Source organism: Podarcis tiliguerta (genome assembly GCF_965153285.1).
Source record: "Podarcis tiliguerta genome assembly, chromosome: 10".
Classification (NCBI taxonomy): Eukaryota; Metazoa; Chordata; class Lepidosauria; order Squamata; family Lacertidae; genus Podarcis; species Podarcis tiliguerta.
In genome coordinates, this window is record NC_139543.1 from 73,107,954 (window position 1) to 73,250,236 (window position 142,283).

Sequence of the window (142,283 nt, forward strand, 5' to 3'; positions counted from 1 at the left end):
GACCTCTATGGAAGGAAAGTTCACCACCTTCCGAGGGAGTTCATTCAACTGTTGAATGATTCTTATCACCAGAACTTTCATCCTAACGTGAGTCAGAATCTCTTTTATGCTGCTTGAATTCATTGCTTCTGGTCCTTCCCTCTGGAGTGGCAGAAAAGAAGCTTGCTCCACCTTCCATGTGACAGCCCTTCAGATATTTGAAGACAGCTCTCATGTCACCTCTTAGTCTCATCTTATCCAGGCTAAATATACCTAGCTCCTTCAACCATTCCTCATATGGCCTGGATTCCAGACCTTTGATCATCATGGTCGCCCTCCTCTGCCCACCTTCCAGCTTGTCCACATCCTTCTTAAATTGTGGTGCTCAGAACTGGACACAGGACTCCAGGTGTGGTCTGACCAAGGCAGAAGAGAGCAGGACTATGACTTCTCTTGGTCTGGCCACTAGTCTTCTGTTGATGCTGCCTAGAATAGCATTCCCTTTTCAGGCTGCTGCCTCACACTGTTGACTCACGTTCAGCTTGTGGTCTGCAAAGACCCCCATGATCAAAGCCATCTAAGCTGACGGCCATCACTGCTTCCAGAGGAGGCAAGTTCTATTATTTAATGATGAACTGTGCTCTGAAAAGGCTAAAATGCTCACTTGAGATCATTGTGAATGATGGGTGGTTGGCTTGGCCTGGAGGGGCAGGGGAGATAAGGATCCTGATATGGTTCCACACCCCCAGACTGTAGTAAGACCATATGGACATCTGCTCCCATGACTTAGGGCTTGTCCCTCTGGTTCTGCAGCTTCAAGCCACGGGTCTGAGCAGTTCCCCCCTTGCCCTGCTCCTTTCCCAGGGAAAACCTGCTCTTTAGTGCCAAATCGGAGCAAACGTCAACCTGGAGAAAACCTGAATTGCTGTTTGCTCCAACTGACTGCCAAGGAGCAGTTTTCCTTGGGGGGGGGGGGGGGGAGCAGTGGGAAAAGAGGAAGTGTGGCTAAGCCCGAAGTCAGGAATGAAATAAGGATTGGGAAACAGATTGACAGAGAGCAGGCCGAGTCAGTCAATGCAACTGGCAAAAGAAACCATCAGCCGTGATTCATCGTTTGGCATCAACTTACCGTTTTCCACTGCAAATGTTGCCTCCAAGGAGAAATAACTGGTGGAGTTTCTTTTTATTGACCGAATGGTTTGTGATCCCCCCCCCCCCCGCTTATCTTAGATAGAGATTCTGAAATAAGAATGATCCATAAACATTATAAATGAGTGGGAAGCACTGAAGAGCCAAGGGACTGGACCATCAACTAGACCTGCAGAGTTGCCCCAAGACTGGGACAATTATTTTGTTTTAATTTTAAAGACTTGGATGAGCAGATTACCAAATATTCAAAAAGGAGAGATACGGTAATCATGGGGGACTTTGACTTCCCTGACTCAAACTCTGCCAGTAATGCAAGGTCCAACAAAGTCCTCCATTGCCTCACAGACAATTTCATTTCCCCGAAGGTGGAAGAACCAACAAGGGGATCTTCTATCTTGGACCTGGTCCTCACCAACAGGGAGGAACTGACCGACGAAGTGGAAGTACCAGAAAACCAGGGAGGAAGTGATCATGTCTTCCTGAGTTTCAGGATACAGAGGCAAGGGAAAGCTGAGTGCAGTCAGACACACACTCTGGACTTGTAAGAAGGCCAGTTTCGAAAAGCTGAAGGAGCTCCTGGGTGAGATCCCAGGGTCAGAAATACTCAGAGAAGGGAGTCCAAGGAGGATGGGAGTTTGTAAAAGGAGAATATTGAGGGACCAAATGCAGACAACACCAACAAGAAAGAAAAGTGGGAGGCATCTAAGGAAACCGGTGGGGCTGCATAAGGAGCTTGCAGATGAGCTGAGAGTTAAGAAGGGCATGTGTAAGAAATGGAAGAAAGGGGAAATCACTAAGGAGGAGGAGACACGAGTAGCCAACAGTCGCAGGGGGAAAGTCAGGCTGGTTAAAGCCACTGGTGGACGTAGGTCGGGGCAGGGGGAGCGGTCCACCCCGGGTGCCATCCCAGGGGGGGTGCCATGGCCGCTGCCTCCCCAGATGCTCGCCGCTCACTGCCCCTGCCCTGGGATGTGCTCCACTCGCCACACCCCCCCAATGCACGCCACGCCCCCTGGGACACGCCCCAGGCCCCCAGATGTACGCCACTCCCGGTGCCAGAGCAGATGGCTTCGCCACTGGCTGAAGCTCAGAATGAGCTCAGGCTGGCAAGAGAGGTTAAAAATAATAAAAGAGGTTCATTTGGCTATTTCCTAAGTTAGTGGAAGAACAAGCAAGTGGAAGGTGCTCTGCATGGGGAAGGCGGAGAAATGCTATTGGGTGACGGAGAGAAGGCGGAGCTGCTCAACCCCTACTTTGCCTCTGTCTTCACCCAAAAGGAAAGTGATGCCCAACCTGGTGATAACAGACTAAATGATGCAAGGAGGGAGCTGCAGCCCAAGATAGGAAAAGAGGTAGGAAGGAAAAACCTGGGTACTTTAAATGAATTCAAATCTCCAGGGCCTGGTGAGCTGCATCTTTCTGAGGGTAACTGCTTTACGAGGGTGGAGTGGACGCCCTTGGGGGTTGGTGGCCCTCCTGCCAGGATTGCAAAGCTGTGACCCCTACATTGCAGAGGGTTGGACCTCATGTTGATAAGTTCCTTCCAACGCTACCATTCCGTGATTCCATCAAATGCTTTGAGTCGGATACATTCACTCGTAATTCCCTCCTCTGACCACTGGGTGTCACTCTTGCGCCAGGTCCAGAATGTGAGCCTTCTGCCTGCCGCCCCCCCCCCCCCCCAATCAGGGAAAAGAGAAAGACAATTATAGAGCCTTTTTGAACCCGAGAGACTAATAATTGGCTTTAATATTGTGGCAGGAGCATCCGAAATGAGCAGCAGATGGTGCCATCTTCAGAGGCAGGGCGGGGTGGGGGTGGGCGCTGGGGAGGTTCAACGGGGGATGGAAGACAGGCGAACTAATGCCAGTGTCCTGGAAGAAGCAAAGATCACCAGTGTGGAAGCAATGATTCTTCAACATCATCTTCGTTGGACTGGTCGTGTTGTGCGGATGCCTGATGATCGTCTTCCAAAGAAACTACTCTAGTCCCAACTTAAAAATGGAAAGCGTAATGCTGGTGGCCAACAAAAGAGGTTTAAAGACTCTCTCAAGGCAAATCTAAAAATGTGTGGTATAAACACCGACAACTGGGAAACACTGACCTGCGAGCGCTCCAGTTGGAGAACAGCCTTTATCAAAGGTGTTGTGGGCTTTGAAGACACTCGAACTCAGGACGCAAGGGAGAAACACGCTAAGAGGAAGGCATGTTTGGCAAATTCTCATTGTGGTCAACTCCCACCTGGAAACCAATGTCCCCACTGTGGAAGGACGTGTGGATCCAGAATTGGCCTCCACAGTCACTTACGGACTCATTGTTAAAACAGTGTTCATGGAAGACAATCTTACTCGGCTACGAGGGATCGCCAAAGAAGAAGAAGGAGTTGAGTCCACGACTACTGTGACTCCATCGCATCAAAGAGTGTGGAAGGAATCTGCCCCTTTTGCAGTGGAGGAGCCTCCGCCTTCTTCATGCAGGACAGAGTTAAACTGTGGAACTCCCTCCCACAAGAGAAAGGGATGGCCACCCTTGGTTGGTTTTAAAAGAAGAATGGGAAATTCAAGGAATAGGAGAGGGCTTTCAAGAGCTACTAGCCAGGATGGCTACTCACTGCCTCCAATGTCAGAGGCAGCAATGCTTCTGGGGGCTCAACCACACTTACCTCTCACCCTTGCCCTAAACGGCCTCAGTCCAGTGTACCTGAAGGAGTGTCTCCACCCCCATCATTCAGCCTGGACACTGAGGTCTAGCTCTGAGGGCCTTCTGGCAGTTCCCTCACTGCAAGAAGCCAAGTTACAGGGAAGCAGGCAGAGGGCCTTCTTGGTGGTGGCGCCCACCCTGTGGAACACCCTCCCTTCAGATGTCAAGGAAATAAAGAGTGGACTTTTAGAAGACATTTGAAGTCAGCCCTGTACAGGGAAGCTTTTTAATGTTTGGTGTTTTATTGTGTTTTTAATACAGTGGTACTTCGGGATATAGACACTTCAGGTTACAGACTCCGCTAACCCAGAAATAGTACCTCGGGTTAAGAACTTTGCTTCAGGATGAGAACAGAAATCGTGCGGTAGCAGCAGGAGGCCCCATTAGCTAAAGTGGTGCTTCAGGTTAAGAACAGACGTCCGGAACGAATTAAGTTATTAACCCGAGGTACCACTGTATTCTGTTGGAAACCCAGTCAGATGGGCAGCATATATTATATATTATTATTATTATTATTATTATTATTATTATTATTATTATTATTATTATTTCCAGGCACAGGCCTGTGCTATAAATCGCCTGTGTCTGATGAATTATTATTTTTTGCCTTGGCGCTTTGCCCATGAAAACCCACTCCTTAGCGCTGAATCAGAACAAACAGCAATTTGGCAGAAAAGAGCGGGTTTTTGCTGGGAAGATGTCAGGGTAAAATTAAATTGCTCAGGCGCTTTAAAGTGCAGAACTGTGCCTAGAAACACGGGGAGTCTGGATGAGCCTTGAATATCAGTCACTGGAAACCACAGGATGGGGGAGCCGCTCTTGTGCTGGGATCCTGCTTGCAGGTTTCCAAACATGGGCATCTGGTTGGTCACTGTGAGAAGAGGAACCTGGATTAGATGGGCCAATACTCCAGCTGTGGTCTGACCAAGGCAGAATAGAGTGGGACTATTACTTCCCTTAGGGACGCGTGTGGCGCTGTGGGTTAAACCACAGAGCCTAGGACTTGCCGATCAGAAGGTTGGCGGTTTGAATCCCCGCGATGGGGTGAGCTCCCGTTGCTCGGTCCCTGCTCCTGCCAACCTAGCAGTTCAAAAGCACGTCAAAGTGCAAGTAGATAAATAGGTACCACTCCAGTGGGAAGGCAAACGGCATTTCCATGCGCTGCTCTGGTTCGCCAGAAGCGGCTTAGTCCTGTTGGCCACATGACCCGGAAGCTGCACGCCGGCTCCCTCGGCCAGTAAAGCGAGATGAGCGCCGCAACCCCAGAGTCGGCCAACGACTGGACCTAACGGTCAGGGGTCCCTTTACCTTTATTACTTCCCTCGATCTGGACAGTAGACTTCTGTTGATGCAGCCTAGAATAGCATTAGCTTTTCCCCGCTGCTGCATCACACTGTGGGCTCATGTTCAGCTGCTGGTCCACCCAGACCCCTAGATCCTTTTCACATGTTCTGCTAGTAAGCCAGGTGTCCCCCACCTTAAATCTTTGCAGCTGGTGCTTCCTGCCTAAGTGCAGAATTTGTCCCTATGGAAATGCTGCTCATTTGGGCCCAGTTCTCAAGCCTGTTGCAGTCATCTTTGTGGGATGTAATCCACTGGAGCAGCCAAGTGCAACATTCCTCGTTTGCCTAGAGTGGACACAGACAGGGGATGTTGAACTTCCTGTTCCACCTGGTCTGGAGCATCCTCCCCCTGTGTGTGGCCAGGTAGGTGGGCGTGACCCTGGCAGACCCTACCAAAGGTCCCGTCACACAGCCGTCTCCCTTCTTCTTCCATTGACTTCTCTTGGACTGCACTGCTGGCTCTCGGCCAGAAGCTTGTGGGATGATGAGTTCCCATATGGGATGGACTCTGTGGTGTTTGCCCTCCTAGGTGACATCATGCTGGGTCATAAGGAAAGGGTTAAATGAGTGTGAAGTGATTGGCCAGTGGGAACTCAAGGGGAGGAGTTAGAGTTAGAGTTGTTGAGGAGTCAGTCGGGTGTTGGAGAAGAGAGAGGGAGGATAAGTCTGTGGGTTGGGATAGTTTGATGTGAGAGAGTGAGAGAATCTGTTAAGAGGAGTCAGATAGACAGTTGGGATAATCAGATAGAAGTTATTAGGAAGGTATAGGCCGGTAAAGAAACTAAGATGACAAGAAAAATTACCTGAAACCATAAACTTGATATGCTTATAAAATAAACTTGTTTATTTGGTTTAATGTTAACAACTGTCTGGACTCCGTGTGTACCCGAGAGAAACGGGTTGGTGGCAGCAGGGAAGCAATCACAGTGGTGGCACAGGGATCAATAGACCGTCAAACGTCCGGGGACCCTGTGTTACTTCCGGGTTTCGCTGCTCGCGCATGCGCAGAAGCGCAAAATGACGTCATGCGCATGCACAGACGCAGCAAAACGCAACCCGCACGTGAGCAGATGCACCGCTGTGGGTTGTGCTCTTTTCATGTTGAGAAGAGGCCTCCGGAACGGATCCCGTTCGCAACCAGAGGTACCATTGTATTCTTTTTAGGAGGGATGAAAGGGGTCTTACCAGAAATATACTCCAATCTCAAGGAAGCCAGATTGGATTGCTTAAGTAAAGAGATAGAATCATAGAATCATAGAATCATAGAATCATAGAATCATAGAGTTGGAAGAGACCACAAGGGCCCTCGAGTCCAACCCCCTGCCAAGCAGGAAACACCATCAGAGCACTCCTGACATATGGTTGTCAAGCCTCTGCTTAACGACCTCCAAAGAAGGAGACTCCACCACACTCCTTGGCAGTAAATTCCACTGTCGGACAGCTCTTACTGTCAGGAAGTTCTTCCTAATGTTTAGGTGGAATCTTCTTTCTTGTAGTTTGGATCCATTGCTCCGTGTCCGCTTCTCTGGAGCAACAACCTTTCTCCCTCCTCTATGCGACATCCTTTTATATATTTGAACATGGCTATCATATCACCCCGAAACCTCCTCTTCTCCAGGCTAAACATGCCCAGCTCCCTTAGCCGTTCCTCATAAGGCATTCGTTTCAGGCGAATCGACCAACTAGCTTCCTGCTATATATTGGGGGATGCACTCTGCTGCTGAATCACAAGCTTGAGAGAGGAAGGATACTATTAAATCAATATATCCTCTCCCATATTGGACAAACAGGCCAAACCCTACGCCAAAGGATAAATGGACATAAATCTGACAACAGGACTCATAAGACAGAGAAGCCAGTAGGAGAACCCTTCAATCTCCCAGGACACTCAATACAGGATCTCAAAGCAGCTGTCTTATTACAAAAGAATTTCAGAAATGGACTTGGAAGAGAAGTTGCTGAATCACAACTTATTACTAAACTGAAAACTATGGAGAGAGCTGGTCTGAATAGAGATACTGGATTCTTGTCTTATTACATATGCTAATCATCTGCATACTATCCCTTGCTTTTTCCTGTAGGACTAATTGCAGTCATTAAGAGTCGCCAACAGATTGACCATACCCATTGAGTCAACCCCCCATCTCCTACTAGCCTTCTGAGAAAACCCCCACCCCACCCTCCCCCTGTATATAAGGGTCTGGTGACTTCTGTTCCAGTGTATCGGAAGAAGTGTGCATCCACACGAAAGCTTAGACCCAGAACAATCTTAGTTGGTCTCTAAGGTACTACTGGGCAAAATTTTTATTTATTTATTTCGACTGCGACAGACCATCACGGCTACCTACCTGAATCTATATCCTCTCCTAGTATCTACAACATTCCCACAATCTTGAATCCTGACTCTGCCTTCCAGGTTATTAGCAACCCCTCCTAGCTTAGATTTGTGTAAGAGTCAGCAGCTTCCGTTTAGGTAATGAATTGCTTTGACAGGATGCTCAGCAGATTGTGGCGGGAGCTCAGGAGATACAGATCCCTATTGCGATATCCAGTGCCAGGTTCCTTTGCCAAAAGCACAGAGCTGTGGAAGAGGAGGAGGAGGAGAGTCCTTTGTGACTGACCCGGCTCCTTCTCGCCCAGCCTAGAAACTCCTTCCCGCTCTCTCTCTCGCTCGTCACGGAGCCTCTTCTTCCAGGTAGCTTCTGGGGTTTCATTTCCCTAAATGCCACTGCGGCGAGATTGATCGAGGCAGCCGGACGTGGAGAATGGGTCTCTAATGGGATAATCAAATCTTGGAGACCAATAATTGCTCCTCGGTTTATTCCGCAAATATCCCTGGTTAGCTCTGAGGGAGAACGGATGTCCCCTCCCAGGCCCAGGAACGAGGCCCAGGAAGGCCGGCCCAGAGCTGAGCGCAGAAGTCTCAGCAGCTCTGGATTGTTGCAGGAAACGCCCCCCCCCCAATCATTCACACATGACACACTCACACATGACATACGCAACGTTTCTGTTATAAATTCATAGTAAATCAACCATACATTGGATTTACACCGGTCCACTTTTATTTTGCTCCATGAAGAAAGGACTATCAAAGGGGGGTGGTTTGATACAGGACGGCCATAATCCCTTAAGCGTACCAACACGTACTCAGGAGCCCTACCCAGTTGGCATGACGACCTTGATGGTCCCAGACAGAAGACCATCAAGGTCACAAAGGACTTGCATATGGGAGTGGATTCAACACAGACTGGAACAAAGGACAATGATCAGCTCTTCCCTCTGGGGGCAGGAAACTGTCCCCTACCCTTTGTCCTCTGGAAAATACTCATGGGGAGGGGGAAAGGGGGAACCAGCCAGGTGACAAGATACTCAGGTTACCACCACAAACTCCCATATGAACACAGCTGACCACAGCAACTCTGCTCTGCCTCCTCCACGGGAGCAGCGAAGTTTCAGGGTATCTGTTACGGAAATTACCGGGGGGGGGGCCACATATGTTAAATGTTGTTGTTAAATGTTACAGATATTATGCCTGAATGTATCCTTTCAACTTGACAGCTCAGGGAAGTTACCTAGCTTTAACAATCATATAAAATCAACTCCTTTGCTAGTTTCCTCCATCCCAAAGCTGTTTTCCCCTTGAAAAAGGACCCCAGGAAGTTCCCAGGGGGGACACTTGCTGGGCTCATTGTTAGCCAAGGGAAGCCAAATCTCATCACCTGACTCGCCTCAGGCTCCAGACATGCAAAGGAACTTCTATTGTACTTTTGGGTGGTGGGTACTTAAGACATATTTGTCTATGCTAATCTTATACCTGAGTCTTGCCCCACCATGTCTGCTTATGCTAATCTTGTACCAAGGACTTGTCTGGACATGTTTGCCAAGGTTAACCCCTCCCCTTTTGTGACCTGTCAGTGATGTAGCAATGATGCTGTACGAACTGTATTCTGGGATATGGTGGAAAACTTTTAAAAGTCCTTTTCACCCCATCCTCAGGATGCAAAATTCCTCTTTGAACCTGTTGTGCAATAAACTTTGGTCTACAGCTATTTGCCCTGTTTGGCTGGACTCCTTCCTTTATTCTGCAGGGACCCGCGTGTTCTGCCCGACCAGCTGGGGGACTGAGCAGCCTCACACCTAGATTCTTCTGTAACAGTATCAGTTGCTGGAAAGCGCAGCAGTGGAGACTGCTCCTGTGGGTTTCCGGGGGGGGGGGGCGGCACCTGGTCAGCCCCTCATGCTGGATGAGATGGGCTTCTTCCTTTGGCCTAATCCATCAGGCCCTTCCTGGGTTCCTACAGTGATGTATTCAAATTCTGCGCCACAAGGAGAATTGAAAAAAACAAATATGCCAAACAAGCAAGTGTTTTGATCAAAATTAATTGGACTGCTCTCCATTTCAAGCGCCCAATCTTCCTCTGCACCAAAGCAGGGAAAACCTGTTTTCAAGCTCACCCAAAAGGAATGGAAACTTGGCATTAAGAAAAGGTGAGGGGACAGGAGGGAAGGGATTTGTTTGTTCGTTCATTCATTCATTCATTCATTTGATAATTATACACTGTTTGAGTGTTAAAAAACAAACAGACCTCAAAGCAGTTTACAAAGAGAATAAAACAATAAAGTAACCTGTGAAAACGAATCCTGAAAACATTCAATAGATAAAACCAGCAAGGAACTAAAAACAAATACATCGACATGTCTGGGTGGACTCGACTAAACAGAAATATTTTTAGCAGGCACCAAACAGAGCACAGCGCAGTATCAATAGTTCCAAAGTGTGGCTGTTGCCACACTGAAAGATGGAGTTCTTACCAAGGCAGAATGGGCATTAGATGCCACCTGCAGCAGAGGGCATATCTGTGGTAAACTGGTGCCAGGTTGTTAAGGACTTTGTATCTTGATAGCAACACCTTGAACTTGGTCCAGTAGCAAATTGGCTACCAGTTCAGATCACTGAGCAGCCAAGGTGTTCTGTACTGACAAGGCCTCACTCCAGTCAGCAATATCCGCCCTCCCTTCCCCACAGGTGGGTAGGGTTTGCGGCACCAAGCAAGGCTCACCTGGGCAGGTGCCACCCACCTGCCTGAGCTGGCCTTTGACCTGCCCTCAGCCAGGGAGGACAATGGACAGCCTTACCAAGTCTCTTTTGCTGCTCTTCCTTCTGGGAACATTAAAGTCAGCACTCCAGTCAGCAATTGTGCTGCAGCATTGGGGACTCTCTGCAGCTTCCGGATTATCAGGATGTGGAATGCTGAAGCGGCCTCCAAATTTTCTCCCTCCCCGGGTTACAGATTGTGCCCAGCACCACTGCCTTTGCTGCCCGCAAAACGAGCAGAACCCGCAGCAGCTGGGAACTGAAATCCCAAGCCCTCGATCTGAGCCATTGAGCAGTCAAGATTTAGGAAAGCTATTTTAATTAGCATTCAAATGAGTTGCAAAGATGGCGGTGGGGGCGGGGTGGGGTTCATCCATAGCTCTGTCTGTCTGAGCTCAGCTCAACTCTTGGATGGAAGCATCACCTCAGCTCAAAAGGGACTGCTGGGGTGAGGTGGGGGGGCGGGAATTGGGATGCAGAGAAAAGCAGGAAGATTTAGAGAAGGTTTGTGTGTGAGTGAAATGAAAAGGACATGGGAGGGAGCTGGTTTTGAAAACTGGGTGGCAAGATGAGTCCTTTATCCTTTCATAACACCTGGCAGCCATTCATCTCCTGCAGGAGAGACGAGGTGATTAATTGAGACAACCCCCCTTTTCCAAGACCCGCAGAAACATCTGGAGAGACTTATTGGACTGGAGTCTTTAATATACATCATAAACTTGTTCTAAGCAGCGCTGTCACGCCTTCCCCCAAGAAATGACAGGCTAGCCTGCTATTGTGCTTGCCTATTGTATTTTAAATTACATTTGCTACATGTGGAAAAGTAGTGAAATACATCTCTCAAAAGAAACAGCAAATTGGGAGCCTAGTCGTCAAATCAAGCTGCTCTTGGCCACTCACACATCCCTTTGCTTCTGACTCCAGATTTGACACCCCTACTGTGTAAACGTCGCCTCTTCTCTGCCAGCTCCTTAATGGGGCTTCTTCCTCTGGGTCAGCAAAGGCCTGGAGGCCAGAGCGGGATCCAACTTGCCTCCGCACAGCCCTCCAGCAGGCATTGGGCTGCTTTGCTCAATGGGGAGAGCTGGGTGAGGGGGCCTGGGAGAGGCACCCATTCCCCCCCCCCCCCAGAAACAGCCCCTCCCCTTCAGCTCCTTGCTGGCACCCAGTTGGAGCGTTCTCTCTGCACAGTCACGTTGTGCTGGCTGGGCTCAGGCAGTCTCCCTCCCTCCGGCCCGATTCTCATACTCGGCTTCCCCAAAGATGCTTCTTCCTCCATCCATGTGGAAACCTCCCTTGGTCTCTCCCCCCCCCCGCTCCCCCGAAGGAAGCCCTCGGCTCCTGGCAGTGGTGAGGCTTGTTTCCAGCTCCGCTGTGAAACATCCACGAGGACTTTCAGGAGTGGGTGCCAGAGGGAAAGGCCCCGTCCACACTGTGGAGAAGGACCTGCAGCAGAGGGCAGGAGTCAGTCCACAGGGCATGGCACCTTTGCCAGGGCCTGGCACCAAGACCGCCTTGCCAGGCTGTTGGGAGACCAGCCAGACATCTGCTGTCGAAGGAGGGGAGCAACCAGGCCCTGCGTCGCTTTGGCAGGCTTTTCCACCCATCTCCTTGGCACACAGCTAGGAGCCAGATAACAGCAGCATCCCCTGGCATAGCGGGCAGGTGGGAAGGCTGCAAAAAGGTTTGCACAGACTCTAGACATGCCAGAGGGATGGTGAGAGATAGCAGGTGGGGTTAGAAGAAGAAGGCTCAGACAATGAGTAGCTCGGACTACTGCAATGCGCTCTATGTGGGGCTACCTTTGAAGGTGACTTGGAAACTGCAACTAATCCAGAAAGCGGCAGCCAACTGGGGACTGGGAGGAGCCGCCGGGACCACATAATGCCAGTCCTGAAAGACCTACATTGTTTCCCAGTATGTTTCCAAGCACAATTCAAAGTGTGGGTGCTGACCTTGAGAGCCCTAAACCAGGGGTAGGCAACCTAAGGCCCAGGGGCCGGATGCAGCCCAATCGCCTTCTCAATCCAACCCATGGACAGTCCAGGAATCAGTGTGTTTTTACATGAGTAGAATGTGTCCTTTAAAAAAAAAATGCATCTCTGGCCTCGGTCCAGTATACCTGAAGGAGCGTCTCCACCCCCATCGTCCAGCCCGGACACCGAGGTCCAGCTCCGAGGGCCTTCTGGCGGTTCCCTCCCTGTGAGAAGTGAGGTTATAGGGAACCAGGCAGAGGGCCTTCTCAGTGGTGGCGCCCGCCCTGTGCAACGCCCTCCCACCAGATGTCAAAGAGAAAAATAACTACCAAACTTTTAGAAGACATCTGAAGGCAGCCCTGTTTTTGAAGTCTGATGTTTTATCATGTTTTTAATGTTCTGTTGGAAGCTGCCCAGAGTGGCTGGGGAGACCTGGCTTGATGGGTGGGATATAAGTAATAAATTAGTATTATTATTATTACTATTAGCCAGAGGGAGAAGAGGGGAAGCCTGAGAGGATGAGGTGTCGGAAGCTGAAGAGGCAACAGGGCTTAGTGAGCAGGAGGAGGCAGTGACAGAGAGAAGTCCAGAATCAGAAGCAGGAGAGGAGGGAGGCCAAGAGGCAGAGATGGGTCAGGCTGGTGAAGAGGCCCAGGTGTCTCCCACTCCTGCCGAGACAAGCCCCCCCCCCCAACATGGTCTCCCAGAAACAGGAGAGGGGTGAACAGGTCAGAGCAAAGAGAAGCAGGCAGGCACTGTCTCTGATTGCTTGGGGAAAGCCCTGGGGAAGAGGAGGCACAGCCAGCGGTGGGAAGGCAGGGACCTTCAGTCTCATCAAGACCTGAGTTGCTGTGCTCACTAGGCCTGAAACTCCTGTGCAGATCCAGCTTGCTCAGTGGGATTTACTGCTGGCTTTCTTCCGTCAGCAGATGGTGCATCACAGGAGAGAAGAGATGAACAAAGCCAGGTGACATAGTTTAGAATTTGGGTAAGATGTAAAGTAAAATAAAATGAAGTAAATTAAATCAATAGACAGCCTCTGAGTGTGAAGCTGATGTTGGGAGATTCTTCATGCAGCACACAGTTGAATTGTGGAAGTCCCTCCCCCAGGAAGTCGATGGCTGCCAACCTGGATGTCTTTAAAAAAGGACCACACAAATCCATGGAGGAGGAGAGGGCTATCTATGGCTCCTGGCCAGAATGGCTCTGTTCTGCCCTCCAAAAAAAGCAAATTGGGAGCCTCTAGTCAAATCTTGGGAGAAAAGCAATGACAAACCTAGACAGCATCTTAAAAAGCAGAGACATCACCTTGCCAACAAAGGGCTGTATAGTTCAAGCTCTGGTTTTCCCAGTAGTGATGTATGGAAGTGAGAGCTGGACCATAAGGAAGGCTGATCGCCGAAGAATGGATGCTTTTGTATTATGGTGCTGGAGGAGACTCTTGAGAGTCCCATGGGCTGCAAGAAGATCCAACCTCTCCATTCTGAAGGAAATCAGCCCTGAGTGCTCACTGGAAGGACAGATCCTGAAGCTGAGGCTCCAAGACTTTGGCCACCTCAGGAGAAGAGAAGACTCCCTGGAAAAGACCCTGATGCTGGGAAAGATGGAGGGCACAAGGAGAAGGAGACGACAAGAGGACGAGATGGTGGGACAGTGTTCTTGAAGCTACCAGGATTAGTTTGACCAAACTGTGGGAGGCAGTGGAAGACAGGAGTGCCTGGTGTGCTCTGGTCCAGGGGGTCACGAAGAGGCGGACATGACTAAACAACAGTCAGATCAAGCTGCTCTTGGCCACTCACACATCCCTTTGCATCTGACTCCAGATCTGACACCCCTGCTGTGTGAATGGTGCCCCTTCCCTGCCGGCTCATTAATGGGGCTTCTTCTGCTGCGTCAGCCAAGGCCTGGAGCCCAGAGCAATGCTTCTCAATGGCTGCTGGAAACGGCAGAAGGAGAGAGAGTTCTTGTGCTTGGATCCTGCTGGTGGGTTCCCCATAATAAGCAGCTGGCTGGCCACTGTGAGAAGAGGATGCTGGGAAAGGTGGGCCACTGGCCTGATCCAGCAGGCTCTTCTCAGGTTCTTCTATGGGGGGCAGTGGGAGCCAAGCACCCCCCCAATTCCAAACCAGAGGGCCAGACCCCCCCCCCAAACTTCTGTAGCTGATGTCTCTAGCACCCCTGGACTCTCTCTCTCTCTTTTATAAAGTTTTTATTAGCAATTTCAACATAACATTTTATCAAAAGACACATCATCCTTAGTCCCCCCCCCATTTTCCCCTCCCGAGAAAGAACACCCCCCCCCGACTTCCCTCAGTTCCTCTCTCTGGTTTCTCAATACATGTAATTATTTGCATATTCTAAAATTGCAAAGAACCTTAATTTATCTATGTATATGTTGTTGGTAATAAATCTGTGTATGTTTATTCAAAACCTGCCAAGGAGTCCAGTTCGTTTTGTTGTTTCTTTAAGTACTTTGTGAAAGGTTCTCATTCTTCTTTAAAGTCACAGTTGTCCTTGTCATACAGTTTATGTGTCAGTTTCACCAATTCTGCATAGTCCATCAGTTTCTCTTGCCACAGTTCTTTAGTCGGGAACCCCTGGACTCTCTCAAACATGGGGGCAAGGCAACATGCATGTCTCTTATGGTCCCTCCAGTCCTTTACCATCTGCTCTGATTGGCAGTGATGCTCCTCCAAGGTCCATGGCTCTCTGTCTCCCACAGCTCCACTCCCCGTGGTTCCTTTTTAAACTGGGGAAGTCACGATTCAGCCTGGGACCACCCCCTCCCCTCTTTCTGCCCTGAGCCTCCCGCCCTGAACTCTTTCTGCTTTCCAAAAGTCTTCTCAGCACCAGCAGCTGTTTCAGCTCATCCTGCTCTGGGGACACCATCTTCTTGCAAACGGGTTTCCTCTCTCCCTTGTTTCGTCGTGAGCGCAAGTGACAGTCTGGCACGCTGTCGCTCATAAAGGTTTCGGCGCCACCATTTGTGATCCTGACAAGCGATTCGGAATCCTAGAATCAAAGAACCATAGAATTATGGCAGGGGTCAACAAACTTTTCCAGCAGGGGGCCAGTCCACTGTCCCTCAGACCTTGTGGGGGGCCGGACTATATATTGGGGGGGGGATACAAGAACACCATGAGCCCCAGTGGCTGCTTACCTGTGTCTTGTGAGCGGCAGGGGCTGGTGGTGGTGACAGAGGGACGATGAGCGGCGTGTGAAAAGGCTCCGGAGAGGGGCTGCTTAAAATGGTGGCCACTTGACCGCGGCTGCTGCTGGCACCAACAAAGCCCAGCCCCCTTCCTCCTCTAGGCAGGGCAGGGAGAAGCCTGGAGGAAGGAGGGAGGAGGCGCCAGCACTGCTGTGCGAGGGAGAGGGAAAGAACGTGTGCGTGCTGGCAATCTATGCAGCAATTCCCGGACCGTCCGTGGGCCAGATCCAGAAGGCAGTTGGGCCTGATCCGGCCCGCAGACCTTAGTTTGCCTACCCATGAATTATGGAGTTGGAAGGGACTCCTGAGGGTCATCCAGACCAACCCCCTGCAATGCAGGAATCTCAGCTGAAGCATCCGTGGCAAGCGGCCATCCAACCTCTGCTTGAAAACCTCCAAGGAAGGGCTGTCAATCACCTCCAAGGGGGTCCGTTCCCTTGAAAAGCCACTGGTTTAGAATCTTACCTTCTGGAGCGGAGCAGCAGAAAACAAGCTTTCTGCAGTACAGGCACAAAAAATATCATTTGCCTGGGCACACCAATAATACTACTACTACTAATAATAAATTTTATTTATACCCCACCCTCCCCAGCCAGAGCTGGGCTCAGGGTGGCAAACACCAGTAAAATTACAACAAAAACATAATGGGGGGGGGACACACACAATTTAAAATACAGGTTAAAATGGAATTTAAAAACGCAGCCTCATTTTAAAAGTCTAGACCATACGGGGAGGGAAATCTAAGGGTCAGACCAAGTCCAAGCCAAAGGCCAGGTGGAACAGCTCCATCTTGCAGGCCCTGCGGAAAGATGTCAAGTCCCGCAGGGCCCTGGTCTCTTGGGACAGAGTGTTCCACCAAGTCGGGGCCAGAGCTGAAAAGGCCCTGGCCCTAGTTGCATAAAGTGGCCTAGTTCTTTTGGTTATTGAGCACAAATAGCAACCACTGGTGCCATTGCCTCCATTTGGAGAAAGCAGCCTTCTTCTGTCTAGAGTCATGATCAAGTGTGTGGAAGAGGAGGGGGACCAGGGTGATCGAGGGTCTAGAAACCACTCCTTGTGAGGAACAGTCGAGGGATTTGGGGATGTTTAGCCCGGAAAAGAGGAGATTGAGAGGAGAAATGAGAGCCACCTTCCAATATCTGAAGGGCTGTCCTGTAGAAGATGGAGCAAGCTTGTTTTCTCCTGCTCTGGAGCATAGGACTCGAACCCATGGCTTCAAGTTACAAGAAAGGAGATGTTGACTCAAAGTTAGGAGGAACGTTCTGACAGGAAGAGCTGTTTGGTGGTGGAACGGACTCCCTCTGAAGGTGGTGGAGGTTTTCCAGCAGAGCTTGGACAGCCACCTGTCAGGGATGCTTTAGTCGTGGTTCCTGCATTTCAGGGGGTTGGGCTAGATGACCTTTGGGGTGCCTCCCAAATCAACAATTCAATGATTCTACGCACCTTTGGAACGAGACTTGGCTTGGATTCTGCCCTCTGGGTATCTGCAGGGCGAACGTTCCTGCCCCAGGCTTCCTGCCACCCCCCCCCCCATCCTTGTGCCTCAGTGTCCCCTTCTGCGCGTCCAGTCCAGGATCCATGCCTGGCCGCTGCAAAGAAGGACACAGTCTCTCCATCTCTCCATCTCTCCCTGCTTCCTGCCTTTTGCTCCCTGAAAGTCATGCAGCGCTTCTGGCCTGAGCGGGGGGTGGGGGGCGAGGGGGGGGAGAGTGGCAGCTTCTGCCGTTTTCACCAGCCGGCCTCCCGGATCCCTCTTCGTCAAAGGCACTTGTGCCCATAGAGGATACATGAATAAACCAAATGTGAAGTTTCTAGGGCAAGCTATTTGTCAAGCATTACCTTCCGTGCAAAAAACGCCACAACTCTCCTCCCTCCGAAGGGTGAGAAACCCTTTCGCTGTCCTCCAGCTCGCCTGTCGCCACAACGCCGGATCCAATTACTCTCAGCTGCCCAGAGGCTGGCGCTGCTCAGGGAAGAGACCGGTGTACGGGGGGGGGAGAGCAAAGGCCAGCTGGGACGGCGACCTTGGAGGGGGCCGTAGGGGGACGGAGCCCTGCCCTAGACAAGAGTCAGCAGAAAGGGAGGGGGGAGGAGGCTTGCTGGGGGTGGGGGAGGCGGGCAGGGTGGCAAGGGAGAGCCAGGGGTGGGAATGTTCAGGGAGGCAGGAAATTGTGTTTAATTATATCCTTCCCAACTTGTGTTAACAAGTTCTATAATTTAACATCCCCCTTTTTAAACCTGTGCAGCGGACCCAGAAACTACAACTAATCCAGAACGCGGCAACTAGACTGGGGACTGGGAGCGGCCTCCGAGACCACGTAACACCGGTCTTGAAAGACCTACATTGGCTCCCAGTACGTTTCCGAGCACCATTCAAAGTGTTGGTGCTGACCTTGAAAGCCCTAAATGGCCTTGCCCAGTAGACCTGAGGGAGCGTCTCCACCTCCATCGTTCAACCTGGACACTGAGATCCAGCTCCGAGGGCCTTCTGGCGGTTCCCTCCCTGTGAGAAGTGAGGTTACAGAGAACCAGGCAGAGGGCCTTCTCGGTGGTGGCACCCGCCCTGTGGAACACCCTCCCACCAGATGTCAAAGAGAAAAACAACTACCAGACTTTTAGAAGACATTTGAAGGCAGCCCTGTTTAGGGAAGCTTTTAATGTTTAATAGACTATTGTATTTTAATATTCTTTTGGGAGCTGCGCAGAGTGGCTGGGGAAACCCAGCTAGATGGGCGGGGTATAAATAATAAATAATTATTATTATTATTACATCTTTGCTAAGGTTGTTTAAGCCTCTAAAATAAGTTTCCTGATAATTCTCCTTTTATTCCCTCTTAAAAGAGTAGACACAACATAGTCTTATATAAAAGTAAAAAATAGTTTACTCACACATCCTGTTCGCAAATGGATCCCAGAAGGCAGACTTAAGTTACAAAATATATACACCTGGAATCTATCCCATAAGGAGAAAGTTCCTTTGTCCTCTCTTGGCTGGAAGAGAGCATCTTTGGCTAAGCAGATGTTGCTTCTTTGATGCATATAGTCAAAGAAAGAGAGAGATGGCTGCCCTGCCCTGTGCTTTTATCATTACCTGCACAGGTGAGGCCACGCCCACCTCTGGTCACATGTAGAGGAAGTTTGTCCCAGCCCAGGAGGAAACAGGAAGTTCCGACTGGCTGGTCCAGACATCCCCTTTTATGTCCACCCTAGGAATGTTGTACTTGACTGCTCTGTGTTTCACACCATTTAGCATCGCGGAAGTGTAGAGTTAGAAGGGACCACCAGAGGACATCTAGTCCAGCCCCCCCCCCCCCCGCTGTGCAGGAATGGCTGCTAAAAATCCCTGACAGGTGGCCATCTGACCTCCCTTTAAAACCTTCAACGAATCACAGGACTGTTGTCATGTCTGAATGACTTGAAAATAGACTCAGTATGTTCTATTGTTGCTCAAGAAAATATTAATAATAACGTCACTTCAAAACAGAGAATCATAGAACAGGAATCTCAGATAAAGGACACCTGACAGATGGTCACCCAACCTCTGCTTAAGAACCTCAGATGAAGGAGAGCCCTCCACCTTCCCAGGTTGTCCATTCCGCTGTCAAACATTCACATTCAAGAAAGCGACAGGCTCCAAGTGGGTAGGACTGGAGTAGACAATGTCCTAGGGAGATTTCGCCCCAAAGACTGTTCGATGGAGCGATGCAGTGGGCTGAGGGGTTTCCTTGTGTTCAGGGACTGATGGACTGCAGTGTCAGGCCTGGGAAGGAAACCGTGTTATCTCCATTCCCCTCCCCCCCCAAAAATAAATCAGATTATCAAGATGATTTATTTTACAGTTTGGCTCACTTGCCCGAGCGATGCACAGTCGGAATGGCAGTTGTCAAAGACATAGGGCAAAAGGAGATGTGGATTTACATAAAATGTGCACATGCTGATTGATATGGATGGATGAAAGTTTAGAAATAGGGACTCAAATTGAAAGAAGTGACGTCGTAACTCACCTCCCGTGCCCAGAGACCTGTGTCCGATGGACTCTCCTTCCTTGGAGGTTCTTAAGCAGAAGCTGGATGGCCGTCAGCCATGGAGGTTCTGCAGGGGGCTGGACGAGAGGACCCTTCCAGCTGAACAATTCCTTGATTCCATGCTGCTCCATGTTCCCCCAAGGGAGGGGTGGGCTGCTGATCCACAAAGGGACACCCCCCCCCCCGAATCCCAATGCTCTCTCGTGCCTGGAAACATCCACGTGGCCTTGAGTTTTGCCTACCTTTGCATCCACAGTCCTCCTTGGTTTCCTGCGGAGACGACTTGATCCCTCGCAAATACTTTTTGGGGTAAGGGCTTCCTGACTACTGACTGGAGGAACAGCAAGCCCAGACCGCAAAAAGATTCAAGAGAGAGAGAGAGAGAAGGTGAGGGTGGAGGCAAGCAGAAGGACGACTGCCCTGAAAAAGAGAAAGAAGGAGAAGGAGGAGGAGGAGGAGAGGAAGAAGAAGGAGGAGGAGGAGGAGAAGGAGGAGAAGAAGGAGAAAGAGAAGGAGTAGGAGAAGGAAAAGGAGAAGGAGAAGAAGGAGAAGAAGGAGGAGGAGGAGGAGGAGGAGGAGGAGGAGGAGGAGAAGGAGAAGGAGAAGGAGAAGGAGGAGAAAGAGAAGAAGGAGGAGAAGGAGAAGAAGGAGAAGGAGGAGGAGGAGAGGAAGAAGGAGGAGGAGAGGAAGGAGGAGGAGGAGAGGAAGAAGGAGAAGGAGGAGGAGGAGAAGAAGGAGGAGGAGAAGGAGAAGAAGGAGGAGGAGAAGGAAAAGGAGAAGGAGGAAAAGGAGAAGGAGGAGAAGGAGAAGGAGGAGGAGGAGGAGGAGGAGGAGAAGGAGGAGAAGGAGAAGGAGAAGGAGAAGGAGAAGGAGAAGGAGGAGAAAGAGAAGGAGGAGGAGAAGGAGAAGAAGGAGAAGAAGGAGAAGGAGGAGGAGGAGAGGAAGAAGGAGGAGGAGAGGAAGAAGGAGGAGAAGGAGGAGGAGGGGAGGAAGAAGGAGAAGGAGGAGAAGGAGAAGAAGGAGGAGGAGAAGGAGAAGAAGGAGAAGGAGGAGGAGAAGGAAAAGGAGAAGGAGGAAAAGGAGAAGGAGGAGAAAGAGAAGAAGGAGGAGGAGGAGGAGAGGAGGAGAAGGAGAAAGAGAAAGAGAAAGAGAAAGAGAAAGAGAAGGAGGAGGAGAAGGAGGAGGAGGAGAAGGAGGAGGAGGAGGAGCAGGAGAAGGAGGGGGAGAGGAAGAAGAAGGAGGAGGAAAAAGAGGAGGAGGAGAGGAGAGAGAGAGAGAGGTATTCATGTGATTCAACGTACAGCAGGATGCATGGTTTGGAAGAGAGACCCAATGGTCATCTAGTCCAACCCCCCTGGAATGCCTTGCTCCTGGGCTGCATGTTCCAATGTCCAGCTGACCCTCTGGCTGCTGCTGCCGGTCTGTGTAAGGAGCAGCGCCCACCATTTCTCTGGCTGCTCAGCGGCTTCACCACCTGCTCTCTGTCCCTCCAAAACTTCTTCTCATCCAAAATTGAATTCTCACCCCCACCTCCCCTGGCACATTCCACATCTCCCGCATAGGTAAGAATTTCATTTCATTTCAATTTTATTACTTAATACACCGCCCTTCATCTAAGGATCACAGAGCCCATACGCCCTCCCTCCAGGTGTCAAGGAGATAAAGAACTATGTAACTTTTAGAAGACATCTGAAGGCAGCCCTGTTTAGGGAAGTTCTTAATGCGTTTGCTTTGTTAGGTTTTTATATATGCTGTGTGGGATACGGGTGGCGCTGTGGGTTAAACCACAGAGCATAGGACTTGATGATCAAAAGATCAGCAGTTCGAATCCCCACGACGGGGTGAGCTCCTGTCGCTTGGTCCCTGCTCCTGCCAACCTAGCAGTTTGAAAGCACGTCAAAGTGCAAGTAGATAAATAGGTACCGCTCTGGCGGGAATCATAGAATCATAGAGTTGGAAGAGACCACAAGGGCCATCGAGTCCAACCCCCTGCCAAGCAGGAAACACCATCAGAGCACTCCTGACATATGGTTGTCAAGCCTCTGCTTAAAGACCTCCAAAGAAGGAGACTCCACCACACTCCTTGGCAGCAAATTCCACTGTCGGACAGCTCTTACTGTCAGGAAGTTCTTCCTAATGTTTAGGTGGAATCTTCTTTCTTGTAGTTTGGATCCATTGCTCCGTGTCCGCTTCTCTGGAGCAGCAGAAAACAACCTTTCTCCCTCCTCTATGTGACATCCTTTTATATATTTGAACATGGCTATCATATCACCCCTTAACCTCCTCTTCTCCAGGCTAAACATGCCCAGCTCCCTTAGCCGTTCTTCATAAGGCATCGTTTCCAGGCCTTTGACCATTTTGGTTGCCCTCCTCTGGACACGTTCCAGTTTGTCAGTGTCCTTCTTGAACTGTGGTGCCCAGAACTGGACACAGTACTCCAGGTGAGGTCTGACCAGATCAGAATACAGTGGCATTATTACTTCCCTTGATCTAGATGCTATACTCCTATTGATGCAGCCCAGAATTGCATTGGCTTTTTTAGCTGCCGCGTCACACTGTTGGCTCATGTCAAGTTTGTGGTCAACCAAGACTCCTAGATCCTTTTCACATGTAGTGCTCTCAAGCCAGGTGTCACCCATCTTGTATTTGTGCCTCTCATTTTTTTTGCCCAAGTGCAATACTTTACATTTCTCCCTGTTAAAGTTCATCTTGTTTGTTTTGGCCCAGTTCTCTAATCTGTCAAGGTCGTTTTGAAGTGTGATCCTGTCCTCTGGGGTGTTAGCCACCCCTCCCAGTTTGGTGTCATCTGCAAATTGGATCAGGATGCCCTTGAGTCCATCATCCAAGTCGTTGATAAAGATGTTGAATAAGACCGGGCCCAAGCCAGAACCCTGTGGCACCCCACTAGTCACTCTTCTCCAGGATGAAGAGGAACCATTGATGAGCACCCTTTGGGTCCGGTCAGTCAGCCAGTTACAAATCCACCGAGGGAAGGTAAACGGCATTTCCGTGCGCTGCTCTGGTTCACCAGAAGCGGCTTAGTCCTGCTGGCCACATGACCCAGAAGCTGTACGCCGGCTCCCTCGGCCAATAAAGCGAGATGAGCGCCGCAACCCCAGAGTCGGTCACGACTGGACCTATGTATGCTGTAAGCCACCCAGAGTGGCTGTGGAAACCCAGCCAGATGGGTGGGGTATTGTTATCACCTTCACCATCAGAACAGGCCTTTTCTGTGTTGGCTCCCCAACTGTGGGATGGCTTTTATTGTATTTTTAATATTTTGTTGGAGGCCACCCAGAGTGGCTGGCGAAATCCAGCAAGATGGGCGGGGTATAAATGTATTATTATTATTATTATTATTATTATTATTATTATTATTATTATTATTCCTCTCAACCCCACTTGGAATGCAGCAGGGATGGCAATCTCCCCATGGCTCACACAGCCCTCGGCATCCCTCATGACTCACCTGTCCTCCCCCCCCCGCCCATTCCCTTTGACAATGAATCTGTTACCGTATTTTTCGTCCCATAGGACGCTCCGTCCCATAGGACGCACCTAGTTTTTTGGGGGGGGAAATAAAGGAAATCCCCCCCTTTATTTCCCCCCCAAAACCAGGTCGGGGAAACCGAACCAGGTTGAGGAACAGCGGGATGGCGGCGCTGCGCCTCCCTGCTGTCCCCCAAGCTTGTGGGGCTGGCCGATGTCTGCCCAGCGCGAGGGACGCTCTGCTTCAGGGCGCCCCTCGCACCAGGCGGCAGGCTGCTATCCACAGCCTAGACAGCCCTGCAGGAACTCCCGCAGGGCTACCTAGGCTGCGGATGTCTTCCTGAAGCCTGCATTCGCCCCATAGGACGCACCCAGATTTCCCCTTCATTTTTGGAGGGGAAAAAGTGCGTCCTATAGGGCGAAAAATACGGTATATGGAAATTTGGGGTTAACTTTTACAGCCCAGCTCCCTCCCCCTATCCCTTAAGTTTATTATCAGGCAGGGAACAATGGGCGGAGGCAGGAAGCAGTTGAGGAAAGCAAGGAAAACCTTTTTTCCCCTGTTGCAACAGAGTTCCCCCCGGACCCTGGCAAGAAGGTGAGGACCCAGAGTAAAGGCATGCAACAACTTTTGAAGACTTTAGAAATCCCCTAAAGGTAAAGGTAAAGGGACCCCTGACCATTAGGTCCAGTCGTGGCTGACTCTGGGGTTGCGGCGCTCATCTCGCTTTATTGGCCGAGGGAGCCGGCGTACAGCTTCCGGGTCATGTGGCCAGCAGGACTAAGTTGCTTCTGGTGAACCAGAGCAGCGCACAGAAACACCGTTTACTTCTCCACTGCAGTGGTACCAATTTATCTACTTGCACTGGCATACTATCGAGCTGCTAGGTTGGCAGGAGCTGGGACTGAGCAACGGGCGTTCACCCCATCACAGGGATTCGAACCGCATCCCTTCTGATCAGCAAGTCCTAGGCTCAGTGGTTTAGACCACAACGCCACCCGCGTCCCAGAAATCCCCTAGGCTTAGCCAAAGGCCACCCACAAGCAACATACATGCATCACAGAAATTTGAAAGAGCGACTTGCCCCTGTCTCTCAAGATACCTGACAATGCTTGCTGATTGCCTTGTCCTTGACAGTCTGGGCTATTATTTAAGAATAGCAAATGCCTTCACTTTTGAATCCATTGTCAAGGACATGTCCCACTCATGCACAATGATGTTCTTTCCAACAGGGCTGCTCTGCTTTTAACAGGTTTTGCAGAGGGATTGCCCATTCACAGGAGAAGCTTATCTATTTACAGGATTTGAAGGATTTGCAAGTGAAAAGAACTCAGCCGGTCTCTATCGGAAAAGGTTTTTCCAAGGTGTTTCTTTTTTGCTGCAGAGAAAATATTTGGGGTCATTAAGAGAGTCAAGATGGCTTTGGGGATTGCCCTGTGAACTCAAATGAAGGGTCTATTTTGTCAGGGAATATTTCCTAACTTTTGAAGGTTTATTCATTTATTTCATAAAAATTATACACCACTCGGTTGGAAAGCAAAACCAATTAAGACAAAACAAAAAAATCACCAATAAGAAGAATCAACAACAATGTTTGAAGACTTTTGAAAGGTTAAAATTACAGACTGAGTGGAAATGTTTTTAGCAGGCACGGAAAAGAGTAGTAATAATAATAACAACAATAATAATAACAACAATAATAATAATTTATTATTTCTATCCCGCCCATCTGGCTGGGTTTTCCCAGCCACCCTGGGTGGCTTCCAACAAAAGATTAAAAATACATTAAAATGTATTTTACAATGAAGGAAACTGCCTGTTGTCATGAGGCAGGGAGTTCCAAAGTGCAGATGCTGGCACACTAAAAAGGGAGTCCTTACAAACACCCAATGAGGATTGTGTGACACCTGTAACAATTCTGCCGGTCAAGGGGGAACATGATTTCACAGATAAGCCGCTCCCAAGTTGTCAGGGGCTCCGTGTACTAACAATAACCCCTTGAACCCAGCCTGGTAACAAATCCGCCAGCAGCGCAGATCTCTGAGCAGCGAAGGAGTTCTCTGCCGACAAGGCCTGGCTCCTGTTAGCAATTGTGCTGGAGCGTCCTGCACTAACTGTAGCCTCCGGTGCGTTTTCTACGCTGCGACTGACGAGCTGGGCAGTTGCGCATAATATTGTCAATTCCCTGCAAAACCAGACCTGTCCTTTTCACAAAAGAGAGAGCAGGCAGTCTCGATGGAACAAAGATGGACGTGACAGCTTTTGCCCCGCGGTGGCAACGCTGATCCAAACGGGCAGGGAGGTGGGTAACGCAGCCCTTTGAAGGGTCTGGATCAGCTCAAACGGCGTGGGTCAGTTCTGTGTGTGCAGGTGTCACTCATTTCAAAACATCCCAACTCCAGACTCCATCTGCACTTGAACAGTTCACCTACTGGGGGAAGAGTGCTTATTTTTACCAATTTATTGCATTTGCATCCAGGGCCGTCTTTAGCAGATGTGGAGCCAGGGTGCAAATATCCGCCCAGCACCCCCAAATTACCACGGATAGTGTGGAGGACTCCCTGGTCCTGAATGGGGTAACTGTGCCCCTGAAGGACCAGGTGCGCAGCCTGGGGGTCATTTTGGACTCACAGCTGTCCATGGAGGCGCAGGTCCATTCTGTGTCCAGGACGGCTGTCTCCCAGCTCCATCTGGTACGCAGGATGAGACCCTACCTGCACGCAGACTGTCTTGCCAGAGTGGTGCATGCTCTGGTTATCTCCCACTTGGACTACTGCAATGCGCTCTACGTGGAGCTACCTTTGAAGGTGACCTGGAAACGACAACTAATCCAGAATGCAGCAGTTAGACTGGTGACTGGGAGCAGCCGCTGAGACCACATAACACCACCGGTCTTGAAAGACCTACATTGGCTCCCAGTACGTTTCTGAGCACAATTCAAAGTGTTGGTGCTGACCTTTAAAGCCCTAAACGGCCTTGGTCCAGTAGACCTGAAGGAGCGTCTCCACCCCCATCGCTCTACCCGGACACTGAGGTCCAGCACCGAGAGCCTTCTGGCGGTTCCCTCACTGCGAGAAGCCAAGTTACAGGGAACCAGGCAGAGGGCCTTCTCGGTAGTGGCGCCCTCCCTGTGGAACGCCCTCCCACGAGATGTCAAAGAGAAAAATAACTACCAAACTTTTAGAAGACATCTGAGGACAGCCCTCTTTAACAGACCACTGTATTTTAATATTTTGTTGGAAGCCATCCAGCATGGCTGGGGAAACCCAGCCAGGTGGGCGGGGTATAAATAATAAATTATTATTATTATTATTGGGGTTGCCATAGCTGCACAATGCCAGCCATTGGGGGGGCAACTCTTGTAATTTAATTTTGAATGGACAGTAAGTATTTCAATGGTTTATAACTTTACAATGGACATGCAGTATGCTGATAAACAATGGAAACAAGGAAAGGACCGGGGGAAGTCAAGTTTTTTTGCATTGTTTTGATTTGATATTGCTATTGATTTATCTTTGTTATTTTTGGAAAATTAATAAAATTGTTTCACACACACACACACACACACACACACACTGAGCTTCATGAATAGGGATTCGAACCCTGGCCTCTCAGGTCCTAGCCTGGCACTGTAACCACTAGGCCACACTGGCTAGAAATGTATTATTGTTATTTTTATTTACCCGTATATCTCACATTTTCAAGTGAGAGCTGTTCAACAGTGGAACAGACTGACCTGGGAGGCTGTGGGCTCCCCTTGCTTGGAGGTTTCTAAGCAGAGGTTGGAGGGCCACCTGCCAGGGGTGCTTGAGCAGGGATTCCTGCATTGCAGGGGGTGGACTAGATGGAACATAGAGGTCCCTTCCAACTCTACAAATCAACAGTTCCATGATTCAAGGCTCACGGAAAATGAAACAGCACAGATAAAATGCAGAAAGCTAAAAACATATAAAAGGTAATAGCTTATAGTAGTTAAACCCTAGCAGAATTAAAACTGTATAATAACACAACTATTACATTTTACAATGCAGATTGTAAAAACAGCACAGCACTGCTAAAACCCCTTTCATATTTTTTTTAAAACAGTTCCCAAAGGCCTGTCAAAATAAAATTGTCCTCACCTGCTTGTAGAAGCAGGAGAAGGAGGAAAAGGTGTTCTCTGGTGGCTTGTATTTTGTACATTCAAGTATTTTTCAACATCCCAGTCTCAGGGAGGTGGAAGAACATGGGGCCTTTGATTTTTATCATTACACATCACTTGGGAAGAGAGGTGAAGTAATGTCAGTGTACTGGAAGAAGCAAAGATCACCAGTGTTGAAGTAATGATTCCTCAACATCAACTTTGCTAGACTGGTCATGTTGTGCGGATGCCTGATGATCGTCTTCCAAAGCAAATACTCTATTCCGAACTTAAAAATGGAAAGCATAATGCTGGTGGTCAACAAAAGAGGTTTAAAGACTGTCTCAAGGCAAATCTAAAAAAATGTAGTATAAACACCGACAACTAGGAAACACTGGCCTGCGAGCGCCCCAGTTGGAGAACAGCCTTTACCAAAGGGGCTTTGAAAACACTCAAACTCAGGACGCAAGGGAGAAAGGTGCTAAGAGGAAGGCACGCTTGGCAAATCCACACTGGGATCAACTCCCGCCCGGAAACCAATGTCCCCACTGTGGAAGGACGTGTGGATCCAGAATTGGCCTCCACAGTCACTTACGGACTTACTGCTAAAACTGTGTTTATGGAAGACAATCTTACTTGGCTACGAGGGATCGCAGAAGAAGAAGAAGAAGAAGAAGAAGAAGAAGAGGAAGAAGAAGAAGAAGAAGAAGAAGAAGAAGAAGAAGAAGAAGAAGAAGAAGAAGAAGAAGAAGAAGTCCCCACCTTTCTCTGCCTCTGCTGCTGCTCCAACCTGGAGTTGTAACTATCAATCCAAAACCCAAAGTGGTCTGATTCACTCCAAAACAGTGCCAGTGCAGCAACAATTTTGCAGCAAAACCCCATCTTTTGCAGCGCCACACCAACTGAGCAACAGCTACTCACTAGTTACTGGGCACCCTTTAATCCCCACAACAACCCTGTGAGGTAGGACAGGCTGAGAGGCAGGAACTGGCCCAAGGTCACAGAACTTGGCACTCTAACCACTCTGACCACTGCATCACATGTTGGCCTTCCTGGTGCCTTGTTGCCTGGCAGACACAGCTGTTCGCAACTTCACTCTTCCGATGCTGTGGCTAGTGGCTCCAAACAGGTTTCCGAACCTGAGGTCTTGCAAGGGGCACCGGGTTTGTCCTCAAAGGATGCGACACCACGCCCAAAGGCTGCAAGGGCCAACACTGTTTCCTCAGACAGGAGCAGAGCTAAGGCTCTAGTCCCATGGAAGGAAGGTAATCAGGGGTGCAAAATGGTCAGACATTTTACTGCCTCTCTGTATAAAACTCTGGCCAGTGATTGGATTAACTGAATTTATTTTGTTCCATGTTTCTGTCAAACAAGAATATGGTATGTAAACTTGTTGTTTAATTTGTATGCTACATTACTTAGTTTTGTACAGGGATTATGTTATATCATGTTTGTTTAATTTAGAGTATACACGACCGACAAAGCCAGGTTGGGTGAAACAAGGTATTATCCCGGAATCCTTGTCATGCCACACCTTCAAGTTTTCCATCTGATCCGATATCTACATACAAGGAATGTTAGAATCCTCAAAGCAGCAATACATGGAACATCATAAGATAGGCCTCCCTTATTGTGGTTATTGCCAATATGCCAATTTAGGACTTTATCTCCTGACCACCAAGTGGACTTTAATTTCTCTTGATATGTTCCATTTGCATGATGTGTTGGTCTATGGAATTACACTTTGTGAGATATTATATGTTGAATTGTATTTGAAATAGAAGCTACATAGTCAAAAACAGCCTGTTATGTTGTGTGCAGCATCGGATACCTGAAATGGGGGAGGATGTTAGCAGTTTCACTCCTCCGACGCTGCAGATGAGCTTGTTGTAAATCACATGCCCGTCTGAGAAGAGTGTGGGAAACGGAAGACGGTCTTGTTTCTTCCGCTGTAATGTACTGGCACCTTTACTTGGTTATTTTGTTTTGTTCTCTCGGAGAGCCAGTGCGGTGTAGTGGTTAAGAGCGGTGAACCGGGTTCACTTCCACGCTCCTCCACCTGCAGCTGCTGGGTGACCTTGGGCCAGTCACACTTCTCTGAAGTCTCTCAGCCTCACTCACCTCACAGAGTGTTTGTTGTGGGGGAGGAAGGGAAAGGAGAATGTTAGCCGCTTTGAGGCTCCTTCGGGTAGTGATAAAGCGGGATATCAAATCCAAACTCTTCGTCTTCGGAGCTGGAGAGAAAGGGATGCCATTATGCTTTTGTCTGTACATAATGTGTAAATAAATAGTAGATTAGGTCCACGATGTCTCGCTCTTCTTGCTGTGTTTTGCCAGAAGATTAGTGTGCATATAGCAGCTGGTATATGTCCCTGGAGCAGCCTGGAGAAGAAGGGAAATGCCTTTTCCAGAGCTACACATACCAGAGGATGCTCAGAGTTTTGGGGGCTTGCAGGCACCCCCAGGGCGTTTTTCCAACACCAGCATGGCCAGCTGTGCTTGAATTGCCCTTCCAGCTACATTGCAGTTGAAGGACATTTGGGGCTGAGCAGTGAAGATGCTGGAGAGACCTCAATGGGCAGAAAGGGCTCATGGCGCATTGATGGAAGCGCTGCCCTCCAAAGCCCTCTGTTGTGAGCTTGCGTCGCTTCGGCGTTCTGCTAGGAAAGGCAGAATTGCAGTCTACATTTCCCTGGAGTGGGACCTGAGTAAGCAGCTCCTCCGTTGGCAAAAAAAGAAAGGGGAAAAAAGTGCTTTTAATTCCACTTTTCACAGTTTGCTCCTAACTACAGAAGGAAGCGAGAGGTGCTTTGAATCCTTTTCCCTATCTATTACCGCAGAATTGCCAGCTCTAATGCCTTAATCGCAAGTCTTGCAATGCTGGGAGTTTTGTGGCGCCTGACACTGCAATGCTCCGTGAAATCGTGGCTCCCCGCTTTCATTTCTGAAAAGCAATTTCCCAGCCTTCGTGGCTTCTGGAGGACGCTTTGAAAAACACGCGCTCTCTCTCAGGAGCCCAAAGTGAAATGAAAAGGACCTCAGATCCAAAGCGTGGATTTTCTTTTTAAAAAAAGAACAACCCCACCAGCCCCATGGTTTTCACTGTCTGCCTCATGACTGCAAATGCCTAGGGATATATATGCCAAATTCACTTACGCTAGTCCAGTCTTGAAAGCAGGAGAAAATTGGATCTGCTGGTCTTAGCAGTTTTGCACCATTACAGGTAATCTCATACCTTCAGAAGGGGAGAGTCTGTGAATTTCATCAGGGAAGAAGACTTCAAAGGGCCGCCAGAAGTAGGGAAACCGCTGTGGTTATGACTCATCTCATTTCCCTCCTTAATTCTCCTCGTTGGGCTGCCCTACGTGGGAGTAGGTTTCAAGGATCCTTGGTCAATAGTAGGAAAACTGATTTTGAGTTGTCCCCTAAACTGTGAACAACCTACTTGGAGGTTTTTAAGTATGGTGGACATTATTATTATTATTATTAATTATTATTATCCTGTACTCATGGGACTTCTCCTGGTATGCCCCATGGAGGACCTTACGGTCCACAAATAATAATATATTGGAGGTCCTGGGCCTCAAGGAGGTTAAACTGGCCTCAACCAGGGCCAAGGCCTTTTCGGTTGTGCCCCCAGGCTGGTGGAACTCTCTAGCGCAGGAGACCAGGGCCCTACGGGACTTGACATCCTTCTGCAGGGCCTGCAAGATGGAGCTGTTCCACCTGGCCTTCAGTCCAGGCCCAATTTGACCCCCCACTATGGGACCCTGTAAGTTACCTCTTTGGCCATTTTATCGGCTCATGTGGGACCAACATGGACAGTTGGCCCTGATGAATACGTGAGGTTCCTGACCCCTATGGTTGTAATTCATGGGCAGTCATTTAATTTTATCCTGATTCTAATTTTTAAGCGATCACTGCACATGGTGACAGCAGTCACGAAATTAAAAGATGGCTGCTTCTTGGCAGAAAAGCAATGACAAACCTAGACAGCATCTTAAAAAGCAGAGACATCACCTTGCCAACAAAGGTCCGTATGGTTAAAGCTATGGTTTTCCCAGTAGTGATGTATGGAAGTGAGAGCTGGACCATAAAGAAGGCTGATTGCCGAAGAATGGATGCTTTTGAATTATGGTGCTGGAGGAGACTCTTGAGAGTCCCATGGACTGCAAAAGGATCCAACCTCTCCATTCTGAAGGAAATCAGCCCTGAGTGCTCACTGGAAGGACAGATCGTGAAGCTGAGGCTCCAAGACTTTGGCCACCTCATGAGAAGAGAAGACTCCCTGGAAAAGACCCTGATGTTGGGAAAGATGGAGGGCACAAGGAGAAGGGGACGACAGAGGACGAGATGGTTGGACAGTGTTCTCGAAGCTACCAGCATGAGTTTGACCAAACTGCGGGAGGCAGTGGAAGACAGGAGTGCCTGGCGTGCTCCGGTCCGGGGGGTCATGAGGAGGCGTACACGACTAAATGACTAAACAACAACAACAATTTTTAAGCTGTATTTTAATCAATTGTTTGACTGTGTTTTAATGTATTTGTTATTTGATGTTAGCCACCCTGAGCCCGGTCTTGGCCGGGGAGGGCGGGGTATAAATAAAAAATTATTTACCGGTACTTACTTACATTATTATTTGTTGTTGTTGTTGTTGTTGTTGTTTAGTGGCAGCTCCTGTTCTGTGGAATAGCATTCCTGTCAAGATACTATCTGCACTTTTCAGAAATGATTGAAGATGTTTTGTTCAGGCAGGCTCCCCCAGCTGGATAAATGGGCCTTTTTGAGGAGCCTTGCTTTCCCTACTGCGTTGCATTAAATGCATCTGCTGGGGTTTTTTGTGTGTGGTTTTAAGCAGTTTTTTTCTTTGCTTTTTAAACAGTCCACAATTGTGTAGAAGGCGATTCGTAAATTAATGGCGGTGGCGATACTCTCAGCCTGTCATTCCCCATGTTTGTTACAATGCCTGGATTCCGTCTCCCAAATCAAACAGCGTTTTGTTTTGAGCTCCACTAAACTATTAATTAAGGCTTTAATTAGTATTTGAAGCAATCTTAATATGCAGCACGGTTTGCAAATTTTGCAACTGTCCACTGAAATTAAAAAAAATTAGCTATGACTGGTGAGTTTCATAAATTTCATAAATGAAATCCAGCGGGAGGCATTTAGTTTGTCTTTTGCTCAGACATTTCCTAATCATTTTCACACTAATTAATGTATGAATTGATTGCTTTGGGCTCCAGTTGTTTGATATTTTCTTACTTTGTTGTTGTTTTCTCTCTTTTTTTATTAAAAAAACCCCTGTTTTGCTATTGATCCTCCCACTTAGCAAAGCAGTAATGAGTGGTGTTAGCAACAAAGTAATCAAAGTTCAATTCCTACTTCATTAAACAAACAGAAACACCCAAAGTGAAGTTCTCTCTCTCTCTCTTTCATTTTGCAGAGAGAAAGATTTAAATGTTTATCAGGGGCTTGTCTGCACCAGAGCCAGGCTGAAGCCTACCACGCCAAGAGATTCCTGCATTGCAAGGGATTCCTTGGGATCCTCTCCAACTCTCCAGTTCTAGGGTTCTGTATGACTCTCAGCCATGAATCCCATTTCCTCCTGTGGCAGCAATGACCCACTGTCAAAGGCGCAGGGGAGCACAGCATTGTTAATGGAGCACAGAGAGTCGACAGAAAGGACTCTACCTTTCATGCACAACACAACAGAAATTGGTTTCACGCAATGACGCTGCCGGCAAGAGGATTGGGACAGAGCAAAAGACCTGAACCAATGGATTCAAATTGCGAGAAAGGAGATTGTGACTAAGCATCAGGAAGAACTTTTGGACAGTGTTGCGATACGATATGATAATCTTTATTGTCATTGTCCCATACAGAACAATTTTTTTTAAAAAAACTACACCAGACATTCAAAAACCAACAAGCCTGCTATCCCAGCTTTCCCAGCCTAGTTAACCCCCTGAAAACTCTGATACCCCTTTTTTAAATACAATATACTCCCATAGAGACTACCTTAAAGGTAAAAGGGACTCCTGACCAGATCCTGAAGCTGAGGCTTTGGCCACCTCATGAGAAGAGAAGAGAAGACTCCCTGATGCTGGGAAAGATGGAGGGCACAAGGAGAAGGGGACGACAGAGGAAGAGATGGTGGGGCAGCGTTTTTGAAGCAACCAAAATGAGTTTGACCAAACTGCGGGAGGCAGTGGAAGACAGGAGTGCCTGGTGTACTCTGGTCCAGGGGGTCATGAAGAGTTGGACACAACTAAACGACTAAACAACAACAAAGGCAACCTGAGGCCCAGGGGCTGGATGTGGCCAAAACGCCTTCTCAATCCGGCCCACGGATGGTCCAGGAATCAGCGTGTTTTTACATGAGCAGAATGTGTCCTTTTATTTAAAATGCATCTCTGGGTTATTTGTGGGGCATAGGAATTTGTTCATTTTTTCCTTCAAAATACAGTTTGGCCCACCACATGGTCTGAGGGTCAGTGGACCGGCTCCCTGCTGAAAAAGGTTGCTGACCCCTGTTTTAGAAGGTTTGGCGGCTTAGAGGCTATTTACAGGATTTTTAGATGGTGGTCTCCACTATACACAATTTCATGTATACGCTTGGTACCTGGGAATGTAACCCCCTCGTAAGTGTGTCATCAGGTGCAATTCCTGGATTTAGTAAGTGTTAGAATTTAATCAGTGCTTGGAGAGTTAAACTGGAAGTTTGCCACTTAATAGCTGGCCTCAGTTTCCCATGTTTGGGAAATCACCTGAGAAATGTGTGGGATGTGATACAAAAGTAGCAGTCAAGTACAACATTCCTTGTAATGCGAGAGAAGACATGTGGGGAAATGTTTGGTCCAGCCAGTCGAAAGCTTCCTCTTTCCTCCTGGGCTGGAGCACCCTTCTTGCATGTGACTAGAGGTGGACGTGACTTTACCTGTCCAGGTAAAGAAAAGGACAAGGCATGCTGCCTCTCATTCCTCTTTTCCATCTTCCTTTTGTCATGTGGACTGCAGTGACTGCTAGTCTGCAGTGACTGGGATTATTCCCCCATATGGTGTAGAGCCACATATTTGTAACTAAGTCTGCCTTCAGGAATCCAACTGTGAACTTCTTTTATTGACTTTGAATAAGATTGTGGCATTTTTATTCTTTTAAGAGGGATTCAAGAGAACTTACCAGGAATCTAATAGTAAGAGGCTTAAACAAGCCTGCAACCAGCTATCTGCTGTGCATTTAAAAATGGGAAATGTAAAACGCTGCTAAGTTATAGAACTTGATAGTGCAAGTTAGGAAGGATATTATTAAACAATATATCCTCTCCTGCCACCCTGAACATGCCCACAAAATGGACCATTAACAGAGGAGAGGCAGGGAGATCATCAGTAAAGCAAAGATTCCGTGCCAGCTGGAAAATGGGTGGAGCCCCTCCCAGAGCTCTGAGCTAGTGAGCAGAGACAAAGCAGATTGGAGAGTTTAGGATTGCAGCTGAGGATGATGTGGGCGGGAGAAAAATAGTTGCAGTCTGTAAAATGCGGCCAGCTACAGAGAGGCCAGGCCACGGCTGGTTTCCTTTTGAATGCAAGGCTGCTGTGGCACTAGGAGAAGCAAGAACCTCCCGGGGTGTGAATGCTGTGAGCCCCTCCATCGTAGACTCAGGTTGTGTATCTATGTGTTAATAAGCCGTATATCATAAAGACACCCAAATCTCTGCTGTGCTTCATTTGCAAAGGAAACACGAACCCCGGGGAAGTGCCTGGAGCCCTGGAATCTCACAGCGCTTGGAGATTGGGATTGTGTGTAACATTATGTTAAGCTTTTGCCTTTAAGGAAGCAAATAAAGAAGAAAATGGTGCTGGAAACTCCTTGGACCATCTCATATTACTGCAATTTTAAATCCAGAGAAACTTTAAGATCCTGCAAGATCAGAACTTTTCGACTCAATTGATAATGTTGCATTTGCAGCTCGGCAAGCAAATTGGAAATTATGACAAAATCGGTTCCCCCATTGCTAGTCGCTGTGCTTATCGTGCATATATTTGAGCTTTAATTGAATTTTCACAGTCTGTACTTTTTGAATTTCATGGCCATTTGACTCCACTATTTACATTTCTCTCCCCACACACCCTAATATATATATAGATATTCCTGTCAGCTGAGAAAAGCGCTTCATGGCTCCTGGATCCCAGCTGATGGAAACCACAGGAGGCGAGAGTTGCTCTTGTGGTCGGATCCTGCCTGCTGGTTTGTGAGAACAGGATGCTGGACTAGGTGGGCCACTGACCTGGCCCACCTGCGGAGCTCCAGTTATGTTCTGACATTCTGTGGATCAAGAAGGACACTGACAAAGTGGAACGTGTCCAGAGGAGGGCAACCAAAATGGTCAAAGGCCTGGAAACGATGCCTTATGAGGAACGGCTAAGGGAGCTGGGCATGTTTAGCCTGGAGAAGAGGAGGTTAAGGGGTGATATGATAGCCATGTTCAAATATATAAAAGGATGTCACATAGAGGAGGGAGAAAGGTTGTTTTCTGCTGCTCCAGAGAAGCGGACATGGAGCAATGGATCCAAACTACAAGAAAGAAGATTCCACCTAAACATTAGGAAGAACTTCCTGACAGTAAGAGCTGTTTGACAGTGGAATTTGCTGCCAAGGAGTGTGGTGGAGTCTCCTTCTTTGGAGGTCTTTAAGCAGAGGCTTGACAACCATATGTCAGGAGTGCTCTGATGGTGTTTCCTGCTTGGCAGGGGGTTGGACTCGATGACCCTTGTGGTCTCTTCCAACTCTATGATTCTACGATTAAATGAGCTTTAAAAGGTAAAGGGACCCCTGACCATTAGGTCCAGTCATGGCCGACTCTGGAGTTGTGGTGCTCATCTCACTTTATTGGCCGAGGGAGCCGGCGTACAGCTTCCGGGTCATGTGGCCAGCAGGACTAAGCCGCTTCTGGAGAACCAGAGCAGTGCACAGAAACGCCGTTTACCTTCCCACCGGAGTGGTACCTATTTATCTACTTGCACTTTGACGTGCTTTTGAACTGCTAGGTTGGCAGGAGCAGGGACTGAGCAACGGGAGCTCACCCCGTCGCAGGGATTCAAACTGCCGACCTTCTGATCAGTGAGTCCTAGGCTCAGTGGTTTAACCCACAGCGCCACCCGCATCCCAAATGAGCTTTAGTGCACAACAATTTCATCAAGGTGACGCAAGAGTCTTTGTAGTTTTAACCCACATAAGTCCTTTTCCACGCAGCGCATAGCCAAGTGATGGACCTCTATATCCCTCAGGAGGAAGTGATGGCCATCAACTTGGATACCTTTAAAAGAGGATTAGAGAAATCCATGGAGGAGGAGAGGGTCTACCTAGGGATGGATATGCTATGAAACCAAGGAAGCTTAAGCTTCAAGGCCCCTAATATTGGAAGTTTGAGGAATCACTGGAGGCATAAGTGCCAAGGATTCAAACTTTTGTTTGGCTCAGAACCACCTTGGGGAGTCGGCTGTCCAAAGAGGAACAGGACCACCACAACACCTTGCCTCCAATTTCTACTTGCGAATAACCTTTCCAGAATAATGCCACAGTCAATGGTTTTGGAAAATGCTGAGATACTGGGCGCCTCCCAATCAAGTGTTACCTACGGGACCCCCTCTCCTGGTATGCCCCACGGAGGACCTTGCGGTCTTCAAACAAAAGCATCTTGGAGGTCCTGGGCCACAGAGAGGTTAGGCTGGCCTCAACCAGAGCCAGGGCTTTTTTGGCCGTGGCCCCGATCTGGTGGAACGCTCTGTCACAAGAGACTAGGGCCCTGCGGGACTTGACATCTTTCCACAGGGCCTGCAAGACAGAGCTGTTCCACCAGGCCTTTGGCCAAGGCACAGTCTGACCCCCTCTCCCCTTCGGTAATCCTCACAGAACTCCAGCCCAATGGTTGCCATTAATTTGATTTTGAATTGATTTTAAAATGAATTTATTTTAAAATATTGTGTTACTTTTATTGTTGTTAGCCGCTCTGAGCCTGGGCTCGGCTGGGGAGGGCGGGATATAAATAAAATTATTATTATTATTATTATTATTATTATTATTATTATTATTATTAACAATACAGCATTAAATATTAAAAACTTCCCTAAACAGATCTGCCTTCAGATGTCTTTTAAAAACAAGATAGCTGCTTATTTCCTTCACATCTGATGGGAGGGCATTTCACAGGGTGGGCGCCACTACCAAGAAGGCCCTCTGTCTGGTTCCCTGTAACCTCACTTCTCGCAATGAGATGTCATAAGAATGCAATAAGATCCTGCTGGATCCGGCCAATGGCCCACCTCTTCCAGCATCCTGTTCCTCTCTCATTGGCCAATCAGGTGCCCATTACGGAAAGCCTGCAAGCTCAAAAGACCTCTCCCCTCTTGTGGGCTCCAACATCTGGCACAGCATAGCCATCGATAGTCCTCTCCTTCATGAACTTGTCTAGCTCTCTCTTAAAGCCATCCATGTTGGTGTTCTTTTTTTAAAAAAAAATGATTTTGATTGAAATTTACAATCACCAACCAACCCCCACCACCCACCACCAAAACATCTTGTTACATGTATCCTACTTTGTGTTTCATAGATCCATTAGCTTCCGTCCTTCCCTTCCACCAGTTTTCCTATTCCATTTTATAGTTTACAGATTCTTTAGTTATAAATTATACCATGACATGAGAATTATTTCAATCCTGCCAACGTTTTCATATTTGTACAATTCCCACTTATATAAACCATAACTTTACTCCATTCTTTTTGGTACTTTGTCTCCTCCTGGTTGCGAATTCTGTGTGTCAATTTAGCCATCTCAGCATACTCAACCAACTTTATCTGCCATTCTCTTATCGTCGGCATCTCCTGTTGCTTCCACTTTAGAGCTATCAGAACTCTGGCTGCAGTTGTTGCATATAAATATAATCTTTGATCTATCTTTTTAATCCCTTCTCCCACCAACCTAGCAAAAATTCTTCCGGCGGCATCCATGTTGGTGTTCACCACAACGTCCCTTAATTTAACTAGGTGTAGCACTAAGACGTGGGTGGCGCTGTGGGTTAAAGCCTCAGTGCCTAGGGCTTGCCGATCGAAAGGTCGGCGGTTCGAATCCCCGCGGCGGGGTGCGCTCCCGCTGTTCGGTCCCAGCGCCTGCCAACCTAGCAGTTCGAAAGCACCCCTGGGTGCAAGTAGATAAATAGGGACCGCTTACTAGCGGGAAGGTAAACGGCGTTTCCGTGTGCGGCTCTGGCTCGCCAGAGCAGCGATGTCACGCTGGCCACGTGACCCGGAAGTGTCTTCGGACAGCGCTGGCCCCCGGCCTCTTGAGTGAGATGGGCGCACAACCCTAGAGTCTGTCAAGACTGGCCCGTACGGGCAGGGGTACCTTTACCTTTACCTTTTTAGCACTAAGAAGTACTTCCTTTTATCTGTCCTGCCCTTTGGTCCCACCAACCCTCCATCTCTCCAGAGAGTTTCTGTGGCCAACGTTATCCGAAAGCTGCCATGGCTGAGAGATCCAGGAGAATTGGCAGGGACTAATTCCTTTTGGCTTAGGTCATCCATCAAGGTGACTAAGGCAGTCTCGGGATGGAGGAAAGGCCTGAATCCAGATGGAAATGGATCTAGAAACTCAGTCCATCACTGGCCTTGTTTGCAGGCGGTGCCTCCGGTTCAGGGGGGTGGGAATGGGAAAGTTGTTTCTTGTCTTGATTGAGACGCAGTTGGGGAAACTATTAATTTAGCCCTTCACTCCTGCAGGTACAAATGCAGTAAATATTGTCTCCATTCTGGAAATCCAGAATGAATGAATGGGCAATGAACCCATTTTTATTTTTATTTTTTTGCAACAAAGCCATATTTGCACCTCCAGGCCTGCCTAAAGGTAAAGGTAAAGGGACCCCTGACCGTTAAGTCCTGTCTGGGGTTAAGTCCAGACTGAGGTTGCAGCTCTCATCTCGCTCTATAGGCCAAGGGAGCCAGCATTTGTCTGTAGACAGCTTCTGGGTCATGTGGCCAGCATGACTAAACCACTTCTGGCGAACCAGAGCAGCGCATGGAAACGCCATTTACCTTCCCGCCGGAGCGGTACCTGTTTATCTACTTGCACTTGACGTGCTTTCAAACTGCTAGGTTGGCAGGAGCAGGAACTGAGCAACGGGAGCTCACCCCATTGCGGGGATTCAAACCGCTGACCTTCTGATTGGCAAGCCCAAGTGGTTTAGACCACAGCGCCACCCACATTCCCTTCCAAATCTGCCTACTAGTGTTTAAATGTACAGCAAGGAGCCAAAGGTTTGGGTGCTGGACTAAGTGCGCAACGATGGGGAGGCACGGCTAGGAAGGAAGCCGCCTGCCTTGACTGTGAAAGACAAGCCCATAACTTGCAACCTGTTTGGTCTCTCCATGACTGGATGAATCTGCAAGATTTCCGGAGAAGACACCAGCAAACCTTTGCAGCCTGCAGCTGCCGATGAGCCGGGTCTCAGCCGCTGGCAATGGCTTGCTGGTGATTTGACAGCTGTGGTCATTCCATGCTCCCAAGGCAAGTTCTGGAGCTCCAGAGTGAGCCAAAGGGACTGTGAAGCCCACAGACACTCCCAGCCTCCTTTCCAGACTGCTGCGGCTAAGAAGTTCCCCCTTCCATAAGGGTGCTTTGTTTTAAAGAAGTGTTTCTTAGCAGGGCTCCTTGAGGCCACCTTCTGCTGCTCACTTGTTGTTCTCTATTCCTGGGGCCGCTCTGCTGCTCCCAGCTAAGCAAATCACCGCTTGCCAGGAACAGCCCTAGGTGAATCTTTGCTATGCCATGGGGCAGTGACATTTTCAGTGTGGCCCTCACTGTGTGGGCCACAAGACACCTCAAGGTGCCAGCCCCCCGCATTTCTCCAGTCAGTTCCTCCATCCTTGGCGCAGCCCATTCTCCCTCATTCACAAAACCTGGCAAAGGCAGCCTTTCGGAACCCAAACACAGAGGAGGAGCAGTGCCCTCTCTGGCGCCATCATGTTGCAGAGCCTCATGACCCAGCGTCGCACCAAACCCAAGCCGGAACCAGCCTCGCTCTTCTTGGCAGTCATCATGCACCATGCCAGCCGCAGACGGGCACCAGTGTACCGCATCCCGAGATGACCCTGAAGGTGACATTCCTTGCAGTGGGCACCTGAATGCCCACGTTGGCCACCCACCCAGCCGGCCAGTTGTGGCGCAAAGTTTAATAGCACTGCTATGTGGTCTGTCCTCCTGCATGGAAGCTTAATGGGCTTCCATTAGCCCTGTTGGCCCTCCAGCCCACTGGGGAATGGGCTCTCTGTGCGACCAAGGCAGAGGCCCCTGCACAAAGGCTGGCACCCCTGGCTGGCCTCGGGGCATCGCTGCCCAACAGGAGCCAAGAAGGGGGCTCAGCGCCTTCATCCGGCCAGGCCCGAGCGGAGAGCTGTCCGGCGCCGGTGGTGCTGAAACCGGCCGAGGGAAGGCTGCCGGGCTCAGGCACTCTCGGGGGCGGCGGCGGAGGGGGGGGGCGCCACCCAAGGAGGCCAGTGCCTTGTCCTTCTTGCTCCAGCTTCCCCGAGGCCCGCCAGGGGTCGCAGCCCCCTGGAGACATCGCAAGGCGCAGGTTGAGCTCCATGCAGCGTGCGTGCCGGAGAGCGCCCAGGGGCCATTTCTGAGGGGCTCGACCCACACTCACCCCATAGGGAGAAAAGCGCCCTCCCCCGGCTCCAAAGGCGGAGACCACCGAAGGAGTCAGCGGAGCGGGGGAGCTGGGGTGAGGGGCTGGGGCGGACTTCGAGGGCCCCGCTGCCGTTGGAGAGGAGGGGAGACCGCGCCGGGCTAGCTGCAAAGCCCGCCGGGCTGAGGTCGGACAGCCGGAGCGGCCGGCGCACCAGCCCCGGAAACTGCCTTCTACAGACTCAGACCTTCAGTCTATCCGATTCAGTAGTGCCTACACTGACTGGCAGCTCTCCAGGCTTTCTCGTCGGAGTTTCTCCCAGCCCACCTCGAAGATATCGTCGCGGGTTGAACCTGGAAGAACCTTCCGCGTGCAAAGCCACGGAACTGCGACTCTTCCCCGTGAGGGAAGCGGGCGCTGCCAGGCGGCAGTCTCTGCTCGACGGCGCTTGCGTTTCCGGATCTCCCGGGGTGAGAGCGTGCCCGCCATCCTACCCCACCCCCGGAGCTCAACGCCCCCCCCCCTCGGCACTCCCCGCACCTCACCTGCTCAAACTCGCAAGCAAAGGATTCCGGCGGGATCAGAGGAATGGGGAGGGGCGGAGGGGCGGGCAGTCCGGCCTTCCTAGCCCACCCCCAGCTCCTGCCGAAGCTCAGCCCCGGGTGGCCCCAGGAGCCCCCGCGGGGCGAGGCACCTACCTGGGGGTCCCGGTGAGGGGGTCCTTCCGCGGGTCCAGCCGCCGCCACGGCCCTCCGGAGTCACGTCTCTCCTCCTCCTCCATCACCACCCCCTCTGCATCAAGAAAGCGCCCCATGGCAAGCTCCTTCCACTTGGCGGGGTCGGGCGGAGGGGAGGCTCCAACGCCTCCCCCCCCCCCCAATGCAAAGTCTTGCACCTCGCACCGGCCGCCTTTCCTGGGCGCCCCTCGGAGAAGATGGAGCCCCCCAGAAGCGGAGGGGAGGCAGGCAGGCGGCGGCGGCGGCGGCGCGGCTCCTCCATCCAGTCTGCCGCTGACCTGCATTGACGTCATTGCGTCATTAGGTTTCCCCTGGAAACACGGAGGGGCTAAAAATAGCAAGCCGCCGCTTCGGTCCGGGAGAGCGGCGCCGGCCGCGCGAGGAGCCCGTCCGGCCCGCGGGCCACGGCAGGAGCCCAGCAGCAGCGGCGGTAAAGGGCCCCGGGGCCCGCGGGGCTGGAGAGAGGCTGGCCGTCGAAGGGCGCCCCCTCCCTCCTTTGCTCGCGCCCTGGGGGCCGGGTGGGAAGGGCCCTGGGCCTCCCCAGGTCTCTAGACTGGGGGTGGGGGGTTGCACGCGCGCCCCACTGCCTGGACCCAGGTAACTCCGACGCCAACCCAACTCCAGCCCTTCTCCCTGGAGGACCCGAGCCCACCAAAGCGCTCTTCCTCCCGACGGCGCAAGAGGGCTGGGTCCCCCGCACAAGCGACACGAAGGTGCCGCCCGCCTCCTGGCGCCCTGTCCAGAGGCCTTTGCCTCCTTCCCTGCCGCGCCGTCGGGGATTTGCCCGGGTTAAGCGCCCAGCCTTTGGGCGAGCGCCCGCGAAGGAGATCCCCCCCTTTCATATCCTGCTCGCTCTCTTGACACACTGTCCGGGCATCTGTGTCTATGGGGCGGGAAGGGGGTTTCTTGCCTGCCTCGGAGCCCTCCCCATCCCCACTCAGGTGTTTGCTGAGCAAAAAGAAAGAAAGAAAAATGACGAATAAGAAGTGCAGCGGCGCTAAAAATAGACGGGGCGAGCTTGGTTTAGCAGCCCGTCGGGGGAGGGCGAGGTCCCGTGAAGCCAGGAGGCGCTGCCGGGCTTTCCGAGCTGCAAGAGAGGGTACACACTCCAGGGAGGGTGCGGACGCTGCCAAGGTGGGCTTGTTCCTGTCTCTTGGATGGGGGTGGGGGTGGGGGGGTGGGGGTGGGCAACAGAGTTCGCTGGGCTCAGCATACCGCGGGTGGATTGGACCCTCTGCTGCACCGGCGGAAGATGCAAACGAGCGTGAAATTTGCATACAGTTTGTGCCATACAGTTTTTGCTGGTGGGGGTTATTGTTGTTGAGTCGTTTAGTTGTGTCCGCCTCTTCGTGACCCCCTGGACCAGAGCACACCAGGCCCTCCTGTCTTCCACTGCCTCCCGCAGTTTGGTCAAACTCAAGGTGGTAGCTTCGAGAACACTGTCCAACCATCTCGTCCTCTGTCATCCCCTTCTCCTTGTGCCCTCCATCTTTCCCAACATCAGGGTCTTTTCCAGGGAGTCTCCTCTTCTCATGAGGTGCCCAAAGTATTGGAGCCTCAGCTTCAGTCTCTGTCCTTCCAGTGAGCACTCAGGGCTGATTTCCTTCAGAATGGAGAGGTTGGATCTTCTTGCAGTCCATGGGACTCTCAAGAGTCTCCTCCAGCACCAGAATTCAAAAGCATCAATTCTTTGGCGATCAGCGTTCTTGATGATCCAGCTCTCACTTCCATACATCACTACTGGTGGGCCCCAAAATTAACTGGGCGTCACCCATAAATGAGAAGGTGCCTGGCAGCCAAGTTGTCAAGAGAAAAGGCTCGCCTTGCAGAATTTCTGTCTGCCACATAGCGTGATGGCCATTATCTCCTCCATCGCCAAGCAAACCAGGCAAAGAATTATAGAATTGTAGAGTTGGGATTTCAGATATCGAAAGGGCTGCCCCCGTGGAAGGAGGAGCAAGCGAGGTTTCTGCTCCTCTCGAGGGCAGGACCCGAACCAATGGATTCAAATGATAGGAAAGGAGATTGCGACTAAACATCAGGAAGAACTTTCTGAGGGTAGGAGCTGCTTGACAGTGGGCCAGACTCCCTGTTGGTGGTGGGCTCACCATTGCTGGACGTTTCTAGCCACAGGTTGGACGGCCACCTGTTAGAGGCTCTTTAGCTGTGATTTCTGCATTGCAGGGGGTCAGTCTGGATGACCCTCGGGGTCCCTTCCAACCCTACAATTCCATGATTAGTTTCCTCACATTAAACTCCAGTTCACTGAAGTTCAGTGCATGCTTCACAGTTGCCTGAAATGCACACGACTCATCTTAACCACAGTTTCTGTTTCCTTATCAGAAGGTTTGAGGTTTGAAAAGGCACCACCAAACAAGAGTATTTCTCCGGAAGCTGCAGGGATACCTATGGATTGTGGTTAACCTCAAATGCCAGGCGTGGAAGCACACAGGAGCTGGAAGAAGCAGAAATGTGTACACAGCCCTAGGTTGTGGAGCTTTTACACTCTGTGAGCACAACAGCAGCCCCAAAGCCGGGACATCCTGTGTGCTTCCAGGGTCCTTGTGGACACGACGGCTTGTCTTGGTAGTTTAAACTAGTTTCTTAGTTTCAGACACTTTTAAACTAGCGTATTGTTAATGCATTTCTTTTGAAAGTATGTGTTTCAATTTAGCTTAACAGCTTTTTGATGAATGTGCCCCTTTTGACGCAGTGAAATTGCTTGAGATTTCCCGTTATCGTCTTTGCCAATCATTAGGTGGTCAAATGCTGGAGTTTGTTCAGGCAGGCAAAAGTTCCTAAAAGGGATGTCGGGGTTTCAGGAGAGGGCAGGAGGCTTTCATGCAAGCTGCACACTTCGCAAGACATGTTAATTGGCTGCTTCATAACTGATGTGTTATTGCAGCTGGCTGTCTTAAGTGGGGAGGGCTCCCTTAGGAGCAAAGAGTCTGTTCACCCTGAAGTCTCTCTCTCCCTCTCCCCTCCCTCCCACTGGCATAGCTAGCTGCTCGGGTGCCCGCTACAGCGCATGCACCCTGCAGCCAGGGCCGGGGCGAACGCGCTACGTGGAGCCTCTCCGCAGCCTCCCCCTGAGCTATAGAGCAGGTGAGGCGGTGGGCAGACGGAAGCCCCACACTGCTCAAAAAAGCAGCACAGAACTTGCAGGCTGTCTGCCTGCCGCCTCCCCCTCAGGAGAGACGCTTGGCTCAGGCCCCGCAGTGTGGTGCCCAGTGCCCCCGCCTCAGCTACTGGCTTAGGAAGGGGGGGGCGCGGGAGTTATTATTTTTCTTTTTAAAAAGTGTTGTGAGCCCATTTTAAAAAAACAATAACACAGACATATTTTTGCCATGTTTTTTCACCCCCCTCAGTGATGACATCTGGGGCGGCCCGCACCCCCCTTCCTATGCCACTGCTCCCTCCCACTCCTTTGTACCTTTTCCAGGAAAAACTGAAAACCTCAGCCACACCTGAACCCCCCCCCCAAGTCTTTTGCTTTGTTCCCTAGAGCTTTGTCCTCAGATTTTCTGCACTCATAGTTGTGCCTGGCAGTGCCATTCGTTCAGGGCCTAAGAGCTCCTTCCTTCTCAGACTGTGGAGTCAGAGCCCAGCCACCACGGTTCATAGCCATCCATAGACTTATCCACGCATTTGTCTAATCCTCTTTTCAAGCCATCCAGGTTGGTGGTCATCACTGCCTCTTGTGGGAGTGAGTTCCATAGGTTAACCGTGCGCTGAATGAACAAGTCGTTTCTTCTATCTGTCCTGATCTTCCAAACAAGGAAGATTCCCCACACGTTGAGCTGATCCTCTCCTTTCCATAAAATAGCCCAAATGCTGCCCACTTTGAAGGCGGGGCGGGTGGGGGGAACTAGACTGGTGACTTAAATGAGAAATAAAGGATGCCCTGCATGAAGAAGTACACTAGTACCTCAGGTTAAGAACTTAATTCGTTCTGGAGGTCCGTTCTTAACCTGAAACTGTTCTTAACCTGAGGTTCCACTTTAGCTAAATGGGCCTCCTGCTTCCGCCGGAGCACAATTTCTGTTCTCATCCTGAAGCAAATTTCTTAACCCGAGGTACTATTTCTGGGTTAGTGGAGTCTGTAACCTGAAGCATCTGTAACCTGAGGTACCACTGTCCTTCCTTGAATTTGTAGGATGGGATTGCCCAGCAGGGAGCTAAAGTTGACTGAAGGCTTTCGTAGGCTGACAAGACCCACAACGTGGCCGCCTCTGGGTTGTGAGAGGACTCTTGCCTGATTTTGCAGCCTTTGGCTTCTGCAAGGCTGAGAAGATGGAGGAGAGTCAGGGGCCTCATCCTCTTGAGTCTTCAGGGCTGTGTCCTCCAGCTGAATAGATCCTGGTGGCCCCACCCTGGAAGACGTGGCCTGAGCCCCATCCTGACAGTCTCCCTCTGTGCACTGCAAGGCCCTAAAGTGGAGGTGGTGGGGTCACTATCCAGTCAAAGATATTGCTTTGGAGTCTGAGAAATGAAGGAGGAAGCATACAAAATTCCCGTTAACTGAACAAGGAAGTTAAGCAGTTCAAAACAGAACGAGGCACAAGAGTCATTGTTACAAGGAACCAGTAAGGGCATAGTCCTCCTGGATTACTGGCAGGGCAAAGGCTCATCTAGTCCACCACCCCCTTTCTCATAGTGATTAGCCGGATGCTGAAGGGAAGCCCACAAGCAGGGCTGTCTTACCCACAGATGCTAGGGGTGCGGGGCACCTGGGTGCCAGGCTCTCAGGGGCGCCAGGCTGAGAGTCCGGGGCCCGAGAGTTGAGTCTGTGAAAGAGCCCACCCATCGGTCAGAGTGCCATGGCGGGCTCTTCTGCCGCAGGCGGCTCTATGCTGCGAGTTTGGGGGCAACTGAGCTAGCAAGATGCTGAGGCGACTGGCTGGCTCCGCCCTCCTGCACGCCTGGGACTGGGCAACCTGGGGGGGGGGGAGCGCCGGGCGGATCTTTGCCCTCCGGCACTGCATATGCTTAAGACAGCCCTGCCCACAAGCGGGACCTGAGGGCAGCAGCATTCAGGGCAGAGGGGGGAAAGTCCTTCTTCACGCAGCACAGAGTTAAACTATGGAACTCACTGCCACAGGAGCCAGTGATGGCCAACAACTTGGATGGCTTCAAAAGAGGATTCAACAAATTTGAGCAGGAGGTGAGGACTAGCCAGGAGGGCTCTGCTCTGCCTCCACAATGGTGTGGGAATGTTCCGGGATGCAGGAGAGGATATATTGTTTGATTATAGCCTTTCCAACTTGTGTTAACAAGTTCACAATTTTAGCAGAGTAACATTCCCCTTTTTAAACTCGCAGCGGATGCGTTTGCTCAGGCTCGCTAAAGCCTCTATAATAACTGTTCTGGTATTTCCCCCTTATTCCCTCATAAAAGATAAGACACGACACAGTCTTCTATAAAAGTATAAAAAGAGTTTACTCACATTCTGTTCACAATCAGATCCCAGAAGGCAGACTTAGCTTAGAAAAGTAACATATACCTTGAAACTATCTCATAAGGAGACAGTCCCTTTGTCCTCTTTGGGCTGGAGGCCAAGAGAGCATCTTTGGCTAAGCAGATGTTGCTTCTTCAATGCATGTAGTCACAGAGAGATGGCTGCCCTGCCCTGTATTTTTGTCGTTACCTGCACAGGTGAGGCCACGCCCACCTCTAGTCACATGCAGAGGAAGTCTGTCCCAGCCCAGAAGGAAACAGGAAGTTGACCTGCTGGCTGGACAAACATTCCTCCCCATGTGTAAGCATGTTCACTCTAGGAATGTTGTACCTGACTGCTCTTGTGTTTCACATCCCACAAATGGGAGCAGCAATGCTTCGGCCTACCAGTTGCTGGAAACCAACGGGGGGGGGGCGCAGAAAGGGCTCTTTTGCTCCAGTCCTGCTTGTGGATTTTCCACAGTCATCTGCTTGGCCATTGTGGACACAATTGGCCTCATCCAGCAGGCTCTTCTTTACTGTAATGTACTCTCAAGTCCTGCTTGCAGGCTCCCCATACAGGGCTGGGCGATATATTGATATATCCAAAATGGATTCGAAGTTTATACAGTGGCACCTTGGTTCTCAAACGCCTTGATTCCCATACACCAAAAACCTGGAAGTAAGTATTCCGGTTTTCGAATGTTTTTCAGAAGCTGAACATCCAATGAGGCTGTCGGCTATTTTTTCCGGGGGTTCTGCACCAATCAGAAGCCATGCCTTGGCTTCTCAACATTTCAGAAGTCAAACGGACTTCTGGAATGGATTAAGTTTGAGAACCAAGGTACCACTGTATTTGGAGCTTTTGCTTTTGCTAATTATTTTGCGTTTTTGAGGCTTTTTCAGTTAATTTGTTTTTGTGACTGTGTGGAACCCAGTTCAGCTACTGATTGATTGATTGATTGATTGATTGATAGTGTCACTGCAGGGATGGATAAAAGCTCCCCATCCAAACAACGACTATCCTCATTGCAAGTAAGAAAAATAATAATTTTAATTTTTATCATCTGCAATACTGTCTTATTCATTTTATAGTACAGAACACTGATAACTGTTTTCACTTTATGAATCAGTGGTCTCATTAGATAGTGAAATTAATGTTAAATTGCTGTTTTAGGGGTTGTTTTTAAAAGTCCGGAACGGATTAATCCATTTTGCATTGCTTTCTATGGGAAAACGTGCCTTGGTTTTGGAACGCTTTGGATTTGAAGTGGACTTATGGAATGGATTAAGTATGAGAACCAAGGTACCACTGTATCATGATATCAGTTTCATTATTTTTCACCTGGCAATATATCACACATCATTATGTGTGTGGGTGTGGGTGTGTTTGTGTGTATGCTATGCAAAAATCACAATGTGGGAGAAACCTTGAAGCCAGCCAATGCTTCTCTCGATTCCTGCAGCCCCTGTTAGTTCTGCTGGCTCAGCTCTCCTGGCCTCATGCAGGGGCAGCGAATCACAAGAGCAGGTGCAGGCAAAAACCGTGATGTGGGAATAACTGTGAAGGCAGCCTCGACAGAGCTGCATCCTTATTTAAGACACCGTGATCTATCAGTACACTGCAATGTTTTCTTGTTGTTGTTTAGTTGTGTCTGCCTCTTCGTGACCCCCTGGACCAGAGCACACCAGGCCCTCCTGTCTTCCACTGCCTCCCGCAGTTTGGTCAAACTCATGCTGGTAGCTTTGAGAACACTGTCCCACCATCTCATCCTCTGTCGTCCCCTTCTCCTTGTGCCCTCCATCTTTCCCAGCATCAGGGTCTTTTCCAGGGAGTCTTCTCTTCTCAGGAGGTGGCCAAAGTCTTGGAGCCTCAGCTTCAGGATCTGTCCTTCCAGTGAGCACTCAGGGCTGATTTCCTTCAGAATGGAGAGGTTTGGTCTTCTTGCAGTCCATGGGACTCTCAAGAGTCTCCTCCAGCACCAGAATTCAAAAGCATCTATTCTTCGGCGATCAGCCTTCTTGATGGTCCAGCTCTCACTTCCATACATCACTACTGGGAAAACCAGAGCTATACGGGCCTTTGTTGGCAAGGTGATGTCCAGGTGTTTGGGGCTACAACTCCAGTCAGCCCTAGCACCATATGGCTGTGGTGGCCAGACAAAAGTTTTGGAGGGCACCATGCTGGGGAAGGATGCTCTAGCCTCTCCTCACGAGGAAGACACTCCAGACCCCCCTTTAATTTTACTGGCATTTCCTGCTCCTTTCCCAGTTCTACAATGTTCTTGTTGAGACTCAACAGATGTGCATTTGGATAAGGGCATCATGGTATGACTGGCAGGCATGTTTTCAAGGAGCAGCAGTTCCTTATGATTAAGCAGCCCTGAGTTGCATTTTAGCTCAGTTAGTAGAGCGTGAGACTCTAAATCTCAAGGTTGCAGGCTTGAGACCCACACTGGGCAAAAGATTCCTGCAATGCAGAAGGTTGGACTAGAGACTCTCGTGTTCCCTTCCAACTCTACAAATCTATGATAGTGCCACTGTATTCTGCTCTGGTCAGACCTCACCTGGAGTACTGTGTCCAGTTCTGGGCACCACAGTTCAAGAAGGACACTGACAAACTGGAACGTGTCCAGAGGAGGGCAACCAAAATGGTCAAAGGCCTGGAAACGATGCCTTATGAGGAACGGCTAAGGGAGCTGGGCATGTTTAGCCTGGAGAAGAGGAGGTTAAGGGGTGATATGATAGCCATGTTCAAATATATAAAAGGATGTCACATAGAGGAGGGAGAAAGGTTGTTTTCTGCTGCTCCAGAGAAGCGGACACGGAGCAATGGATCCAAACTACAAGAAAGAAGATTCCACCTAAACATTAGGAAGAACTTCCTGACAGTAAGAGCTGTTTGACAGTGGAATTTGCTGCCAAGGAGTGTGGTGGAGTCTCCTTCTTTGGAGGTCTTTAAGCAGAGGCTTGACACCCATATGTCAGGAGTGCTCTGATGGTGTTTCCTGCTTGGCAGGGGGTTGGACTCAATGGCCCTTGTGGTCTCTTCCAACTCTATGATTCTATGATTCTATGATTCTACAAGAGCCAGTGTGGTCAGACTAGGATCTGGGAGCCCAGGGTTCAATTTGTTGGATGGATGTTTTATAGGCAGGATAGAATATATTTTACCATTTACTATTACTATTATTGTTGGGGCTGACCTTTAAAGCCCTAAATGACCCCTGCCCAGTAGACCTGAAGGAGCGTCTCCACCCCCATCATTCAGCCCAGACACTGAGATCCAGCTCCGAGGGCCTTCTGGCAGTTCCCTCCCTGCAAGAAGTGAGGCTACAGGAAACCAGACAGAGGGCCTTCTCGGTGGTGGTGCCCGCCCTGTGGAATACCCTCCCATCAGATGTCATGGAAATAAACAACTATCTGACTTTTTAGAAGACATCTGAAGGCAGCCCTGTTTAGAGAAGTTTTTAATGTTTGATGCTTTATTATGTTTTATATATTCTGTAAGCGGCCCAGACTGGCTGGGGAAACCCAGCCAGTATATTACTACTACTACTAATGTATGTGACATTTAAACTTGGGTTATGGGTTATGGTTTAGGCTTTAGGGGTTAGGGGTTAGGGGTTAGGGTTAGGGGTTAGGGGTTAGGGGTATGGGTTAGGGGTTAGGGGTATGGGTTAGGGGTTAGGATTTAGGGTTTAGGGTTTAGGGTTTAGGGTTAGGGGTTAGGATTTAGGGGTTAGGTTTGGGTTAGGATTAGGGTTAGGTGTTGGGTTATGGGTTATGGGTTAGGGTTTAGGGTTTTTGTAGGAATAATATGGGGAGAGGGAGAACCATGCACACAACCTTGAGGTGGGTTATAAATACAATAATTAATCAATTAATTCAAGCATTTCTATACCACCCTTTCTGAAAATACCAGGCAGGTGTACAGTAATATTATAACGATTTTAAAAATAAAAAGTATAAAACAACCATTGAAATGACTGGCTCCTCAAAGAAAATGCTAAGCAGCTGCAGAGGCCTGTCAGCCTGAATCTTATACAGAACTTGCACCATTTCTTCTGATAACGTTCTTACGATTCCTATAAATATGCAATTAATATTGTTTTGCAAGGAGGAGTGTTGATGGAACTGATAACGTCTCAGGCACCTCGTTTCTTATTGCAGGAGAAGACTTTGAACATTCCTCATTACGTGCCACCAAAAGTGTGCAAGGCCCCCCCCCCCCCGTCTCTCTGGCTAGAGCCGCTTCGTCAGGCGGGGGCTCTTCGCAAGAAGGACCCCCCTCAACCATTGTTGCTCCTTTTCTAATTTGGTTCATTAGGGATTCTATAGATTTTATCAACCCGCCTGAAGGCATAAAACAGATTGATGAAGATTATATTCTAGTTAATTTGGATGTTAATGCTCTCTCCACAAGCGTCCCCCACACAACCAGGCATTCCTCGTTGCTGAGGACAATTTAAATAAGAGACCCAATTTACCCTGTGTTGGCTTTGATGGAAATTGTGATAAGTAAAAAGGACTTCTCCTTTCATACAAAGTAAGTTCTGTGGGGAAATTTGCGGGAGAGCTGAGAAGAACTCCGTGGCCCCCCAAATAGCCAATTGGTTTAAGATGCTGTGGGTTGGCGGGGGGGGGGGGGTGTCAGTCTGGATGATGCCCCGAGTCCCTCCCAGTTCTTGGGGTCCTGTACCCAGCAAGGTTATAATCTAAAAGAGGATTCTGTAGCTGAACTAGACAGACCAGTTTCTTTGCAAGACAATGGCCATAGCTACTCAAGTGTCTTCATCGCCATCCTGAAAGAATGTGCTCAGTTGCAAGAGCTACACCTACGTGAGGAGGCCTTTCCTGCACCCCCTCACCCAGCTGTAGGTAGGAGAACAATCGCCAGAGAGTTGTGTGTGAGATGAGCTAGAAGCCAACTGGAATCTTCCAACATGACCAGGTACTGTAAGGTACAAGGAAGGCTCTGCAAATATGGGGGTTGGGGTGGAATACTTGATTTAAGTAAGCGTTCTCAAGGATTCTGGTTGCACAAAGAGATGGTGGGGTGCTAGGCTGGCAGAAAATGGGTTGCCTAGAGAATAAACAGCCAATATGATGAATTTTTTTCCTATATGGGGTGTGTGCACAGATGCTTTTGGACTCTGTCCAGTGATGCGTTATTGAATAAAAAGTCTGACTAATTGGGAATCTGGTGCCCAGGTATCTAAAGCTGCGTCACCACCACAGAGAAGGCCCTGCAGTGCTAATTCCCCCTGCAAAGGGAGCAAGACTTGGAGCAGGGTGGGAGAAGATTCCCTGGGGACAAACTGACCACGAGATCTCGGGAACACACTGGCCACTGAGGCAGATGTTCTGAAGGCAGCAGGACCTGCCTCACGTAGCTGTCAAAAGATGGGCTTAGGGACCAACGAGCCGCCGAAGTCTCCAGACGTGCCCCTGAGTCCCTTGGAATGTCATAATTATTTTTGCTTCCTTATTGTAATAGGGAAGTTGTCCCGGCTTGTACAAATTGGTCTGCAGCCCAATGCACTTTATGGACTATCAGGGAAAAGCAAGGACGGGGAATTTATTGTCCTTGAAGGCAGAAGAGCTGCAGCCAGGTAAATGTGCATTAACTGAGCTGCTGGAGCCTTAATTTTGATTCAGCTGGAAGGAGAAGGCGGTGGGGGGAGAGAGCGAAAGAGCACCGTGACTTAAGCATCTGCAAATGATCTGTGTCAGATAGGCTAATAGGGAAAGCCAAGGGTATTTGAAATGCATTGCAAAGCGTGCCTTGCTAAAACTGCAAAAGGTCTGGAGGTGATTGTCTAGCCAGCCTGTCTTTAGGAAGAAATCCAGGCTCTGAAGCAGCTACGTGCCCTGCAGGACAAGGGGGTGCCCCACTCTCCCTGGGGGGCATGGCCAGGTGCTATTATGATTCCATTACAGAGGGCTGGACTAGATGACCCTCGGGGTCCCTTCCAGCTTCTGTAATCGATGGGTGACATTTCTATCACACGTCATTCCCCCTCCTCCCCCTTTCATCCTCACAACAACCCGAGGAGGGGGGTGAAACCACCTCTGCCTTTATTTACTTGTCTCCATCATAGAATTGTAGAGTTGAAAGGGCTCCTCTCTGAGTTTGACAACGGTGACGGCACAAGCGGGGGAAATAGGGACATTCTGGGATCAAATCAGAAGCTGGGGTGGCTTTCATACTTCCAGGACTGTCCCTGGAAAATAGGGACACTTGGAGGGTATGTAGCCACAGACGCTCCCTTAACAGCTGTTGATGACAACACACACCTCATGGCATTGGTAAGCCAATTAGCACAGGCAGTAGGATTTAGAAAGGAATCCCTCTATCCCAGTTCAAGCCAAAAGTGACTGAATTGAAACTCTTTACCCTTTTGTTGTTGTTTTTGTTGAGTTGTTTAGTCGTGTCCGACTCTTCGTGACCCCCTGGACCAGAGCACACCAGGCGCTCCTGTCTTCCACTGCCTCCCGCAGTTTGGTCAAACTCATGCTGGTCTCTTCGAGAACACTGTCCCACCATCTCCTCTGTCGTCCCCTTCTCCCTGTGCCCTCAATCTTTCTCAACATCAGGGTCTTTTCCAGGGAGTCTTCTCTTCTCATGAGGTGGCCAAAGTCTTCAGGATCTGTGCTTCCAGTGAGCACTCAGGGCTGATTTCCTTCAGAATGGAGAGGTTGGATCTTCTTGCAGTCCATGGGACTCTCAAGAGTCTCCTCCAGTACCATAATTCAGAAGCATCCATTCTTCCGCGATCAGCCTTCTTGATGGTCCAGCTCTCACTTCCATACATCTTTACTCTTTACGCCTTGCGATTCAGGAGTTTGCTGTCACCCTTTGAGGGTTATTTGTTGAAAAGCGGCTACTTCATACCCAGCTCAACAGTCCCCGTGGATTGATTTCTGTGACGCTTTGGAGAAAGAGAGAGTCTCTGAGCATGTGCCGAGTGCCTCCGTACCCCTGAGCCCCCCAGCCTTGCAGGGTGCTGGGATCCAGAGCAATCCTTATTCTTTTCCCTCTCCCTGAAAGCGTCTGAGGCCGGGCTCTGGCGCAAAGGGGAACAAGTCCTGCTAACAACTCCCGGCCTGGCTGCGTCTCTCGGGGGCCGTGGCTCGCCGCAGGCCCTCTCAGAGCCTCGTAATGAAGCCGCCTGTCACTGCTGCTCCCGCCGTTGGATAATGACAGAGTAAGCCCGGGATCTGCAGCAGCAGCAGCCGGAGAGAAGAGGCGAGCTCAGCGCTGCTGACTAAGCCAGGGGAGCAGAGGTCAGCCAGTAATTACTTTGGGGTCTATTATCTGCAATTTCTGTAATCTGTACCAGCAAGCAGTACACTGGCAATAAAGGAGAAGGTGGCCGGCCTCTCCCTCCTGCCTCCGGCAAAGAAGGCTGCGGCACCTGAGACATCTCAGTTTTGAGGCGACAAGATGGAGGTCTGTAGAATGATCCACACCCAGGAGAAAGTGGATGGAAAAAAGTCTGGACTTCCTCTCTCACAGCGCAAGAACCCATGGCTCAGCTTAGTTTTTATGTGTTTGTCTCACAAAGTCCTACCCTGTTTTGTGGGTTATATGGCGGCATGCGTGGGACATGTCAGAACATTACGCCATGTGCGCACATCCTCAGTGGCCCAGAGTGCCTTCCATCAGCTTTGGCTGGTGGCCCAGCTACGCCCAGGGACAGCCTAACTACCGTTGCCTAGGCTCTGGTAACCTCAAGGTTAGATTACTGCAATGCATTATATGTAGGGCTGCCTCTGAAGACAGTTTGGAAACTTCAGCTGTTGCAGATTTCAGCGGCCAGGTTGCTCACCAGAACAAGACAGTTTGAGCATCTTACACCAATCCTGGTCTGACTGCACTGGATACCGTTTAGTTTCCGGGCCCAATTAAAAGTGCAGGTTTTGACCTATGAAGCCTTAAATGGCTCAGGACCGCCTCTTTCCATATGAACCTACCCGGACCCTAATACCATCCCCTGAGGCCCTCCTTCACGTGTCTCCTCCTCGAGAGGTCCAGAGGTGGCAACACGAGAACAGGGCCCTCTCTGCAGTGGCTCCCTCTCTGTGGAATGCTCTCCCCAGGGAAGTTTGCCTGACACCTTCATTATACACCTTTATGTGCCAGGCAAAAGCATTCCTTTTTAACCAAGTTGATTTGATTGACATCCTATGTCCTTTTAAAATCTGGCTCTTTTTTGGGAGGGTGTTATTAGGTTGTTGTTTTTATTTTGATTAGATAGATATATGCCAGTATATAAATTCAATAAATAAAATAAAATGACGTGTGTGCATGGTGTCAGCACAGTGTGTGCATGCCGACATCACTTGCACACGGTACAGACCCCCTCAGTTGTGGGCCCTCTCCTGAACTGACAAACATGAGGAAGGAAGGATAATGTCTAATAAATATATCCTCTCCTAGCATCTGTTCACATCCCAACAAATAAACCTCATTTATGGTTCCCTTGGGAGACTCTTCCAAGCCTACAGTTCTATGATTCTGTGACCTTGGAAGGTGCTGGGAAAGGTCTTCCTTGCAGGTTCGTTGTTGTTGTTGTTGTTTAGTCGTTTAGTCGTGTCCGACTCTTCATGATCCCCTGGACTAGAGCACGCCAGGCCCTCCTGTCTTCCACTGCCTCCTGCAGTTTGGTCAGACTAATCTTTGTAGCTTCGAGAATACTGTCCAACCATCTCGTCCTCTGTCGTCCCCTTCTCCTTGTGCCCTCCATCTTTCCCAACATCAGGGTCTTTTCCAGGGAGTCTTCTCTTCTCAGGAGGTGGCCAAAGTCTTGGAGCCTCAGCTTCAGGATCTGTCCTTCCAGTGAGCACTCAGGGCTGATTTCCTTCAGAATGGAGAGGCTTGATCTTCTTGCAGTCCATGGGACTCTCAAGAGTCTCCTCCAGCACCAGAATTCAAAAGCATCAATTCTTCGGCGATCAGCCTTCTTTATGGTCCAGCTCTCACTTCCATACATCACTACTGGGAAAACCATGGCTTTAACTACACGGACCTTTGTTGGTAAGGTGATGTCTCTGCTTTTTAAAATGCTGCCTAGGTTTGTCATTGCTTTCCTCCCAAGAAGCAGGCGTCTCTTAATTTCGTGGCTGCTGTCACCATCTGCAGTGATCATGGAGCCCAATAAAGTAAAATCTCTCACTGCCTCCATTTCTTCCCCTTCTATTTGCCAGGGGTGATGGGACCAGTGGCCATGATCTTCGCTTTTTTGCTGTTGAGCTTCAGACCACCTTTTGCGCTCTCCTCCTTCACCCTCATTAAAAGGTTCTTTAATTCCTCCTCACTTTCTTAAGCAGAGGTTGACTGACCACCTGCCAGTGATGCTTTAGCTGTGATTCCTGCATTGCAGGGGGCTGGACTAGATGGCCCTCAGGGGTCCCTTCCGGCTCCACAATTCTTTGACTGGAGGGCCTCTTTCCGGAGATTCACCAAGGCCTCCCTTCGCAGGAGGCTGAGCGAGCACTGCAGCGGCGATCACTTTCAAGCATGCAGCTTCGCGTAAATTGCAAATCGGGTGTGGTTTGAAGTGGCTTTTCAAATATTGTTCCGCTAATTTGTAAGCTGGGGAGGGGGGGCGCTGCGCATCTGTGGGGGTCTGCATATCAAAAGGAGCCTCTCCCTTCGAAGCGGAGCCTGCCGTCTGTTCCTTCTGAATGTGTCAGCTGTCGCTTAAACGGCACGGTTTCCTTCGGAGCAGGTGGGACCCTCCTTGATTTGGAGCTCGGATGGAGACGCCGCGCGCAAGATCCGGGGAGCCGCGAGGAAGCTGCGCGGCGACTTTCTTCTCCGCGAGACCCTAATTTCTGCAGCTGTTAAGTGGAAGGAAATGTTAATTGCCGCCATTGTGCATTGTTCGCCTTTCATCTCCGCGTGTTTGTTGTGTGCAAACAGGCTAAATATAGCTCTAATTGTTCTGTCAATTAATTGCTTCATCTGAGAGGCACCTGCGCCGACTCTCGCCGGGCTCCGTCTGCTCTCTCGAAATTCCTCGGGAGGGACTCCCTCTGTCAACTTGCCTGGGCTAGGCGAGGCTGCGAGGGGGGGGGGGCGCAGCGAGGCTGGCACGGAGCCCCAATGCGCGGCGAGTGGGGTTTGTGGGCTCCCCGAAGGCTGCTGAGGCGCAGGACTAACCCAACTGTCTTTCAGGGCTCCTCCAGACTGGGGACAGGGGTGTCGTTTCTGGTACCCCAAGGGTGTATTCTGCAAAGAATCGCTGACCTAGGGATGGTGCAAAATAAAAAAAAATCCTTCCAGTAGCACCATAGAGACCAACTAAGTTTGTTATTGGTATGAGCTTTCATGTGCATGCACACTTCTTCAGATACACTGAAAGAGAAGTCACCAGACCCTTATACAGTGGTACCTCGGGTTACATTCGCTTCAGGTTACATATGCTTCAGGTTGCAGACTCCGCAAGCCCAGAAATATTACCTCGGGTTAAGAACTTTGCTTCAGGATGAGAACAGAAATTGGGCTCCGGCGGCACGGCAGCAGCGGGAGGCCCCATTAGCTAAAGTGGTGCTTCAGGTTAAGAACAGTTTCAGGTTAAGAACGGACTTCCAGAACGAATTAAGTACTTAACCCGAGGTACCACTGTATATAGTGATAGGGTGGGGAGGGGTATTCCTCAGAAGGGTGGTAGCTTTTAGCCATCTCACCCCTTGCTTTTTCCTGTAAGACCAATTGCGGTCGTTAACAGTCGTGGACAGGTTTAGCACACCTATCAGCCAGTCACTCATTCCCACCACCCTTCTGAGTAATACCCCTCCTCACCCTCTCACTATTTATAAGGGTCTGGTGACTTCTCTTTCAGTGTATCTGAAGAAGTGTGCATGCACACGAAAGCTCATACCAAGAACAAACCAAGAACAAAAATGGAATTTTTAAATTTTGTTTCGACTACGGCAGACCAACACAGCTACCTACCTGTAACTAGGGATGGTACGTTAGCAATGGGTTCACACTTGACCCTTGGCACATAATGGAATCATAATAACCCCAGAAGAGCCTGCTGGATCAGGCCCAGTGGCCCATCTAGTCCAACGGTGGCCAACCAAAATGACTAGTATTATGGGAAACCAGGAAGCAGGATTTGAGAACAAGGGCCCTGTAGAAGCTGGTGTTCCAAAGCTTTGCTGCCTTGAGCAACTGAGGCAGGGCAGAGCCATCGTGGCTCTTAGATAGCCGTATTCCCCCTGCGGGAAGGAGTTCCACAGGTTAATTCTGTGCTGTGTGAAGAAGGACTTTCTTTCATTCTTCCAAAATTTGGCTTCATTGGATGCCTGCGAATTCTGGTGTGATGTGAGAGGGAGGAAAACCTTCCTCCAGCCACGCTCTCTGCACCAGGCATAATTCTATTCACTTCCATCGTGTCGCCTTTTCCTCACCTTTTCTCTAAACTAAAAAGTCCCCCAATGTTGCAGAGGTTCTTCACAGGGGAGTCTCTCCATAGACTTAGAGATTTGGAAGGTGTCATTTTAGTCCAACAGCTTGCAATGCTTCCTCTTTATTAGTTGCCCTGAGACGCTTCCTCAAAATCACGGCATCCTTGCCATCTGGAGGGGCGTAACAAAAGTGGCACAAGCCCCCCTCCCTCCAGAACATTTGTGCAAGAGCTGGCGTGAGAGCCACTCGTCGGTGCAAGAGCTTGAACAGCTCTTGCCATCTCCTTCGTTGGATGTTTTTAAATGGAGGTCAGACGGATGCTTTAGCTGCAATTCCTGGACTGCAGGGAGCTGGACTAGATGGTGATTTGGGGTCCCTGTGATGGTACAACCCTCTGCCAGGGGATCCCTTCATCTTTGTACTGGCTTGGGATGCCTGGGGGAGCCTTGAGCATGTGAGCTTGGAAGAGGCTGCCCCCCCCCAGCAGGACCCTGGATCTCGGGGGCTTAACCTGATATAGATCTGGCCGAGATAAATGTTCGCCTGGACCGTGAAATGGCCGCAGGTGATTGAATTGGACACCAGTGAAGGCTGAGGCAGAAAAGGAATTAAATTTGCAGCAACAGAACCCACAAAATCACAACATAACACTATCAGCTGTGGGAAATCGCCAGCTACGGCTCCAGTTTCCAAGCACCGGCAGAAATGGAACGCAAGATCCAGTAAACCTGCTGAGAGCGTGTCACTCTGCCTTGCCTTAGAAGGATGAGGGAAGATGGTCAGAAGAGGCTTGGCTGCCCTGGTCAGACTAAAGGCCCGTCTTGTCCAGCATCCCCAGTGACCGATGAGGCAGAGGAGAGGCCAGGGTGAGGATCTAACTGGGGGCCTTTGCACCCCCAACAGAGACACAGGCCTCAGACCACAGACCCCTGAGCCTTCAGCCAGTCAGCATTTCAGCTCATCCCCGTTCCTCAATAAGTGGTCAGAGCTGAGCTGGGAAAAGAGGAAGCTGCCTTACACTGAGTCAGCCCATTGGTCCACTGAACCCAGTATTGTCTGCACTGACTGGCAGCAGACAGGAGCCTCTCCCAGCTCTGCTTTGAGAGTCGTTTTATTTATTCTATTTTATTGCATGAAGTCCATGCACCGCTGGATTATGAGAAAACCTCAAAGCGGTTTGCAAAGAGAATAAATCAGTAAACCTATCTGTGGAGATAACGCTCCGCTTGTGCTGAGGCACACCTCGCACCTGGCACGCAACAGGGTGCCAAGGAGCCTTGCGCCCACGCTCCTTGAACTCCTGCCTCTTGGCTAGAAGACAGGGCTTCTCCCCTGGCCGTTTGTCCTCTCACAGATTTGGTTACTAGACATGACGCTTGGCTGGAGCATGACCGGGGACGCATTTTAGGGAAACACCTGCTAACACGTGTATCTGCTAATGCTGGAAATGTGCTCAGATGGAAATGCGTCATGTTCAGAGTGGTTTCACTACTGTTTCCGGTTGTTGACTTCTGCTGATAAAAGGGGCCTCTGTTTGCCAGCTTGCTCACGCACAGCTCACCTGCATCCAACCTCCCATCGTCCTCCATCATTCCTCCACTTATCAGTTAAAAAACCCAACTCTTTAAAACACTGAAAGGGTAAGATCTGCTTTTAAACTAAAAGCGGATGAAAACTCGCATCCACTTTCTAAGCACCTGGGCAGGCTCATCTACACAAGAATGTTTTTGGCAGGCACTGAGAAGGGCACAGCGAAGGCCCCTGCCTGGTGTCCACAGGCAGGGAGTTCCAGAGATGCTGCCACACTTTAAAAGACGGAGTTCTTACCATTGTGGAATGGGTATGATACACCTGGAACAGCCCCAGTTCTGCTGATGAAAGCGGTTCGAGGGGGCACCTGTGGGGCAAGGTGCTGTTGCAAGGTAAACTGGCCCCAAGGTGGGCTTGAAGCTGGAGCCTTATACATGCAAGCAGATGATCTGCCACAGAGCCAAGGCTCTTCCGCAGATCGCAGGGCAGAGACCGATGACCCTCTATTAGTAGCCAGTGGCTACTTTTGGGTGCCATTGGCCATGTGGAACAGAGGAGGCCATGGCGGGTCCATCAAGGGCAGAAGAAGCCAGGCAGATGCCCCAAATAAGCCCATGAGCACAAAGGAGCACATACCAAGATGTGTGGCTTTCTGTCATGACTCCCCCCATCTGTTCCTTCCCCACTGAGCATTCCCAGCATTCCACGTGGGTCTCTGTCTGGATAGACCAGGCAGCTTCCTGGGTTCCTAGCTGGAAGGACCATAGCTCAGCCAAAGGACACCTGCTCTGCTTGCAGAAGGTTTAATTCCCAGAATCTGCAGGGAGAGGCTCCCTGCCTGGAACCCTGGAGAGCTGTTGCTGCTGTCAGACAATATAAGGCAGCTGCTTCCCCTGTCCCTTCTTCCGTGTCTTGCCTTTCTGGTTTTGAGTGAGATGGATGGTGCTTTTATCTTTATGATGCCGCCATACAAAGTTAACATTTGCCTTTCTTTCTGCCGGCCACCTTGAGGTCTTCCGATAAGGCAGCGTAACAATTCAATAAAAAAAATTTTGTTGACTGATTTAAGAGCCTGCGTGCTTCCTGGGAAACTCAAATGCTTGCATGCTCAGAGCTGGTCCAAGAATTGAGCTCATTTCCCTGGTGTTAAATTGGAATGTTCTTTCTTATAACTTGAAGCCATTGGTCCGAGTCCTGCCCTCCGGAGCAGAAGAAAACAAGCTTGCTCCATCCTCCATGGGACAGCCCTTGAGATATTTGAAGATGGCTGTCCTTTCTCCTCTCAGTCTCCTCTTTCCCAGGCTAAACCTGCCCAGCTCCTTCAACCATTCCTCATCAGGCTTGGTTTCCAGACCCTTGACCATCTTGGCTGCCCTCCTCTGCACACCTTCCAGCTTGTCAACATCCTACTTAAACTGTGGTGCCCAGAAGGACTCCCGGTGGGACCCGCCCAGTTCCCACCAGCTCCAACCAGCATGTTCAACAGTCAGGGCTGATGGCTGGCCCTGCAGAGGATATCTCCTCCATCAGGTCCCCGTCCTCCCCACGGACGAGCTGGAGTGGCTCTCTGCCTGAGTGGGGCAGACGCTTCCAGGGCTTCACCGGTTGTCGTTTCCAGGATCCCATTCATCCTACGTGTCTTTAATCACATCAAGAGCTGAAACAGACGGCAGGCTTAAATGATATACCATTAATGAAAGGCGTTAATTACCAGACACTGATTCCTTTGTATGTAATTTGAGCACCATGCAATAATTTAGTCCCGAAAGTTGCCAATTGAATGTAATTTATTTCCATTTAGTTTTTAATTCTAGTCAATCTATTCCACGTTTCCCCTTCCTGCTATTGGTGGGTGAGTCGCTGGGCTGTTCCTTCCTCCTGTCTCCAGCTTCTGCGCAGCAGAGGCAGAGCCTCAGTGACTGCCCATCCCACAAGGTGGCAGAGGCTGCCCACTGCCCTCGGCCAAGCGCCATCATCCTGGTCCCTGTCTGTGGAGGAGGCTGGAGGCCTCTGGGTTCACCACTCTTTCCCACGGACTCCTATTACATCTGACATTAGAGGGCTGTGTGTCCTCCTCACTTGGGTGGATGTCCTGAATCCGACCTTCAGCCAAATGAGTCTGGCTTTGCTTCTCAGAAAAGATTTCCCAGTTCCTGAAGCGGGAGTTTCCTGCCCTCTGCAGAATCCCAAGTTTGCAGACAAATCTAAGAAAAGCACCTGCAGGATCAGGCCAGGGGCCCATCTGGTTCTGCCTGCTGTTCTCACAGGGACCAACCAGGCACCCTAAGGGGCACCCACAAGCAGGATTCGCACACAGGAGCCCTCGCTCCTCCTGGGGTTTCTAGCAACTGAGATTCAGAATTGCTGCCTCCAATTGTGAACTGCTGAGCTGAAATGCACTGAAAAACACTCTTGCTGTATGTAGGTTTTATTTTATTTGTTTTTTATCTTTTATTTTGGAAATGTACATCCAGGTTTTTTTTCTTTAAACATTGGGGGGGGGGTCCAAGAGAGTGTGGTCCTAAGCTAGAGCTTGTTTAGCTTATATGTAAATCCGGCACTGGATACATCCCACAATGAGAGAGGGAGAAAAGTGTTTTTCCATCCTCTTTCTCCTCGCCAGGTATACTTTTAATAAACTTTTTGCCCCTTAAAGTAAAGGTAAAGGTACCCCTGCCCGTACGGGCCAGTCTTGACAGACTCTAGGGTTGTGCGCCCATCTCACTCAAGAGGCCAGGGGCCAGCGCTGTCCGGAGACACTTCCGGGTCATGTGGCCAGCGTGACATCGCTGCTCTGGCGAGCCAGAGCCGCACATGGAAACGCCGTTTACCTTCCCGCTAGTAAGCGGTCCCTATCTATCTACTTGCACCCGAGAGTGCTTTCGAACTGCTAGGTTGGCAGGCGCTGGGACCGAACAGCGGGAGCACACCCCGCCACGGGGATTCGAACCGCCGACCTTTCAATCGGCAAGCCCTAGGCGCTGAGGCTTTTACCCACAGCGCCACCCGCGTCCCTATTTTTTTTTTGCCCCTTACTTGCCTCCAAACTCAAAAACCCCAAGTGCTGCAACTTGTTCTCACCGGGCAGCTTCTCCGTCCCCCTGACCATTCCGGCTGCCCTCTTCTGAGCCTTTTGCAACTCTGCCTTGCCCTTTCCGAGGTGAGGTGGCCAGAACCGTGCACAGAACTCCAAATGTGCTTGTGCAATCATGATGCCAGCGGTTTCATTGTCAATTTGCATTCAGCAGGAGATCTGGCTTCCCCATGCCAGCCACAACCTAGTCCTGGGGGTGCAGAGTTCAGTGGATTGATCTGGACAGAAGCCAGAGGACTTTCTCTCAGACGCTTGCCCATAGAAGAAAGCCCTCTTGTCACCATCAGAGGCTATTGTCCCTTTGGGTCATCCCTCGGAGGAGCCACTGGGGTGGGGGCTCCTGCCATGCGCTCTCCGTGGGGCTGCCTTTGAAGGCGACCCGGAAACTACAACTAATCCAGAATGTGGCAGCTAGACTGGTGACTGGGAGCGGCCGCCGAGACCACATAACACCGGTCTTGAAAGACCTACATTGGCTCCCAGGATGTTTCCTAGCACAATTCAAAGTGTTGGTGCTGACCTTTAAAGCCCTAAATGGCCTTAGCCCAGTATTCCTGAAGGAGCGTCTCCACCCCCATCATCCAGCCCAAACACTGAGGTCCAGCTCCAAGGGCCTTCTGGTGGTTCCCTCCCTGCGAGAAGTGAGGTTACAGGAAACCAGGCACAGGGCCTTCTCGGTGGTGGCGCCTGCCCTGTGGAACGCCCTCCCACCAGATGTCAATGAAATAAGCAACTATCCTACTTTTAAAAGACACCTGAAAGCAGCCTTGTTTAGGGAAGTTTTAAATATTTGACGTTTTATTGTGTTTTTAATACAGTATTCTGTTGGGAGCCTCCCAGACTGGCTGGGGTTAACCCAGCTAGATGGGAGGGGTATAAATTATTATTATTATTATTATTATTATTATTATTTGGTTATGTTTAGCCCATCAGGTAAGTAGGATGAAGTCAGCAGTTCAGGGAACCATCTTTGCTATGGGAGATTTCGGAGTGATCTGAGTTTGAGCCCTGGGTGAGAGCCAGGAGGCTGAGAGGCATCCAGTAGGGAGGGAGGTTAGAAAGAGGAGGAGTTGTATTCAGTTACAGTACTGGTAAAAGTGTGTATCTTATTAGCATTGCATTAATCTGTACGAATATTGTTGGTTTTATCATAAGTATTTCTGCTTTTTTAATTGGATGCATACTGCTTAGAGATATTTCCTGTATTAGGCAGTATAGAAATGGTCTTCATTTATTGTCATAATCCTTAGTAAAAAGAATCTCCACAAAGCATGCAAATCGAACAACAACCCATAATGGTAGAGAATTACAATTCAAAACATTCGAAATCCTTCAAACCTGAAAATAGCCAGTTTGCAAAACAGCCCAGCATAATCCTAAAACCCCAAGTGGAACAAGGATACCAAAACCATTTTCTGCAATCCAAGCAGACATAAGGAGAGCCTTCTGGATCCGGCCAGTGGCCTGATCTAGTTCAGCATCCTGTTCTCACAGTGGCCAAACAGATGCTGCTTCTGGGAAACCGGCGATCAGGATTCGAACACAAGACCACTCCCCCATCCTGTGCTTTCCAGCAACTGGCATTCAGCAACATTGCTGCTTCCAGCTATGGAGGCAGAGCAGAGCAACCCTGGATAGCTGCCTTCAATATCCCTCTCCTCCTCCATGAATTTGTCCAGTCCTCTTTTTAATAAAAATAACAACAATAACAACAACAATAATTGGCTAACACCAATAAAATCACAGTAAAAACATAATAGGGGGGGAAAGGGGGGGTCCCAAAATTTAAAATACAGGTTAAAATGCAATTTGAAATGAAGCCTCAATTTAAAATAGCCGATAAATCAAGACTATAAGGGGAGGGAAACATAAGGATCAGACTGAGTCCAGACCAAAGGCCAGGCGGAACAGCTCCGTCTTGCAGGCCCTGCGGAAAGATGTCAAGTCCCGCAGGGCCCAGGTCTCTTGGGACAGAGCGTTCCACCAAGTCAGGGCCAGTACTGAAAAGGCCCTGGCCCTAGTTGAGACCAGTCTGACCACCTTGAGACTTGGGACCTCTAGGGTGTTGCTATTTATGGACCTTGAGGCTCTCCATGGGGCATACCGGGAGAGGCAGTCCCTTAGGTACGTGGATCCTAGGCCACATAGGGCTTTAAAGGTCAAAACCAGCACCTTCAACCTGACCCTGTACTCCACCGGGAGCCAGTGCAGCTGGTAAAGCACTGGATGAATATGATCCCGCGGCAGGGACCCCGTTAGGAGCCTCGCTGCGGCATTCTGCACCTGCTAGAGCTTCTGGGTCAGCTTCAAGGGCAGCCCCACGTAGAGTGAGTTACAATAATTAAGCCTGTTGGTGGTCCCCAATGCCTCCTTAAGCAAGGAGTTCCATAGTTTTAAGAAGGACTTTCTTTTCTCTGTCCTGGACCTTCCGACATTCAGCTTCTCTGGGCGTCCACAAACCCATAAAGGCCACTGCAAGGAGAGCGCTGACACACATGGGGTGGAAGTCCACAAATGTGGGGATGGGGACCCCCCACCGCCAGGCCTTCCTTCTCTTTGGCCTGTAGATAGATGCTCTTGCCCCGGCTAGAGGCGGCAGAGGCAGGAGGGACTTTTCCCTGGGAAAAGGAAGTGCTTAGAAGTGACAGGATTAATTGGACGGGGACCGCGCAGCAGAGGCAGCCCTTGATTTTTTTTGCTAACCGCGCTTTAATGACAGGTGGCTTGGTCCTTCAGCCTGGGATGCTGCGCACATGTCTTGCTTGAGAGCACGCTGATCTCTCGAGAGACTTGCTAATCATTGGCTTCTGAGCTGGCTGCATCCTGCCTGCTTACGCCTGCAATTTAATTCTAATATGTAAGCTGAAAGCTGACTACTGTGCGCTCCAAACCAGGATATAAACGGGTGCCAGAAATTAATCTGCCTTCCTCCATGCTGAATCACTCGGATAAAAGCTGAGGATGCTGGATCCAAGCCGCAGGGAGCCTCTGACCACAGGCTCCTCTGCATGCCCATCCTTCACTGGGGGGGGGGCTGTCGTGGTGGCTTCTGGGTTGCCCGTTCGGCCCCCAGATTCTGAGGGCCCAGATTCACCCCCTTCCTGCTCTTTCCTCCGGCTTTCTGGCTGGTCTGGAGGCCAGCAGGTGGCGCATTTCCCTCTGAAATATCGGAATCCCGCACGGATCCTGCTTCTGCCTTCCATGGCCCCTTTTGCTGGCAGGTCGAGGAGGGGGGTCCAGGACTTCAGACGTGAAAAATGAACACTCCTGGGAGGAACATAAGGCTCTCTGAGAGTGCAGTTCCTTGATGGTTCCTTGATGCGGATGATACCCAGCTCTACCTCTCTTTCAAATCGGAACCAGTGAAGGCGGTGAAGGTCCTGTCTGGAGGCGGTTGGAGGATGGATGGCAGCTAACAGATTGCGGTTCAATCCTGACAAGGCAGAAGTACTGTTTTTGGGGGGGACAGGAGCGGGGGATGATGACTCCCTGGTCCTGAATGGGGTGACTGTGCCCCTGAAGGACCAAGTGCGCAGCGTGGGTATCATTATGGACTCACAGCTGTCTATGGAGGCGCAGGTCAATTCTGTGTCCAGTGCAGCTGTCTACCAGCTCCATCTGGTATGCAGGATGAGACCCTCCCTGCCTGCAGACTGTCTCTCCAGAGTGGTGCATGCTCTGGTTATCTCCCGCTTGGACTACTGCAATGCGCTCTATGTGGGGCGACCTTTGAAGGTGACTCAGAAACTACAACTAATTCAGAATGTGGCAACTAGACTGGGGACTGAGAGCAGCCTCCAAAACTATATAACATCAGTCCTAAAGGATCTTCATTCACTCCTAGTACCTTTAAAGCCCTAAACAGCCTGTGTCCAGTATACCTGAAGGAGCGTCTCCATCCCCATTGTTCTGCCCGGACACTGAGGTCCAGCTCCGAGGGCCTTCTGGCTGTTCCCTCATTGCGAGAAGCAAAGCTACAGAAGGCAGAGGGCCTTCTTGATAGTGACGCCCACCCTGTGGAACGCCCTCCCACCAGATATCAAGTAGATAAAGAACTACACAACTTTTAGAAGATATCTGAAGGCAGCCCTGCGTCGCGAAGTTTTTAATGTTTGATGTTTTATTATGTTTAGATATATGCTGTAAGCTGCCCAGTGGCTGGGCAAACCCAGCCAGATGGGTTGGGTATAAGCAATAATTTTTTTATTATCATTATTATTATGGTGTATTATAGGCAGGATGTACCGTAGTCATTCAGTGCTGGGGGGAGGCACTCTGCACATGCCCAGTTGCCATCTTTTCTACTAGTATTTTACATGTTTTAGATATTTGCTCTGGCATTGTGAACAGGTTCTGAGGCTGGGTGTGGGTTCAAACTAAGCCCTAAGGGGCCAGGATCCTTCTCCCTTGCCAACCCCAAGATGCCTCCTCTTCTCGTTTCCTGGGCTGGCAGCCCTCAACAGCATCCATGGAGTTTGGTTTCCTCCTCAGAAGCAATCAGAGCTGTCTTTTTTTATTTACTTGTAATAATATATATGTGCTACTGATTCATAAAAGGAAATAGCAAAGCAGTTCACGACAGCTTTACATAAAACAGAGACATAAATTTTATAACTATATAAAACAGCTGAAATCAGAAATCGGGTAATTGTTGTGGAAATATACATTCTTAATTGCCTGCATAAGCCTGATGGAAAAATAAAATGTTCAGCAGGCATTTAAAAGTTGGAACGGAAGTCGCCTGCTGAGTCTCCAGTGTCAGGGAGTTCCACAGGACTGGGCTGAGGACACTAAAGGGTTGGCTCCTTGTTGTCCAGTGAGCCTCTCCAACACAGGGAATGAGCAGTGATGCGCCTGCAGGTGATTTCAGTGATGGAGCTGGGATATAAGGGTTCAGGTGATCCATGAGGTGCCCGGGACCTAAGTTTTCCAGGGCTTTTGCACATTAATACAAGGACCTTCAATCTGGCTGGGAAGCAGGTGAGCAGACAATGCAGATGATTTAACATCTTATGATTCTATGACTGTCCTGTTTCCATTTTCTGAGGACCACCTGACCTCTGCTCAAAAACTTCCAGTGAAGGGGAGTCCAGCGTGGGAATGTTGTGTTGTTGCTGTTGAGTGATTTAGTTGTGTCCGCCTCTTCGTGATCCCCTGGACCAGAGCATTCCAGGCACTTCTGTCTTCCACTGCCTCCCGCAGTTTGGTCAGACTCATGTTTGTAGCTTTGAGAACACTGTCCAACCATCTTGTCCTCTGTCGTCCCCTTCTCCTTGTGCCCTCCATCTTTCCCAACATCAGGGTCTTTTCCAGGGAGTCTTCTCTTCTCTTGAGGTGGCCAAAGTCTTGGAGCCTCAGCTTCAGGATCTGTCCTTCCCGTGAGCACTCAGGGCTGATTTCCTTCAGAATGGAGAGGTTGGATCTTGCAGTCCATGGGACTCTCCAGAGTCTCCTCCAGCACCAGAATTCAAAAGCATCAATTCTTCGGCAATCAGCCTTCTTTATGGTCCAGCTCTCACTTCCATACATCACTACTGGGGAAACCAGAGCTTTAACTATACAGACCTTTGTCGGCAAGGTGATGTCTCTACTTTTTAAGATGCTGTCTAGGTTTGTCATTGGGGAATGTTGTAGATACTAGGAAAGGATATATTGATTTAATAGCATCCTTCCTCACTCACGCTTGTGAGTCAACAGCAGAGTGCATTCCCCAATATATAGCAGGAAGCTAGTTGGTAGATCCGTCTGAATCTCTTTACTTACAAGCAATCCAAGCTGGCTTTGTTCCGACTGGGTTTTGTTCCTGGTAAGTCCCCCTTTATCCCTCCTAAAAAGAATAAAGACACAACAGTCTTCTTGAAAAGTAGAACAAGAAGTTTACTCATATTCAGTTCACAGTTGGATCCCTGAAGGCAGGCTTCAGCTTAGAGCTACAAAAAAGAGAGTGGGTTCATCCCATGGAGGGATTTGAGTCCATGTCCTGCTGGCAGAGAGCCAGCAGACAGCAAAAAACAACAGTATCGGCAGCGAAAGAGAGAGCATGCCATCAAGAGTATTCCTGGCTGGAGTAACACACTGCTGGAAGTGTTGTAAAGGTAAAGGGGCCCCTGACCATTAGGTCCAGTCATGGCCGACTCTGGGGTTGTGGCGCTCATCTCGCTTTATTGTCCGAGGGAGCCGGTGTCCAGCTTCCAGGTCATGTGGCCAGCATGACTAAGCCGCTTCTGGCAAAACCAGAGCAGCGCACGGAAACGCCGTTTACCCTCCCACCAGAGTGGTACCTATTTATCTACTTGCACTTTGAGGTGCTTTTGAACTGCTAGGTTGGCAGGAGCAGGGACCGAGCAACGGGAGCTCACCCTGTCATGGGGATTCGAACCACCGACCTTCTGATCGGCAAGTCCCAGGCTCTGTGGTTTAACCCATAGCGCCACCTGCGTCCCTTGGAAGTGTTGTACTTGCCTCCTTATGTTACATCCCACATTCAGCACTTTCTGATATCATCCCTTCCACTGTTTATCTACTCTTACCACCAGAAAGTTCTGCCTCATGTTTAGCCAAAATCTCCTTTCTTGTCATCTGAACCCATTGAAAGACCTACATTGGCTCCCAGTACATTTCCAAGCACAATTCAAAGTGATGATGCTGACCTTTAAAGCCCTAAATGGCCTCAGTCCAGTATCCCTGAAGGAGCATCTCCACCTCCATCGTTCTGGGAGAGGAGAGGGAGGGAGCCCTGGCGACTCTTCCATCCTTGACCGCCTCACCTGTCCAGGTGAGGAGGAGGGCGAAGGAGATGGCTGGCTCCGTGGAGCCTGCCTCGGCTGCTCTCCCCTCCTCCCTCTGCCATCCCTGGCTGGTGCAGAAACGGGGTCATGCTTGATCTCTTCTCCCCCGGGATCAATAACTTGCGCAGGAGTAAATAACGAATCCCATTTCGCAACCGGCTCTTATCTGGCCTGAGTCACGGCAAACGCCAGGCAAAGTCCTTCCTCTCTGGGTCTGCTGGGGAATCCATCATCAGGGCCAGAGGCTTTGGGGAGAAGGCTGAGTGATGAGTCTGTCTGGGCCCAGGAAGATCTGGCTGCTTATCTCTGTTCACCTCCTCTCCCCCACCTCACCTTCTTTGCTGTAATCTCTCTCTCTCTCTCTCTCTCTCTCTCTCTCTCTCTCTCTCTCTCTCACACACACACACACACACACACACACACACACTCACTAAGGCTCATGCCCCAGCCCTGGCTCAGCTGGTTCTGGAGGCAGGGACTCCTGTGCAGACTGGGATTCCTCAGGTTCAGCCTCCGAGTCCAAATCCCAGGCCATCACACTATTCTTTTTAAGAGGGAGTAAAGGGAATTACCAGGAATCCTATATATTTAGAAGCTTAAACAAGCTTGCAACAAGCTAACCGCTGTGCGTTTAAAGGGGAATGTTTAAAACTCTGCTAAGTTATAGAACTTGCTAACGCAAGTTTGGAAAGGATATTAAGAAACAATATATTCTCTCCTACCTCTCCCTGAACATTCCCACAACCTTTACCTATTCTGAAGCATCCCTGCCTCTGACTGCGGAGGCAGGGCAGAGCCATGATAGAATAGCAAAGGTTCTCTGCTGCAGGCGAGACTCCTGCCAGGTTCAGCACCCTGGACAGTTCCTGAGAGGAGAAGGGTGGAACTGAGCAAGGCAGGAGTCCGTGAGAATGAGGCTGGGAGGAGGGGTGTCTCTGCCTCCCCCACCCGCCGCTGCTCACTCGCCGCTCCTTTGCTGGCTGGCAAGATCCTGGGTCCACCCGGCCCTTATCGATTCCTCATTAGCGGTGCTCAGGACTCATATAAATCTCTGCTTGCCAAAGGTTATGCTGTTTGTCAACTGAATAGCAAAAAGAGCCAGCGGGGGGTGGGGGGCAGGGAAGAGCCGCAGATTTCAGCAGAGGCTCCCTTGCGGGGGGGGGGGGTGCATGGCGCTTTTACAACGCCCAGGCTCCTGCACTGTGCTGGGGGGTGTAGAACCCACCCCAAGCCATTTGCAGTGAACCTGGTGGTGGATCACACCCTTCTGCCTCCTTTTTTTTAAAAAAAATAGAGTGCTTTTTATATTTATTTGGGCCCCTGGATACATGGGCTGGCGAGACAGTCTCTACCCTTGGTGCCACTCAACATCTCCATTTGCCAAGAAGCATTTTATTAGTTTTGATTATTTGTGCATTGAATTATATCCCACCCCAAGTTGGGATCCAAGGCGGCTCGTGGTTTTGAAACACCGCTATGAAATGCAATGTAACGTGAAGAAGAAATTGCTTAAAAGCAAGAGTTGCAATACAATAAAACATGTTCAGAACCAGCATTAAGACACCGGTTACTCTGACAGCAGCCCAGCGGCCAACATTGCCGGCACGTCAGTTTTCAAAGACCTGCCTGACTAGGAAGGTCTTAGCTTGCCAGTGGAGAAATATCAAGGAGGGGGCCAGGCGAAATAACCTCTCTTGGGAGGGGACTCCGCAATGTGAGAGCAGCCACGGAGAAGGCCCCGTCTCATGTCACCCTCTTGTGTCAGATGTTGATGGGACTGAGAGGAGGCACCTGGGCATTAAAAGGGGCACGTTTTGTACCAGCCTGTGCCATGGCGCTTGTGCAAGTCTCTCATAACGCTGGAACTCATGGGCCTCCAATGGAACCGAGTGTTGGACAGATAAAACAAGTCCTTCTTCACACAGCACATAGTTAAACTGTGGAACTCCTTCCCACAGGAGGAAATGAAGGCCACCCACCTAGATGGCGTGCTGGTCCCGAGGGTTATCCATGCGGCGAAGTCCGAGACCAGTCTGAGGTCGATGGCGCGGTATGGAGGCTTTCCGTCACATCTGTAGCTGGGTCCAAGGCAGGGAGTCGCAAGGAGTCAGGAACTCTGGCAGAAGAGCAGGACAGGGTGCAGACAGGAACAGGCTACCAACAATGTTGCTCCCGCAACCTGGGACTGGGGCTGGCTGGCTTTTATCTGCCCCGGGGCATAGGGTAGCCCCGATCCTCAGGTGACTCGCCTCTCCTGGCCTGGAGGTGAGCCCTCCTCCTGCGAGAACTTAGTTCCCTCCGCCTCTCTGCCCTGAGCCTCTGCAGCTCAGGAGAGGCTGGAGGGTTACTGGACCCAGAGGCGACCTCAGCTTCCCCTGACGGGGCTGAGAGTGGAGCACCTGCAGGCAATGGGTCCTCCATCACCTGCGGAGCCAGAGCAGATTCAGCTGGTGCCTGCACCAGAGGACCCAGCACAGGTGAGGGCCCTTCAGGTTCAAGCCCCAGCCCTGGCTCAGCTGGTTCTGGAGGCAGGGAATCCTGGGCAGGCTGGGATTCCTCAGGTTCAGCCTCTGAGTCTGAATCCCGTTAGCGGCTCCTAGCCAGGATGTCTATTCTCTGCGCTCCACAGCTGGAGGCAGCAATGCTACTGGATCCCAGTTGCTGGAAACTGCAGGAGGAGAAAGGGATCTTGTGCCCAAATCCTGCTTCCTGGTTTCCCATAATGGACACATGGCTGACCACTGTGAGAACAGGAGGCTGGAGTAGATGGGCCACGGGTCTGATCCAGCAGGCTCTTCGTATGTTCTTACATTAAGGACCTAGACTATCCTCCACCAGGGCCAGGGCCTTTTCAGTGATGGCTCCAACCTGGTGGAATGCTCTGTCCCAGGAGACCAGGGCCCTGCAGGATTTAACCTCCTCCTGTCGGGCCTGTAAGACTAAGCTATTCCGCCTGGCCTTTAATTTGAACTAAGCCTGATCTTTTATTCCCCTTCCTTCCCTCCCCCTCCCCTTTTATGAAGATTCCCCGCTCTGGGATCCCCCAGTTAATTCTCCGCTGGCCTCCTCGCTGGCCCAAGTAGGACTAATTCAGCCAGCTAGCCCTGGTGACTATCTAATGCTTATTGGATGGATTTCCCCCAGATTGATTTTTGAACTTTGAATTTTATTGTTATTCATTCTTTTATACTGTATTTTATGCTGCTTCTGTGTTGTATTACAATTAAGTGTTTTAAATTTGTTGTTAGCCGCCCTGAGCCCAGTTTTCTGAACCGGGAAGGGTGGGGTATAAATAAAAATATATTATTATTATTATTATTACTAGCAAGGCCCCCAGGCAAAAGGGTCTTGATAAAGGCCAGGAGGAATCTTCTTCCGAGGGCAGGTGTCTATGACACCCTCATACCCAGCATGGGAAAGGGCCTTCACTCAGTGGTTAGGCACCCACTTTGAATATACAGTGGTACCTCGGTTTTTGAACATCTTAAATGTCTTGGTTTTTGAACATCTTAAACCCAGAAGTAAATGCTTTGGTTTTCGAACTTGCCTCAGAAGTCGAACATGCCACGCGGCTTCTGTACTGGGTTTTCCATATTGAGTTTTCTGTACTGAGTTTTCGGTTTTTGAAAGTTTCGGATCTCGAACAGTTTTCCAGAACGGATTACGTTCGAAAACCGAGGTACCACTGTAGAAGGTTCGAGGCTCAATCCCTGCTGGGTGAAACCTCTAGGTTGGAATGGGATGGCATCCCTGTCTGAAACCCTGGAGAACAGCTGCTGCCAGTTTGTGTCGACAACACTAAGCTATGTGCTGCATGAAGAAGGACCTTAATCTGTCCTGATGCTTCCAGGCTGCGATAGGGATGAGGCAGCTTAAGGCTGGTCTCTGCTAACAGAAAGACAATAGTCATCTTCGCAAAGGGCTCTCAGTAACCCTTGAACTTCCTCCCAAAATCACTCCTCCAAAACCTTCTTTGAAACAGCTGGAGTCTTGGAGACGAACGTTCTCCAGATAGTCTCTGGTTTCCAGGGACACGATGTCTGTATTTGACACCCAATGATACTTGATTTCAAGGTTCGATATCTATTGATGAACATTTGATGAATGACATCCGCTGATGTTTAGTACTTGACTGCTGACGTCTTCTGAGACTTCTAAGCCTGCCAAAATCAAAGGATGCCAAGGGATGCTAAAGTGCTTACACTATGGAGCTGAACACTTCTCATTCAAAATCAGAATGGGCAGACTGGAAAAATCAGATGGGGGAGAGAAAGCTTCATAGAATTATAGAGTGCAGGGACCTCAGGGGTCATCTAGCCTGACCCTCTTCAATGCAGAAATCACAGCTATAGAATCCCCTGACTGATGGCCATCCAGGAGAGCTTGCCACTTGTGATGGCCTGGGACTGGGGCTCAGACTCGGAACCAGAGGAGACTCAGTCCGCACCAGATCCTTTGCCTCAGACATTATCTGAACCAAGTCTGGGGCCTGACTCTGAAGAGCCCCAGTCTGCACAGATTCCCCTGCAACAAGCACCAGCTGGGCCGAGTCAGGGGCCTGAGCCTGCCCTGGCTCCAGATGCGGAGATGACCTCGTTATCCTCTGCTGGGCTATCACTTACAGCTGCTCCACTACCGGTTGGGTCAGGGGAGGCTGAGGCGGCCTCTGGGTCTAGCAACCCACGGACATCTCCCGAGCTGCAGAGACTAAGGTCTGAGAGAAGGAGAGACCTGAGTACTCGCAGGAGGAGTGCTCGCCTTCGGGCGAGACAGGGAGGTGAGTCACCGGGGGATCAGGACCAGCCATTACCCTGACAAAGATAGAAGGCTGTCGGACCCTGCCCCAGGTTGCGGGAGCAACATTGCTGTGTGCTAGATCCTGCCTGAGACCCTGTGCCTGACCTTGCCTGGTTTCCTGCCTCGTGTCCTGCCTTGGCCCCGTCGGACTGACTCCTAGCAAAACCTTCAGATTCTGTACTGGACCTGGACCACGTTTCACGGGTCACCCCCGGGCCCAGCACAACCACCTTCTGAGGGAGTCAGTTCCACCAATGAATGACTCCTGCCATTAAAATTGTCTTCCTAATGCTCATTCAGAATCTCCTTCCTTGTAATTTGATTCCCTGCCCTGCCCTCTGGAGTAGGACAAATTGTTGTTGCTGTACTTTTGTATACTGTCCTTCATATGGATTTATTAAATTTGTATACTGCCCATCGCTGTATTTTTCACAACAGAAAAATACAAAACGAGAACACAAAATACCGAAAGAAACGAAAACAAGCCCATACCCTCTCCCTTCGCAAACACATTCAGGAAACCATAGCATGTTAATGAAAAGCAAGCTGGCTCCGTCTTCCATGTGACAGCCCTCCAGGTATCTGAAGATGGCTATCAAATCACCTCTCAGTCTTCTCTTCTCCAGGCTGAAGATACCCAACCTCCTCCTCAGTCTCGGTTTCCAGGCCCTTGATCATTTACCATTTCAAAGCGTTTGTGAAGATTTGCTTCTGATAAGCTGTCAATTATTTTCTTGGAACCTCAGCCCTGAGGGTTGTATCCCAGATCCTTTGTCTGAGTGTCAGTAGCAAAGCAGTCAAATGCCGCTGCTGCTTGAACATGACTGCTCTATCCTGAGCCTTGCAAGTAAGTGCCCTGAATGTTCAAGGCAAGCTAACCTGAATGTTCAAGGCAAGGCTCTGCGTAGCTCTTCAGGATTTGGAAACAATCACTTGGCCTCTGTTTTAATTCATCCTTTTATGCCTGCGATTGTGTGTGAGGTTTTATTATTATTATTCATATGGAAAAGCTTCAAGTCCCCCACCATTCATGGACCTCCTGCCAGCCCAGGATTACGAATGTTGCGGCTGATTGGATTTCTAGCCCTGAACAGCCGAAGAGTGCCAGGCTGAGGAAATCAGACGTTGGATGGCCATCTGCTATGGATGCTTTAGATGCATGGGGTTGGGCTGGATGACCCCTGGGGGTCCCTCCCAACCACTCAGTTCTATTATTCCAAGTCTCTCCTCCATCACCTCTCTCTCTCTCTCTCTCTCTCTCTCTCCAGGCTTGGCTCCCCATCTGCAAAGGTTGTTGACAAGCCAGGCAGACTGTGAAGGATGTAAAGGAAGCACCAGGCAGACTGTAAAAGATGCGTGGAGCATTAAAAGAGCGCATGATCCGCATGCAGAAGCTGCCACCTGCCAGCCTCCCGTAGCAGATTCTGCACAAGACCCACAACCAGGAGGAGAGGAAGGAGGCAATTCTGGGCTAAGCGGACAAGAGCCAAGCGGCTCATGGGCCATTCCTCCTGCTGTCGGGGCTGAAGTCAGATGCAGGTCAGCAGGGAAAACACAGGGCTCTGTTGTCAGGGAAGTTAACTATTCCAGGAAGCCACATCCAGCTCTGCAGGTCTGGCTTCTGTGGAGCAGTTGCCAGGACTGGAGGTCCCTGCCCCCCACCCTTTAGAAGGACCCTCCTCTCCCAAATGTTTCCCAAACCGTCTCAAACTTTGCCTGCACCCCTCTGGTCTCTGCTCTCCCCTCCTCAATATCCTGCACATTCTTGGTGTTATAGGAAAATCCTTGGGCCCCCTGGGACTGCCAAAGAGACCAGTCAGGAATATAGGAGCAAAACGGCAGCCAGTAGGCCTGGTCTTTATTAAAATCTGTTGCAACAGGACTCCCACCCACCACACGGAAGAAGCAGGAAGAAGCCCTGAATAAAGAGATACTTGCTCTTTTATAAGTTTTCCCTTTTCCAATTCCCTTCTCCAGCGCCAGCGCCAAAATAAAAAGGCCACCATGCGGCCTATGACTGGGGCACCCGCCGCCCTCTCGAGCCTGGCAATGCACCCCCATGGCAAGCAGTGACCGTGGAGGGGGCTTACAGCCCCTCCCCAGTGCCACCACCACTGAAAAACAGCCTGTAACAAACAACGCAAAATACTTACGGTAACTCAACGTGGTTGCTCACATGTCCTGCAACCTGGAAGATGATCCTGGAAGGAAGGAAACCAAGTGAGGCTTGATCAATAGGGTCAGCCTCTTTTCTTTGGCCTTAGCCCCACCCCCAGCCGGCCGGCCATTGTCCTCCCTGGCCGAGGGTGGGTCAAAGGCCAACCCAAGCAGGTGGGAGACACCTGTCCAGGTGAGCCCCATTCAGTGCCACAAACCCCACCCACCTGTAGGGAAGGGAGGGCGGAAATAAACACCTTTGGTGAAGCATCATACATATGTCACAAACGGGGAGAGTTGGGGGTGTTTTTTTGCAGAAACCGGTTCATCAGGTTTGCCCCCATCTCTCCTTTGCCCTCCACCTCACACCCTTCAAGTGATACAAAAGAAATATTTACAAGTTCCTGTTTTTTCTGGTCAAGGTAATCACACTCCTTTGTCCTGAGCTGAGAACCGAATCCATTCCTGGAGGGTCTGCTATTGTCTGTGGGATGACCACCTGTCTGCCAGTGATTACCTCTTGTTTAAGAGGCTGCTGAGTAGTGGTCTCAGGCTTGAGGGATTAGGGCTGCCCACATCCCAGACTCCCCCCTTGGTAGCCATTCCTTTCCTGAACAGTGGAATGGCACAGAAGGAAAACAGAATTTCTGTGTGCTCTGGCTTCCGTCACAGTGTCCTGTTGCCCCAGAAGCGGTTTAGTCCTGCTGGCCACATGACCCAGAAAGCTGTCTGTGGGCAAACGCCAGCTCCCTCGGCCTGAAATGTGAGATGAGCGCTGTTGGGATATTCCGTTCCACCTTAAGGACAGACGTGTGGAATTGTTGTATGTCACATGTCTGTTTACACTCCAGCACAGATTGTTGGGAACTTCCATTTGTGTATAGCTTTTGCTGTCTTGCTTTGGACACGAAGGAGATCAGACATGTTTTCCTTTTGTCCTGATGTATGCCGAATAAACTGCTTGTAAATATGCTCACACAACTTCTCCTTCCGCTTCTGTTGCGTAGTGTTTATTCTGCTGAGTAGCGTGCCCCAGCTTCTGAAGCTCGGGTTGTAGATGCTGCGTCAAGGACTGGAGATCGCCCGGCACAATGGGCGGTGGGCTGGAGCCAGCTGGGGGCCTGCCAATTGCCCCCGTTTCCTTGGTCGTTGCCAACGAGCGCCACAACCCCATAGTCACCTTTGACTGGACTTAACTGTCCAAGGGTCCTTTACCTTTACCTTTTTACCGTATGATGTCTTCTGGAGGGCCACACCTTTACATAAATTCCAGTAACACCAGAGAGAGAGACTCCCTGGATTCTTCAGCTGCCTCTTGACTCCCTTCCTCTGCTTCAGCCTCAGAGTCTTGTTGCAGGACCCCCCCCCCCCATCATTCAGTTTGTACAAACACAACACACACACACATACGACATACATGACGCTTCTGTTATAAATTCGTAGAAAATCAACCATACATCAGATCTGCACCGTTCCACTTTTATTTTACTCCATGAAGGAAGGACTACAAAATGGGGAAGGTTTGATACAGGGCAGCCATAATCTCTCGAGTGTACCAACACATCCGCAGGAAACCTGCCCAGTTGGCATGCCAACCTTGATGGTCCTAGGCAGAAGACCATCAAGGACACAAAGAACTTGCATATGGGAGTGGATTCAGCACAAACTGAAACAAAGGACAGTGATCAGCTCTTCCCTCTGGGGACAGGAAACTGCAAACTCCCCTTAGTCTTCTGGAAAGTACTCATGGGGAGGGGGAAAGGAGGAACCAGCCAGGTGACATGATACTCAGGTTACCTCCACAACTCCTCCCTCAACCCCTCCTTTTTGTGATGTGTCAATGATGTAGTCGTGATGTAGTTATGATGTAGTCTTGGGGGTGTAGCATGGGGGATTAGCAGCTAATAAAAGTTTGGGGGCTCTTTTGTTCAGGGCTTCCATCTTGTTCCACCTGGTGGCAGGTGGGAGTCCTGTGGCGACAGTCTTCAATCAAGACCAAGCCTACTGGCTGCTCTTTTGCTCTGGCATTCCTGGCTGGTGTCCTTGTTTTTTGTCCAAGGGAGCTCTCGGATTTCTCTGTTAACAGTCTGACCTGCTCCTTGGGCCTTCCTTCCCCCTAAGTCCTGTTGCCCCTTCAGCATCCAGCCCCTCCTGCCACCATCTTCTCCCTGCACCCTCTGAGCCTTCCTCCTCTGGGGGTTCCCTTGGGGGCTCCTCTGCCCATGGCTCCTCTTTGCCCAGCCAGTCCCTGACACCTGCTTTGTTTCCAGGGAGATCTGAGGACACGGCTATTGAATGAGGCTTCCCCAATGCAACCCAAATTTGCTGGCATGTGGCTGAATCCCACCAGAGGACCCGGATAACTTGTCCTGTGGCACCAGGAATGCCTCCCGTCTGTCGTTCTCCTGAGCGGCCACACTTGCTTTGGCAAAAACCCAGCAGGAGGGAGGTGAGCCCCCCCCCCGCATTGAGCTGGGGAGGGGCTCGCTCAAATGAGAAAAGCAAATTGCCTTTTTTCGTTTGCAACATGTTGAAATCCGCGTCCGAAATGTCAAGTTTTTCCCCAAATGCTGTTCTTCTGAAGTTTAATTTAGAAAGGGCTCTTTAGAAAGCTCGCAGGTGAAAAAAACGTTAAGGATCACCTTGACAAACTCCGCCCCCCCCCGCCCCCCACATTCGCAGCAGCACGGAGACCTGCCAGCATCCATAATTGGGAGTGTACTTTTAAAAATGGAATCAGGAAGAAATAAAAGCAAATCACCGCAAGTAAATGCACTCGAGAAAGAGCGTTTTCCAGGGGTTTATATTTCTCTGAAATCTGTTTCAGCTCCAGACAAGATGACCCGGGGGGCAAACTGGAAGCGGCTCGCGCAAATCCATGTAATGACAGGAGCTTTTTTTTCTGTTTTGCCTTAATGAAAAGCAGCCTGGGGAGGCTGCAGTCGGGAGGGGAGGGGCGAAGGGGTCTGCATGTCTGCTTAGCCCATGGGTAAGGCAAACTAAGGCCCAGGGCCCAGATCCGGCCCAATAGCCTTCTCAATCAGGAATCGGCGTGTTCTACATGAGTAGAATGTGTCCTTTTATTTAACATGCACCTCTGGGTTATTTGTGGAGCTTGCCTGGTGTTTTTACATGAGTAGAATGTCCTTTTGTTTAAAATGCATCTCTGGGTTATTTGTGGGGCATAGGAATTTGTTCATTTTCCCCCCAAAATATAGTCCGGCCCGCCACAAGGTCTTATATAGCCCTTATATAGACTTTTGCAATTGCCCACCCTGTAGCCCAAGACCACCCCCCAATACATCATCCATCCATCACAGAAGGGGGGGGTGGTCTACAGCAGAAATCCTGTCTGGCAGGAAACCTGTTAATGGCTATACCTGGACAGCCTGGCCATTATAAACAATTCCTGAGTCCAGGTCACAGGCTCACCCTATTCCTACCCAAATGTGCCCTTAAAGGCAGGATTTGTGAGCACAGAGACAATGAGGAGGCTTTCCCCATTTCCATCCAAACTGCAGAGGAATATCTGAGGTCACTGAAAGAGTCAAAATAGCTTTAGGACTGTTTTCCTATACTGTTTCAGACATGTGGTTTACCGGTATATATGTATGTGTTTGCCTGGTACATTTATTTTATATCTTAGACTTTATAATTCTCATAACAGCAGCAAATGTTGGCCAAAGTCGGGGGTGGGGGGGCTGTACAGAGTGAGCAGGACACATGCTCACAGCTTTGCTGCTAGAAGGTCAGGACCCTTAATTCAGACCTTTCTGAAAAATGAGCAATGGCAGCTCTCAAAAGCGCAGGGATTTTGCGATGACCTGGCAGCCTGTTTAATGTCCCTTGCCAGCCCAGACACAGGCAAGCCTCAGCAGGTCAGGCCAGCTGATTTATGGTGGGTGTGCAGAAGCCCGGGTCCTTCTCGTGAGGAAGCGTTTTCCTCGGCTGGGTGAGAACATCAGTCGCCCAGAGGGAGGGGGAGCAGAGCACCTCGAACCAGGGAGGCCCTATCAGCCATACTGTTCTCCGAGGCCAAGAGGGTGGGGCAGCCTAGCCGGTGGGTGCCTGCTGGCGCCCCCTCCCCTTTTGCTGACGCGTGCACACACACGCACACGCATCCAGGGGCACGGAGGCGAATCGGAGAACAAACAGCTGGCTCCGGCTGCCAAGGTCCCTGAACATCTCAGCCGCCTGGAACACTCCCATATGCTTCCGGGGAGAGCACACACACACACACACACACACCCGGGCACAGTTCAGCAACAGAGAAAGAAGTTTGTCCATGAAGCTGAAATGTGGGAAGGTTCGGGATGAAGAAAAGAAAGTTCTTCCTTGCACAGTTAGACTATGGAACTCCCTCCCTGTGATAGGAATTTTGAGATCTGTTGTTGTTGTTGAGTTGTTTAGTCATGTCCACCTCTTCGTGACCCCATGGACCAGAGCACACCAAGCCCTCCTGTCTTCCACTGCCTCCCGCAGTTTGGTCAAACTCATGTTCGTAGCTTCAAGAACACTGTCCAACCATCTCGTCCTCTGTCGTCCCCTTCTCCTTGTTCCCTCCATCTTCCCCAACATCAGGGTCTTTTCCAGGGAGTCTTCTCTTCTCATGAGGTGGCCAAAGTATTGGAGCCTCAGCTTCAGGATCTGTCCTTCCAGTGAGCACTCAGGGCTGATTTCCTTCAGAATGGAGAGGTTGGATCTTCTTGCAGTCCATGGGACTCTCAAGGGTCTTAGATATATGTTAAATATTCATAAGTGTACCAACCAAGCACGTACATAGATCAGCACAGGAAGACCGACCTGAAACCGTTTTTGATTCCCAAATGTTTTCTCTGCAAGGTCAAAGGAAAAAGAAAAGCTTCCCCATTGTCTTTTCCTTCACAAATCCTGTCTCAAGGGCACATTTAAGATATGAATAGGGTGTCAGCCTGTGACCTGGCTCAGGAACTAAGTATTTATCATTACAAAAGACTGGCCAGGCTCCCCAGGCAATCCAATCAAGTGACCATTAAAAAGGTAACCTGGCAGACAGGAGGTAAACAAAGCACTCAGATTTCTGCTGTAGACCACCTTTTCTGTGATGTAAGTATGATGGGGGGTTTGTGGGGGGTGGTCTTGGGTTACACCCCTTCTGTGATATATGTATGATGTATGGAGGGGCGGTCTTGAGCTCTAGGGCAGGGAATTTAAAATGTCTATATAAAGGCAGGCACACCTTTGTTCTGGGTCCTCCTCCTTTCCTGCGTGTGAGGGGAGCACCCTGTTGCAACAGTTCAATCAAGATCAGGCTTACTAGCTGCTTTGCTTCTCAATACTCTCTGGTTGGCCTCTGTTATTTTCTCCCACCAATAGGGAACCTACGTAAGGACTCTATAAGGGCTCTTGGATACCCCAGAAGGGGGAAAGGGCAGATTTTTGTTTACAACAGCCCCAAGGAGGCAGATTTGTTCTTCTGCTTGAATCCTGCTTGTAGGTTTCCCACCATGGGCATCTGGTTGGCGCCTGCGAGGAGCGGATGCTGGATCCGGTGGGCCAGTGGCCTGATCCTGCAGGCTCTTCTTATCTTCTTATTGGGGGAGAATAAGTGGCCAAGGCTGGGAAGCTAGGACTCTTTCTAAGCCAGTTCTATGGCTATTCCTGGGGGGCAGCCCCGCCTCCCCTCCTGGTTCGGGGCTCGGTGCGGAAAGACAGGGTCTGAAACACACACACAGAGTTCCTCACGGTCCCCCATCACCTGTCAATGATCTGTCTTTCTGGCCAGCTCCCCCCCCCCCCCCTGCAGCTCAGCCCCTAACCCAGGGACCCCCAAACTGAGTGGCATCACCCCCAGAGGGCCATATATGTGGAATTACCTGCTAGGTGACAAGGAAGGGGCTGGAGGTGTAAGTGCTTCTCAGACCTTGGAAAGCTCATATCGCTGGATCGAGCCCATCCATTTTGTCGAATTAATTAAACTACATAGTTTTAATTGGGTTTTGAATAAATGCGCAATTAATCGCTTCTGTTTTGAATTTTATGGTGTTATTATCTTCCTCGGTGAGTCGCGCAAGCCGCCGTTCATAGAATCACAGAACTGCAGAGTTGCCTTTTATGGGGTTTGTGGAAACAAGGGACCCCCCCCCAAAAAAAGTTTGGGAACCCCAGGCCTTAACTCTTTCCATGCCACATTCCTTGCCTCTCCTAATCACAAAGGCTCAGCACTCATCCCCCCCCATCCCATTCTCCTAGGGGAACTTCTGATCTGTATTGATGGGAGGGAATGGGGGGGGGGGGTTCCGCCGTTAATGTGAAGGCAAGACCTGCTATTTCTTCCCGCTGCACCCGCTCTCGTCCGAAGGAAGACAAGGCCATGTACAGGCGGAGGGGCTATTTTCCGTTCAGTTCATAATTCGAAATAAATTGAATCAATGACATCCGCGGCTCCGGTAATGAAAGATTATATTGCGTCCTGCGGTGGAGAGCTTCACCTTTCCTTCTGACGCAAAGGGCAGAGACGCCTGGTGCGACCGGGGGGGGGGGGAGACTGGGCATAAGGCTTCTCTGTACATGGTTGCAGCCCCCACTTGAGCGTAACGGGATCTTTAAAAAATAAAAATGATTTGGAGAGGAAGAACAGCCACTTGGGGGCATGCAAATATATGCAAATGAGGCAGGCAGGTTAAGCAAGGTGAGCATCCCTGCTTTTGTAGCGCTGGCCCTGGCAATGGGCACCCGGGCAGTTATTTAGCTATTTAATTACTTGTTTTATATCCCACCTTCCCCCCAGTCAGGAGCCAGAATGAACTGATACAGAGTTCCTAAACATCAGGAAGAACTTTCTGCTGCTAAAAGCCGTTTGGCAGTGGAACGGTCTCCCTTGGCAGGCTGCGAACTCTCCTTCCTTGGAGGTTTTTAAGCAGAGGTTGGGTGGCTGCCTGTCGTGGATTCTAGAGCTGAGACGCCTGCCTTGCAGCGGGCTGGACTGGATGACCCTTGGGGGTCCCTTCCAACTCTACCATTCTATGCCTTTGCTTTTGCTTCAGGTGGGAGACCAGGCCTGGGCTTCCTGCTTGCCATTTCCCCAGCCCAGGATAATGGCCTACTGCCTCGGGGTCAGCAAACTTTTTCAGCAGGGGGTCACTGTCCTTCAGACCTTGTGGGGGGCCAGACTATATTTTGAAAGGAAGAAAAAAGAACAAATTCCTATGCCCCACAAATAACCCAGAGATGCATTTTAAAGGACACATTCTACTCATGTAAAAACATGCTGATTCCCAGACCATCCATGGGCCAGATTTAGAAGGCAATTGGGCTGGATCCGGCCCCCAGTCCTTAGGTTGCCTAGCCATGGCCCTACTCCCACAGTGCCCCATTTCACGGCATCATCTGGCTACAAGGGACTGGAGACTTGCTCTTCCATGCCTGCTCTGCCGAAGGCTCATGGCCTGACCCAGAGACAACCCACTTCTTAGACCTGGAGAACAGCCCGTCTCCCTCCTGTGGCCTCTGCCTCAATCTAAGGAACAACTGCTGTGTGTGCACAATGTGTACAGAAGGCAAAGGGATGGAGAGAGATAGAGATAGAGATGAGATAGAGATAGAGATAGAGATAGAGATAGAGATAGAGATAGAGATAGAGATAGAGAGAGAGAGAGAGAGAGAGAGAGAGAGAGAGAGAGACGTCTCGAGAGAGTGAGCCAAGCTGCACCCTCCACAAGATAACTCAGGCAAGCCAGACATTCCATCCTCTCTGGCCTGGGGGAGAGTCCCTTTGCTTTCTCTTTGTCCATACAGGAGACAGCTTCTGAAGGCCAGTTGCTGGAAACCAGAGGAAGGGAGACACGTCTTGTGTTCGAATCCTGGTTTCTGTGAGAACAGCCCCCTTTGGCTCAATCCAGGAGATCCTTCTGAGGTTCCCAGCAGGGCCAAATGTGCCCTGGAACGCAGGACACCAGAAGGGGTGGAGAGGCTTGAAATGGCTAAATCTCTAGGTTCCAGTTCCACGGCTGCCCCCACCAGCCTTCATCCCCCCCCACCCCCAGCTTCCTCATCCAGATTTGCTCCCCCCACACCTGCCCAACACTTCCTGGAGCTTCCTGCCCAGCCGCCTCTGCTTCCTGGGCCCGCCCCGCAGGCTTGGCGCCTGTGGCGTGTTGTCGAGGAGACGCAGGAGGGGAAATCTGCAATTTAATTAGGACCGAAAGGCTTCCAAACGCATCGAGTCCCGGGTGCCGTGGCAGACGTCCCTGCGCCATATGCTTCCTGGTGCTGCGATGTGTCGACGGGGGAGGCGAGCGATTTCGAGGATAAAGGGCGGAGCGCTCTGTGGGGCTCTGTGGGGAGGAGGGGGTCCGTGAGGCTGAGCAACGGGAAACGGAGGGCAGGTGGGGAAGGTCCAAGCAAAGCCATCAGTTGCTATAGCATGAGGCTCTTCATTTCTGGGACATGGGTTCAAACCAATTGGGCATTGCAGGGAGTTGGACTAGATGACCCACGTGGTCCCTTTCAACTCTACAGTTCTATGATTCAGTGAAAGCTCTCCTGGGGGGCCAGTCCAGCTCTCATCACTGTTGGGGCAGCCATGGCAGACAGACTGCATCTGGACCAGGAGGTTCCATCAGAAAGGCTGGGAAAGAGTGTCGGACTAGGACCTGGGACAGACCAGGGTTCGAATCCCCACTCGCAGGGGGTGAGCCGTTCACACTCAGCCTAGCCTGCCTTGCAGGGTGGTTGTGGGGATTAAAATAGGGGCGGAGAGCCATGGAGCTGTCTTGAGCTCCTTGCAGGGAAATGGTAGAAGATAATATGCAGTAAATAAATAATGCTCTTCCAATAGAGGACTGTCACTCTCAGTTTGTGGCTCAGAGCTCAGTTTCTTCACAGGAGGGGGAATAGGCTCGTCTTGTCCCCGCACAGCAGCACCACAAGCCCCCTCACCCCAAGAAGTGAGGACCCACGTGCCTAGCGAACCGCCTCTCCTGGTATGCCCCACGAAGGACCTTAAGGTCCACAAATAACAACACTTTGGAGGTCCCAGGTCGCAAGGAAGTTAGATTGGTCTCAACTAGGGCCAGGGCCTTTTCAGTACTGGCCCCGAAGTGGTGGAACGCTCTGCCACAAGAGACCAGGGCCCTGCAGGACTTGACATCTTTCTGCAGGGCCTGCAAGACGGAGCTGTTCCACCAGGCCTTTGGTTCGGACTCAGTCTGACCCTTATGTTTCTCTCCCCTTATGGTCTTGATTTATTGGCTACTTTAAAATGAGGCTGCATTTTAAATTGTATTTTAACCTGTATTTTCAATTGGTGTCCCCCCCCCTCTTTTCCCCTATTATGTTTTTACTGTGATTTTATTGGTTATTATTATTATTATTATTATTATTATTATTATTAGCAAGCTGGGGGGGGCAGAGGTGCCTCAGGCGGGAGCAGGAGCTCCCATCTTCTCCCTGTAGTTTCCCCCTAGTTTGAATCATAGAATAATAAAGTAGGGAGGGACTCCGGAGGGTCATCTAGTCCAACCCCTTGCAATGCAGAAATCTCACTCTGTAACAGATGACCATCCAACCAGTGGCGTAGCGTGGGTTGTGAGCACCCAGGGCAAGGCAAGTAATTTGCGCCCCCTAACCCGTGGATTTGCGCCCCCTAACCCTAACCCCCAGATGTTGCCCCCGGTGCGGCCGGGCCCCCCTGCACCCCCCACGCTACGCCACTGCATCCAACCTCTGGAAGGAGAGTCTACCACCTTCCAAGGTCTGCTGTTGAGTGGCTCCTTCTGCCAGAAAATTCTTCCTAGTAATCAGTCGAATCTCCTTTCTTGTCTCTTGAAGCCCTGGGTTCAAGTCCTTCCCCTCCAGAGGAGGAGAGAACAAGGCCGGCTCCATTTCCCACGTTGACAGAGACTCGAGATCCTGGGAGGCAGCTGCCACGTCACTTCTGGGTCTCATCTCCAGGCTGAACGGACTCCACTCCCTCAACCATTCATCATCAGGCGAGGTTTCCAGATCCTCCATCGCCTTGGGCTCCCTCCTCTGCAGGAGGGGCTTGGAAGGGGGCAGACACCCCACCCCACCCCGACCCCCACCTCTGCGTTCATCACCCAGCCTCTCTGCCAGAGGGAAGGCACTGGGCCCTGAGGGTGGCCCCCTCCTTCTGTAATCCACATAGCACTCCAGCCCAATGGGTGCCATTAATTTGATTTTGAATTGATTTTAGAATGAGTTGATTTTAGAATGTATGGGGGCTGGGGGCTGGACTAGATGATCCTTGCGGTCCCTTCCAATACTTTTTATTATTATTTTTTATTGGTTTTTAAATAATTTTATACATATTTAACACAACCATTTCAAACATTAAAATACGAGGTTCTTTTGAACCTTTGAACCTCCTTCCCTCCCTCCATGGATTCCACGTTTAAGAATAAATTTGCTGCATCTTTTACCCTTATCCATCTGTTAAATAACCATAATTATCAAAAATAATTCCACATTACATGTCATTACATCCCTGCCAAAGATTTTAGCTGTTTACAGTGGTCTTTTAAATAAATTACAATTTTTCTCCCGTCTTTAGTAAATACTTGATCTTCCTGGTTTCAGATCTTCCCCGTCAGTTTCATCTGCGATTCTTCTTTTGTTGGTATTTCTCCTTCCTTCCATCTCTGGGCTGGTAGCATTCTCTCTGCCGTCACAGCATACATAAAAAGCCTTTTGTCATCTCTTGGTAATTCTTCACCTATTATACCTAGTAAAAAGACTTCTGGTGGTTCTAAAAGGTAAAGGTAAAGTAAGCCCTGACCATTAGGTCCAGTTGCGTTCGATTCTGGGGTTGCGGCGCTCATCTCGCTTTACTGGCCAAGGGAGCTGCCGTACAGCTTCCGGGTCATGTGGCCAGCAGGACTAAGCCGCTTCTGGCGAACCAGAGCAGCACATGGAAACGCCGTTTACCTTCCAGCTAGAGCGGTACCTATTTATCTACTGGCACTTTGACGTGCTTTCGAACTGCTAGGTTGGCAGGAGCAGGGACTGAGCAACAGGAGCTCACCCCATCGCGGGGATTCAAACCGCTGACCTTCTGATCGGCAAGCCCAAGAGGCTCAGTGGTTTAGATCACAGTGCCACTCGTGTCCCTTCTGCTGGTTCTAGGATAATATTAATTTAATAATAATTTATTGTTTATACCCCACCCATCTGGATTCTGTGGCCTGCGCTTCTCTTACTGGTGGGTGCTCCAGCAGCCTCTCTTTTGCACTGCACACACACACACACACACCCTGCTTGTTTCAAATATTTGCACCCCACCTTCCTGCTGCTGCCAGCTCCCAGGAGCAGCCAAGACAGCTATAGTGGCAACGAGCAGACCTATAGGCAGTGGTGGAGCAAGCCGATTGGGCACCTGGGGTGGGGCGAGCTGGGGCAAGACACTCTGTGGGGCCTCTGAGGAGTCTGCTTGCCTCATCCCACTCAGCTGCCCTACAGCTGGGGGGGAGGGGCAGCGGGCAGACCATTTGGGCAGCGCAGAGCCTGTGGGTGCCCAAACCACCGCATCGTTCCCAGGAGAGACACATGGCTCGGGAGTGCTGGTGAGTGCCGCCTGGCATTTTGTCACCACCCTCAGTGGTGACACCTGGGGCAACCCACCCCCACCACGCCCCCTTCCTCCACCCCTGCCCACAGGGTTGTGGCAACAGCAGCAGCCAGGACCCCGGACCCCACACCTCCTTGCTGACGCTCCCTCTCCCGCAATCCCAAAGTGGAATCTCACATGAGCGGGAGAAGATTCCACCAGCTAGAGAGACTGGCAGAGGAAGGGGGATGCGGTGGGTGCGGCCCACCCTGGGTGTCATCCCTGAGTGGGGTGACATTGCCACGCCACCCCCCGGGGCGCTTGCTGTGCCCCCTTGGGCATGCACAGTATGTGCGCCGCTACGGGAAACTGAGACTGGAAACATCTCAGTTGCTATGGAATCTGGAATCGCAGTGTTGGAAAGGACCCTGGAGGTCAACTAGTCCAATAATAAAGTACTTGGGCACAGTGACAGGGGGGTCTTCCTCTGAGCAGGAAGCAGCCCCCTCCACAGCATCTATATTTGAGAGCAAGAGCTGTTTGACAGGGGTACGGACTCTCTCGGAAAGCGGTAATTGTTGTTTAGTCATTTAGTCACGTCCGCCTCTTTGTGACCCCCTGGACCAGAGCACGCCAGGCACTCCTGTCTTCCGCTGCCTCCCTCATGCTGGTAGCTTCGAGAACACGGTCCCACCATCTCGTCCTCTGCTGTCCCCTTCTCCTTGTGCCCTCCATCTTTCCCCAAATCAGGGTCTTTTCCAGGGAGTCTTCTCTTCTCATGAGGTGGCCAAAGTATTGGAGCCTCAGCTTAAGGATCTGTCCCTCCAGTGAGCACTCAGGGCTGATTTCCTTCAGAATGGAGAGGTTGGATCTTCTTGCAGTCCATGGGACTCTCCAGAGTCTCCTCCAGCACCAGAATTGAATAGGAAAGCGGTAACTCTCCTTCAATACAGGTTTCTAAGGCTTCACCTGTCAGAGATTGTCCAGCTGGGATTCCTGCATTGCCAGGGGTCAGACTGGATAGCCCTGGGGGGTCCCTTCCACCTCTGCAATTCTACGATTCTGTTTTACTGGGCACCACAAGTCTCCATCTTTCTCCTTGCACTGTTCAACCTCTTGCTAGTCTGCCGATGATTCAGGCACAACAGCGAAGGATCTGACCCGGCTCTTGTCTCTGAAGCCACTGGGGAAAAGCAGCTCCTCCGTTCTGCTGGACAGAACATTGCAACATACGGATCGTTATCGGCTGAGCCGCGAATGTTGTAACAATGCCTCTGACCGGTGGCAAAGTGAGATGAGCCTCCCAGCTAATGCCACAGCTGAGCCTTCAACTCTTAACCTCCATGTAGCAGCACTCCGCTGACCGCAACACCCACGTCCTCGCATTAGCAGTGATCAGAGCCACTCTTGTTGTTTGCTGGGGGAAACCCCAAGTGGCCTCGCAGCAGAAGGCGGTTTCATCCAGGGACGTGAGAGGAGTGTTCAGTTCGTGCAGCTCACAAGTCCCCCTAAGGACATGAGCAGAGCCTGCTGCTGGATCACACCAAGGGCCCATCCAGTTCAGGAAACCAGCAAGCAGGATTTGAGAACAAAAGCAGCGCTCTCTTCTCCTCCTCTCCTGAGGTTTCCAGCAACTGGGATTCAGGAGCTGAGCCAACCTAGTGGCCTTTGATAGCCCTCTTCTCCATGACTTTCTTCAATCCTCATTGAAAGCCACCATGGCCTCCTGCAGCAGGGAGTTCCATAGTTGGCGCTGCGTGAAAAAGGGCTTCCTTCTCTCTGGACTAAATCTTCCAGCACTGAGCTGCGTTGTGTGATGTCCGCCAGGTCTAGTGCTACGAATTAAGGGAGAAAACCTTTTCTCTATGCCAGACATCAATTTATATACTTCATCCTGGCTGAGGTGCTGCTGGCTTGGGTGATGGCAGAGAGAGAGAGAGATTTCTGCCTGGCTTGAGCAGACATGGACCCAGGGTGCACGGCAATGGAGCCACGTGTTTGCGTGTCCGCTTTAGGGTTGCAAACGGGGACAGAGTCCTGGCTGGGGACCAGTTTGCCCTTTGCCAGCCAAGTGCTCTTCTCACACTCCTTTTTTTCCAAGGCAATTTCCCGGACCTCCTGGGTGCAGAGTCCTTTTTGGAATCAAGACTGCGGTGTGCATTTTGTGTGTGTGTGAATTTCACGGCCGGGTGCCTGCTCTCCTTCCTGCATGCCCCTTTCTTCTGGGGGGCTGCCGGGGTGACCCGCCCTCTTTCCCTGCGCCCGCTCCCTCTCTGTCCAGGTTCTGTGCTTCCTTCTCCGCCCCTCCTCTCTCTGCCAACATTCCTCCTGGGGTCTTTGCTGCTAGTTCTGCCCTAACCACAAAACGCGTCTGCACACTGATCACCGAAGGGCCCTGGATGCGGCTGGGGGGCTGTCCTGAGTTCAGCCAACTGCAAGGCTGCTAGGATGCCTGGGGGGGGGGGATCTGTTCTCCCCAGGGACCTGCTGCTGCCTGTGTCTGTTCTGGATACGCTTTGGAGGCGAACTTGTTGCTCCCTGCCCTCCCTGCTTTGAGCACCGCTGACGGTCTAGTCATTGAAACGCCTTTAGTGCTGTTTGTTGTTTCCATGTTGAATGTCTGCTTAGCCTTGGGAGAGATGTTGTTGTAGAGAACTCTCTTTTATGTCCTCATTCCGATTTAATTTTTGATTGTAGGGTGGCTTACGGGGAGGGGGAGGGGAGGCAGAGAAGCATCGGCATTCTTGGTTGGTTGTGATGACAACCACAGGTTGGGAATGCTTTTCCGCGTGTGCGGTAGCCGTGGGAGCTGGACTAGTTCTGCTTGGGAAAGCAATCTGCAACAATCATTTGCCTGGAGGAAAGAGGAGGGGGCACGAGGCTTTCTCTTGGCAGGATGAGTGCCGTAGCCCCAGGAACACACCTACCTCATGGAAATGGGAAGGTGGGCAAGCCTTTTGGCAGGGACAGGTCATGGGGGGAGGAGTGGCTTAGCCACCCGGCACATAGGCGGCAGAAATGGACACCATTCACTCGGTGATGGAAAGGGCTGCCTCTCGCCTCCATCGCTATGCCTACAACTGAACTTAAGAAGAGTCTGCTGGATCAGGCCAAGGACGCATCTGATCCATCATCCTGTTCCCACAGTGGTCGACCAGATGCCCCAAAGGGAAACCAGTGTCAGGATCCGAGCGCAAGAGCAACACTCTCCCCTCCTGCAGTTTCCAGCAACTGCGACTCAGAAGCATCGCTGCCTCTGGCCGTGGAGGGCAGAGGAGAGCCATTGATAGCCCTGTTATTTCCTATGAATTTGTCCTCTTTGGGGGACAGGGGGCGGGCGGGTGTGGAGGACTCCCTGGTCCTGAATGGGGTAACTGTGCCCCTGAAGGACCAGGTGTGCAGCCTGGGAGTCATTTTGGACTCACAGCTGTCCATGGAGGCGCAGGTCAGTTCTGTGTCCAGGGCAGCTGTCTACCAGCTCCATCTGGTACGTAGGGTGAGACCCTATCTGCCTGCGGACTGTCTCGCCAGAGTGGTGCATGCTCTAGTTATCTCCCACTTGGACTACTGCAATGCGCTCTACGTGGGGCTACCTTTGAAGGTGACCCGGAAACTACAACTAATCCAGAACGCGGCAACTAGACTGGGGACCTGGAGCGGCCGCCAAGACCACATAATACCGGTCCTGAAAGACCTACATTGGCTCCCAGTACGTTTCTGAGCACAGTTCAAAGTGTTGGTGCTGACCTTGAAAGCCCTAAATGGCCTCAGCCCAGTATATCTGAAGGAGCGTCTCCACCCCCATCATTCTGCCTAAACACTGAGGTCCAGCGCTGAGGGCCTTCTGGTGGTTCTCTCACTGCGAGAAGCCAAGTTACAGGGAACCAGGCAGAGGACCTTCTCAGTAGCGGCACCTGCCCTGTGGAACGCCCTCCCACCAGATGTCAAAGAGATAAACAACTACCTGACATTCAGAAGACATCTGAAGGCAGCCTTGTTTAGGGAAGCTTTTAATGTTTGATGCATTACGGTATTTTAATATTTTGTTGGAAACCGCCCAGAGTGGCTGGGGAAGCCCAGCCAGAAGGGTGGGATATAAATAAATAAATTATTATTATTATTATTATTATTATTATTATTATTATTATTATTATTACTATTAGCTGTCTAGGCTAGTGGCCATCCCTGCCTCCTGGAGGAGGGAGTTCCGCAGTTTAACTAGCACTACACAAAGAAGGGCTGTTATTTTCTCTGCCCTGAACCTTCTAACCTTCAGCTTCAACTTGCTCAGCAGCAGCCGATTCTGCAAAACCCCCCAGAAACCAGCGTGGGAAGAGGGAGCCTAGCAGATGAAAGTGTTGGAGACCGGTCTGTGACCTGGGGAAGGGCCATAGGTCTGCGGGAGAGCAAGGCCTTGCAAACCCAAGTCCCAGGTTCAATCCTCAGTCAGAAGTTTGCCAGAGATCGCCCACCCCTGTCAGAAAGGGATGGTTTGCTGGGGGAGAGGGCATTGGGTCTGCTCAGCCTGGAGAAGAGAAGGCCACAATCCAAAGGGCTGTGGCACAGAAGACTGGGTGAGGCTGTTCCCTGCTGTTCCAGAGGGGCGGATCCAAACCCATGGCCTCAAATGGCAAGGAAGGAGATTTCGATTAAATGTTATGAAGAGCTTTCTGACACTAAGAGCCTTTCCACAATGGAGTAGATGCCTTCTCAAGGTGGTGGACTCTCCTTCCTTGGAGGTTTTTCAGCAGGTTCTTAATACCTCTCACAATTCTGTGATTCTACGACCCTTTTCACACCTTAGTGAATGGGGAAAGGGGAAGCAGCAGTGTGCTAGAAAGAGGGAGGGGGATTTTTCCGCAACAGCAGCCATGAACGTTGGCCATGTTTGATGGACGGAAACCATGTTTTCTCGCAAGGAGACAAAGGCCCGGAGGCCACGGTGCTCGCTCGAGAGCCAAAGGTCCATCTCGCTCATCATGCTGTCTGAAAGTGGAGAGCCGGCTGCCTGCGGGAGGTTTTCCGAGCAAAGCATGATGGGAATATCCGTCTCCCTTGTTAATCGCAGCATCTGACAGCCCTCCTGCCTCTGAGCAGAGAGATGGAGAGACTCTGTCCTTTCGGCTCCCCTCTCTTCTGGCAGCTTCATCCCTGCTTGCCATGCAAAAACTGCCGTAGGTGCTGAGGTGGGCTGGGGAGCCAGGCAGACACCAGGTGTGCTCCGTGACACACCTGGCCTGCACAGTGCCAATGGAGCATTTCGGGGGGGGGGGTTGACATTCATCTGTTGGATTTGGGAGCTGTGGATGGTGGCGTATTTATTTATATTTATTTATTTCATAAAATGTATACAGAATCAGAATGTTGGATCACAAGGATCATCTTCAAGTCCAATTCCCTGCAATGCTGGAATCCTTTTTTGCCCAGTGTGTGACTTGAACCCGTGACCCAGAGATTAAGAGTCTCATCGTCTACCAACTGAGCTATCCCAGCATTCCACTCGATCTTTTTTAGGCTTCAAAGTGGTTTATAAAACGTAGAACAATGAAATCGAGAAGCTTTTTCAAGTTAAAATACTAAAGCAGAATAAAACTCTCAACAACTTACTAAGCATCTGGGTTAAAGGTAAAGGGACCCCTGATCATTAGGTCCAGTCATGACCGACTCTGGGGTTGCGGCGCTCATCTCGCTTTACTGGCCGAGGGAGCCGGCATACAGCTTCCGGGTCATGTGGCCAGCATATCTAAGCCGCTTCTGGCGAACCAGAGCAGCGCACGGAAACACCATTTACCTTCCTGCCGGAGTGGTACCTATTTATCTACTTGCACTTTGACGTGCTTTTGAACTGCTAGGTTGGCAGGAGCAGGGACTTAGCAACGGGAGCTCACCCCATCGTGGGGATTCGAACTGCCGATCTTCCGATCGGCAAGCCCTAGGCTCTGGGCTTAACCCACCAGCGCCACCCACGTCCCTTAAGCATCTGGGTTAGACTTGTCTAAAAAAGAATGTATCTAGCAGGCACCAAAAAGAGTACAGAGAAGGCGCTTGATCGATATCAATAGGCAGGGAGTTCCCAAGGTGATGTGGCACTGAGCAACTGAGTCCTTACGAATGAAGAACCAGCCTTACTGGACACCGGTAATATTGCCATTTTTGTTGATCGAAGTGGTCAAGTGGGCGCCTGCTGAGCAAAGCCATTTTGCAGGCAAACTGGTCCCAAGCTGTGAAGGGCTTTATAGACTAAGAGGAAGCCCTTGAACTTGACCCGGTAGCAACTGGGCAACCAGAGCAGATCTCTGGGCGCAGGTGTGACACGCCAACAGAGCCCCCCTCCTTCCAGGAGTCCTGCAGCAGAGAGGCCGCTCTCTGGTCCGCTGCCGGCGGCTGAGATCTGCGCCTGCCCTTTGTGGCCCAGGAAGCGCGAAGCGAGCCGTCCCTGGTAACTGAGCAGGGACGAGACCCCATCCATCAGCCTCTGGCTCCCTGCTTTGCCCGCAATTTACTGCCCTGTTTACTGCTGCCAGCTCTCGGGGGCTGCATAGATCAGGCCGCGCAGCCTTGTTAACACAGAGGCTCCTCCGCAGAAAGGGCTGGGCAGCCCCCACCCCGCCAGGCCGCAAAAGAGGGTCTCTGCTTCCTGCAGAGCACTGAGATATTTCGCCAGCAAAAGAGCAGGGAGGGCGAAAAGGGGGAGGTGCAGAGGGGGCGGCTGCTGGGGCGGAAACGCTGAGCCCAGCCACGGCTGGCCATGGGGGGCATCAGAACAGCCCTGCAGGATCAGGCCTCAGGGGGCCAGTCTAGCCCAGTCTCTTGTCCCCATAGTGCCCAGCCAGATGCCCCACAATGGCAAACCCACAAGCAGGATCTGAGCACAAGAGGGCTTCTCCTCTCCTGCGGTGTCTGTAAAAGCATGAGCAGAGCCTGCAGGATCAGGCCAATGGCCCAACCAGGTGCCCCCTATGCACACAATGGGAAGAGGCCCACAAGTAGGATCTGAGTAGGGCCCCCCACTGCCCATTTTATCCTCACAACAGCCCTGAGGAGTCGGTCATTCCCTCCAACTTTTCTCCGGTGAAAATAGGGATGTCCTATTCAATAATAAAGGGACGCGGGTGGCGCTGTGGGTTAGACCACAGAGCCTAGGGCTTGCCGATCAGAAGGTCGGTGGTTCGAATCCCCGTGACGGGGTGAGCTCCCGTTGCTTGGTCCCTGCTCCTGCCCACCTAGCAGTTTGAAAGCACACCAGTGCAAGTAGATAAATAGGTACCGCTCCAGCGGGAAGGTAAAGGGCATTTCCGTGCGCTGCTCTGGTTCGCCAGAAGCGGCTTAGTCCTGCTGGCCACATGACCCGGAAGCTGTACGCCGGCTCCCTTGGCCAGTAAAGCGAGATGAGTGCCGCAACCCCAGAGTCAGCCACAACTGGACCTAATGGTCAGGGGTCCCTTTACCTTTATATATAATAATAATATTAATAATAATACTTTTGCATCTGACTGGGTTGCCCCAGCCACTCAGGGCAGCTTCCAACATATATAAAAACATAATGAAACATTAACCATTTTAAATGAAGCTTCCCTATCCAGGGCTGCCTTCAGGTGTCTTCTTGAGGTTGAATAGTGACTTATCTCCTTGGCTCGAGGGTCGCACAGCTCCACCCCATCCAATATTTCTCCAGTGGAAATAGGGGCACCCTAAGGAAAAGCCGGACATTCTGGGATCTAATCAGAGACCAGGACGGCTTCTGTAAATCCAGGAAATCCCTGGAAGACGGGGTCTGGTCGCTTGGGCTGAAGGACTGTGAGTGGCCTGAGGTTCCCCACTGAGCTTCATGTGGGAACTTGCAGCTAAGATGGAGGCCGTGCGGCCACTGAGCCTGCGCCAGCCGGTTCCGCATTCCCTGGCAGAGATGCCTTTAGATGCCCGCTCCTGGTTTTACACACTGCAGCAGAATTAGCAGTGTGTAATGATGGAACATGGCATGATTTAATGAAACAAAGCAAAGACAGCCTGTAGGTTCTCCCCGGGAGGAAGCGTGCGGGGGACTGTCAGCAAAGATTGTCACAAAACACAAGGAAGGCAGGAAGGAAGAGAGGGCGGCAGGCACCAAGAAGTTCAACTGCAGAGACAGAACCGCAAACACTACCCTGCGAAGCTGCCGCAACCTGGCCCGTCTTTCGCTACATGCGCGTCGCAGGACATGCATGCGCATAAAGGCAAGTGTGTCGCTCGGAGTCCGCTTCCGAGAGAGGGCAGAGCTTTTGCCTGGGGACAGAACCATGCATTGCTCTACGCAATACTGTTGGGGGTATGTGGGGTCAGTCTGGATGATGCCCTGAGTCCCCCGCAATTGCTGGCATCTTGCATTTGTGGAGGCAGGAGGCATGAAGAGGAAGCTTGCCAGAGGAGCCCCTTTGTCTAGGCAACGGTTGTGAACAACACCTGGCGTGGAGATCTGAGCTGGAGAAGCAGAGAGTAATGGAGAAGCAATATCTTCTGGGGTGCTGTGAGCCCCTTCACCCTCTGATCGGGTTGTACATGTGTGTAAATAAAGCCATACACCCCGAGGGCACCCCCCTCTCTGCCGCCCTTCCTCCCAAGGAAAAACCAGCCCTGAGCCTCTGCCCACGTCAAGATCAGAGCGACGTGCAGCAAAACCCTTTTGCCCAAAGAACAAACGCTCACGCAAGGCCATCTGAATTTGTTACAAGGCAAGGAGAAGGAAACGCTCATTAAGCAATGCCACGGAAGCAGCCAGGAGACGTGGGGGTCAGCACTTATCGCTAATACATCCACACTCCTCAGACTGCAAAAATGCGATGCCCTAATCTCAGAGAGGAGAATGCCGAAGGGGCGTTCTGGCGTGCTCAGGAATCAGGACACGGCTGCTGAGATCGCTCAGCCTGTGTCTCAAGAGGCGCCCGGAGCCTTAATGATGTCGTCCCCACCAGTCGCCATCAGAACCAGCGGCTGAGGCCAAGATCCGGACACCAACTGTGGCAAGCGGCTCCCTGACCCGTCAGCACGAGCTGCTGCTCCTCCACCTGGTTCCCACCTGTAGGATTCCTCGTTGGTGGAGAGAGCCGGTCTCTGGAGCCCAGAGAGCCTGACGACGCAGCAGCTTTGGGGCCCCACGACCTGCACATGGCGACCTTCCGTCGGCCAATTATTTGCCTCATTATCATTATTGCAAGCCAGCGTTCCTGGAGATTTAATTAACGGAGCCCCTGCTGTCGCCCGCACTCCCCGTGACCTTGCTGGCAAGAGAGTCAGGCATCCGGGAGGAAACATGACAGGCAACATGGTGGCGGCAGGGAGCGTTACCCAGGATCCTTTGCTCCGCCAGGCCCATCTTTGGTTCGCCTCGGAGCACAAGATGGAGGCTGGCAGAGAAAGCCCCGTGGCGCTTTGTCAGGGAAAGGAGGGGGCCAGAGAAATGGGCTTGTGGAGTTGGCGCTTCCCTCCTCCTCCTCCCAGCTAATTCAGGGAGTGATGGAGCGTGGCTCAGCGCCTGGGACTCCGGGAGAAAGCCAGGCAGCGCAGACCTCCAAGCTTGCAGCCGATCGACCCAGCAAGCTGCCTTGATAAATGAGCAAAATGCCCTAAACACATTGTGGCATTAGAAAGCCACCCCAACCTTTGATCAGGCAGAGACTTGCGGGGCTCCGGCGGCCTAGCCAGGTTCGGTTTCTTTCTTAGAAGGAGGGTCAGTGATCACTGCAGTGTCATCTGGTTTTATTTTCACCGTGGTGCAAAGGTCCCTCTGGCACACACACACACAAACATACACACCGGTTTCCCAGGGATGTCAACCTTTTTTAAGGGAGGACGGTGCTGCCGGCAGGGCTGGAGAAGGCAGGCAGTGGCTGGAGGGCAGCTCCTCTGGCGCAGAAGAGGCGAAGGCTGGACCCAGCACCTCCTGGCTCAGCTAGCAGCTTTGTGCTGCGGTGGCCACGGCAGACGGAGGCTCCGGGCATGGCGCTGCTTCGGCCCAGCATGGCAGAGGGGGGCGAGGGCAGAGAGCTGATGCTGGGAGGCACTGCGTCCATCCTCTGCCTCTTCCCTGGTGCCCTACAGAACTTGGCGCCTTGGTGCCCTGCGCCCCTAGCCTCTATGGGTAAGACGCCCCTGATTTTCACATATACAGTGGTACCTCGGGTTAAGAACTGAATTCGTTCCAGAGGTCCGTTCTTAACCTGAAACTGTTCTTAACCTGAAGCACCACTTTAGCTATGGAGCCTCCCGCTGCCGCCGCTGCGCGATTTCTGTTCTCATCCTGAAGCAAAGTTCTTAACCCGAGGTACTATTTCTGGGTTAGTGGAGTCTGTAACCTGAAGCGTCTGCAACCTGATGTACCACTGTATACCACCAAACATAGGATGGAGGGGCTCACAGCATTAACACCCCCCCCCCCCGGCGACAGATCTTGCTTCTCTGTTAGTAGCAGTTTTGGATCCCACAGAGCCTGCTTCCAGCTCAGCTCAGACCCCAAAACTCTGGCTCCCTAGAGTTAGGTGACGGGGGGGAGGGAAGGCCTGGAGGGGCCCTTCACTTAGTTGTACCTCTTGCAACCGAGCCTATTCTTTTGACATGCTGATGAGGACACTTGCGTGGCCAGCTAAGACCTTACAAAGAAACTTCTATGACTAGTTGAGCAGCGGAATCCTCTATTGGAGTGTAACTCTCACTGGGTACAGAACCCCAAGAACTGGACGGGACTCAGGGCATCATCCAGACTGACACCCCTGCAACCCCCAACAATTCACTTCTTCTAAACCCCCAACGTAGACAAGGTTGAGTAATAACCAGTGGCAGACCTTGGGGTCTGAAATCTCAGAGGCCCCCTGGGCGACAGCAAAATCCATCACCCTCGCTTCACACTTCCCATTCTATATCATAGCTGTGGCGCCCCCTGTAGCACCCCCAAGGTTCTCCACCCAGGTCGTGCTCCCCTAAATCCGCCATTACAAAAAGCTACTAAATGTGGCAAATTCATGGAAGAGAGATTCCCTATCCCCTTCTGCAAGGTAGGCTAGAAGGAGATTTAGTGACACCCCCCACCCCACAGAGGCTTCAGCTCCACAGGCCAGTCAACACCCTGGACGGGAATCAAGCAGATTTGCTCAATATTTTAAAATAATCTCTCTTCCCCCCACCACCACCATGAGAGGTTTGGGGGCACAAAATGCCCTCTTGACCTGGAAGCATGGCTGGTCACCCCCCACTCCCCGTGGTCTCTTGGGCTCACCCCCACTTCTGCTTTCAGTCGTGTTGCGCCCCAATTAATTCCACAGGTCCCAGAGCGTTTCTCACTCTTCCGCAGCCGTGCCTTGTGGAAATCCGATCTCACCCGCTGAATCAGATGTTATCAGATGCGCAGAAAATCCAGAGAAAGGTTTTGCTTAACCGAGCTTCAATTCTGTGGGCAAGATCGGATTTCTGCAAAGCCCAGCCATGGAAGACTGAGAACAGCTCTCCGAGCCAGGGGAAGGAATCGGAACAAGATGCAATCAAAACACAGGTCAAGCAGAAATCTGGATGATCCTCCAGTGGCAAGATAAGCATGCTCAGAGGCACTCCTCTCATATTCCTAGCACGAGATGGGGCCAGATTAGGATTCCGTAAAAGCATAACAAGATCCGGTTGGGTCATGTCGATGGTCTCCTGTTCTCACAGTGGCCAAACAGCTGCCTGTGGGAAACCAGTGTGGGATGTGAAACACAAGAGCAGTCAAGTACAACATTCCTAGAGTGAACATGTTTACACATGGGGAGGAATGCTTGCCCAGCCAGCAGGTCAACTTCCTGTTTCCTTCTGGGCTGGGACAGACTTCCTCTGCATGTGACTAGAGGTGGGCGTGGCCTCACCTGTGCAGGTAACAAGAAAAGCACAGGGCAGGGCAGGGCAGGGCAGCCATCTCTCTCTCTACATGCGTTGAAGAAGCAACATCTGCTTAGCCAAAGATGCTCTCTTGGGAGAAAGGGACTGTCTCCTTATGGGATAGTTTCCAGGTGTATGTTACTTTTCTAAGCTAAGTCTGCCTTCTGGGATCCGATTGTGAACAGAATGTGAGTAAACTCTTTTTATACTTTTATAGAAGACTGGTTGTGCCTTATCTTTTATGAGGGAATAAGGGGGAAATACCGGAACAGTTATTATAGAGGCTTTAGCGAGCCTGAGCAAACGCATCTGCTGCGAGTTTTAAAAGGGGACTGTCACTCTGCTAAATTGTGAAGTTGTTAACACAAGTTGGAAAGGCTACAATCAAACAATTCCTGCATCCCTGAACATTCCCACAACCAGCAAACAGGATTTGAGCACAAGAGCAAAACTCTTCCCGCCTGTGGGTCCAGCAACTGGGATCCAGAAGCATTTCTGCTTTCGGCTGTGCAGAGCAGAGCCACCATTGCTGGCAGCCACCCATAGCCCTCTCTCTCCTCCTTCAGGAATTTCTCTAATTCTCTTTTAAAGCCATCCGAGTTAGTCACCATCACTGCCTCCTGCGGGAAGGAGTCCCATAGACTTAATTATGCGCTGTGTGAAAAAGTCCTTTCCTTTTCCTCCTTCCCTTTTCTCCACGACTATCTTCTGGAGCCTGATGAATTGATATTGCGCTAGGCACTGCTGCCTGGAGGGGGGCGCATGCGCAACGGGTCGACACGGCTGCCTGCGTTTTGGGCCTCTCCTCGGCAGTGTGGGAAAGGAGGTTGTCATGTTGAGCTCCTGCAGGTTAAAACCAACTGCTGCTCCACCGCCGGCCTTGCCCCCTCGCCGTTGCCACCCCCACCCCGCCCAAGACCCGTAATCCCTGAAGAGGTTTCAGTTTCAATCCAGCTAAGATCTCCCTGCGGGAGCCGGAGCAAACTGTGGGGCATCCAAGCAAACAGAGCTGAAGGCAGATGATAGGATTCTGTCTGACCTGATATTAAAAAGTCAGCCAGAGCTGCTTCTTTTTTAAAAAAAATAAAAGCTACTTAATCTTTAAAAAAGCCCTGTAGATCAATAGAGATAATGTTAGAAAAATCGCCCCCTGGGTGCCAGGATGCCTGTGCTTAGCCAGCCCTCAGCATGGGAAGAGGCCAGAACTCAGTGGAGGAACACCTGGCTTTGCAGGTGGGTGGTTGCGGGTTCAAATCTTGCCATGGCACCTCCAAGTAGGGCTCAGAAGCCCCTGGAGCCATTGCTGCCAGCCCGTGTGCGCAATGCTGAGCAAGACTGAGGGAATTGGGTGCGTTGAGCCCAGAGAAGAAGAAGAAGAGGAGGAGGAGGAGGAGGAGGAGGAGTTTGGCTTTGATATCCCGCTTTATCACTCCCCTTCAGGAGTCTCAAAGCGGCTAACATTCTCCTTTCCTTTCCTCCCCACAACAAACACTCTGTGAGGTGAGTGGGGCTGAGAGACCTCAGAGAAGTGTGACTGGCCCAAAGTCACACAGCAACTGCAGGTGGAGGAGCAGGGAATCGAACCCGGTTCCCCAGATTACGAGTCCTCTGCTCTTAACCACACCACCACACTGGTTCCCAAGAAGAGAGGAGAAGAGAGGATTGAGAGGTGATAAGAGAACCATCTTCAAATATCTCAAGGGCGGTCCCCTGGAAGCTCCAGGAGACAGGACCCGGCCCAATGGCTTCAAGTTACAAGACAGGAGATTCTGACTAAACATCTGGAAGAGCTTTATGATGGCCGTAGTTGTTTGACAACGGAACAGGCTCCCTCAGAAGGTGGTGAGCTCTCCTTCCTTGGAGGCTTTTAAGCAGAGGTTGGGTGGCCGTCTGTCAGGGGTGCTTCAGCTGAGATTCCTGCATTGCAAGAGGTCAGACTAGATGAACCTCTGGGTCCCTTCCAACTGTTTGGCGGTGCTTTAGATATTTTAAGATGGCTATCCTTTGTGGATGGATTTCATGCTCTGGGATATGAGGAGTCCCTTTTAATAATCCACAGTCTTCACCAGTCCTCCAGGTCCAGCCCCAGCAGACGCCTTTCTTGAGAAGGGAGCCGTTCCACAGCCAAACTGGTCCAGATGATTAGTCCCTGCTCAGCTGCCTTTGGTGGGCAGATTCCCCTGGGACTTCATTTAGCAGGCATCTGTCTCCTTTGCAGACGTCAGACATGGCCTCGTCCTCCACTGGGGAAACAAGTCTCCCACTCTCTTCCACCTGAAGCCTTTTAAAATATATATATTTTCAAATATATATATATTCAAAGCAGCCACATTCGACTCTTTCGGCCACCTTTTTCCCCCAGGGTGAGCCTATCTTGCCATCCCAGAAGATGTCTTTGAGATCCTGGTGCTCACACCTGAACAGGGGACTCAAGATGAGGCGATTCCAGCAGAGGTTAGAAAGGATCTAATTATCTCTCCATTCACAGCTCACGTTTCTCCACAATACATAGTGGCTCCGAAGTATGATGGGGACGTTTGATCAGCAAACAGGGAACCTTAATCTTCTTGCTCTATGGTAAAGGAAGGAGCCATTGCTCAGCGGAAGAGCGTTTCCAGGAGGGCAGAAGGCAACTGAGATGTTGAAGCGTTTGAAAACCAAGCCTGATGAGGAATGGTTGAGGGAGTTGGGGGTGTTTAGCCTGGAGAAGAGGAGACGGAGAGGTGACAAGATGTCCAAAGATCTGAAGGGCCGTCACATGGAAGGTGGAGCAAAATGGTTTCCTGCTGCTCCAGGAGGTAAGACCGAAACCAATGGATTTGAATGAGAAGAAAGGAGAATCTTAGGAAGAAAGTTCTGATGGGAAGAGCTGTTCAGCAGTGGAACAAACTATCTTGGAAGGTGGTGGATTCTCCTTCACTGGAGGTTTCCAAGCAGAAGTTGGAGGGCCGCTCGCCAGGGATTCTTTTTGTGGGTGTGTGGGTGTGAAATCATTTTAATTGGTTTTACAATTGCAAAGTAGAAATAAACACAAACTAGTAAAAACAAACCTAGACAGCATCTTAAAAAGCAGAGACATCACCGTGCTGACAAAGGTCCATATAGTTCAAGCTATGGTTTTGCCTGTAGTGATGTATGGAAGTGAGAGCTGGACCATAAAGAAGGCTGATGGACGAAGAATGGATGCTTTTGAATTCTGGTGCTGGAGGAGACTCTTGAGAGTCCCATGGACTGCAAGAAGATCCAACCTCTCCATTCTGAAGGAAATCAGCCCTGAGTGCTCACTGGAAGGACAGATCCTGAAGCTGAGGCTCCAAGACTTTGGCCACCTCAGGAGAAGAGAAGACTCCCTGGAAAAGACCCTGATGTTGGGAAAGATGGAGGGCCCAAGGAGGAGGGGACGACAGAGGACGAGATGGTTGGACAGTGTTCTCGAAGAGACCAGCATGAGTTTGACCAAACTGTGGGAGGCAGTGGAAGACAGGAGGGCCTGGTCAGGGGGGTCACAAAGAGTCGGACACAACTAAACAACAACAACAAATCTGTATAAAGAGATTCTCCGCTCTCGTGACTTCCCCACATCCAGTCCATGGAGTCTTATTTCAAACATTTACAACTGCATATTCTTCCATACTCCAATCTTTATATCACGCCATATTATCCATGGTAATTTTGACACTACAAGTGAAATCAAAATGCTGCTACTGTTTCCATTCTTTTATAAATAATTTCCCCCATTCTTTTATAAAGTTTTTGTCCTCTTCATCTCTGAGTTTTCCGGGCAGTTTTGCCATTTTGGCAGAGTCCATCAGCCTGGTTTGCCGTTCCTCTCTGGCAGGGACGTTGTCTTCTTTCCATCTCTGGGCCAATGACACCTGAGAGGCTGTTGCTCCAGACATAAAAAGTCATTTCCGCTCCTTTGGGATGTCAGTATCTGTAATTCCTGATAAAAATGCTTCTGGTTTCTTAACAAAAGTTATTTTGAGCCTTTTTGTTGTTGTTTCATTATAGATCATCCCCAGAAAGCTTTAATTACCTTACACGTCCACCACATGTGATGAAAGGTACCTTCTTCTTCTTTACATTTCCAGCAGATATTTGAAATTGCCCTACACATTTTTGTTATTGAGTAGGAGTCATATAAAAGGATGTCATATAGAGGAGGGAGAAAGGTTGTTTTCTGCTGCTCCAGAGAAGTGGACACGGAGCAATGGATCCAAACTACAAGAAAGAAGATTAGGAAGAACTTCCTGACAGTAAGAGCTGTTTGACAGTGGAATTTGCTGCCAAGGAGTGTGGTGGAGTCTCCTTCTTTGGAGGTCTTTAAGCAGAGGCTTGACAACCATATGTCAGGAGTGCTCTGATGGTGTTTCCTGCTTGGCAGGGGGTTGGAGTCGATGGCCCTTGTGGTCTCTTCCAACTCTATGATTCTATGATTCTACCACTGGTCCTGAAAGTGATTCTTTAGCTGTATTGCAGAGGATTGGACTAAATTGGACTAAACGGCCCTTGGGGTCCCTTCCAACTCTACTATTCTATGAGTCTAGGTATTCCAGGGAAAGACTCCTGCCCAAACACCCCGGAGAGTCACAGCCAGTTCAGTGTAGACAAGAAAAATACCAGTTGCTGGAAACCCCAGTAGGGGACAGAAGGCCTGTGTTTGAATCCTGCTCGCTGGCTTCCAATCAGGGCATCTGGCTGCCCACTGTGAGAACAGGATACTGGACTAGATGGGCCCCCATCAGGGGCCTAGCAACCGGGGTGCAGACTGCACCGGGTGTCATCTTGAAGCGGGGTGGCATTCGTCACCCCCCCTGCACCAAGATTGGCCCCTGGGGAGGATTGTGTAGCCCTGCTCCCGGGTGCACAGCATGTGTGCTGCTCCTGGTGCTGGAGCACCTAGCTCCGCCACAGGCCCCCCACTGGTCTAATCCAGCAGGCTCTGCTTAGGTGCTTAGATTAGCTGGTCCCTCTGCCCATGAGAAGCAGAGCCATCTCAGTGGAGGCACCAACTCCCTCCAAGACCTTCCCCAAAGAGGCCCACCTGGCCCCAACACTGAGTATGTTCAGTGCCTGGCAAATCCTGGCTTTTTGGAGAGGTAGGTTGATTTCTCCCCCCGCCCCCCAGAGGGGCTGTGGCCTTCCCTCTCCCCTTTTAACCAATTTGCATCTTGCCCTTCAGCTTTGGTAGAGCTCTGCCTCTTTATTTGATTGTTTTGCCTTCCCTTGCTGTTCGCTTTATCTCCTCCAGACCCGAGGCTTATTGCCATAACGTCTTTGTTTGTTCTCCTTGGCTCCCTTGAGCTCTTCCAAAAGAGAAGATATCTGCATCTTCAAGATGCATAGACCAAGGTGTGGTTTTGAGCCCGTCCTTTAAAACACAGGCAGCCTTTCCCGTTTTGCATCGCCCACAAGACTGCCTCAATGCACTGTCTTATCCAATTCACAAACGACGGCGACCGAGTAACAGAGACCACGGAGCGGACTCTGCCGAGCTCCCCCGAAATACGTCTCACTCATTGGCAGAATCTACTACTCTTCGAGGAGAATGAAATCTTTCAGACAACTGCCTCTGCATCTGAGAAGAGTCTCCCCCAGTCCACATTTTCTCAAGCTTTCTTGGAAAGATGACATGTGGGAGTAGACTGGGCCCGGCTGACGTCCCTCGTTGCCGTAATATATTGTGCTGCCCTTGTCGATGGAGACGGTTGCTTTATCAACAGAGCAACCAAGCAAGGCCGGCTTGGCACCGCTTGCTCTTAATAAGCCCAGGTAGACACTTGGCAATCAGCCTGCTTCCTCTGGGCACTTGCAAATTAATCGTTTTATTGCTTGTTTTAATAGCTTCCTGGCCTTCCATCCCCGGAGTCTCTTAACGTGCCGGCAGCAGGAGACAGCCACCGCCTTCCTCGTGCCCCCAGAGTCACTGCCACCCCAGACACCTCCTGGGCCTCTGCTAGCCAGTTGGTGCTTGGTTCCACCTCCGCCATCTTCTTCTGGGTGGCCTTGAGGAGGTTGTGCCCACCCTCCCCCTGGTCTTTGCTAATGTGCTAACTTCTCCGCAGACAGTGAGATGCGTCTGGAGCCTCCTCCAGAGACACGCACCTACCCCGTGCAAGAAGAAGGAATCACAGAATCCTACCACTGTAAAGATGGAGGGGCCACCAGGGGTCATCTACTCCAGCCTCCAGCAGTGCAGGAATGACAGCTGAAGAAACCCAGACGGGTGCACATCCGATCTCTGTTGAAAAACCTGGAATGAAGGTCAGAGGAGACTGTGATGTCTTCAGGATTTCTGCTTTAAGTTACACGCATATAGAACCTGAGGGATGCGGGTGGCACTGTGGGTTAAACCACAGAGCCTAGGACTTGCTGATCAGAAGGTTGGCGGTTCGAATCCCCGCAACGGGGTGAGGTCCCGTTGCTCGGTCCCTGCTCCTGCCAACCTAGCAGTTCGAAAGCACGTCAAAGTGCAAGTAGATAAATAGGTACCACTCCATTGGGAAGGTAAATGGCGTTTCTGTGCGCTGCTCTGGTTCGCCAGAAGCGGCTTAGTCATGCTGGCCACAGGACCCGGCCAGTAAAGCGGGATGAGCGCTGGAACCCCAGAGTCGGCCACGACTGTACTTAATGGTCAGGGGTCCCATATAGAACCTGAACATAAGATGGAGGGGCTCATGGCATTAACACCCCAAAAGCCCGCCCTTCCTTCCTTCCTTCCTTCCTTCCTTCCTTCCTTCCTTCCTAGCTTTGGATTCAGCACAGAGCAAGCAGGTCTCTGTGTCTCCAGCTCCCAACTCAGTTCTCTCCCACACTACTCTGGCAATCGTTCTCCTAGTAGTAACTAGGTGAGGGAGTGGAGGAAAGGCCCCCTCACCAGCCTGGAGGCCACCCTCCCTTAGTTGTAGCTCTTGCAACCGAGCTCATCCTTTTGGGATGCTGATGAGGACACTTGAATGGGCAGCGGAGGTCATTGTCTTGCAAATAAATCTCTCTGGCCTGTTCAGCTGCGGAATCCTCTCTTAGATGCTGGGTTCACAACCCCAAGAATTAGACGGGACCCATGATCCAAACTCGCTTCCCAAACCCACAACAGCAGGAAAAACTAGCATGCAGGGATTCATAGAGAGACCAATCTCCTCTGAACTTCATTCCAAGGAAGGAACGGAACCTGAGAAAGTGCCTAGAGTCTCAAAGATTGGGGTGGTATGTAATGCTACTTTGCAGCCCCCTCAAAGGGTGTCAGAGGTGCCTCCCCTCCACCTCCCCACTTGTGGGGCCCTTGTCCTGTACGTTCTCCATCACCTCCGCACCCAGAGCCTCCTTGCCTCCAGTCCTGGGCTCCGGCGCTTGGGTCCTTTCCTGGCAGATCAGATGCTGCAAGAGCCATGAGTGAGTGAGTGGGGGGAGGTTTGAGCCGCGGCCGCCACTGCCACAAATCAGGCCCGACACGTTATTTTTCAGAGAGCTAATGGGATTTGAAAACAATCTCTTTGAAAGTTCTGCAGAGGGGTCATTTCCTCCCTGAACTCGTAATGGAAAATGAAATGTGCTCGGCCCGGACACCCTTTCATCTCCCCCCCTGCAACCCCGTCTTGGCAGGCCTGTCAGATGTGGGAGGGGGCAGGCAAGGGGGGAGCCGGGTCTGGCTGGACACCCTCCCGTCCTCAGGAAGCACCAGGGAAGCCCGGAGGGGCTGTGTCTGAATGGGGGGAGAGGGAATGCACCACTGGGCAGCGTGAGATGAGGGGGGAGGTGGGTAGCAGCCAGGAAAGGGTCATAGCTCAGGGACAGAGCACCTGCCTTGCACGCTCAAGGACCTGGGTTCAATCACCAACAGCGTCTCCAGGCAATGCCGAAAGAAACTCTACATCTGAACCTCTGGAGAATCATTGCTGGCAGTCAAAATGGACCTGTACTCCGATGTAGGAATACAGGGATTTGCTTTATAAATGCATTATTTTTGTTGTTGTTTAGTTGTGTCTGCCTCTTCGTGACCCCCTGGACCAGAGCACGCCAGGCACTCCTGTCTTCCACTGCCTCCCGCTGTTTGGTCAAACTCATGCTGGTAGCTTCGAGAACACTGTCCCACCATCTCGTCCTCTGTCGTCCCCTTCTCCTTGTGCCCTCCATCTTTCCCAACATCAGGGTCTTTTCCAGGGAATCTTCTCTTCTCATGAGGTGGCCAAAGTCTTGGAGTCTCAGCTTCAGGATCTGTCCTTCCAGTGAGCACTCAGGGCTGATTTCCTTCCGAATGGAGAGGTTGGATCTTCTTGCAGTCCATGGGATTCTCAAGAGTCTCCTCCAGCGCTATGTCTAATTTAAGAAGGATGTTGACAAGCTGGAAGGTGAGTGGAGGAGGGTGAACAAGATGATCAAGGGACCAGAAACCAAGCCTGATGAGGAACGGTTGAAGGAGCTGGAAAAGAGGAGGCTGAGAGGAAATACAGTGGCTGTCTTTCAATATCTAAAGGGCTGTCGGACAGAAGAGGGAACAAGCTGGTTTTCTCCTGCTCTGGAGGCTAAGACTCAAACTAATGGCTTAAAGGAGATTCCGGACTGAACATCAGGAAGAACGTTCAGATGGGAAGAGCCATTCGGCAGTGGAATGGAAGACCTGGAGGTGGAGGACTCTGCTTCCTTGGAGGCTTTTAAGCAGAGGTTGGATGGACGTCAGTCATGAATGCTTTAGCTGAGATTCCTGCATTGCAGGGGGTTGGACTAGATGGCCCTCGGGGTCCCTTCCAACCCTACCAGGGACCAATGAGGGTGGGCTACTGCAGAGTGAGCCAGGGGCTCCTCGCACACAAAGCACGGAAGCCCTTTCCCGCAGGCAAAGAATCTCTGGCATTTCACGTCGCCATCTGCCTTTCCCAATAACCAGAGAAAGCCGGCTGCTTCCCACTTGGGGTGCTTGGCGGGTGCTGCCTGCCTTCCACGTCTCTCATTGCCATGGTGTAATTTCTCATCCCTTCTCCTCCCACTTCATTAGCAGCACACATTGCAGGATTTCGCCAGGCTGGGAGATCCAGGCAGCTGTGGGGGCACTCAGAGAGGTGAGATTGGCAGAGAAGCTGGACTTTGGGGCCGGGAGAACCCTTGGGCTGGCCATCACCCCCACCGCCCACCCTGGAGGCTCATGGGTGGTCCTGATGACTTCCTGAAGTCTCCTGGCAGATCCCAGGAAGGTGGACAGGGCCCAGGCTCTATCATCCCAGGGCCCCTCTCCCAATAACCAGAGACCCATCCATTTGCGGGCATCCCAGGGAGCTTGGAGGGATGAAACAGCAGAGCCGATGGGCTTGATATCCAAATTGCAGGGGAGGGGGGGGGCATGTGTCTCTCAGGCTTGCCAACTCTATGATTCTACCATTCTATAGCTAGAAAATATGCCGAGAAAAAACTTGTCGTGAGTCCATAAGGCCCAAGAAGAGCCCGTTGGATGGGGCCCAGGGCCCTGCGGGATCTGATTTCTTTCCGCAGGACCTGTAAGACAGAGTTGTTCTGCCTGGCCTTTGGCTTGGAATCCACTTGATCCCCTCCCCCTCTTTCCTTTTCAATTTCTTCTTCTATGATGGAACTCCTACTTGGGGACTTCCCTGGCTTTTTTCTGGCCCACATAGGACCAGTCTGGATAGTTGGCCTAGGTGAAGACTTGATGTTTTCATCACCAAAAAAGTTTTTGATTTGAGTTCCTACTGAAATGAGGCTGCATTTCAATGTTATATTTTAATCTTGTTTTTAAGTTGTATTTCAACCAATTGTTTTTATACCGGTGTTAGCCACCCTGAGCCCGGTCTTGGCTGGGGAGGGTGGGGTATAAATAAAATTTAATAATAATAACAATCCTGTTCTCACTGTGGTCAACCAGGTGCCCCAACGGGAAACCCATAAGCAGGATCCCAGCCCCATAGCATCTCTCCCTCCTGCGGTTTCCAGCCACTGGCATTCAGAAGCATCTCTGCCTCCCGCAGAGCCCAGCCGTCCTGGCTAGTGGTCACCCATAGGATTCTCCTCCTCCGTGGATTCGTCTAACCCTCTTCTAAATCTGTTCAGTTTGGTGGCCATCCCTGCTTCCTGTGGGGAGGAGTTCCATAGTGCTGCGTGAGAGACTTTCTTTTCTCTGCCCCAAATCTTAGAAGCATAGAATCACAGAATCATAGAGTTGGAAGAGACCACAAGGGCCATCGAGTCCAACCCCCTGCCAAGCAGGAAACACCATCAGAGCACTCCTGACATATGGTTGTCAAGCCTCTGCTTAAAGACCTCCAAAGAAGGAGACTCCACCACACTCCTTGGCAGCAAATTCCACTGTCGAACAGCTCTTACTGTCAGGAAGTTCTTCCTAATGTTTAGGTGGAATCTTCTTTCTTGTAGTTTGGATCCATTGCTCCGTGTCCGCTTCTCTGGAGCAGCAGAAAACAACCTTTCTCCCTCCTCTATGTGACATCCTTTTATATATTTGAACATGGCTATCCTATCACCCCTTAACCTCCTCTTCTCCAGGCTAAACATGCCCAGCTCCCTTAGCCGTTCCTCATAAGGCATCGTTTCCAGGCCTTTGACCATTTTGGCTGCCCTCCTCTGGACACGTTCCAGTTTCTCAGTGTCCTTCTTGAACTGTGGTGCCCAGAACTGGACACAGTACTCCAGGTGAGGTCTGACCAACATTCAGCTTCATTGGAAGTCCAGGCGTTCTTCTTGTGCTATGAGAGATTGAGGGAAACTTCTCTCCATCGGCTTCCTCAATGCTTACTGTGTAATTTTGTAAACTTCTGTCTCAGAGCTCAAGCAAACTTCCATTTGCCCCACTGCTCCCCCCTGGAAAAACCAGATCTTTACCACTGATTCCTTGCTAAAGATCTCTTCCTCCTGAGGTGAGGCCAGGCTGGGATCTCTCAGGGCCTGGGCTTCCCCTCCCCCTGGGCTGCCACCCCACAGGTTGCCACCCCCAAACCCTTACACAGCTTCAGGCGGCCGGTGAAAATGCAGCTCTTTCATTTAGCTGGCTAATTGATTTCTTTGCCAGCTCCGTGTTGTGCTTATTTGACGGCTGTTTCGGAAGGTGTTAAATTTGTTTTATGTTAATATCCTGATTAAGTTTGGGTTTTTAGGGGGAGGAAGGAGAGAAACACGGCTTCTTTTAAGTCGTTCTTCAAATGATTCCTTAGCCTCTTCAAGTCTCCTTGGAAAATCAGGTAGGATAGAAAATCCTGACATAAAATAAAATAAGACAAGCGGCCAACATTCAGGTGCTGCTCTGGGTACCTTGCAGTCTCAGGATCATATTTATTTATTTCATTTTCTTTCTTTCTTTGCACCTCTTGATTGCAAAAGAAACAAGTGAACCTCAAACTGAATAAAACAATAAAACTATCTGTGAAAACAGTTAAAAATAGCTTCTTAAAACATTCAAATGATTTAAAATCATTGAGAAGCTAAACGCAGATTAGCTTATCCACAAACAGGGAACAGATGCCTCAAATATGGCCAATTACAGACCCATCGCACTGTTAAATAACGATTACAAGATATTCGCAGACATTCTTGCAAATAGATTAAAAATGGTGCTGAAAGAGATAATCCATAAAGATCAAACTGGATTTCTTCCCGGACGATTTATGCAATCCAACATTAGATGTGTGATTAATGTATTAGAATATTTGGATATTAAAATTGACAAATCGGCAGCTATTATGTTGGTGGACGCTGAAAAAGCTTTTGATAATGTGTCCTGGAAGTTTATGAAAAAATTAATGGAAGAAATCGGACTGGGAGAAAATATTTGTAAAGGAATAAATGCCATATATACAGAACAATATGCAAAACTGATCATCAACGGAAGAATTACTGAGGAGTGCAAAATAAACAAGGGAACTAGACAGGGCTGCCCACTGTCACCACTGATATTTATCTTGGTGATGGAAGTCTTGAACAACCAGATAAGAAAGGATCAGCTTGTGAAAGGCATCACTCTGGGAAACAAAACATATAAAATTAAAGCTTTTGCGGACGATTTACTCGTTATGACTGAAAACCCTAAAGAAAGTCTGAAAAGAGTGCTGGAATTGATTAAAGAATTCGGAGAAGTGGCAGGCTTTAAGCTGAATATAACAAAAACAAAAATGCTTGTTAAAAATGTAACCAAAGAAGAAAAGGACGATTTAGAAAAAACATTGGGCCTGAAAATCTCCTCAAAAGCGAAATACCTGGGTATTTGGATCACCCCCAAGAACATAAATTTATTCCAGGATAATTACACCAAAACTTGGTTAGAGATTAGAAAAAACTTTGTAACCTGGAGTAAACTAAAATTAACATTTCTGGGTAGGATTTCCATTATAAAGATGAATGTGCTTCCAAAATTAATCTTTTTATTTCAAATGATTCCAATACTGGGCGAAGCAGGTTGTCTCAAGATATGGCAAAGAGAAATTTCCAAATTCCTGTGGGAAGGGAAGAAACCTAGGATTAAACACCTGATCTTAATAGACATAAAAGAGAGAGGAGGCTTTTCCCTACCCGACCTAAAACTTTATTACGAGGCAGCCTGTTTCACCTGGATAAAAGATTGGTGCACGTTGCAGGATTCGGACCTCTTGGACCTGGAAGGTTTTGACAACCGTTGGGGATGGCACGCCTACCTAATATATGGAAAAGCGAAAATTCATAAAAACTTTACCAACCATATAATAAGAAAATCACTCTTTGCTGTATGGGAAAAATATAAAGACCTGATGGAGCCTAAAATCCCGTGGTGGACTTCTCCAGTAGAAGCAATAGCAGTAAAACGGAAAAATACTCAGGAAAGCTGGCCAACATATAAAATACTTCTAAAAAATGAAGATAACCAAATAAAATTAAAAAACTTTGAGGAAATAAGAGACCACATTTTAGACTGGTTCCAATACCATCAGTTATTTGAAAAATTTAAATCTGACAAACAAAAGGGGTTCTCAACAGAAATTTCCCGATTTGAATCTGATCTTGTAAATTCTAAAAAAAAAAACCCTTTCCAAAACTTACCGACTCCTCCTTGACTGGACGGTCAAGGAGGAGGAGGAAACAGTGGCAATGGTGAGGTGGTCCCAGGATTTTGGCCACTCAATAACCATGGCCCAATGGGAAAATTTATGGAAGATCAATTGGAAATTCACAAATTGTTACACGATTAGAGAGAACTTTCAAAAAATGCAACATCGATGGTATCTAACACCATGGAAGCTTTCAAAAATGTATAAGAATGTATCAAGTAATTGTTGGAGATGCGGAGACTCAGGAACATTCTTCCATATGTGGTGGATATGTAGGAAAATACAGGCATTCTGGGAGAGTATACATGCAGAGCTGCAAAAAATGCTAAAGATCCCTTTCAATAAAAAACCAGAGGCCTACCTCTTGGGAATAACAGATTTGGATATTCCACAAAAGAGGAAGGGTATCTTTTTATATGCCACGGCGGCAGCAAGAGTTTTGATCGCAGCAAAATGGAAGAGTAATGAAATCCCCTCTATTCAAGATTGGATCCAAAAGCTGACAGAATATGCTGAATTAGATGGTTTATCAGAAAAAATAAAGAATAAATCAAAACAGGAATTTGTTTCTAAATGGGAGGTTTTCAAAGAATATTTGAAAAATAAATATAGTAGTTTAAATTCTGTTGCAGCATTCGAGGAACTTCAGTAAGAGTAGTAAGGTAGATATAAGAAATTAGATTTAATGAGAATAAGTTTAATTATAAGAAAAAATGTGTATGGGCAATAAGTAATATGAATTTGAAGTATGGAATGGACGGGAGGTCGGGTCTTTAGTGTTAAGACCAATAGATGTTTTATTGTCTGCTAGGAGTATTGTGTGTCTATGGTTGTTTTTGTGATTAGTGTATGGTTTGGTATTCGTGTTCGGTGTTTGTTTGTTTGTCTTTCTTGTTGTATAAATAAAAAACATTAAATAAAAAAAAAAAAAAAAAAGAGAAGCTAAACGCAGATTAAAACACAGTGGACGCCCGAGCTGTGAACACGATCCGTGCGGGAGGCACATTCGCAACCTGCAGCGTTCACAACCCGCGTCTGTGCATGCGTGGGTTGCGATTTGGTGCTTCTATACTTGCGCAAAACATGATTTAGTGCTTCTGCGCAACTGCTGAAACCCAGAAGTAACCTGTTCCGGTACTTCCGGGTTTGGGTGCAGTGTGCAACCTGAAATCGCGCAACCTGAAGCAGCTGTAACCCGAGATATGACTGTACATGTAAACATTCTACATGTCTAAACAAATGTGCTTTTAGCAGGTGCCCAAAAGAGGACTGTGGAGGCACCTCCTGGTCTCAATAGGCAGGGAGTTCCAAAGATTAGGGGCAGCCACACAAAGGGGTCTTCTATCGAGGTCCCTCCTTTTCGCCACTCTGTCCTAAATGAGCTGCCAAGGATGACCGTCCGTTCTGCAGCCCCTCAGTTTGCCCTTTGTGGGGAAACTGCTCTCACAGCCCTAAATCCAGCATTCTCTCAATCTCTCTCTCTCTCTTTCTCAGCATGTTCAGCCGGAGGGTTAAAAAATGACTCCCATCTGAGCATGCCATTTTAAAACAATGTTTGATACTCTGTTTGTTTTCTTCTGGAAGGTGCTTCCGACAGCTTTTGCTGTTTTCTAGACGGTTGTGGTGAAACGGATTTCTGCAGCATTGGGATTGAGGTTTGTGTCATTTGCGTGCATTTGCCACCCACTCCGGGGGCTCTGAAGATTACAAACACACACACACACACACACACACACACACACACACAACCATCTCCATCTTGATTTGTAAAGGTTTACATCCTGCCTTTCCATGTGCGATGCCCAAGACAGCTCATGATCAAGCAGAATGAAATGCACCCTCCCACATGCCCATCTTAAATGGGCACAGGATGCACCCAGCACCACTGGAGAATGCGGCCCCAGCCTCCTCTGGGGCATTAGAAGGGGCCCTTGAATCAGCCAGGGCCGCCAAAGGCCTCTTCCTGCTTCTGCTGCCGCTGCTTCTGCGCCCCCTCTCCTCCTTGCCCATTGGAAGAGCAGCACTGGAATCCATTTTCAGCGCTGGAGGAGTGCAGCCTTATTAGGGCTCGGTTACAGCTCAATTATACTCCCAGAGAAATGCAAATAGCTGGCGTCTCTGCTCGGCGCTGAGTGCTGCAGGCGCCTGACTTTCTTAATTAGACTTTTTTCAAGTTATTAGCTTTGTGGGGATGATGATTTTAAAGGGGAAAACAAACCTCCAGTTGGAATATTAATGCTGCACCGGAATCTGCCTGCGCTGGTTGCCTCTCCCCCCCCCCACCCCAGAATGCTTTGCTTTGTGGGAGTCCTTCTGCTCCTCCGGCCCACTGGCCATTCCTCCATCCAAGGGTGCTGGGACTCTTGTCTCCAGGCACGTGGGGGCCTCCTGGCAAGCGGCAACAATCCCTGAGCCAGGGCTTTGAAAGCATGCTGCCCCTCCCCCGCCTCTGCAGCTGGGCAGCACCACCGAAGTCTCAAAGCTCAGGGTCCACCACCACGGCCACAGTTCAAGAAGGATCTTGGCAAGCTGGCAGGGACAGCAAGATGAAGAAGGGTCTGAAAAATAAGTTTTATGAGGAATGGTGGAGAGAGTTGAGTCTATTCAGCCAAGGGAAGTCAGAGAGGAAATATTTGAGCCATCTCCAGATACCTGATGGGGTGAACCATGGAAGGTGGAGCAAGCAGGGCAGGACCAGAACCATGGATCCAGATGACAAGAAAGGAGATTCCGACTCAACGTCAGGAAGAACCTTCTGACAGTCATCTTCTTCTTCTTTGGCCATCCCTTGTTGCCGAGTAAGAGTGTCTTCCACGAACACAGTTTTAACAATGAGTCCGTAAGTGACTGTGGAGGTCAGTTCTGGATCCACACGTCCTTCCACAGTGAGGACATTGGTTTCCGGGTGGGAGTTGATCCCGGTGTGGATTTGCCAAGCGTGCCTTCCTCCTAGCACGTTTCTTCCTTGTGTCCTGAGTTCAAGTGTCTTCAAAGCACATGACACCTTTGGTAAAGGCTGTTCTCCAACTGGAGCGCTCGCAGACCAGTGCTTCTCAGTTGTCGGTGTTTATACTACATTTTTAAAGCTTTGCCTTGAGATGGTCTTTGAACCTCTTTTGTTGACCACCAGCATTACGCTTTCCATTCTTAAGTTTGGAATAGAGGAGTTAGATCATCTTTCTGACAGTAAGAGATGACTGATAGCGGAACGGACTCCCTTGGAGCAAGGTGGACTCTCCTTCACTGGAGGTTCTTAAGCAGAGGTTGGGTGGCCACCTCTCAGGGATGCTTTAGCTGAGATTCCTGCATTTCAGGTGCTTGGACCAAACGACCCTCTGGGTCCCTTCCTACTGTACAAGTTGCATGAATTTATGCCCCTCAGTCCTGTAGTTCCTGGAGTCTGCGAAGAGGGAGCCACGGCAGTTAAGGGGATTTAAGTTCCTCGTGCAGAGCTGCCACCAAGGAGCTTGCAAATCGCATGGGTGAATGGTCTTCTCCTCAAGTATCTCTGGGAAGGACCCTCCTCTGCCGGCCACCTCCCTGTGACGAAAGCCATCGCCTGTGTGCAATGGGACACTTCCAGCCTTCGCTCGCCTCTCTCCGGGGGCTCCATCCTGTTCCCAGTCAGACGGAGCTGGGGATCCTGAGAGACGTTGTGTCATCAGCCGGGGATCTGGAGAGTCCCTGTGCGACCTCCTCCAGCTGCTCTTGTGAGTCTGACGCCTCTCGGTGTCTCGAGTGTTTCTGCTCGTGTTTGGATGGGATTTAAAGACCCTTCAGGGAGTTGGATGCAGATGGAGAGGGAGGTGGCGCCGCTTCATGGAGCATCATCCTGGCCTGCCAGGAGCTTCCTGGAGGCTGGAAGTGGCTGCATTTGAAAGCATGCACAGGCACGACGGAGCAGGCCCATTCACCCATACACAAGAAGAAGAGTTTGGATTTGATATCCCGCTTTATCACTACGCGAAGGAGTCTCAAAGCAGCTAACATTCTCCTTTCCCTTCCTCCCCCCCACAAACACTCTGTGAGGTGAGTGAGGCTGAGAGACTTCAGAGAAGTGTGATTGGCCCAAGGTCACCCAGCAGCTGCATGTGGAGGAGCGGGGAATCGAACCCGGTTCACCAGATTACGAGTCCACTGCTCTTAACCACCACACCACACTGGCTTGAACACAAGAACATATTGTTACGGAAATTGGGGGGGGGGGCACATCTTGAAAGTTGTTAAATGTTACAAATATTATGCATAAAGGTATCCTTTCGACTTGACAGCTCAGGGAAGTTACCTAGCTTTAACAATCATATAAAACCAACTCCTTTGCCAGTTTCCTCCATCCCAAAGCTATTTTCCCCTTGAAAAAGGACTCCAGGAAGTTCCCAGAGGTGACAATTGCTGAGCTGATTGTTGGCCAAGGAAGGCCTAATCCCACCCCCAGACTTGACAAGGGCTCCAGACATGCAAAGGAAGTTCTATTGTACTTACCTGGATCTTGCCTTTATGCTAATCTTGTATCAAGGACTTGTCTGGACATGTTTGTCAAGGTTAAGCTAGTGTAACCCCTGTCTACCCCTCCCCTTTTGTGACATGTCAGTGATGTAGCAGTGATGCTGTACGAATTGTATTCTGGGATATGGTGGGAAAGTTTTAAAAGTCTTTGTCACCCCATCCTCGGGGTTCAAATTTGCTTTTGAACCTATTGCACAATAAACTTTGGTCTACAGCTATTTGCTCCGGTTGGCCGGACTCCTTCCTTTATTCCGCAGGGACCGGCGGGCTCTGACCGACCAGCTGGGGGACTGAGCAGCCTCACACCTAGATTTTTCCGTAACAATATGAACATAAGAAGAGACTGCTGGGTCGGGTCAAAGGGGGACCATCCAGGCATAGGGATATAGGAAGCTTCCTTCTGTTGATGGAGACCATCGGCTCACCTAGATCAGTACTATCGCCTACACTGGCTGGCAGCAGCTCTCCAGGATTTCAGACAGGAGTCTCTCCCAGCCGTGCCGGGAGATTCCTGGAGTTGAACTCAGGACCTTGTGCTTCCAAGACAGAGCATAGCCGTGGTGGCTAGAAGCTCTTGATAGCCCTCTCTCCCATGAATTTGTTTCATTCTCTTTGAAAGGTTTGTGGGTGTCCTCGGCTCCTGGGGGGGGGGGGGCGTTCCACACATTAACCACATGCTGCGTGAAAGAGTCACAGGGAAGCAAAAGTCAAGAGAGGTCCCGGTACAGAAGGCCCAGCTCATCCCAGGGAGCCATAGAATCATAGAATCCTAGAGTTGGAAGAGACCACAAGGGCCATCGAGTCCAACCCCCTGCCAAGCAGGAAACACCATCAGAGCACTCCTGACATATGGTTGACAAGCCTCTGCTTAAAGACCTCCAAAGAAGGAGACTCCACCACACTCCTTGGCAGCAAATTTCAGGAGCCATGAGCACAACAGCCACCTGGAGCAGAGTGTGGGATCCCCCTGCACAGAGTAGAATCTTGGCTGGGCCCGGGGGTAACCCAAGCAACGTGGTCAAGGTCTGGTCCCGAATCCAAAGGTTCCACGAGGAGTCAGTCTGAAAGGGCCAAGGCAGGAAACCAGGCAAGGGCAGGTACAGGATCTCAGGCAGGTTCTGGCAAACAGCAACGTTGCTCCCACAAAATGGGGTGGGGTCCAACAGCCTTTTATCTTTGTCAGGGTAACGGCCGGTCCTGATCCCCCTGCAACTCACTTCCCTGTCTCGCCCAAAGGCGAGCACTCCTCCTGCAAGTACTCAGGTCTCTCCTCCTCTCAGACCTCAGTCTCTGCAGCTCAGGAGACGTCGGTGGGTGACTAGACCCAGAGGCTGCCTCAGCCTCCCCTGACCCAACTGGTAGTGGAGCAGCTGTAAGTGATGGCCCAGCTGAAGGCAATGAGGTCATCCCCGCATCTGGAGCCAGGGCAGGCTCAGGCCCCTGACTCAGCCCAGCTGGTGTTTGTTGCAGGGGAACCTGTGCAGACTGGGGCTCTTCAGGATCAGGCTCCAGACTTGGTTCAGATGATGCCTGAGGCAGAGGATCCAGTGTGGACTGAGACTCCTCCGGTTCCGAGTCTGAGCCCGAGTCCCAGGCCATCACAGGATCCTACTGGGGAGAACGTTAGGTTTTCATAGTCACCCTCTCTCCAACGGCGCCTTCAGGAATAGCTTCCTTTTGGTCACCTCCCCGTCTCCCCCAGGAGAACTCTGTGAGGAAACGCTTCACAGCAGCAGGTGCTCATTTGATGTGCTGCTCCCATCCTCCTGTTTGATCATCTTAATGCATCCAGAGGAGCTGCGGAGAAAGAACATCTCTCCACAAAGGCCCCAAACGCAGCCACTTATCTTTGTTCCGGTGGCCGTGACAACAGAGCAAGGCGGAGATAAGCATCAGGACCAGAATGTCCTAGGAGGCTTCTTCCGAGGCTCCTCCTCCTGCCTGGGGAACAGCTTCTGCCACCGCGCTGGCCAAGGTGGGGGTGGAGAATCTGCTGCTGGATGGGCCTCTCTCAGGTGGGGAAGGAACTTCGGAGCAGGGGTAGGCAACCCAAGGCCTGGGGGCCGGATGCAGCCCAATCACCTTTTCAATCCGGCCCGCGGACGGTGCAGGAATCAGTGTGTTTTTACATGAGTGGAATGTGTGCTTTTATTTAAAATGCATCTCTGTGTGATGGCCTGGGATTTGGACTCGGAAGCTGAACCTGAGGAATCCCAGCCTGCACAGGCTTCCCTGCCTCCAGAACCAGCTGAGCCAGGGCTGGGGCCTGAGCCTGAAGGGTCCTCACCTGTGCTGGGTCCTCAGGTGCAGGCATCAGCTGAGTCTGCTCTGGCTCCGGAGGTGATGGAGGACCCGTTGCCTGCAGGTGCACCACTCTCAGCCCCATCAGGGGAAGCAGAGGTTGCCTCTGGGTCCGGTAACCCTCCAGCCTCTCCTGAGCTGCAGAGGCTCAGGGCAGAGAGGCGGAGGGAACTAAGTTCCCACAGGAGGAGTGCTCACTCCCAGGCCAGGAGAGGCGAGTCACCTGAGGATCGGGGCCGCCCTATGCCTTGTTGCAGATAAAAGCCAACCAGCCCCAGTCCCAGGTTGCGGGAGCAACATTGTAGGTTGCTAGTTCCTGCCTGAACCCTGCCCTGCTTTCCTGCCTGAGCTCCTGCCCTGCCCTGCCCTGCCCTGGCTCCCTGCTTGCAAGCCTGTTCCTGACTTCACCCAACTCCCTGCCCTGCTACTACGGACTGCCTCCACGTTGCACCTTTGACCATGGACTGGACTTGGACCTCGCCTCTCGGGTAACCCACGGGACCAGCACACTCTGGGTTATTTGTGGGGCATAGGAATTCATTCATTCCCCCCCCCAAAAAAAATAGTCCGGCCCACCACATGGTCTGAGGGATGGTGGACCGGCCCCCTGCTGAAAAAGGTTGCTGACCCCTGCTTCTGAGTATTGAGGGTGGAGGGGGAGCGTTCCTCATCCCCAGCACCTGGAGGGGCTACCCGGAGCCAGCATCCTTCTTGCCCCCTGCCCCACCCTCTCCACCGTGGCCCCACAACCAAGGACCCAGCGGGGGCAGCATCTGGCTGAGCCCCCTTAACATGATGTGCATTTTAATGAACGGAAACAGAGTGGAAGCTCATGAGTCACGGGGGTGTTGGGGAGTGTTGGTGCTGTGCTTGTTTCTTTTAGTTTGCCATTTTGTTAATGGTGTTAATATTGCTTTATAGGTTGTAAATGCCGTAACGATTTGTTAATTATATAATACACTATGACTTTTGCTGTAATTGTGACGTTTGGCGTATTTTTAGTTGCAGTTTCATTTAGTGGTTTATAGATTGCAATTGTTTTAGCGATGAATTGTTAATTGTTTTATATTATTTATGTTGGATTTGCAATGTTTTATTATTGTCATTTATTGTTTGTGCCACTTTAGGATTCATTTGAATGAAAAGGGGCATAGAAACGCAATCAATCAATCAATCAATCAAAATGTCCCCATCTGTCTCTCTCTCCTCTTGGTCTTTGGCCGTTAGGGAAAACAGATGCTTAAAATGAGCCCAGGCCTCCAGCTCTTTACATTTTGGAACTGGCATTCTGTTAGAATCACAGAATTGTAGAGTTGGAAGGGGCAGCCAGGGACCATCTAGTCCAACCCCTGCAATGCAGGAACTAAAGAACCCCCTGACAGATGACCATCCCACTTCTCCAAGGAAGAAGAGGCCACCACCTTCCAGGGGAGTCTGTCTTACTCTTGGACAGCTCTTACCACCAGAAAGCTCTTCCTAACGTTCGGCCGAAATCTCCTTTCTTGCAATTTGGATCCATTGGTTTGAGTCCTGCCTTCTGGAGCAGCAGAAAAAAAAGCTTGCTCCATCTTCCACAGGGCAACCCTTCAAATATTTGAAGATGCTTCTCGTGTCACCTTCTCAGTCTCTTCTCCAGGCTGAACATCCACCCCCCTCCTCACCTGGGGCAACACCATCCCTGTAGGTCCTCAGCAGCCTTGAGGTTGAGGATGGGCTCTGTAAGCTTCCTCTAAACCTGCCTCCATCACCAGGAAGAGAGGGGGGGCCCTGTTTGTTTACTCCCATTATCCCGTGAAGGAACGTGTCTGCGGTTGATGTGCCTTGAGCTGCGGCTGCTTTGTGGGTTTTGAAGATGCTTCCCTCCTCCTCCTCCTCCTTATCTGCAGCCCCATCCCTTGAGGAGAAATGAATATTAATTGCTTAGAAGGCTGGATTGTCCCGGCTGCCTGAGCCATTGCATAACGTAGTGGAGAAGGCTCCAAACCGGAAAGAGAGGGCCGAGTTGGGCAGCTCCTCTCTCCGCAAGGCCAGGACATGGCGCTTCTCTTGCCCTTTGGTCGGGCTGGGCATCCCTCTTTCACTTAAGAAGACCCTCCTGGATCAGAGCCAAGGGGGCTCATCTGGTCCAGCCTCCTTTCTCATGATGGCCAACCACATCAAGCAGGAAACCAGCAAGCAGGTCCTCAGCACAAGAACACTCTCTTCTCCTGTGGTCCCATCAGAAGAGGCTACTGGATCAGGCCAAAGGGGGGTCTCCTAGTCCGGCATCTTGTTCTTGCAATGACCAGCCAGATGCCCATTACAGGAAACCAGAAACCAGAAAGCACAAGAGGATTCTGTAAGAGCATGTTGTTGTTTAGCCGTTTAGTCGTGTCCGACTCTTGGTGACCCCCTGGACCAGAGCACGCCAGGCCCTCCTGTCTGCCACTGCCTCCCGCAGTTTGGTCAGACTCATGTTTGTAGCTTCAAGAACACTATCCAACCATCTCGTCCTCTATTGTCACCCTTTCCCCTTGTGCCCTCCATCTTTCCCAACATCAGGGTTTTTTCCAGGGAGTCTTCTCTTCTCATGAAGTGGCCAAAGTCTTGGAGCCTCAGCTTCACGATCTGTCCTTCCAGTGAGCACTCAGGGCTGATTTCCTTCAGAATGGAGAGGTTTGATCTTCTCGCAGTCCATGGGACTCTCAAGAGTCTCCTCCGGCACCAGAATTCAAAAGCATCAATTCTTCGGCGATCAGCCTTCTTGATGGTCCAGCTCTCACTTCCATACATCACTACTGGGAAAACCATAGCATAAGACGATCCTGTTGGGTCATGCCAATGGTCTCCTGTTCTCACAGTGGCCAAACATCTGCCTGTGGGAAGCAGGATTTGAGCACAAGAGCAACACTTTCCCCTCCTGCGCTTTCCAGCAATGGGGATTCAGAAGCGATGCTGCCCCCTGATTTTGGAGGGCAGAGCCGAGCCATCATGAGTAGGAGCCCTTTCCAGCAAACTGTTCATGTGCCTTGTCTTGCGCTCCCGTTTAACAAAGCCATCATTTTGGGGATCTGTGCATGAGACAAATGTGTGCTACCGCAGACGCTGTTACAACAGACACAGTTACTTTAGAAACTTCAAGATTGGTCCTTGCTCACTTAGGAGAATTTAGCAAGAACCAAAGCAGCAGCAGCAGGAGGAGGAAGTACCGTATTTTTTGCTCTATAAGAATCACTTTTTCCCCTCCAAAAAAGTAAGGGGAAATGTGTGTGCGTCTTATGGAGCGAATGCAGGCTGTGCAGCTATCACAGAAGCCAGAACAGCAAGAGGGATTGCTGCTTTCACTGCGCAGCGATCCCTCTTGCTGTTTTGGCTTCTGAGATTCAGAATATTTTTTTCTTGTTTTCCTCCTCCAAAAACTAGGTGTGTCTTGTGATCTGGTGCGTCTTATAGAGCGAAAAATACGGTATTTGTTCACACAAATGGCAGACTGTGAGCAAAACGGCTTTGCAGTTGGCCAAGACAGCAGCGATTCCTGCTTGGCAGGGGGTTGGACTCGATGGCCCTTGTGGTCTCTTCCAACTCTATGATTCTATGATTCCTGCATTGGGGGGGGGGGAGGTTTGGACTAATTGATCCTTTGGGTTCCTTCCAACTCGACAATCCTATGGCTATAAGGAGAGGCGAGCAAGAGGCTTAGCTGCTGCAGGTTGCCCTGGCTACCCAGCCCCACCTTGCTTGGACCACAATTTCCCATTTCACAGATGGAGATTGTCAAGAAAATGGCCCAGCGTGGAGCGGAGGAAGGGACCAAGGAAGTGGGTGAAACAGCAGCAGATGCCGGAACTCCCCGAAGGGAAGGCTGAGATGCAAATGACTGAGGTCGGTTGGAGGATGGATGGCGGATAACAGACTGAGGTTGAATCCTGACAAGACAGAAGTGCTGTTTTTGGGGGACAGGGGGCAGGCTGGTTTGGGGGATTCCCTGGTCCTGAATGGGGCAACTGTGCCCCTGAAGAACCAGGTGCACAGTCTGGGGGTCATTCTGGACTCCCAGGTGTCCATGGAGGCGCAGGTCAATTCTGTGTCCAGGGCAGCTGTCTACCAGCTTCATCTGGTATGCAGGATGAGACCCTGTCTGCCTGCGCACTGTCTTGCCAGAGTGGTGCATGCTCTGGTTATCTCCTGCTTGGACAACTGTAGTGCGCTCTACGTGGGGCTACCTTTGAAGATGACCCGGAAACTACAACTAATCCAGAATGCGGCAACTAGACTGGGAGCAGCTGCTGAGACCATATAACTCTAGTCCTGAAAGACATACATTGGCTCCCAGTATGTTTCTGAGAACAATTCAAAGTCTTGGTGCTGACCTTGAAAGCTCTAAATGGCCTCGGCCCATTATACCTGAGGGAGTGTCTCACCCCCATCGTTCAGCCTGGACACTGAGGTCCAGCGCCGAGGGCCTTCTGACAGTTCCCTCCCTGCGAGAAGCGAAGTTACAGGGAACCAGGCAGAGGGCCTTCTCGGTGGTGGCACCCGCCCTGTGGAACGCCCTCCCACCAGATGTCAAAGAGAAAAACAACTACCAGTCTTTTAGAAGACCTCTTAAAGCAGCCCTGTTTAGGGAAGTTTTTAATGTTTGACGGACTATTGTATTTTAATATTTTGTTGAAACCCAGCCAGATGGGTGGCGTATACATAATAAATTATTATTATTATTATTATTATTATTGTTATTATTGTTATTATTGTTACAGTGGTACCTCTGGTTACAAACTTAATTCATTACGGAGGTCTGTTCTTAACTTGAAACTGTTCTTAACCTGAGGTACCACTTTAGGTAATGGGGCCTCCCGCTGCTGCCGCACAGTTTCTGTTTTCGTCCTGAGATAAAGGTCTTAACCCGAGGTACTACTTCTGCATCATACTACTTCTGTTTGTAACGTGAAGTGTTTGTAACCCGAGGTGCCACTGTATTATTTTTACTATCTGGGGTGTTTTTATTATATATATATTTATTTCACTGCATCTATACCCCTTCCTTTTCACCAGGGAGCTCAATGCCTGCTTCTCCCCTCCCCAGTTTATCCTCACAACAACCCTGTGAGGGAGGTTTGGCTGAGAGGAAGCGACTGGCCCCCAAAGTCTTCCAAGGAGCTTCATGGCCACCAAGGGGGGGATTCGAAGTCGGGTCCAAAATTCTGGCCATTACACCGCATTGATGCAGAGAGCCAGGAGCAGCAGCAGCAGCGCCGGCCATTTAAAAGAAGCAGAAGCCTCTGCCGCCTCTGGACGCCCCCCTGCTGAGCGCTCGGCTCACTTGACACCGTGACACAAGCGCGGGGAAGGTTGACTTCATGCTGTTTCTGAGATTTGTCCTCCGTCTGCGGCAGCGGTCCCTTCCCACATCCAGCTGTGCTGCTGCAGAGGGTCACACACACAAATGCACACCTGCAATGCCAGGAGAGACACGGCTCCCTTCCGCCTGGGCCTCGATTCCCCAAGGGAGATCCCCCCCTTGCGAGCTCACAGCTCCCTGACCCACCAGAGGGTCTGGTGCAGCTGGCTAATGCAGCCAATGGCAGGCGGGCGCAGCTGCCCCCAGGTAAGATCACCGGCAGCGAGGAAAGCGATTGCTCACCAAAATGTGATTTCCAAGTTGCCCGGGGCCTGATTGCCCAGACCTCTGCGCTTTGCCGCTGCCTCTCGTAAATCCACATATTTATTTTTGAGCATAAATCTCCTGCTCTGGGCTTGTTTGGGAAACCGGTGCGCCTCCGTGCTGAAGCGCCGTGCAGATGCCAGCCAAAGGAGAAGACGAGGCTGGGGTCTCTCTCTCTGGCTTTCAAGGCCCCCTGCAAGGGTGAGGGAGGAGGGAGGAGGCAGGACGAGGAGAGCGGACGGCTTCCCTGCCAGGAGAAATCTGAGCTCCTCGTTCAGAGCTGTGCTTGTGGGCCCAGTCAGTGGGGCAGGAGGCTGGGCTGGGTGAATCCATGAGGGTGGCCATCTGCCCAGGCTTCCTGATTCCTGGGGGTTGCCAGCCTCCAAAGGGCAGGCAGAGAACAAGAACTTCATGGAGGAGGGGGCTACAGAAGGCCACAGGGGGTCCTGAAATGCTTCTCAATTCCAAAAACGTGCAGGGGTAAGCAAGGAAATAATAAAAGAATCAACTGAATATTTATTAAACTACAACAACACAACAAGATGGACGAAGTTTTTTTTTAAATTGAGATCACACATGGGTGAAGGGGAGTGGGGGGTAGAGGGGAATTTATAAAAAGTTCTAATATACCGTATTTTTTGCACCATAGGACGCACCGGACAATAGGACGCACCTTGTTTTAGAGGGGGGAGAACAAGGAAAAAAATTCTCCCCTTCTCTGCCCAGCACCCCTTCAGCGAAGCCCACCACCAGCCCCAAAGAGCAGGTCAGAGAGCAGCGGAAAGGCACAGCGGAGAGGCTCCTTCCATAGCCGCGCGTCACCTCTCCAGCCGGGAGAGGGTCGCGGGGCTATGGCGTCTTCACTCCATAGGACGCACACACATTTCCCCTTCATTTTTGAAGGGGAAAAAGTGCGTCCTATAGAGCGAAAAATACGGTAATATTTCTAATTGCATTGCATTTATATATAGCAAAGGGAAGTCTATAGCAATTAGGTATCTTTTAATCTAGTCAACTATGTAATAGGCTTATGTTACCAAACGAATATGGATTTTGAATTTGATGTTTGTAATTCTTTTTCAGTTTTGGAATAAAGTTTTTTTTTTAAAAAAGAAATTCTTCTCAATTCCAGCTGCTGGCTCCTCTGTCGCCAGGGATTCTTGAGCTGAGATTCGGACATTGGACTGTTCCTTTTCCTCCCTCCCTGCACCTGACAAACTCGACCCACCAGTGAGAGTGGGGGCCCCTCATGGGGGAAGGCCGCCCCACCCACCTGGGCTGCTTCCTTGCTGCTCTGAGCTGAGGAGGGGGGCAAAGGGAAAAGGAGCTCTGCCTCTGCAGTGCCTGTGGAGAAGAGGGGCCATCCCTCTAGGGCTACACCTGCCCCCTCCAGGGATGAGCGAGGGGGGCCTGGGGGCTGACTCCCCTCCCTCCAAGATGACCAGACCTGTGGGAAGGAAGGGCTGTAGCCCAGTGGCAGAGAACCTGCCCTACCTTCTCAATCCCCCCCCCGCCTCTCCATGCAATGCCTGACATCACCAGGTAAGGTTTGTGGGGATGTTTAGAAAGGTAGGAGATAATATATTAATTAAATATGATCCCTCCTCACTCCCGCTAGTGAGCAAACAGCAGAGAGCATTCCCTTGCAGCTTCTAGTCAAGCCATTGATGACTCGTTAAGAGCCTTTTAATTAAGCAATCCAGTCTGCCTTGTGCAAGGGGTAAATTCCCCCCTTTATTTGCCTCTTAAAGAAAGAATATAACACAATGCAGTCCTCTTGAAAACAAGAATGAAGTTTGACTCACATTCAGTTCACAGCAGTAACCTGAAGGCAGGATTTATCTTGTGGTTACCGGTACATTTGTAGAGATAAGGAAATCTGGGCTAAATCTCAGACTTGCTACTGGTGGGCCCAATCCTCTGCAAAGGATGAGCTGTGTGCTGGCTAAGAGTCAGGAGCAGTAGTGTGTCTCAGAAGAGACGATCCAAAAGAGGAAGATGTCTGTGTGGCCTTTGGTCAGCTAGGGTCACGCCCACCTACAGTACCTGGTCACACTCAGGGGGAGGGGGCTCCCAACAGGTGAGACAGGAAGTGTCCATTCTAGGAAAACAGGAAAATGTTGTACTTGACTGCTCTAGCAAAACATCCCACAAGGTTGGGAGAGACACCTGTCCTGAAACAATGGAGGGCTGCTGCTGCCAACCAGTGCAGACAACATTGAGCTACATGGACCAAAGGCTGGCTCTGCATCAGGCAGGAATTTCCTATTGTTATAAGAATGTTAAGGTGATTATATATATATATATATACACAGAGAGAGAGAGAGAGAGAGAGAGTATAATATAAATGTATAAACCACATGTCTGAAACCCCACAGAAAAAAGCCCTGAAACCATTTTGTCTCCCCCAAATGACCTCAAATATTTCTCTGCAAGGTCGAAGGAAATGGGGAGCCTCCCCATTGTCTCTTTGCTCCCAAATCCTGTCTCAAGGGCGCATTTAAGATGTGAATAGGGTGCGCCAGTGACCTGGATTCAGGAATGGAGTAGTTAGCATAACAAAAGAGTGGCCAGGATGCCCAGGTAATCCAATCAGGTAACCTAGCAGACAGGATAAAAACAACACACTCAGGTTTCTCTTGTAGTCTGCCCCTTCTCTGATGTAGGTATGTATGGAGGGGTGGTCTTGGGCTCCAGGGTGGGCGTTCAAAAGGCTATATAAGAGCTTGCACACCTTTGTCCTGGGTCCTCTTCCTGCCTCCTGGGGGGTGGGAGCACCCTGTTACAACAATATTCTCTGGTTGGCCTCTGTTATTTTTTCCAACAATAGAGAACCTACAAAAGGGCTCTATGTGGGCTCTTGGGTACCCTATAAGGGAAAAGGAGCAGGTTTTTTCCTTCTTATAACCCTATGAAAGTTCCTCTTTCACGCAACTATCACACTTGCAAGATCCCAGGATTCCCCCCCCCCCTCCACTTGATCTCCAGCATCAGGCCACTGCTGATAAGAGTGAGGCCGGGAACTGCCAAGTGGGAAGGGAGCCAAAAGGTCACTGAGTCCAGCCCCCTTTTGAACCTTTCCAATTCTGAGATTCTATGAATGCAGCAATCACAGCTAAGGAGTCTCTGGTGGATGCTCAGCAAGCCTTGACCCTTACAAGTGTGTCTAGACCAGCCTTTCTCAACCTTGGGTCCCCAGATGTTTGTGGCCTACAACTCCCATCATCCCTGGCCACTGGTCCTGTGAGCTAGGGCTCATGGGAGTTGTAGGCCAAAAACATCTGGGGACCCAAGGTTGAGACAGGCTGGTCTAGAGCATGGGTCAGCAAACTAAGGCCCGGGGGCAGGATCTGGCCCAATTGCCTTCTGGATCCGGCCTGCGGACAGTCTGGGAATTGCCATGGGGATTCTGATCATTTGGGCTGCGCCATTACCCCCTCCCTCACACACACAGTGCTGCCTCCTCCCTCCCTCCTCCTGGCTTCTCCCTGCCCTGTCTAGAGGAGGAAGGGGGCTGGGCTTTGTTGAGCCGCTGTTGGCCATTTCGCGCCGCTCACCGTTCCTCCGCCGCCAGCTCCTGCCGCTCGCAAGGCACAGGTAAGCAGCCACCAGGGCTCGTCCGGTGCTGTGAAGGGAGGGGAGATTCATGGGGGGGGGTTTGCTCCCCCCAAAAAACATAGTCTGGCCCCCAACGAGGTCTGAGGGGCAGTGGACCGGCCCCCTGCAGAAAAAGTTTGCTGTCCCCTGGTCTAGAGGGAGCCTGTGGCTAAAGGCACTCTGCACATCCTCAGAAGCTTTTGCTGGAATTGCTACTGCAAGCATTAAAAGGAAGGTTCCCTGGCTCAGCTCCTGCAAATATCAAGCCCTGCGGAGAAATGGCTGCCTCTGTCCCTCCTGGGGAAAGGGGAGGCCAGAGCGAGGGGAGGGGGTCCTTTGCACCCGAGGCCTGGGCAGATGAGGAGGATGGTTGCTTGCTTCCCTCCATCCTCCAATTTTGGTCTTCTGAGCGCTGTGTTGGGGGGGGGGGAGGCCTCTCACATCTGTTCTGCAGGCATCAGGTTTGATGCTCCGTCTCCCCATTTGCATTTTGAAGGAGTCGCTGACCCTTTCCCAGTCTCAGTCCTTTTGTCTTTTCAATTTCTGCCGCTTTCTCCCAGATGATTATTGAAATCCCTTTTAATTGTGATTAGAGCTGCTGGAGGGCGTTCAGCCCCCTCCTTCACCCGCGACACCATTCGCTCCTTGTTACCAAAGAGATCAGAAGCAGGTTCCCTCCCCCAATCCGTAAAAGGTTATCATCTGAGACAATGGAAAAGTGAGCTGCAGGGGGGGGGGTCTTGCCACACCCTCAGCGCATGCCCCCCCAATCCTCCCCAAGGGGGCCAGGATGAGCTCCACCTGGCAGCCTCCTCTTAAGTGTCAAATCCCAAGGTCAGTGCCCTCTCTCTCTCTCACACACACACACACATACACACCAACCTCAGAGCCGGCCCTAATGGGAGACTGAGGGAGGCGTCCGCCTCAGGTGGCAAATGTGCTGAGCAGCACTGTGTGAGCCCCATGGACTGACCTGTGCCCAGCTCCTCGGGGGCAGCAGAGGGCAGTGCCAATGTCGGAGAGTCAACTGCTAAGCCGGTTGGCTTTTCTGCATGGAGGGAGGGAGGGGTGCCACCTTGCCCAAGCCAGCCCTGCCCCCCCACCTGCCCTGGCACCTTTTGTGGCACTTGGCTGGGCTCTGCGCCAGAAGGAGCCCCCCCTGGACAGGAGAGGGAGCAGAGAAGAGGCCGGAGCTCAGGGGGAGGGAAGCAGGCAGAAGGTCCCCAGGCTGATCGCAGGGCAGAGGGTCTCAGGCAGCAGCGGCTGAGCAGGAGAGACTCTGCTGTGGCTGCCAGTCAGAGCTGAACCTGCCCGCTGCCAAAAGGCAGCTTCTTGCAGAGACCCTGAGCAGGGAGTGTGTTTCTCTCTCCCTCCCTTTCTTGACCAAGGACTCTCGAGAAGGCTTGCGAAAGCTGTGCAATGGATCAAGGAAAGGGGGTCACCGAGTGGCCAAAAGGAGCTCCCCAGAGCTGCCTGGAACGCAGTTCCCTAAACCCGCCCCCCAGTCTCCTTCTCCTTCTGCAGAGGTCTTTAAGCAGAGGTTGGATGGCCGTCTGTCACGGGTGCTTTAGCTGAGATTCCTGCATAGCAGGAGGTTGGAAACCCATGTCCCCACCGTGGAAGGGCGTGTGGATCCAGAATTGGCCTCCACAGTCACCTGTGTTCATGGAAGGCAATCTTACTTGGCTTCGAGGAATCGCCAAAAAAGAAGGGGGTTGGACTAGAGGACCTTTGCGGCTCTCTTCCAACTCTACGATTCTGTAAGCAGGAGGCGCCTGTGCCTTTTCTCCAGCCCAGGATCCACCTGGCAGGCCCGAGCCTGCAGCCAGAGCTCTCTCTTCTCGGCTGAGAGAGACCCAGTTTCCTTTCAGGGAGTGGAGGAGAAAAGTCAGGAGGAGGAGGAGGAGGTGCCTGGAGGAGCAGCGCAATCCATCCAAGTCTCTCCTCACGCGGCCGCTCTTTTCCCAAGGGAGAAGTTCCGCAGGAGGGAAGGCGAGAGCCGGAGTGGATTAGCCAGGCTTAAGATGCCAGAAATGAGCTCTGGAGCTTCCTTAGGCAGGAGGAGACTTGATGGCTCTGCTCTGCCTCCACAGTCCTTCTGAAGGCCACGTGCCAGAAACCGCAGGAGGGGCGGGGGGCTCGGATCCAGCTTGCAGGTTCCCCACTCAGAGAAGACCGGGATGCTGGACCAGGTGGGTCCCCTCTGGCCTGATGTAGGAGTCTTTCCTGAGGTTCTTCTGCTGAACATCAGCGATGACCCTGGGATCATAGAATCATAGAGTTGGAAGAGACCACAAGGGCCATCGAGTCCAACCCCCTGCCAAGCAGGAAACACCATCAGAGCACTCCTGACATATGGTTGTCAAGCCTCTGCTTAAAGACCTCCAAAGAAGGAGACTCCACCACACTCCTTGGCAGCAAATTCCACTGTCGAACAGCTCTTACAGTCGGAAGTTCTTCCTAATGTTTAGGTGGAATCTTCTTTCTTGTAGTTTGCATCCATTGCTCCGTGTCCGCTTCTCTGGAGCAGCAGAAAACAACCTTTCTCCCTCCTCTATGTGACATCCTTTTATATATTTGAACATGGCTATCATATCCCCCCTTAACCTCCTCTTCTCCAGGCTAAACATGCCCAGCTCCCTTAGCCGTTCCTCATAAGGCATCGTTTCCAGGCCTTTGACCATTTTGGTTGCCCTCCTCTGGACACGTTCCAGTTTGTCAGTGTCCTTCTTGAACTGTGGTGCCCAGAACTGGACACAGTACTCCAGGTGAGGTCTGACCAGAGCAGAATACAGTGGCACTATTACTTCCCTTGATCTAGATGCTATACTCCTATTGATGCAGCCCAGAATTGCTGAGGCCCAGGAATGCAGAGGGCCTCAGGTCTTGCTTTGCTTCCGGCCTTTGGGCCCAGCCAGCGGGAGGCAGGAGGGGCTGGGGTCTCCAGAAAGAGCTCTTCTACCCCCTTCCCTCTCATTGGGGGTCAGCAAGAAGTGAGGGGAGCTTTGCTCCTTCCCTGGAGGGTCTTGAGTGGCACAAGTCTTCTGCCCCCATCAACGCCTCAGGCATCTATGCCTCATCCCCAGTGTCCTTTGCCAGGTGAACCAGAGACAAGCTGGCAGGCACCCGCAAGGGCATAGCGGGTGCTGGCTAGCAGGACTCCTCTCACCCGTCCTTGCAGGATGCCAGCCTGAGGAGAGGGAGAGGACTGCCCACCCTGTTGTGCCCCACTTCCCAGTCCCAGGGCAGCAGAGTTTCAACCCACCTTCATGACCTCACGAGGCCTCGGCCCTTCACTCAGTAGGCACAGTCAGCCTTTTTGGAAGGGAGGTAAAGAGACAATGATGTGCCGCGGTTAAGGTATCGGAAAAGGACCGGGGGTCAAATACCCCACTGGGCCATTAAGCTCACTGGGTGACCTTGGAAGCCAGGCACTTTCTCACAACTTAACCTGCCTCACAGCAGGATGAAACTGAGGAGGGGGAGAACCTTGTATGCTACCTTCAGCAACTAGGAGAAAAAGGCAACATGTCAATGCAATCAATCAATCAATCAATGCAGCAACTGACCCACCTGATATGTGTCAGGTGGGAGTTCAAGGGCACCTTAAATGCTGACAAACTCTTTACCTGGCCGTCCAAAGGACACTGCCCCCGTTGTTGCATTGCAAAGCGGTCGGACTAGCTGAGCCTTGAGGTTCCTTTCAACTCTTCCACCATTCCACGCTGCAGTGCGCCTCCTTGGCTAGGCCCAAATCTCTGCACAGAAGGCTCTGCAAGTATTGGCAATCTATTGATCAAATATGGGACATGCTGTATTCGGTGCCTCCTGAGATTTGGTCTGGCCATGACATGCAGTGATGGATGAGGCCATCAGACTGTTTTCATGTCTGAACAGTGGTAAAACACTCAGGGACTCTTCATACGGCTGTCCCCCCCCCACACTTCTTTCAAAATTCAGTGTTGAAATTTCACGTTCGGAAGGGGAAGGGGAGACGGTTGAATATTGGCGACTATCCATTTCAGCTCAAGGCCAAACTAGCGTGTGTGTGTGTGTGAGGATCCGGGTTCTAGGACAATTGCCTGTGTGGGAACATGTGGGGCTTTGAGAAAGGGGCGTGTGGGCACCAGTAACAAAATGGCTGCGGTGCGCACGTGTATTTTTGTGACAAGACGCAAAATGACTGCCACATCTAACTGAGAGAGGAAAAGGCAGGACCACCCAATGGGGCAGGCCTCCCCACCCCCCAATCAATTGGAAGAAACACTTACATCAGCCGTGCCCACTCACAGAGAGACGCTCTTGGCATCTTTCCTGGCTTCGGAAAGGGAGGGAGGGAGTGTGTGTGTGTCCAGTCTTGGCATCCGAAGAAATGTGTTCAGTGTAGCGGAGGCTGAGTCAGCTCAAACAGAAAGAGCAAGCAGCCTCTCCATGCCTTGCGGAGATATTTACAGAGACCTTTTGTGGGCACCATGGGAGGTGGGGGTGGGCACAACCTGGTCATTCCTGATCCAGCCTATACTTCTGTCTCCAGAATTGTAGCTGGACAGATCTATGCTTCTGGGAACCTGAAAGGGGAGCCCTCCTCCCTTTCCCTAATTCCCAGCAGCCTGGAGGCCACAATCCTGCCTAGACTTTCTTCCTCCTTCTCCCACCTTTTGCACTGCCCACCTTTGAAGGCCCTCTTGTTGTCCCACCTGGGTCTCACTGACGCCCACAGAGGTATTGAATGGATGCCGAAATACAAGGCAGTGCAGGTTGGCAGGGGAAGGCGGAAAAGGTTGGGGCCGGCTGCCCTGTCACTGCTGCCCCATTGTGGTTGTGGGGAGAAGGAAAGGAGAAGAACTGGGTTTGACGCAACCCAAAGGCAGGCCCAGGAGGAAGGGGCAGGGGAGGAAGAGGGCCTGGTCCTCTGCAAGGAAACCCAGAGGGGCAAGAAAGCAGGCAGGTGGCCATCAGGGTGGAAGCAGGAGAGGAGCTGTGATGGCTTTATGTCCTACAGGCCACCACTGCGGGGAGGAAGGCGCAACGGATGCTCTCCTGAAGCAGATTGCAAGAAGAGAAATCACAGAGAGTCAGAGCAGGAATGGGGGATTTCAATTATCCTGGCATCTGCTGGAAGTCGAACCCCGCATAAAACAGGAAGTCCAATAAATCCCCGGCTTGCCTTGGAGACAACTTCATCTCTCAGGAGGCGGAGGGAGGAACCAGGTGGGGGGTCCTGCTCTCCTTGGCACATGGGGCGAGAGAGGCAGGGGGAAGGGAGGGGAGGGGCCACCTCCTCTTGGAACTGGTGACAGAGAGGGATGCAAACCCCAAAGGGGGTCAGATGTGCACCTTGCATTTCAGGAAAGGCGATTTTAAACTGCAAGTGTAAAAGATGGGTAGGACCCCCCAGGTGGAGAGATCCTTCTCCAAGAGTCTGAAGAGTGGGACGTTGAAGATGCAACTGCAGACTGTTCCAATGAGAAGGGAAAACGGGGGGGGGGGGGTTCTAGAGAAGCTGGGGGGGGGCTGCAGAAGGAGCATGCCCAGGACATGGAAGGAGGGAGACATCGCTGAGGACCACAGAGGAGTCTCATCTTGTAAGGTTGATGCCAGAAAGGCTGAAGGCCAGAATAGGGTGGAACCTGGAGGGGCTGCGAAGGAGAGGGGCAACTTCGGCTGTGACTGATGCAAGGAGGACAAGGAAGGGCCTGATAATGGGGTGGAGGTTGAACTGTGAGCTGGAGACCATGAGAAGGGGAAAACCACTTACAAGCCAGCCTCTTGCAATGCTCCCTGCTCTGCCCCCACCATCTTCTTCGGCAAGGGGAATTGTTTTCCGCATGGGGAAAGGCAAACGAACGATTTAAGGACAGGTAAGGAAATGGCTGGAGAACACCTTGGCTCCTTTGAATCAGCTGAGCTCTCTGGGGCCAGCTGAATCGCATCCAGGTGTGTTAAAGGAGCTTCTGGGAATTTAGTTCAGAGCCACTGGCCTGCAACCTTGTGAGCTGCCAGGTGACTGGAGGCCTTCCAAAAGGTGGGAGGGAAATGTATCCAGAAACGACCGACTGGTGAACGCACGACGAATTCTGCAACAGGTGATTAAGCTGTCCATCTGTGGTTGTCAAGAAAAGGACAGCCTTTTCTTGTCCTTGATGGGCTCGTGCAAGAAGAATCTTATCTCGCTGTTTGAAAGAGTTAATGTTGGGCAGATCATGAGAATGCTGCAGACACGGGACCCCTTTTGAGAGGAGGGGGGTATTCAGGTAAGTTATACTCAGACCAGACCCACTGAAATTACTGGATTGAACTTGGTCATGTTCATTCATTTGAATGGGTCTACTGGGAGTAAAACTGACGGTCTCCCGTGACTCCCTTGTTGACAAGCTGATCCACTGTGGGCTGGGCAATGCTCTTCTTCAGCAGCGTTGCAGTTGGTTGACCAACCACAGCCAGCGGGCGAGGGCTGAGTCACGGCTCTGTCCCCAGAGGAATGCCAAAGGAAGCTTCTGTCCCGGGCCCTGAGCTGCTCGGCATTTTCATAAATGACTTGGGTGGAGCAGAGGAACGCTTCATCACAGTTGCTGATGACACCAAGCTGGGAGGGAGAGCGATTGCCACAAAGGCTGGAGCCAGATGCAAAAGGACAGTGATAGGCTGGAACGCTGGACTGAAACCAAGAAGATGCAATTCCGCAGAGATCAGTGTAAAGTCCTGCATTTAGACTCAGAGAACCAGAGGCACAGAAATAGGCTAGCGGAGACCTGGCTTGGCAACCGAACGCGCAAGAAAGATCTAGGCAATTTAATTTATCATAAACTGGACATGAGCCAGCAGTGTGATGCAGTTGCTAAAAAGCCGGGGTCATGGTGGGTGGCTTGATGAAGACGTCAGCCGAGTGTGCGGCAGCTGTGGGAAAGAGGCAGATTCCACGCTAGGCGTCATTAGGAAAGGAAGCGAAACTAAAACTGCTGACATCAGAATGTCATAATACAAATCTATGGAGCGACCGCATTTGGAATATTGTAGAGTTGGAGAAAGTTCAGGAAAGGGGAACCAAAATCATCAAGGGGATAGAGCGATTCCACAGGGGATTTATTAGTTTAGAGAAAAGGTGGGGAAGAGGCAAGATGATAGCAGCTCATAAGATCATGGAAAATGTGGATGCAGAGAAGTTTTTCTCTTCTCCTAACACTAGAATTTGTGGACACCCAAGGAAGCTGAACGGCGGAAGATTCAGGACAGAGAAAAGGAAGCCCTTTGCCACAGAGACCAGAGTGGAATAATGGAAGTGGCTCCCGCAAGGGCCACCAACTTGGATTAAATTCATGGTGGAGAAGAGGGCTATTGAAGGCCACTATAGGACTTGCCGATCAGAAGGTTGGCGGTTCAGATCCCCATGACGGGGTGAGCTCTCCTGCTCCTGCAACCTAGCAGTTCAAAAGCATGTCAAAGTGCAAGTAGATAAATAGGTACCACTCCGGTGGGAAGGTAAACGGCGCTTCCGTGCGCTGCTCTGGTTTGCCAGAAGCGGCTTAGTCCTGCTGGCCACATGACCCGGAAGCTGTACACCGGCTCCCTCGGCCAATAAAGCGAGATGAACGCCGCAACCCCAGAGTCATCCCCTAATGGTCAGGGGTCCCTTTACCTTTACCTTATCCAAAACAGCTAGGCTCTGCCTCTGCAGTTGGAGGAAGCAATGCTTCTGAATCCACAGAGGGGGAGGGGGCCGCTTTTGGGGTTCCCGTGGGGGCACCTGAGAGAACAGGATGTTCGACTAGATGGGCCACTGGCCTCATCCAGAAGGCTCTGCTTATGTTCCTAAGCGAATGCTCCATTAACAGGAACAGAGTGTCCAAACCACAAATCGCATCCCACTCTCTTCTGCCCTGGGCAGGCGGCATCTGGTGTCCTGTGTAAAGCTCTGGGCATGTTTTAAAGGAGGGCGTTGATGGAGTGGCGCACATCCAGAAGAGGGTGCCCACGAAACAGGGGGCTTTGGAAACAGAACCCCGAGAGGAATGGTTGAACAAGCTGGGCATGTGTAGCCTGGAGAAGAGAACAGGGGAGGGGTCTTCCAACATCCGAAGGGGGCACCATACATGAAGAAGACGGACCAGGCTGCTCTCTCTTGCTCCAGAGGGCAGGATTAGTCTGACCAGCAAGTGGAAGCTGGAAGCTCCTCTGAAATCCTGCCACAATTCAGCTGCTTTTGCAGAAACTCCCCTCGAACCAATTCCTCCTCCCTTGCTTTCAATGCCTCACGTTCTCACTCAGGGAGCAATTAATGCGAGGAAGGATCAGGAAGGCCAGCGCCTCCGGAGAAACAGCGCGCCGTGCTAATCCGGGGCCTTTTGCCCACGCCAGTTTCCAGGTTGGGGCCAGCTCCTTCTGAGCCTCTGACCTTCACAAATCCAGCCTGGAGAAAGCAGAGAGCAGAGCAGGACTTGAGGATGTGCTGGCCAGCAGCGTCAGTGTCAGACTGGGACCCAGGACACCAGGGTTCGAATCTCCCACGCAACCATGAAACTCACTTGACCTTGGGAGCCAGCCACAGCCATTCTCAGCCTGGCCCACCTCCCAGGGTTGTTGTGGGGATTAAATGAGGAGCGGGAGAAAACCACGTATGCAACCTTGGGCACCTTTGGAGAAAAAGTTAGGATATAAACACAATAAACAAGCGATGAGAAGCATGCCGGAAACAATACAGAAGGGCTCACACTGAGGGACACCCGCTCTCCCCTCAGATGCATCTCATGTGTGGCCACGGTGCAAGAAGTGGGGCTTTGCTGGACCAGGGGGCTCTTGAGCTCCCCATGCCCTCTCCCAGCCCCACCTGTAGGCAGCACAGGAGGGGGCAGCTGGCCGCCCAGCCCCTTCCCCAGCCCCTGATTCACTGGGGGCAATGGCGCCAGTCACGGGCAAGACCGGGGAGAGATGGAACCAACTTCTGGTGGCAAATCCCTCCATGTGTCCAATCTCAGGTCCCAGCACAGGAGAGGCTACTGCTGGCACGGCCTGTCGTTATTGATGTGCTAATTATAGGGCTGTGCTAATTCAATTTGCACATAATTACAGGATAGTGCACTGGGTGGCATGTTTCAATAATTAATGTGATAAAATAAACGTAATTGGAATAATATTTACAAAACCCTCTGAAGAGTCGCCTGCAAGGTGGATGCGGAGCTGTGGGGCGGGGAGACCGAGCCTAGCGAGTGCAGGAAGAGCCTGCGGGATGAGGCCCATGGAGCCCCATCCAGCCCCACATCCTCTTCTGGCCACCCAGGAGCCGCAATGGGAAGAAGCCCACAAGCAGCACCTGAGGGCAACAGCCCAGCTCTGCTCACCTGGGCGAAAGCAAGGCCACCTCCCAATAGTTTTGGTGATGCAGGTTCCTCCCCAGATAGATGTGGGGAGCAGGGCACTTTGGTGTTGCAGACTCCTGTCCCTTGTGCCCCTTTAAACGGGCGAGCAGCAAGGAGATGGCTGGCAGGCATTTTTAGGCACAGGCGCCTTCTTCCAAGGAAGAAGCCAAGATGGACCAAAGGGCACACAATTGCCCTGCAGCCTGTCCTAACCTAGGAGGGTGCTCACAGCTGCTAGGTCAGGCAGTGCCCCCCCCCAAGAAACCCCCAAGAGGTTGGAGCATCAGGGCCACCCGGGGTCAGGCAAGACTGGAGAGACTATTGCTCCATTCCTGGTGCACCCTGACCTGGGCTGGAATAAGGAAGGCACTTCAGGGAGGAGGGAAGGAGCTAAAGGGGCCTTTGCAGGCGGAAGGCTTTTGCAGTCTCGGCCTGCCACACCCCTCCTCACGGAAAGAACATCCCAGGAAAAGGAAAGAGCCTTTGCCCAGAGCAAGGCCGCCTGTCTGCACCCCTGGCACTCTCCAAAGGAGGCTCAACAGGACTGGCCTGGTAAGGAGGGAACCATCAGATCAGCACCAAGGACAGCAGCCCAGAGGCAAACTCAGCTCCCCCAGCTCCCACCTGGCCCTGAAAAGTAGCTGCAGTGACAGGCTTGATCACATTCACCCAGTGCTGTACCAACTGCACTGGCTCCCGGTGGAGTAGAGGATCAGGTTTAAGGTGCTGGGTTTAACCTTTAAAGCCCTATACGGCCTAGGACCCTCGTACCTACGGGACTGCCTCTCCTGGTATGTCCCACGGAGGACCTTATGGTCTTCAAACAAAAACATCTTGGAGGTCCCGGGCCACAGGGAGGTTAGGCTGGCCTCAACCAGAGCCAGGGCTTTTCCAGCTGTGGCCCCGATCTGGTGGAATGCTCTGTCCCAAGAGACTAGGGCCCTGCAGGACTTGACATCTTCCTGCAGGGCCTGCAAGACGGAGCTGCTCTGCCAGGCCTTTGGCCAAGGCACAGTCTGACCCCCTCTCCCCTTCTGTAATCCTCATAGAACTCTAGCCCAATGGTTGCCATTAATTTGATTCTGAATTGATTTTAGAATGAATTGATTTTGGAATGCATTTCAATTAATTGATTGTGATTTTATGTAAACTGTGTTACTTTTATTGTTGTCAGCCGCTCTGAGCCCAGCTTCGGCTGGGGAGGGCAGGATATAAATAAATTATTATTATTATTATTATTATTATTATTATTCACCCTTCCTGCCCCCTTCAACTTGTGAGCCGCTTGGACGCCCTCTGCTCCCTGTCCTTCACCCCAAGGTCCCAGAGCAGGTTACAACGTGAAAAACAGTTGGAAACAATTAGTTGCTGTTCTTTTCCAGGCGAGGCATGGCCCCCCCTCCCCATTTTAACGACCTCCCATGGAATAATGCTTCACATCTGCCCAGACTGAATTTGCCAAGTACCGAAGGCAACCTCCAAAGGGGCCACGACTCCCCCCCCCCCCCGGTTTCGCACCAGCTGTGAGTCTGATGAGCCCGCTTCCCACGTCATCGACACGACGCCACGCTAAGGGACAGGAGCCCATTGCGCGTCACCCAACCTCACGCCCATTGATCCACGGAGGATCGTTTTGGGAGTAAAATTTCCGCCGAGCTCTGCTCCCGCCTGCCTGCCTGTGCTCCTGCAGCTCAGGGCAAAGGCTGCAGCGACGCTGGAGTAAGCGAGGAGCCCCCCCCCCCCACCGCCCAGAGGCAAAAGGCACCCGCCCTCCCGCGGTTGTAACACGGCTGCTTCCATCGTCGAAAAGGCCGGGGGGTTGTGGCCTCGTAAGGTGCAACATAAACAGGATTTAAATCACCGCTTTTGTTCCAGGGCGGTTTGGGGCCTTTGCTCTCCGCAGAGCAGGCCTGCCGCCTCCACCCACTCAGCCATTCCTGAGCAAACCCTGACCGCTTAGCCGAGTCTACATGGGTCTTTGGGGACCACGGAGCGCCGGCAGGAAGAGGCGGAAGCTTTGCAGAGGGCCGAGGTGCATCCCGGCCTCTGATGAATAATCCGAAGTCTGCCGGGGCGAGAGGGGGCGGCAGGAGGAGTCCCAGATGAGAGAGCTTTGCTCCAGCTCAGAGAGCAGGGAGACAATGCATGACAGATTGACCCACGGCGAGACACTGCAAGCAGTCAATTAAAGGCGAGGGCTGCATTGTGTAATGAGAGCCGGCTGGATTCTGCTTTGTAGCCAGTATTGGATTTCTCCCTCCTTCGCTCGCCACCAGAGCAGACCCCTTCCTTTTCGCGTCAGCCACTATTTGCTTTGAAAGGAGGGCTGGCCACAGAGGATTATCGCATCAGAAGGAGGGCAGAGCACCTCCTTGGCCTCACTCTGCTAATGGCGTGCAGTTCCAGCGGCCTCATCTCCAAAAGGACGTTGTAGGGTCTGCGATCCAAGTGATCAAGGGGGCAGAGCGAGGAAGAAAGGCAGCAGGGCTTGGAACCAGGAAAGGTGGGGAAGAGGCAATATGACAGAATGGCCCCAGAAGACACGGAGCTTCCATGAAGCTGAATGTTGGGAGATTCAGGACGGATAAAAGAACGTGGCACAGTGTTAACCTGTGGAGCTCCCTGCTGCAGGAGGCAGCGAAGGCCACCGACCCAGATGGCTTTACAAGAGGCAAACCCACAGAGGAGGAGGAGGAAGAGGGGGTGTCAGTGCTTCCAGCCAGGATGGCCAAGCTCTGCCTCCTGTCATGGGAGAAGAGGACGCTGGACTAGGTGGGCCATGGGCCTGATCCACGAGGCACTTCTCATGCTCTCAGGAAGGAAAGGAGGAAAAGGGCAGGAGGGCCTTGTGGAGGCCAAGGAAGAGCCAGCCCCCCCTGCCCCCCGGTGGCTCTTTCCTCTGCCCCCCAACCTGGGGCTCTTCACAACTTCCATCCATCTGGTCTGCGGAGTCAAAGTAGGCTTGGCCTTCTGGTAAAATTCGCCTGGTTAATGTCTGCATTCTGAATCCCTAACCATTGGACAAGCTGATCACTAACAAGGAATGGATGCCAAGAACATATACAAGAACATATACAAGTATATACATATACTTGACAGTCTCAAAGTCGTAATTTGTGTATTCTGTGCGTTCTTTGGATTTTTGTGTTGTGAACTGCCCCAATAACTCTTAACCCCAACCCCACCCAATGGAGCAAAAAGAAAGCAGCCCTCCGCCATGACCCTGTGTCCTTGAGCAGAGGTGCCCCCCTGCCCTAGTGTCCTTGCTTGACATGCCTCCCCCCCCCCACAGAAATAAGAGCAGAACTCAGTGTGAGAGTCTGGGGGGGGGCGAAGGGTGTTCCCCTCCCCTCCGTCTCTCCCACCCCCAAAAAGACACGGCCTCGGCCAGCTTCTCACTACTTTTATTGGCTTCCAAAGCGTCACGCAGACACCCCCCCTGCTGCTGCTGGAGGAGGAGGAGGGTGGGGAGGGGCAGGCTTGGCTGGGGGGGGGGAGACCCCAGGACCCCCTCCCTCCGCAGGCCGGCACTGCCAAGTCTGTCTGCTCCTGGAGTCGGATGAAGCCCGCCCCCTCGCGCCCGCCGGGTGGGCACTGGGCTCCAGAGGCAGGGCGGCGCTTGGGGTTCAGGAAGGGGGGGCATGGCGGGGGCCGCGAGGGGCCAGCGGGATTGTCGCTTAGCGGCTGTAGCCAAACTCGTC

The 142,283-nt window shown here is 50.9% G+C and overlaps 2 protein-coding genes and 2 long non-coding RNA genes across 4 annotated transcripts in view; 1 reads left to right on the top strand and 3 right to left on the bottom strand.

Moving 5' to 3' along the window:
- Positions 1 to 8,212: 8,212 nt before the first annotated feature.
- On the bottom strand, positions 8,213 to 78,959 carry LOC310659321. Its single transcript, XR_014502756.1, has 2 exons — positions 78,526 to 78,959; positions 8,213 to 8,539 (listed from the first exon to the last, which is right to left on the bottom strand). It is a non-coding gene; the product is annotated as an uncharacterized lncRNA (long non-coding RNA).
- LOC310659280 lies at positions 52,099 to 56,897 on the top strand. The gene is made up of 2 exons (XR_014502713.1): positions 52,099 to 52,552; positions 56,675 to 56,897. It is a non-coding gene; the product is annotated as an uncharacterized lncRNA (long non-coding RNA).
- Positions 78,960 to 108,840: 29,881 nt separating the features above from the next.
- LOC310659082 (uncharacterized protein) overlaps positions 108,841 to 142,283 on the bottom strand; it is a 332,609-nt gene continuing 299,166 nt past the window's right edge. The window contains exon 6 of the transcript XR_014502634.1: positions 108,841 to 108,891. The gene's annotated coding sequence lies outside the window, so the exon portion shown is untranslated. The remainder of the gene's footprint in view (positions 108,892 to 142,283) is intronic.
- The window catches only part of SND1 (staphylococcal nuclease and tudor domain containing 1), a 223,322-nt gene continuing 223,009 nt past the window's right edge, over positions 141,971 to 142,283 (bottom strand). The window contains exon 24 of the mRNA XM_083401914.1: positions 141,971 to 142,283. This exon is cut by the window's right edge and continues 42 nt beyond it. Within this exon, the coding sequence (XP_083258040.1) occupies positions 142,260 to 142,283 (24 nt within the window). The 3' untranslated portion in view covers positions 141,971 to 142,259.